This window comes from Setaria viridis, chromosome 5 (genome assembly GCF_005286985.2).
Source record: "Setaria viridis chromosome 5, Setaria_viridis_v4.0, whole genome shotgun sequence".
Classification (NCBI taxonomy): Eukaryota; Viridiplantae; Streptophyta; class Magnoliopsida; order Poales; family Poaceae; genus Setaria; species Setaria viridis.
The window spans coordinates 1,305,750-1,446,107 of NC_048267.2; the positions used below are offsets into that span (position 1 = coordinate 1,305,750).

A 140,358-nucleotide genomic window follows, 5' to 3' on the forward strand; every position below is an offset into this window, starting at 1 on the left:
TTTGACCATGTGATGCTACAGTAAATATATACTAATCATGAATTAATTAGACTTAATAGATTCGTCTCGCGAATCAGCATTCATTTATGCAATTGATTTTATAATTAATCTATATTTAATACTCCTAATTAGTATCTAAATATTCGATATGACACGAACTAAACTTTAGTCCCCGGAAACAAACACCCCTAAACCAAACCAATATAACTTGGTTACAAACTCTATCTTTAACAGGCTGCACATGTCAATAGAAGGAGCACTGGTGTTTATGACACGTGGTACACAATCAGTCATGCTCCATCTAGCACATAAAACGGTTGTGCCTTCTCTAGTCAGTTAGAGTAACGCTTTCTCAAAAAGAAGAAACATGGCATATTTAGAAAAACTTGAAATTACAATGCGCTCATTAACCTCATGACCAATAAGTTCATCTTTCATCATTTCTAATGTGTCCCAGTTTCATGCACATATCAAGTTCTGAACTCCTAGGGGCAGCTAGTGCTGCTACTCTGCCCAGCGCCCAGGCGCCTGACATTAGCTCCAACCAGATTAACAGACATCGCTGCAATTGTTACAAAACGGAGTTGAACAATGGCATCTTCTCATAAACGGTTGTGCCAAGTGCCATACATTGGCTGCATTGACGGTCCGGCATCACTCTGAGGACCTCACCAGTCACCAGCATGCTGCGGCTCCACAGGCCTAGAAGCTCAGTGTTCTATAAGCAAGAATTGCAATGAAGTCGGATCTTGTTTGAGCCAGGGGAGCACTGGAGTACGTGTTGAGTGAGTCCTGAATCCTGCACACTATGGCAGATAGAATTTGCAGTGATGCAAATCTCCAGTACTAACTTTACAACGTTTATCACTGGAAATATACTGTAGACCCTACACATATTCTGAGATGCAAAGGCTGATAACCGACAAACCTCAATTTATGGCACCTCATGCAAAAATGACCAAGGCCCCCATTTCCATAGCAACCTGAGGTTTGCCCAGTGAGTTCACTAATTAATATCAACTTGTAAAAGAGCATTGCATCAACTATAAAAGCAAAGAAGATGTCAGGGTGTTCCGTTTAATAAGCTACTCAAAAATTGTGCCTTTACCAGCCAAAGTGTTGTGTTCATGAAATGAAGAAACTGTTAGATAACCAAATGCAGCCAGGTCCAAGTTGGTACACAGAAAATGACCTAAATTTCACCTACCATGCTGAAGCTAATAAAAGTGTCAGCAAATAGTCAGGATCTCTGATTTTTTTTTTAGAAACGCTTATTGGTATTGATGTAAGCTGTTCCTGGTGACCAGCAAACATGTTCCGCAAATAAAGTCATGATGACAAGTGGGAAGATCTAACCAGCATGGGAAGCAGTAAGGCTTCAACGACTATTGTTATCAATTTCACTTCTAAGCCAACATCGATCTTAATGAAATTAGTTAATCCACGCACACAAAAAAGGAGATAGCTACATGTCTATGATAACATAACAACACAATATGTTTTATTATAAAATAGAAGAGTAGAACAAAAATTCAGGATCATAAGTGAAAATAGAATAATAAATATTATCACCTCAAGATGCCTGCAGCCATGCGCAACCCCATGAGTGTAGTCAACCCAACCCAGACTCCAGCCAGGCCAAATAGAGATGGAGCCCATAACAGGATCAGTGATGACATGACTCCAACCACAATCTATAGTAAGAAAATCCAAGAAATCAGTAAACAACTGAAAAACCAAAGGATACCAAAAGGTAGTGAGTGTTAGTTCCCATACACTAGCTTGACCAACATAGTTAAAATCTGATACGCCGTAGTGTAGACCATCAAAGATGAATGCCAGGGCATTAATTGGTTGACTGGCACAGACAAACTGAAATGGAAATTAACCTTAGAAAAAGAAGGCATAAATACTACATTGAAACTAACAGTAATATTGTAAGGTTTACCAATGCACATGATTTGACAACCATTAGGACCTCCGGGTCACTGGTGAATAGTCTAGCTATGTTGCCAAATGAGGCATACAAACCAACAGCCAAGGCTAATCCACTAACCATTCCTACCTGCAAGAGAGAAAAATAAGGAGTGGTAAAAACATGCATCCATATGCATAAATTAAACATAAAAAAAATAAGTGAAATGCATTCACCTGCAACGCAAACATTGCTATCTTTTGAACTCTTTTGTAGTCCACTAATGCATAAGAGCTTGCAATCATTGCCTAAAACAGTAAGCAGAATTAGTTGGACAATTGCAACTGATAGATCATGATCCAACAGAAATTCATTGGTATCCTGGGGTTCAGGCGTCCCCTTTAGCATAAATATAGGTAACCCAACAGCCAACATATTGCAATGTTTCAAAAAAATCATCACAAAAGAATTGTAGCATACACAAAGTTTCATAAACCTGCAACAATCTCAAATCCATCTTTTTTTTACCATAAAACTGTGGGGGAGTTCCCCACAGCGCTTTCATTAAACGAAAAGGAGTAATATTTACAAAGAGAGAAACAGGGCACCATCTTTGATATTGAGATTCAAAAAAACAAAGCGTTACAGTCAGCACATGGCGAACAGTGCCAGATTGACTTCCTATTGCAGCTGTACTGCATACATGATATTTTGATGAATTTTGAAACACCACAACATGACAAATTCACAATTGGGGGTGGCCGCACCCCTGGATACAAAATCTACACTAATGATCAGATCATCAAGTTAGAACAATCTCATTATCGAATAGTATGTACTAGAAGTTTGCAGGCTCTGTACATAGCATAATAGGCCGGTACGGCTTAGCGAAACCAAATTAAAAGAGAGAGTGATTTCTAAAACTGAAAAAAAAGATACCTGGGCAGAAACAGCTAAAGCATCTGCAAGCAAAGACACAGCAAGCCATACTTGCAAACAAATCTGATGAGCAGCCATAGCTGTTGGGCCCTGTCGAGCAGCCATTGATGTACCAATTGTCATGGTTAATAGAATTGAGAGAGTTCTCCCCAACAGCATACCACCTACAAATTCCAATAATAAATAGATAATGAAATTAAAGATGCCAAAAGAATACAGAAAATAACAAGAGAATATTAAAGCAGAGCATGAGCGTATTTGTGCCCTGAAGGTTGACATGAGATCTGAAAGGACTATATGTAGCCTGCAGGTCTGGATTTTTACCACAGACAGCATACTTTATGGTGCTTGCAAATACTGGCTCTCTTTTTTTCCTAGTAGTATTAATCAAACAGTAAATATCCCTCCTAAAAACTGATAACTAATTTAAAATGGTTTTAAAGACGCAAAGAGCACAAAAGGATACTTTTATCGCAGTGTTCATATGCTAATATGTTAGCTCATTGATTCTAGGTTATGGTGAAGATATACAAGTGGCCAGAGAATGAGGACTTTATAAAGGACAATATAGTCTTTAGCTAGAACATAGACACTCGGTGCCTTTGGAATTCTATGTCTTCAAAGGAATGTTGCCTAACATCAGTACACTAATCCGGAATGTGGCAGATGAGTGCAGTTTATGGTGCACAGCAGGAGCCTCCAAGCTCCAGGACCTCCTTGCTAGGTCATTGACCATGGCAGCTTAAACCTCGAGGGTCCCTGATCGTTGTTGTAGTTCTTGGCTGTGGCGCGTTCGTTACTAGGCCTTTTCGTTTTGATTTGGGGGGTGTCGGGGGGTGTGTGCCCGAGCTGGTTGGTAACCATGCTCATTATACTCTATTTTCTCTCTTAATGAAATGACACACAGCTCTCCTGCATCGTTCGAGAAAAAAAGACACCGTGTCTTTTTCATAGACTTGAGTTGGACCAAATTAAATGCACCATGCTGCCAGAAATGGAATTATGAGTGGGTCAAACTTTTAAAGTAACCAAAACAGTTTAAAGCACCATGGAAGTAAAATCCAAAATCTGAGAAAACGGCACAATGTGTATAACAAAATATACTATGAAAACCGGTAAAAACATTATGAAGAAGTTTGATAGAATGCACCACAGCTGAACAAATTGACTAGTGGAGTGGCAGCATCAAAGGTGTACCAGATTTTAGATATCCACCAAACTCTAACTGGTCAATTCTCGGAGGAAGTAGCACAGCTCTTTTACTAAGAGACCGAAGAAGAAGAATTGTAATAATGTACCTGCATCATGAATCAAAATGATGTTAGACAAACTCAGATTGTAACTGCCAAAAGCGACACTTCTTAGGGACCCAACTTATGAGTACATAGTACCACTAATAAGAACTTACTGGGATGCAACAGTAGAAATTGCGGCTCCAGTTATGCCAAGCTGAAAGCCATATATAAGTAGAGGAAGAAGGATTACAGCAGAGAGATTACCCAATCCTAAAGGTTATGAAAATGAAGTGGATGAATATAAGGATATGGCATCAGACAATAGTCTGGAACAATATAGCTCAAATGAAACTTGCTTATAAACAGCATCCACATTTAAAGCGCAAAGGAATGATTTTATGATATTCGACAGCACAACAGACAGAATTACTGCAGAAGAATATCAGGTAAGAACAGTAAAAGAAATGTCAGCAAAAACCAGGAACCTGGCTAGATGTCTATACATGGTGCGGGGTAGTTTTTGCAATGAAGCAAACTAGGGGGGGGGGGGGGGGGGGGGTGTTGTTTGCAACAAAACGCCATATGTTGGGATCCCAAAATCAGATTGACAAATGGGACTTTTACAATTTTCCCCTAGAAAAAAGGGGGAAGAAACACAACATATAGTATTTCTTGGTAGTTACCTATATAAAACACCGGAGTCTTGGTATCCTTGAATCCCCGAAAGACACCTTGGACTGCCAACATAAGCACATTTGCAGGGGCTCCCAGAGCTCTCATTGAAAGAAAGACTTTTGCAGGCTTATACATCGGAGAGGCCTGTGTAAAAGAGTAAAGACTAGTCTGAGATATCTAGCTAATTGCAAGAGGTGCACAATTACTTGTTCTGTATCCAGTCAAAGAGTCATTGCCAACTCTATTCACTATCACAAAGTAAAACATGGTAATAAGAATCATAATCTAAACATACAGGTGACACGCCCATTAGTTTAAGAAACAATCCTGATCCTAGGAACAATGCTAATGCTTCAATTATACCAATTCCAGCAGCTAATATCAAGGCAGATGATACAGATGTAAGCTCCAATTTTCCTGCAATGATATCAGAAGTCAAATCTAACACCTGAATTATATATAAAGCAAGTACATAATTGACACATAACTATATGTGAAGTAAAAAAAAATAGGTATTTATCTGACGATTCAGCTACCTGAGCTAGGATGCTTGATAGCACTCTTAGAAATATCCTCTGCCACAAATGAAGTTGCAATGCTCAACAATGGTATGTTGAAGATCTTTGACACAATATTAAAAATCGATACACCAATACCAGCCGACGCCAATTCCAATGCACCTTTCAGAATATATGCTAAAGGTGAGCAACAACTAACAGATGCTTTCATGCAGTAAGTAAAGGGTACAAGACATTTCTCCAGAAGGTCAGGCATGTGCATAGGTGATTCTATGACATGCCTAAGGTTCTGCATGCCATTTCACAAACTGCACATTCTGCTACAGAACAATTACATGTTCATGTTATTTTCACATGATAATGTGATGTGCATCTGTAACTGCCACACTAGAGCCAGAAGAATCTGTTGTTTCAAGTGAGTAGTAACAACCATGCAGGAGACGTAAGGCAGTATGTCAGCACATGGATGTGTTCATGCAGTAATAAGCCCATTCCTTACAAACTAAAATAGAAAGAGGCATGAAATGGGTTGATGTACAGCAGTACTGTGACATTCCAAACAGTTGTTTATTGATAGAGAAGGAAGCAGTAGTATTATTCAAGTTCAGTCATACTGTAGTGTAGCTATTGCAGTTACAGTAAATTTCTTCCAGATTTTCCTTCTTTTTAGAAAATAATGCCACTGAGTTGGGTGTCGCTACCAGATTATTTTGAGTAAGGACAAAATTTACTCCACCAGAAACAGAAGTACGAGAATTAAGTACATTGGATGGGTTATGGCAATAAAACTTAAGCAGTGAACTTACAATCTGGCACACAGTGAAAGAAAACAAGATATGGCAGCAAAAAAGAGATACCTAATCTACCAATGTATACAGTCTCCATAAGTTGCGCCATTGGATCAATAGCTTGACCTAATACTGCCGGTAGAGCTAGAAGAATTAGCTCACTTCTGGCACCCACAGAATTCAGGCCACTGCTTATTCCTCTGATTGTTACACACGGCACAAATATGTCAATTAAAATCCAAAGACTAGAATGGTTGTGCAAATTGAAGTCAACATAGCACAAGCATTGAGGTCAGACTTAGCACTTTGAATTGCTTTAACTTGAGCTGGATGCGTGTAAAAAAAACACTTGAGCTGGATGCTTCAAAAGGGAGAGATGATGACATGCTAGTAGATAGACATTGTTATGCAAAGCCACATAACTATGGCCTAGAGTCTAGAGAGCAAGAGACATGTGAAAACCAAAGAAACAGTATGGACTCGGGGGTTCCATTACATATATAACGGAACAGAAAATCTTACATGACAGCCTCCTTTGCAGCAGCGAAAGAGACGTTGTCTTTTGGTTTAAGGCTTTGACCAAAATCATCAGTACTGTACCCCGGTGGTGACTGGCCACTGGCAAGAGGGGTGGTGTGCCCCCGCCTTGTAGAAGGCCACCTTCGCAGAAGGAGCAGCTTTGCACGGTTGGTTGATGGCGAAGCGGTGGTTCTGTTGTTTGCTTTGTAACATATGGAAGAACAAGCAAGCCTAGTGGGTGAACAAATTGCAGGGTGCGCAGAGACAAGCGCACTATGGTGGTGCAGCATTGTTCCCTTGGTGTCTGGATCAGGCGCTTAGACTATCTGCTCATTCCTGTATCTGCAATGCGAAGGAGGGGAGGGCACAGCCGGATTAGCGAATGAATCGATCAAATAAAATGCTCCGATTGAAGTTTGGGAAGCAGGGGCGGACCGGAGTAGGTGTAATTTTTGCGAAAGAAATCGAAGTTAGTAGGTGTAATACGTGCATATACCTATAATTGGGCTAGATCCGAGTACAAATAGTTCACAAATAGGGTTTGAGTTGCTCGGTTTCGCACAGCAGGAAGGGGAATGGCGGCCATACCTCGTGGACGCCCGTCGCCGGCGAAGGACCCGACGAAGGGCTGGAGAAGGGCGGCGCCGCTCGCCAACTCGTCGCCCGGTCTCTTCTGGGCTCGCTGCTGCTTCCCAAAATCCTAATCCAAATCATGCCCCCACCATTCCACCAACTTCAATCCGTATCCGATTTGATGTTCATCGAGAGCGAGCAGAAGCCGAACGGATAGGCTAAGGGCAACATGGTCAGCAGCAGCCGCCGCCTGCCGCGGTGCCTCCCACCTTGCCCACGAAGCGTGGGCCACGTCGGCATATGGAAGTCGGACACGGCGGTTAGCGGACATTTCAGCCCATGAGTGCAGCCACAATGTAAAAAAAAATACCAAACAATAAATACAGTCTCCTGATGCACAAACTAGTGATCAGTAGACTAACAGGCAAAAGATTCTTATAGTGCACCTTAAGGGTGTTTGGATCCATAAGGTGGTGTTTGATCTGTGGACTAATTTTTAATTCGGATCACATCGAGTGTTTGATACCAATTAGAAGGACTAGACGTGAACTTAATTATAAAACTAATTGCATAAATGAGGGCTAATTCGCGAGACGAATCTAGTAAACATAATTAATCCATAATTAGCACAGGTTTGCTGTAGTATCACATGGGCTACTCATGGACTAATTAGGCTTAATAGATTCGTCTCACGAATTAGCCCTCATTTATGCAATTAATTTTATCATTAGATTATATTTAATACTCCTAATTAGTTTAGTCCGGTGTATCCAAACACCCCCCTAATTCGGGTTGCATAGAATGTTTGATACCAATTAGAAGAACTAAATGTGAACTAATTATAGAACTAATTGTATAAGCCGTGGCTAATTCGCGAGATAAATGTATTAAGCCTAATTAATGCATGATTAGTATATATTTAGTGTAGCATCACATGGTCAAATCATGGACTAATTAGGCTTAATAGATTCATCTCGCGAATTAGCCTTCATTTATGCAATTGGTTTTGTAATTAAGCTATATTTAATACTCCTAATCAATATCTAAACATTCGATGTGATTTAGTGCCTGATTTTTATCTAACCATAGTGTATAAAGAATAATTTTCTCCCTCCTTTACTCTCACTCCACCGGTAAAATAAATAGCTGCTGCATGTTGATGTTTTTTATTCCAAGTGCAAACCATAAGCATTGTGAAGTGTACCACAACAAAATCATGAATTTTCATGGATCCCAGCTTAAGGTGATGTTGGGCAACGGCCCATTGCCTTGCCCTCATATGGGTCAAACCTAGACTCTGACTGGACAACTCTCGCCATACAATGCGGGGGCAACTCGGTTTCTACCGCCCTTGCATCAGTGCCCCCAATCCCCTTCCCTATGCAGCTATGCTAGCGAAGGAGTCAATGCAGCCCATAGGGCAGGCGGGGTCCCATTCTTGGTCGGGTTTCCAGCTCGTGATGGCGCATCCTCCTGCTCATACCCACTTCAGTACCCTTTCCGGTTGTGGTGCAGTTACCCTTCCCCTCGGCTGCCTGGCGCATCTTGTTCTGTAAGCTTGTCAATAGGTGATCGATAGAAAGAAGGTAAGACGCGTATACCCCAACCGAACTTATGCAAAGAAACAGGGACATATCTTGGAGCTCTTGCTTGTCTTCCCATCTTAGGAGGATGCCTTGCAATAGTTCTAAATAGCCCGCTATAGCGTTTAGAGGGCTAGCGCTACACTATTACCAATTATTCTGCTATTGCTGCTAAGGACACTGTAGCGCCGCTAAACACAACTTTACTACCACTAAATACCGCTATTTGGCAAAGCTGTGAAATCTTTTTAGCATGAATAATAATATTTTTCACTACACAGGCTGATAATGCTTCATTTTCTTCACACTAGAAACTCAGAAGCTCATTAGTTTCTAAAAATAATATTAGCAGCACAAAATCCTAATTGCAATCTTTGATTTTTGAAGTAGTAGACACGTTCTCATGTATTCTTGGACATGTATCGTAGCCTTTTCTTAACAAAATTTTCTTAGGTCCATTTTTATGTACATAATTAATTGAAATTTATCATATTTTCTATAGAACCGCTAAACAAAATAGCTTCCGCTGTATCCCGCTGTAGCTTTTAGAGGAGGTCGCCGCTAATCGGCTTAGCCCACTATTTAAAATATTAAACCTGACACACTTTCTTATTTCCATCTTTTTTGTTTGTTTCCCCTAGCTTCTCTTTGGTGTTGCCATAACTTGCACCCCATGACGCCCCTTCTCTCTTGCATCCTAGCATCAAATTCAAATATTCTAAGTAGATGACAGAGATGGGAGCTCCGCGCTCCAACTGAATATTTTGTATCCTTGGGAGCACATTATCCTTCCTCGACTTCCAACATGGGCCTTGTTTAGTTCACCCTCAAATCCCAACTTTGGCACTATGCAAAAAGAAGATTCCCCATGACATCAAACTTGCGGTACATGCATAGAATACTAAATGTAGACGAAATTAAAAACTAATTGCACAATTTTGTTGTACTTTGCGAGATGAATCTTTTGAGCCTAATTAGTCAATATTTGGACAATAATTCACAAATACAAACGAAATGCTACAGTGTTGCTACAGTAATTTTGGCACCCCAAAGTTGGGCAACTAAACAAGGCCTTGGTGTCATGTGGCTGCTCTCAATGCTTGTATCTTGGGCTTGGAAACACCTAGTGGTGCAAAGTCATTTCTTGTGATAACTAACTTTTAGTCTCTGAAATCTTCTCCATCACTAGGGTCATTGCCCGTCTGCATCTAGCATTTGGGAAGCCAATCCGAGTGGACTACCATATCTTCGAAAGATTTTTGGTGCAGTTCTTCTGAACACATGCACCTTTGTCCATTTGCCACGTGAACAAAGATACAAGTTTGATTATTGGTCATGTATCATTTGCAAGTTAAGCTAGGGATTCATATGAGAGTTTGCTACAAGTTTAATGACCTGTCATGCATTTTACTCAAAAAAGACTAAACCAAACCAACATACAATTAGTCCTACCTTTGTCCATTTGCCACGTGGCTAATTTAATTCTAAGTTCTAGCTAGCGCTGCCAAACCTTCTAATCTCACAGGCAATGTATATGTAGCTTTTTGTTTGGTAACACATGATGCGTATGATGGATCAAAAAACAGAAAGAGCTCCTTATAAAGCAGCTTTCCTGTGTAACTACTCTCCTGGATCATGTGCCCTGCCTGAACAAGAAGTTCTACCTGCACGATGTTTATCACTGTGTCGTCGGCGTTTGCCCGGCCGTTTCACGCCTTCATTTTTCATGCTTAATTATGCATGCGAGCGATCCGTGTTGGCGCGTAAAACCTTTGTCCTTTGGGCATCGTTAGCTCCAACCAGCTGGTTAGCTTGAGTTTGAGTACGAAAAGTAAACTTGGATTCACCCGTGCGTTTGAGAGAAGAAGCAAGCGCGTGACGTGGTGGTAGCTTTGATAAGTCATCAACAAAGCATGAATGGCCAAGGTGGCTCCATCCAGCTAAACACAACTTGCCCGTCACGGATTCGGTCTTGCTTCGATCGGATCTTTTGTGGCAAACTGCTAGTCTTACATATGGTTCCATAGCAGAATTATGTATCACTTAACTAATACTCTCTCCTTTCACCATACTTGTTATTTTAGTTTTATCCTAAGTCAAATATTTTTTTATTTTTGACTGTCAATTCCTAAACATTTGTATGGTTTAACATTGTAATTTTTGGATTCATCATGAGAAATACTTTATAATATATAGTTTGCATGTAGTTGAACTGTACGAATTTTTAGGAATGGATGGTTAAAAATAGAAGCTTTTTACTTATGACAAAACTGAAGTAACAACATTATGACATGAAGGCAATATTAGGATGAGTATTTGTTTTTTATGTTAGTCTTTTTTGTCTCTCATGTGGTAATTTTTACTCAGTCTTTATCCCTCAACTTGATGGCGTGGCCATCACTCACCCTCTCGTCCTGTTCCTCCTTCTGCCTTGCCCACATCACCTCCTGTACTATTGCGGCTTGCCAACAACTACCTCCCTCAACCCTCTTGCGCCCTTACTCTCTTTCTCCCCAGGCTACCGAAGGCAACTCTATTCTTATTTGATTTTTGATTTTGGCTTGACAACCCCGTCATAGACAGTTACCTCTTTAGAGCTTGGCGCCCCAATAACTCAATAGCCATCTTCCACAACCCAATTGGAGGAGCCTCAGCCTCCACCCTGTTTCCCCCACAGCCTACCACCACTGCCGGACAATGAACCATTGCAGCTCCCTCTACAACCGGTGGCAAATGTAAGCCCCGGTCCCAAACCCTAACTCAAAATTATAGTTGTTTTTTAAGCCTCTCTAATGGACATCCAACGGTTAACAAATTCAATTCTTTCTAAGCAAATCTTCAATCAACTAACATTGAGCAAATCTCTTCATAGAATCATTGTGTAAATGTAATGTCTTCCATAACTTTCTAGCAGAATTAGTGCATTCATGATAAGACCTACATAATAATATATAAGGTGAAGCCAAGAGTGAAGAGATTGTTTGAGGTTGAGTGGAAACTTCAAAGAAACTACATGCAATTCTTACTTCGAATTTTCCACTATAGCATAGTTTGAGGTGTGTACTTACTAAAATGAGGTACTGTCTCTATCCACACCCAAAAATGTAAGAACTACTGAATTTGTACTAGGTCAAACTATTCTAAATTTATGGAGAAGTTTTAACACCTACCCCATATCGAAGAAGTAAAATATGAAAATATATTTCATAGTTAATCTAATAATGCTCACTTCATTTCATAAATACTATTGGTCTCTTCTATGATACTGGTTAAACCTAGAATATAGTTTTATTTAAGACAAATAGAATTCATTATATTTATGATCAGAGGCTGTATTTTTTAAGCAATTTCACCTACCAAAAATCTACATGTAGGAAACTTATGAGGCTTTGGTATTATCGTGTACTACTTTGTGTCGGTTACCTACTACTCCCTCCGTTCCAAATTATAGGTCGTTTTGACTTTATTAGATTCATAGACTTTGTTATGCACTTAGATATACCCTATGTCTAGATACATAATAATATCTATGTATCTAGAAAAGTCAAAACGACCTATAATTTGGAACGGAGGGAGTAGCTAGTAGCAGTACGTTTTCCTCCCTCAGGGGCCCGAAGTTTGTCGTCGTGCAGAGAAGATCCACACGCGGAGAAAAGAAGCCTTGCATCGCAATGTCCCACTGATACGCCACCGTATACTTTAGACAGGAGATCGACGCATCATAATTCAGGCACAAATCATATAAATCTTCCTCCATTATTCCACTCCGCCGCGCCGCCCGGCCAACCGAACAAACGTCGCAATCACGCACTCGCACCCACAAACTCAGGGAATCAAGACCATCCGACACGACCTAACCGGCCGGCCGGCAGCAAGGGTCCTGCTTGCCATGGACAGCCACAACGAAGCGTGTGCGGCTCGGGCTCTCGGGGCTACACCTGGCGAGGCAGCCTTTTGATTTGTATGGCCATCTGGCCCTGCCCCTTGGACATGTTCCAAGAGCCTTCGTTGATCCCGCGCGCGGCCATCATCATCATTTGGTCCCTTCCGTCTCCTCTCTTGCTCTATATAACAAGGCACCCTGCAGCATCTTTCCTCACATCTCAAACAGAAACAGAGGAGAGGAGACGACTTTCTCATCGAGAGATTACAGAGAGAGAGAGAGCTGGTATTCAGCTAGTCCTGCTTCCATGGAGAGAGTTGCATCAGGCTGCGTGAGCCTTCTAGCACAAAGGTCTGTTAGCTCTGCCATGATATGAATCATGTGAGGCGTGTTTGCTTGGAACTTTGATCTCTTTGTGTTCTGTCAAGTTTCTTTTGTATTGACGACTTATTTTGGTCATGATATTGCAGGAGGGCCTACTCTGTGGCCGCGGCCATGGCGAAGGGAGCCGGGCGGAGGGCCGACGAGAAGAAGGCGGCGGCCAAGCGCGTGATGGGCAAGAAGGAAGTGAACACCGCGGCCGCAGTGGCGGAGGAGAAGACGGCGTGGGTGCCGGACCCGGCGACCGGGTACTATTGCCCGGCCGGTGGCGCCAAGGAGGTGGATGCGGCGGAGCTCCGCGCCAAGCTGCTGACGCAGGCCGCAAACTGATGAATCAAGGTCACTTATTTGTCCAGCATGGGTTACCAGTCGTCGAGCTAGCATATCTTGCTTTGCTTTAAGAGCCGCGCTCGTTGATCGCTGGGCTTTGTGGCCAAGAGCATGAGGGTGCTGTATCTCCGCAGCATGGTCGAATCGTCGGTGACTACTCCATCTAGGCACCATATTTACATATATGATGCGTATATAGCTTCCCTGTAACATCCGGTTAAGCTTTGGAGATGTGTAATATTTTCTGCAATCTTCTTGTCTGGCTCGTCACCTTCTTGACTATAATACGGAGTCCAGAAGGACAGAACCAAACGTGGCAAGTTGTGTTTTCCTTTATCGTTCATGGCTAATTTCAGTTTGGTCTGTTAAGTTCATTCTACAATATGATTGAAAACTTTCACTATTCCTTCGAACCGTGTATGCATTTACTGCTGGAGTTTTTTGTCCATACAAATGCACGTCTGAATATTTTACTCCTACTGAACTTCTTTTTATCTCTTCTTTACGAATTGGTTTCATGCTGACCTGGAGGACAGTTCTGAAAACATTTACACGACAAGAGATGAGGTGAGATCTGCCTTTTCAAGGTCATGCATGCCAACGGCATGCATCGGTCGCTGATACTCGTGCCTTTTAAAAATATTAAATGTTTATTTGAATCTGTCACCATCAGACCATCACCATCTGAAATATATGTTGTTGAGTAATAGTTCTCAAATAAAAACTGGCGGATCGGCTCCATATTTATGCAACACGCATTTTTCTTTTACAAATTGCAAGCTGACGTACCGGCGCACGTCCGGATCATATTTGTCAGCTTTGTTTAAAAGCAAGGGCAGGGGCATTTTGCTTTCATGCGCCACGTAATGGTGTCGCGCATAAACTGGAAACATATAAAACAGAATTATATAATATGATTGTCTCCACCACCAACTCTCTTTTCACATTTTTTTTTGAAATAAAACATTTTTTATTTTTGTGCAGTCCATAATTCATATTCGTATGGCTGGCCACGTGGATTGTTGACTAATTGATTAATTACTGTTTCTTTGTTGTTTGGCTCATAACCGTGTTGTTGTATAAGAGCATCTCCAGCAGTTCCCTAATAAATATTTCCCAATAACTAGTTAATAGGGATATTTCAATATCCATTTCATTGTTACTGGGAGAGTTACTTTTGCAGTCTCCCAATAATCTCATCCGAATCCAACTACCGTATTGAGAGAGTCACAACTTCTTTATTTAGGGAACATTGGGGTGAATTATTGGGTTGTCTCAATAATTATTGAGAAAAGGGAAATGTAAAGAGAGATTGCTGAAGCACTATTTTTTTACCAACTCTCCTAATATAGTGCTAAAGATGCTCTAAGAGCAAACATTATTGCTACCGTGCAACCAAAATCAGGGAGTTTAGTACTAGTAATAAAATACTACTTTCAGTTGGTCGGGATATCACATAGCCTGCAAATATTCTTTCCTAGACCCAGGTTGTCGCATGCAAATATTCTGTATCCACCAGAATTTAGGATAACCTTGTATATTTTGTGGGCCATATGCTAAACCACTATTTGCCGAGAAATAATAATGCAAATGAATTTTGTACCTCCAACCACCTTATCCCAAGCACCCAATGCAAGCTAGGTTTCATGCTTTGACTTGGTGTTTTCCTAACTGTCCATGCCAAAATTTTCCTTGATAATGACATGAAGAACACGTACAAAGATCAGTATGATATACAGCATGACAGAGTGCTTATTTTTCATCTTGATCCAAAACACTGAAGCACGATTTTTTAGGACAACAACTGTGTCCAAGATGTCTAACAAATGCTGAATTAATGGATGCCTGAATCTGAACTTCTCCCCTCGTCGTTTCAACTGTGTGCATGACCGCGATAAGAAAAAATTGTGCGCATGACTGAATCCTTCACTTCACTGGTCTGCTATTGGCGAATTGCTTTCTTGTGAATTGGAGGCATAGTTCACAAATAGATAAAATCCGTTTACTATTTGAAGCTGTCAGCCTGTCACTCTCTCTACCAACTCTGTATAAAAGCTAGGATAGCAGGGAAATTCTGCTTTTCTACGTGTGGCTTGGCCTCCGCCTACTCTCTCTTTCGGCATATCATTTTTGTGGAGTAGCACAATTCGCATTGATATCTAAATTCTGCTGGTCAAGTGGATTTGCTGATGGATGGAGCACATGTTGATATTGGTTCGGAGAACCGCTGTCCCGATCGTGTTGTTTCTGAAAATATCGAAAAGAAGAGGTGGAGCACATTTCGTATACTTCTTGTTGCTAGACTTAATTAGAATAACGGGAGCTTAATTTCTCTAGGTGTCAACGTCTAAATACAAGTTGGATGGACCATCCATGGAAATATAGGAGCTGAATGGCATGTTCCCTTTGCACTCAATCCGAATACAGAAATGAAGTTCCAAACGATTCCATAGGTTAGGCAAAGCCGCATCTCTATAATCCTCCATGTGCACGCTATTCTCCCACTGAATGTAGAACAAAAATATATCCTAATTATTGGTCCAGGTAATTATATATGTAAAGACATAATTAAATTATATAAAGCATGTAGCTAGCTAGAATCATTGGCTGTAGGCATTCAATCTTTTGGATGTTGAGGCTGGATGTTTTTTTTCCTTAATCTAAAAAAATGTAGCTAGAATCATGGCGCTCGTGAACAAAACGACCTGTCTCCATCGTGGCAGCTAGCTACTGTGTATCGGCAGCATGTTCGTTCTAGTGCGCTACCGAACGTTCGGCGCCACAGAACGGACCTGCATACGATTCTTGTTGGCGTTCACCCTTTTATTTGGCGGATACGTTCATGCATTCGGTCTCCCTGATAGCGGCTCTACACTGCGGTTACCATTACCATTATCAGAGGTCACAACAATGTTAATTAGGCAACTACCAGCAGCTATAAGTGTTGTCTGGTTCATTCGTGAAGGAGGAGAGGCGCAAGGAGAAACAAAAGATAGCTGGTACCTGATCGATTTGATAAGTCAGTTACCTCCTGAATAGGTCGAAGAACACATGGCAAAGGTGGTGGCTTCTCACGGAATCCAGACCCAACACAACTTGCCCGCCACGGATTCGGTCTTGTCCATGATGATCTTTTGTGGCGAACTTTTATGTGTGTGGTTCCGGTGGAATGTAAGGATTAAGTACGGATATTTTATTTTGAGAATTAGTGCTATTCTACCGGCTTAGCTTATTATGATCTCTTCTTGTTAAAAAAAACCATGGGGCTCTTATGTATAGGAGGCATATAGTTTGGACAAAATTGAAGTTCTCCGGCCATCGAAATCCACTCACCAGCTATATCAATATAGGTGGCAGTAAAATCCGATAAATTTCTAGTACAAGTCCTACATCTCGATCATATAGTGACATCGGGTAGCAACAAGCTACAAGCCAAGAAGGGCCCAAGGACCATGAGCAGGGACAGCGGATAAAGGTGAGTCTCTAGTTTGGATAAATTCAAATCAAATCTGAAAATGTAGCGGCAAAACACCTTGTGCGGTTGTCAATCATCAGCCGCATCGGCAGGTAGTGGCTGCGCAGAGAAGATCCGCACGCGAAGAAAGGAAGCCTTCCCTGTCGAGACGGCACACCATTCCTTTACAGTTTACACACAGGGGAGACCATTAGATTTCTTCCAATGGTAGATAACGCTTTCAATGACCTGACTCTTAGCACAAAGCTCATAATATAATATAAATGATCATACACGTCATCCCCACGTAATTTTGAAGCACGTGTATGAAAGTATCTCTTAATCAAGAGATAACTCTTCTCTCTTCTATTAAAATATAAGAAAATATTCTATCTCTTCTATTAAAATATGAGAAAATATTCTATAAAGGAGAAGATCTTGTAATCCACGGCGCTCATCACACACCTTTTCTCGGCTCCACTCGGCCGTGCGCGCCGCCACAAAAACGGACGGGCGTCGCCGTCAGGGAATCCAGACCTACCGGCCGGCAGGGCGCCGCGCGCGCGCATGTTCAGAGCTGCACGTAAAGAAGCTTTTGTTTCGTATGGCCATCTGGCCTTGCCCCTTGGACGTGTCCCAAGGGCCTTCGTCGATTCCGTGGCCATCATCATTTGGCCCCTTCCGTCTCCGTTGCGTCGTGTCTCCCGCGACCTCTATAAAAGGAGACACCCTGCAGCATCTAACCTCACGTCTCAAGCAAGTTACTACAGGAAAAGAAGACGGTTTTTAGAGAGACTTTAGAGCTTCGAAACTGTGATTCGGTCCTGAACTCCTGCTTTTTCCATGGAGAGAATTGCGTCAAGCTTCGCCGCCGGCCTCCTTTTTTCGCAAAGGTCAGGCAGTTCTGTGCCATGTTAAGATGAATATAACGCAAATGCATGTTTACGCGAATTCTTCAATGTCTCGCTCTCGCATCGTCGGCGTATGGACTAATGAATTCTTGTGGTGATGGCACACGATGGCGTGCAGGAGGGGGTACTCCGTGGCCGCGGCCGTGGTGAAGGGGCCCGGGCGTAAGGCCGTGGAGAAGGTGGCGAAGCGCGTCATGGGCAAGAAGGAGGTGAACACGACGGCTGCCTCGCCGGAGAACACCCCGTGGGTGCCGGACCCCGTCACCGGTTACTACCGCCCGGCGGGCGGCACCATGGAGGTGGACGCCGCGGAGCTGCGTGCCATGCTGCTCCCGCAGAGGGTCGCCATCGCCAGCTGATCGATCGGTCCAGATGGCTATGGCTTAGCTCGCTTTAGTTAGGATCTCCATGCGCTCGTTGATCGCCGGGCAACGAGGCCTAGAGGTTTGGATGGAAAGAAATGACCTCATTTTCAAGGGAGTCCCACCAAGCCTAAACTCAATGAGGATCCGATTCAAACAAGAATTTGCTCTAGTTATACTTAGAGCAAAGATGCTGCTTCAACCTTCAATGTCTTGATGACTAGACACTACATTGTAACCCAGATGATGATGTTTTGTTTCTTTTTCGTTTCGTAAACACTTGTTAAACTATTATGTACCGTTACTTCAATATATTAATATAATAAGTAGGGGGCAACCCCTCCTGTTTCAAAAAAAATGAGACCTAGAGGCTAGATGCTAGAGCGAGGGTGCTGTGTCTTTGAGGTATAATGTAGGTTGCGAGTGCTTCAGGACTCCCTCCGTCCCAAATTATAGGTCATTTTGGCTACTTTATATTCATAAAATTTTGTTATGCATTTAGATGTACCCTATGTCTAGATGCATATATAATAACATCTATGAATATAGAAAAGTTAAAATGAACTATAATTTAGGATAGAGGAAGTATGCTATACTAAATGACCAGTTCTGTAGCATCCTAAATTATATCCATTTCGGCAAAGATAATTAAAAAGAGGATTACTACCAGTTTTCTAAATTTTGGAGAATAATGTCTTCCCATGTCTTCAAACATAATACTCAAATTCTGGATTTGTTTATCGAAACACAGTAATCATTTAAATTCCCCACAGAAGGATCTTAACTTTTAAATTGTAGTAGAATTCTTTCTTGGGCATAAACCTTTGCAACCCCAGCCGATTTCCTTTTCCATGCCCGCCCAAGTCCAACCCAGCGTCCAAGCCCACTCACACTAGTTTTTTAGTGACCCATTTTTTTAATCAATTGGTAAATCTATTTTATATGAAGCTAATTTTACTGAAAGGCAGGGCGGAGCTGGGCTAATTTGACGCCTGGAATCATTAATGGAAGCTGGCTGCACCTGTTCATTTAGACCACGATAGCTACAATATGAAAAATACCAGCCCACACCTAGGACCATGACCCTAGGCTTTCCTCCCAGAAAACCCTATCCACCTTCCGGAAGAAATTTTCTTATCCATCTTGTAGTATTTGAGATTCGTGTAAATACTAATATACGGTTCAGATGGTGCATGTGCATAAGAGCAGCAAGCGGGGCGTGGCCCAGCAGACGTGCACATGTTGTTAGGAATGAAAGCGGTCGGGAACGGTCGGGAAAACACCTTAACCACTTTCGTTACTGTATTTTTCGCTCGGGAACAGGAACGGAAGTGGGAACACCGGTCGGGAAAACAAAATCGGTTATACAGGATGTCGGAAACGAAACTATTCGATCGGGAATGTGTCGATAACAGATGGGAATTGGTAATTTAAATCGGGAAGATCAACGCAAATATATACAGAGGACATTACATGGAATGTTATTTTCTAATTGTGGTGCAATATATGTGAGAAAACAGAGTAGAGATCTATCTACAAAGGAAAAATATAGATGGAAAAGATAAGAATAAAAAAGGTTAAACCATCACCAGAGTAGCAAGCGACCAGCCCACCGTGGAATCATGAGCCGCATCAGCTCCGCCTCTCTCCTTCTGACGCACAACATGCACATGCAAGGCAGCAACCAAACTGTGCGCGGGTGCTTAGTCCCGCAGCCGCAACAAGGCATTAGTCCCACCTCGCGAATGGAATCAACACCAGCGCGCAGCCTAGTGGGCGACGATTGCTGCATGTTGGTGGGCTTCGGCCAAGTAAATCTGCCACTGGGCCAAAATAGGGGTTGCGAGCTCTAAAGGAACACCGACGGAAATTTTCCTGAGTAAATACGGGATCTATGATTACGGTCGGGAAAAGTGCTTAACTTCTCTCTTGCATCAGGGAATTTCTCATAGAAGAGAAATACTATTCTCAAAGAATTAGAAAATAATTGAAGGATATAGTCAATAAATGACTTATCAGTCAATTCCTGAATGAACACTTAAAATCCCGAAGATATGAATGAAAATTCATACAAACCCAATGATTGAATTAAGAATATAGTGAGGAATCATATGGTCCTGAATGTACCATGCAAGCACATATAAGTGCATATGTAACTAGCTAGCATTGATAACATGTATCCTTATATACCATAGAAGGTATATTGGTAACTGGCAATTTGAATTATCCTCTCAAATGCTAACTGAAGACTGATTATCTATATTGGAAGTGTGTAACAAGCCAATTCCTGAAGGTTTATATAATAGATCGTTGATTATAACTTAAAATCCACTAAAATAGAGTTGCTATTATTTAAAATTCAAATATCAAAGTTTGAAATGTAATATGTTGAAGATATGCAAAATGCAACTCATTATCCCCATATTCCTTTGAAAGGATAAACTTGTATGTTGTGTTGCACAATTAAATAAGTGGTTAATAGTGCTTTAAGCATTGCTCCTAATATAATCTAGAAGAATTATAAATTAAGTCTTCGAAGGACTCAGTATTGTACTCATGCACATTTATGAAGAATGTGACTAAGGCATTTTGAACACAAAAGTTCAAAGGATGTCGTTATGAGGAGGAGCATATCTCTAATCATATGTAGATCTGAAGTCTTTTAAATTATACCTAGAAAGAATCAACTTAATGATTAATTATTGAAATTACCATGAAGGTATACCACTTGATTACTTAGATCATGCAGATCTTTATGACAAGAATCATGAAGTTCATGCATAAATCTTGAAGATTGATTACTACTCATGAAGAATAGCAAATGTAGAAAACTATATAACCAAGAAGGTTTAATGTTGTACTCTTTTTTCCTTTTGTGAGTTTTTACTAGAAGATTTCTAGCGTAAGGTTTTTGACGAGGCAATATGTGCAATACAGTTTGGTCGATATGTACTCTTTTCTTCAAGAACCGTTTTTTCCCACTAGGTTTTTGGATGGAGTTTTTGATGAGGCATCACCCAGGAGGAGTGTTATAAAACAACCGGACTTTGTATGGATGGAAAGGAGGTCTAGAAGTCCTAATTCTTGTCCGGTTGCTTGTGGGCTCTTACCAAAACTCTAATTTTAGTTCGGAGTATATATATCGGAGGAGCACCCCTACTGTCATACATCGATATGAGGAATAATGAGAAATTCCATCTATATTATCTCTTGTCTACTTTGTTCTTGTGCTTGTCACGAAGGAACGTGGGAGGGAAAAGATCCCACCGCTGACGACGTGTTTTACAACGTGTCTAGGAAACCAAGTCCTGGGGATAAATTAGAACTCAGACATGATTCCAGCGGCCGGCAGTTATTCGGAGATTATCCATCCATGCATAGTACCACAGGCGTGAGATCTGAGAGCCAGCCATGATCGATCTGGATATTTTTCTTGTTCATCTTTCTTATTACTGTTCTAATAAAAAGGAACAAAGAGACTAATAAAGCTACATCTGCCATGGATGCGTCGTCGGAGCCTTTCCGGCTTGGGCAGGAGGAATCGATGCTGCAACTGCAACTGCAAGACCTTCAAGATTTCCCACCTGTACATGATTGGTCTCAGCTCCCAGCCGACCTGCTCATCCGCATATTTGTCGACTTGGATGTCCTAAATCAATTCAGCGTGCGCGCCATCTGCAAATCCTAGTGGCTCAACTACCTGGAAGGAAGCCCGACGGCTTGGCCATGGCCCCTGCTGCAGGAACAAGAGCCCCTGTCTGCTCTATTCCTCCAACGACAACGATCCAAACACAGCCACGCTGTGCAGGCTCACCAACAAGAAGCTCTATCGCGTAACGCTACCTGATCCTCCACCTCTACGCAGCTTCTTTGTTGTTGGTTCCTGCCATGGCTTGCTCACCATTGCCGACGAGCAGTCCAAGCTCCACCTCGTCAACCCCCTCTCCCGTGCCCAGATTGCGCTCCCGCCGCCGTTAACCATCAAGAACGTGCGGGGTTGCTACACAACAGATGAGGTTCTTGATAGTTACCATCTTCTTAAACTGGATCTGGTAAACCATGACTGCGACGCGCAAGCTGAGCCAGATGATCTCACTCTGGAGCAAGGCTGTTTCTACTTCTACCTGAGGGTCGCCATGTCCGCTGATCCGTCAAGCGGGAGATGCATCGTCGTGATCATGCACATGCCAACAACCACCTCTCCTTTGCAAGGCTAGAGGATGCACGATGGACATGGATTGACGTAGATCAACGCTGCTACAGCTACAATGATTTCTTCTACAATGACTCTAATGGCTTGTTCTATGTTGTACGAGGCAACGGCGAGGTGCACACCATTGACCTCAACGGACCCTCTCCTGTGGTGAAGATCATACTAAGGCCCATGGCGCCATGTATAGACAACAACAAATACATTGCTCAAGCTCCATGGGGTGGCATGCTTCAGGTCTGGAGGTATGATGACATCGTCGAGGAAGGTGAGGGTAGGGCTGTCCAACTTGAGGTGTACATGGTGGATCTGGCTGAGCAAAAGCTTGTTGAGATAAAGAACTTGCAGGAGCATGTGCTCTTCATTGGCTTTAATACCCCATTCTTCCTTCTGGCTGAGGACTACAATATGTTGACCCCGGATTGCATCTACCTGACCAATGATTACATGGACTACATTTATTCTAAAAAATTTGGTCCACGCCAGGTACTTGTCTTCAATATGAAGGATGGGAGCTTGACTGATCTATTTCCTGATAGTGATAGTGATTTCTGGCTCAGTTGGCCTCTTCCAATTTGGATTACACCGTACTATTCTCAAGATAATAAAGGTTAATTAGTTCATGTGGATGCTCCAACTAATAATGGTTGATCTATGTTTACTTTATTCTTGCTTGGCAAATAGCTGACATATTTAAGACTTAAAAGCTGATGACATTTTTTTTCCTTCAAAAAGAGGATTGCTAGTCACCTTTCAGTGATGCTATCTGAGACTTTTCAGTAATTGAGTTCAACTATTTTACCAGTTACACCCTCTGCTTTTAGTCGGCAGTCCGTTAGGACAGTCATCAAATCCAATCCTGCTAAAGACAAGATGCGGTACCCAAGTTTTATTTTTATTTTTCAACTAACCTAGTGCTGTGACTATGTTTTGTTCTGTAGATTTATTATCTGATAGGAGCGCCTGAATCATTTTGGAAGCTGTTTATTATTACTTATTTTGGGAATACATAGAAGCTGGGAAACCATGTTTAGGCTCCCATGGAAATACGTCAACTTGTCGCTATGTTCAGAAGCATGTTTACATTGTTATTTGGTGGAAATCAGAGATCTTAATAGGCTCATAAGAGATATTATTGTAAAGAATAATTTTTTATGCACCTATGATTTTCCAGACGAAACTGCATTGTAGTACTCTGAATCTTACTTAGAAAATCGAAAGTGTGGTGGATGGGAATGACAATGAACAACTCAGTCACTAGTATACAACTATGAACAACATGAAAGAGGAAAAATGAGAATATATCACACATTACAACTCACACTTTTATACAGTATTTCAGTTAATTCTTAATGCTCTGGAAAATAGCTCCTAAGTTGGGTTAAAATGTTTGTGTCAAACTGGTTCAAACCTGCTTGATGGGGGTAATGATGAACTAAAACGAGCCCAAACCTGTTCTGATTTTGGTTCACCCACCTCACCTTTTGGCATAAATCGGTGTGAACACCTCCTTTAACCCCAATTTCTAGATTTATGTCAAGTTTCTTAATTCATGGTGCAAGATAGTACAGTATGACAAACAACCAAAAAAATATTTTTTCTGGATAATCAAATGTATGGGTTTTCATCATTTGTTCATGGACAACACCCTACTCTAACAAAGTTTGGTGCTAAAAGTCTAAAATATAATTGGATCAACACTGGCATCATTGAAGCTTACATAAAAATAGCATTCATTGAAGAAAATTTACATGCTTAAACAATAAACAATCACTATTCACTAGGATATTGGTAGGCACACTTGTGAAGTTTGAAGGTTTTTCAAACCAGGCTTCCACTCCAGCATACTGCATACCGCACATGAAACATGTTGGATGCTTCTCCCTGATCATATATATCAAGCGTTGGAGGCCAGAAGAGGATCCGAAGCTTGCCATCCATCTTCCCCTGTTTCATTGCTGCTATGGGAGACCTTGCTGTTCATGTAGATCACATAGATGATCAGCTGGATGCTGCCCAGGATGAAGCCTATCCCATTGGGGATCTGCAGAGGTTTCACAGAAAAAACAAGCAATGTCAGAAAGGTATGTAATAAGTGAGGAGTAACTTGCATTACGCGTGAAAATGACAGACTTACCCCGAGGAAGATGTCTCGATCAAGCACAGCGTACGTTGCCCAGATGCCTCCGTTGAGGAAGAGGAAGAAGGAGAGGAAGAAGGGCATGAACTCCACGCTCTTGGTGGTGATCACCGTTTTCTGCACTCACACCACATTCATACGTATGAATTTTGTCAATGTGTTGATTGAAATGTAAGATGTAAACTAGATGATCCAAAGACCAGTGGGTACTATGGTGCATAATAAAACTGGAATATGAGACAGTTGCAAATAACACATTGTTTACTATTAATTGAAAGGAATAAAACTGCTTCAAGTATGCATCGGTGCATGCCCAGAGGATGCAGAAAGCAATACTGACTGAGGATCGATTCTGACCCATGGGGTTGGTTTCATTTTCGGTGGAAACGGACAAAAAATTCAGATAGCGAACCGCCATCCAACAAGGCGGCCAACATGAACAAGGCCGACAAATAGGAGGAGGTTGGGCCTGCCAAATAAGTTGGTCGTGATGGCCCAATGGTGTAGCTCGTATTCTGTCATATTCGTTTTTTTGTCAATCGCCAGCGGAAGGATTGCGATAGCCCTCTTACGAGACCAGGTCAGCAACAGGCTGCCACATCATGGAAATCTAGCTCAGTGCTGTTTATTTACAGGAAAATTTTCTGTAATTCTAGTGTTGCGCTGCTACTGTACAACATTTCTTGGTCCTCAGACAGTCAGACCCCACAAGAAAGAATTTCGATCCAAATTAAAATAAGTTGCCAATTGATAGGGCTAGCTACTGGGCAGATAATGGTCAGCACATAGCTACGTACCACACCGCTACACGTATATTTCTTACATACGTGCAAGCTTAAGCATCAAAACTCAAAAGGAACCTTTTTTTAAAAAAAAAATAAGTCGACCCTTATCCCGTATCTCACCAATATATGATTGTGCTGGCTCTCTCCTTCAACAATACGTAGTTGCAAAAGATTGGTCAACAATACCGTGCAAGAAAGTGCAAGTGAACGTTGACCAATCTTTTGCATATTTCATACGAAATCGCAGTCTAAAATTATGTAGAAATTATTTATTGTGTCTCTATATATGAAAAGCTCTTATAGTTGAATGTAAACTGAAAGTTGTCTCTTTTCATTGCCAAATTAAACGTGCTAAGGGCACGGTCGCTAAAAATCATTACCAAACTAAAGTTTCATAGTAATCTTTATTAAACTACTTGTAAACCATGATTAGTTAGTTAATTTACTTGAAGCTCTGAAGTACTTTTCGAATTTTTTTCTTGTAATTTTAAGAAATAAAAAAAGGTTGGATCAATTTCGATTTGGCCTGATAAAGGGAACAAAGAAAAATCTTCTATGTGGGCCATGGGAGTGAGGTCCCCATCTTTTTTTGCACACGTGCCCCACAAGTTAGCTAGGCCCAAATATATAAATGTCCATACCTGAAAAAATAACTTTAGAAAAGATCCTGATGTATTTGTATTTATATTCTATGCGCTATATATACATATAGTCTCTCTACCATATGCTATTCTTCCCACAAGTGGAAGTAGGATAAGCAGGAAAAAATATATAGGAAAACACAGGGGATTGAGGAGCTGTCCACCGTCAACAAAAAGTTATTTTGCATTGTTAAATATCCCTGACACATAATTCTCCCAAAAGAATATGAACTATAGTTTCGAAATTTGTCACTGTCCCTAATTTCTTGGTCCACATGTCTTTTAATATTTGTTTGGACGTTGCACGATGGGAATACTTATTTGATAAATAATCATGAAAGGACAGCACAACCAAAAAATAGTTGGCACAAGCCTAGTTGTCCATAATCATCAATTGTGGACACAAATAGATCACCGAATGAAAATATCTCTAGTAGCTTTATTCTCAATCACAGGGCCGAGCCGGCAAAAATCGAGGCCCTGTACCAAACTTTAAAATGAGATCTACCTTAAAAAAAATAGAACTTTAAATAAGATATATGATATATATCACAATAAGATATATCAAAAATCGTACCTATTCAACTTTTGCTTTCATAATCTTTAATTGAAGTACTTCATTCTTTTAGTATTCCTTGAAATGAAATCTTCAATAATATGCTCATAATCAATCTTCTCCAGTAATCCACTTTCAAGTGCTATTGTAGCCAAATCATTAAGTCTTTGTTGTGTCATTGTCGAACGTAAATATGACTTCAATAGTTTCAATTTTGAAAAGCTTCGCTCTGCTGATGCAACGGTCACAGGAATGGTCAACAGAATTCTATATGCAATACTTGCATTGGGAAAACAGTCATGCCGCTTTAGGAACTTTAGAATTTCAATAGGACCCATATTTTCTTTAGGAATGAAATGTTGAAGAAACTTTAACTCCACATACAAATCATTGGCATCAACATCAGATTTTCCGTCTTTTGTAAGGACAGCCCCAAGATTATCACAAGAAGATTTCAAACTCGTGTCATCCAATGATTGTAATGTTTCAGAGGTAAATAGGAAACCAAAATTTTGTTGGTAACTCTGGTACTGTTCAAATCTTGTTGTGAGTGAGGAAATTGCTTGATCAACAACAGGTAAAAAATAGCTTATTCTAAATAGCTCCTCGGCAGATTGTGTAGTAGCATTTGTGTCATCTAGGTTCTCATCAAATTGTTTCTTTCTTTTAATTTCTCTTCTTTTACGAAACGTTGTACCAATATCCATCTCAAGTGCAATCCCTTTGGCAATCTCTAATGCTTCTGAGAAACCAGTTTCCCTATAACCCTTGAAGAAAGAAATCAACCCTTCCACTTTCTCAATGGCAACATCAATAAGCATATCTTTTGCTTGCAAGTGTTTGCTTACTAAATTAACGGCATATAATACCTCATACCAAATGACGATTGACAATATAAATTCATATTCTCCAAGTTCATTGTTTGCCAAGCCCTTAGCCTCACTGCTTGTTTTTGGATCATTATCAACATCAGATACCTGAAATTGAAAGGAAGAAAATATGTGTTATAGTTGGAGATTGCCAAAATAAGTACATCATTATCAAATATCAGTACAAGTGTACAATAATATTGGGTACCTGAAGTAGAGCCTCTCGAATGTCTGTGCACTGAAATCTTATAGCTTTAACACTTTCAACACGACTCTCCCAACGTGTAGCTGATACTGACTTAAGAGTCAATCCTGATATGTTATCTTTCAGAATCTGCCATTTCTTGGTAGAATTAGCAAAAGTTGTATAGATGCGCTGGATGATTCCAAAGAAATCCTTAGCTTTACCACAAGTCTTAGCCATATCACAAAGTGTTAAATTAAGGCTATGGCAACCACAAGCAGAATAGAAAGCACGAGGATTTACATCCAAAAGTTTCTTTTTTACCCCTTTATGTTTCCCTTTCATATTTGACCCATTATCATAACCTTGTCCTCTCACATCATCTATATCAAGACCAAGGAGCTTTAGTTCATTCTCTAGCACGTCAAAAATTCCTTGCCCAGTTGTATCATTGACATCCAAAAATCCTATAAAGGATTCTTCTACGCGAACATCACTTGAAGATGAGTCAACATATCTTATAATTAAAGACATTTGTTCTTGGTGGCTTGCATCAGGAGTACAATCAAGTATGACAGAGAAGTACTTTGCACTCTTTATTTTCTTAATAATTTCAGACTTAATAGCAGAAGCAAGCAAATGTATCAACTCATTCTGAATCTTAAAATCAAGATAATGAGCTTGAGTTTCCTCACTTGTAATACGACGAACATGTTCTTGAATAATTGGGTCAAATTCAGCCAACATCTCTACCAATCCCAAGAAATTCCCATTGCTATCTTCATACATTTTGCTATTAGTCCCACGAAAAGCTAGATTATGCTTGGCAAGAAATTTAACAATGCAAACAATTCTGAACAAAACTTTTCTCCAATGGTCCTTTTCTTTCTCGAGTTGTCGTTGAGCATCTTTATCAATAGTTTGATCCTTTTGCAATCTACTACGCAACTCATACCAAGTTGTCATACTCAAAACATGATTTGGACTTGTCTCATGCTCTTTAAGTCTAATACCAAGATGTATCCAGTCATTAAACCCCTCATTTGCCAACTGACCTTTTCGATGGCCTTTTGTAAATAATTTACAACCAAAGCAAAAGACCTTGTCGAGTTCCTTAGAATAGACAAGCCAATCTCTATCACAATGCTCCCCATTTGATAAAATTCTTGTATAGAATAGTGCAGAAAACCTTCTGGAATATCTATCCTTAGGACCTTTTGTAATTGATAAATCTCTTGTAGGGCCCTTTTCTGCTAAAATATCAATTTGTTTATGATCAAGGGAATCCCAATATCTAGGATCAAATATATCAGGCTGAAAGGAATCATTAACATCTGCAACAATATTGTCATCATTAACTTCCTCAACCCCAACAATATTTTCTGTCTCTATCTGACCATCTGTAGGATCATTGTCATCATTATTATCAAGTGCAGCTCCCTGTCCTTGACCAAGTGATTGATTATCGGTGGACTCTTTTCTAACAAATTTATCCATAGCACCCTTTTGAGATTGAGTTAAATCCTCTATTCTTTGTTTTTTCTTACGCTTTTGGTAACCAGATTCATACTTTCTAGACCGATTTGCAGAAGACATGACTACAACCTCAAATTGAAACACTAGATAATTCAGAACCGGAACAAAGATAACCGAACACCTAGATGGATCAATATAATATTAATCATCACTAATTAACATTTATTAACATATTAAAAATTAACTGAACCAGATTAGGTACCTGGACTCGTGGAGACTCGACGATCGATCCCAATTCACAAATTAATCGGCCGGCAGCAACGGCAAATTAATCACGCGGTGACGTCTACTGGTTGCTGCCTGCGCTGGTCGGCGGACGGATGAGAAAACCAAAAAGCGATCGCGTGGATGGGAGACAAGACGCGGAGGCATGCGAGACGGCGGAGTTAGGGCCTTGCGGAGACTGACCGAGCTAAATTGACTTGTTTTGCTTCCGGGTGCCTGATGGGCTGCAGGCAAGCTAAATTAACCTGTTTTGCTTCCGGGTGCCTGATGGGCTGCAGGCCTGCGTGTCTGCGTAGAAAATATTTTGGGCCCCTGGAAATTGGGGGCCCTGTACCGGCGTACCGGCTGCACGCCCATGCGCTCGGGCCTGCTCAATCATACCTCCAATTAATATTGAACTGCTTATATTTATCATCACATGACAAAATAGCTTTAGCGCTTAAATGTTATTTTGCATAGCCTTTTCTGTCCCACTAGCAGTTTGCTATGATATGGAATTTAGTTTTTTTCACCTTTTGATAAGTTCAAAATTAGTAGTCAGATTTGACTGCCATTGTTGGAAAATTGAGATGCAGAGAGAGAGAGAGAGAGAGAAAGAAAAGAGTGCCTTTCAAAATCCACGGCAAAACAAATAAAGCCTAATTAAATAGGAAAATGACGATTAGTTAATTAGTATATAGATATGCCATAAAAACCTTACCATGGCAGCAAGGGGAGACCCGTACATGAGCACATTGAGGCAGGCGCATATCATTCCAATCACCATGATTCTCAAGTCTAATTCACTGATGGCGAATGTGGTGGCCGCGAACACGATTCCAAAGCCACCAATGTCCAACGCTGCTGCCAGCTTTGCGGCCTTAATCTGCACAAAGAATCGATTGCAATGAACCGACCAATAAGATGCTAGCTTCTGTTACTATTTTAAAACAAAGGCTGTACTGCTTGAAGATCCCCATCACAGACCAGAAGTTGTAGTATATGTAGGTTAGTCTTATGTACTCTGGAAATGACAGCGGTTTCCGAATTTTATATTAGGTAAACTTCAGAAGTGAGCAGTGGACCTAGCTAGAAATAGAACGATTAAGGATTCAACTGTAGTTAGGGTGGTAATGGATCGTGACCTTCATGTTTCTTTGCAATCCAACTCAGCTCTATTTCAAAATCATATAATCTTTTAACTTGATTCTTATTCAGCCTGATCCTTAAATTTACTAAGCTAAATTAGAGAGCCCTTTGCCACCCACAAACAATATGCTGAATTGAAGAAAGAGTCGTGAATTATTAGTAGGACATATTTAGAAAGCAACGGAATGCGACTGATGAACAGCACAAACATTTAATTCGAGAAAAGTGGTGCAGATTATTGAAGTTACCACATGCGTACGCGGAGAGGTAATAAGCTGTTGGATGCCTCACCCTTGTGGCATGATCGGCGGCGTAGACGATGAAGAGGACGACGTAGATGGCCTCCATGACTGCCCCGAAGCCATTGACGGTGGCGATGAGGAGGCCATCGGGCTTGGTGAGGCCGTAGTAGAGCCACAGCAGCGCGTTGAGCAGCGTGAACACGTACGGCGCCGCCTCGAACTCCTCCGTCGACCCGCTCCTCACGATCCTCCAGAACGTCTTGCTGTATGCAAGCACGATGGACAATGGTGGCCGTGTGTTGGAAAAGAAAGCTTTTGCGGCGATGGTAGGAAAGCTTTTGCAACAATGAAGATACTTACCTGGGAGATATGAAGAGTAGAACTGAGATGATGTTGCCTGCGAGAAGAAATTAAAAGATGCATTATGATTCTAACAAAGCGCGCGCGCGCGCGGAGATAGATAGATAGATAGATAGATAGATAGATAGATAGATAGATAGAGAGAGAGAGAGAGAGAGAGAGAGAGAGAGAGATGCGTACCTATGATGCCGATGATGAAGAGGATGGAGTCCATGGAAGAAGCTGGCTGATAGGCAGGCAGAGGGTAGCCACAGGTTCAAATGCTCAATGGAGAAGCAAAATGGTGGATCCAATCAAGCAGGAGGTACGACGACGATCCTGTCAGCTGTGTCCCCTGCTGCCTATGGGAGCGAGAGAGGAGGGCCACGGGCCACGGCACGGATGCATAATATATCAGGCATGAGAGAGACAGGCGGTGTAGTGCTAAGGCTGGGCCTACCGGTCAGACATGTACACATTCACCAAGCCATGATGCATAGCAGTGGCAAGAACGTGGGAACGAGTCAGGCCTCCCTCGTGTAACACATGAAGGTATTGATAAAGAATGTAGGCCACCGGCTTCACGGATGGATCTATAGACTTGAGTATGGTTGATTAAAGAGGGGCTTATGTGTAAAGGATATGAACTGTCGGTTCAGGGTCTGTTCGGATTTATTATAAGTCGGCTGAAAAGCTGAAATGACTGATTTGTTGTGAGAGAAAAACACTATTCGGTGGCTGATAAGCTAGCTGATAAGCTGAAGCGAACAGAGCCAGCTAGTAAACTACAGTTGGAAGTACAAACTCTATGCATTTGAGAACGAATTGTTAAACACTGCTGGACTGATATTTGGTTAAGATGGTCACTAAACAAATGAAATTAAAAGAGGCTTTCCGAATATGCGGAAGCTGGTGCGCATTAACTTGCAGTTGAGAGTTGAGACGACTTGAGATTTCGTCATTGCATTATATTGCTGATCTGATGACAGTGAGTATTCTAGTTTTTATTCCAAGTTCTCATCTAGGTTGAACTTGTTAAATAGGATTTAGGACAAGTAGCGTGCAAGCAAGAAACCGCGTCTGGTATATAGCTTGGTGCAAACTGCAAATTAAGGGTGCCCTTGGTCAAGAGGTCATGTGCATGTTACTTTCCATATCCAACTATATTGCTGCAAATATAACTCTCCAGATCGCACATAAATAAAATTTAGATAATAGTATGGTATCTAGGGCCCCTTTGGCCGAGCTTCATTCGGCTCCAGCTCCTTCTGACGAAGTACTGTGCGGCACTGTGTTATTGTAGCGAGAACTCGAATCGAGGCCTAAAATGAACTACGAAAGCGGAGGAGCTGAAGGAGCAAAAAAAAAAAAAATAGCTCCCCTAGCTCGCTCGAGCTTCCCCTCTCTAGCCCGACCAAAGGGGCCTAAGTTTCTCCATATTCTTCTACCTCACCTCCTCCTGTTATGTTCCTCTTTTCTCCTCGATTATTACAAAGATGACCGTGCACATGCACACTACAGTTACACACCTGCCAGTGCATGTCTTATCACACGGCTACAAATAAAACCACTAAATCATAGGCACCAAGATATGAAAAAGCCAGGTTCCCTGAGTTAATTGTTTCTTATTGTTGAAGCAACAACGTGTGCCAACTAGTATATATAGCTCGTGCTTGCTGACACTGGTAGAAAACTCGCCTTTAGTCCCGGTTGGTAGGGAGCAAATCTCCGGAAAATCTATCCGGGATAAACCAATCGAGACAAAGGGGAGAGTCTTTTATCCCGGGTCACTCAACCGGGATAAAAAGAGTCGCCACACCAAGCGCAGCCCAAAAAAAAAAAAAGAAATCCCGGGGATCCCCGGGAGGCCCGCGCACGTCACACGTCACAAGTCACAAGTCACGTGATTTTTCATGCCAAATATGCGCGTGCGCGGTGCGTGGGATTCGAACCCACGACCTCAAGTCTCGTGCGTAGCTTCCTTGCCATCCCACCTACATAGCACATCTGACTTTATAGGGGATGCAATCCTTTTGTATTAACTTGTGGGGGACCCTTTTATCCCTCTTGGTATTACAAACCGGGATAAAAGGATTCGAGGATTTCGAGGGATTTAGTCATTTTTTAGCCATCTGTGGGTGACCCTTTTATCTTGGTTGGAAACACCAACCGGGATAAAAGACCCCCACTTTTATCCCGGTTGGTGTTACCAACCGGGATAAAAGGGTCGTTTAAACCGGAATAAAAGGCCTCTCAGGACCTTTTTTTTCCACTAACCTTTGCAACCGAGATAAAAGGTCCCGGTTGGTGAGCCCCCGCCAGTGACTGAGCTTTGGTCCCGGTTCGTGAACCTTTTGTCCCGGACCAACTTTAAACCGGGACAAAAGGGGACACATAGAAGGTGAGTTGTCTACTAGTGTAAGGATTGCCCTGAATATTGCCAGTCACCTTTAACAAATCTGATCTATCTATAACAATCTTTGTTAAAAGAATGTTAGTCATCGTGAAAGAAAATTTAAATAGTTCCACAAACTCCATTCCAACAAGAAGCTATCTTTCAAAATATGTTTAAGCATACCAAGATCATATGATTAAGGGCGAAGGCCCCCTACCCCATGGAGCCCCACCGAAGCGCACCCCCTCCCCCCCCCCCCCCCCCCCCCCCCCCCGCCCCCCAATTTCAACCATAGATGAAGAGGAGGAGGAAGAAGAAGGGAAAAATAAGGAAGGGGAAGATGAGGCCCCCACCCCACCCCATTCCCTTGACAATCCGGATCCGCCCCTGCCTATGATTATCCCTAACTTAGTTAAGTTCAATGGCTATAATCAGGCAGTAAGTTGTTTATATCGGTATAAATTTAAAATTTTGCTAATATTTCTGGGATTAGCTAGATCCTATAGTCTGTGAGTTATGATATAAGAGAAATACCTCTTCATGTTGTGTGTAGGCATCCCAGTGTTTCTTTTGTGTAGCTTTTCAAGAAAAGCTAGAATGTTTGTGCCCATGGTTTGAAAAATAAATTATGTGAACGTCGGAAAGGGGAAATGGTAAGTTGACGGACGAGCATTTTGTAAAACCATTCTCAGTTGGAGTTTCATTCTCATTAAATAGAGTGACATATTAGCATTTTTTATAATGTGGCAAAGAATTAATGAAGTTAAACAGACGGTCACCTATTGTTTAGCTCTTTATTCAGACTAAACCGCCAATTAAACAGGTTAAACGATTATTAAATGGATTAAACGGCCATTCAATAGACTAAATGGGTGACTAAACGGACACGGGTAGGCCCTGCGTAGCGTTTACATGGTGTGTAAATGGGCCAAACGACCATGTAGACGAACACTTAGAGAAGTGAGATGAGTTTCATCTAGATGAAACCATGTATATAAACATTATATTCCGGATAACTTATGTCTTTGTACGTAGCCTTGTAAACATCGAACAATGAAACTATGCATTGTATGGAGCTATTTGAACTATAAGAGAAATTTTAGAATGGTTGAAAAAAATGAGAGTCATCCATCACGAGAAAGCTAACGGTAGAGAACTACCAAATAGGTAGGACCAAGTAAAAAAGTAGTCCTTAAATTTATTCACTAACTAAATCTAGTTATTAAAAAATTATGAACTAAATGCCATCTTACTTACTCGTATGTGGCATTTTTGGAACCATAAAATGGAATGCCCATTAAGAGTTCAAGCATCGAGTGATGAAGCATATAACTTTTTGATCTAATTAATTAACTGTACATGACATGCACATAAATTAGGTAACGTCTTATAATCTTCAAGAGAAATTAGGAAGTGGTTGGCTCTTGGAAGAGACAACAGCCAGCGAACCACAAAGCTCTGTAGTTGCACGCCACACATATCTGCCGCTGTCCTCGTTCATCAAATCAGGCTATAGTAGCATGAAAGGGACAGAAGCACGAGAAAGGGACAGAAGCAGGACAAAAGGACAACAGCTTTTGTTGGCTTGTTATTAAAATGTAATACTGAAGATCGATATTATCTGCCACGGTGATACATCTTATATAATGCAATTCCGACACAAAATCACATAACCAGGCTCTCGCGATACGTTCGGTTGGTTGTATTATTTTATTTATATATAAAATAATTTAAAATAATAATGACTGGTCGGAGAAATTGTACCAACTTATTAGGATGAAAATCATCCCACTTAATACAGTATTCTACTGAGTAAACCATATGATACAAGTAAATTGATATCATACATGATACATACACCATGTGATGCATACAACTAAACACGTCCTCACGCTCGTGTCACCCACCGAAGAAGAAGCTAGCAGGTAGAGCTGAGCATCCACCTTTCCACACCATGTACCCATCCATCCATCTGGGATCGTGTCGTTTTCTCTCCTGCGGGCTGCCGCTCACCAAACCGCACCACGAAACGACCCGCATCGTCGCGCACGCTCGCGGCCACGCATCGAACACGTCCTCCGGCAACCGTCGTCACCGGCACCGATGGCTACACAGAAAGTAACGGTGAAAGATCAGAAGCATCGGGAGTTATAGTTTCTGGCCCAATTAACCACATCGCTGGATCGATCCGCGTTGACATCTTTGATTCTGAGAATGAACAGCGAAGTCTGAATGGTTTTGGCAAGCGACAACCCCAAGAGATCGCACGCATGCACTAATATGTCTATATATATTTGTAACGATTGGTCCGTTTCTTGAAATAGAAGCGCCTTCCGGTAATAATTAAGCAAGCACACTGAAGAACTTGATACAGAAAAAAAATCCTGATCTAGCTAGGCTGATGTGAGTTGATTAGTTACTAATCCCTTTGCCTGGCTACTGTACCGTTCAAACACCATGGGACAACCACAAGCTCTCAGAGACGGATAACGATGACTAGTGAGCGGCACAAGATCAAAACTAATATATATACACAAGTCTTATCTTAGAGGCCCAATACGCAACCACGAGAACCTTTTCAAGTTGCACGCTGTTCATTCTTAATACGTCCTTTGCCATCTTATATTATGCGAGTGTAAAAAGGAATGGCGCCTGAATTTTTTGGTATCATATGTTCATAACCAAACCACGAGCTAAGAAAAATATGTGAGTGGATAGGTTTCAAAGTTCTCACGACTGACAAAGTCAGGAAAAGAATAAAATCGAGAAGGACAGCTAGGTACTCCATCCGTCATAAACTACTATTCGTTTTATTTTTCTAGATAAGTTATGTATCTAGAAAAGTTAAAACGAATAATTTAGGATGGAGGGAGTAGCCAGAACCAGGAGCGGGGAGGGGAGGCTAGGGGCTGCAGCCTCCCGAGAGCCTAATTTTACCTGTAAAATACTGTAGACAAAGTCTCAAATCACTGTTAATCTTTAACTCTAACTCTTAATCTCTATTATTTAGCCCCCGTTTCCGCCCCTAGGGCCGAGGACTATGGGAAAATGGATGGAATGCAGGTCAACTTTCTACAGGAACCTTAACAGCTAACGAAAATGCACAGGGCCCAGCCATCGAGGATAATCATGATATATCGATGCAAGAAGCACGAGAAAGCAACTACAAACAGACAAGGAGATTTTTTATGTTTTTGTTCTTCCTTGAAGCTCTACTGTTGCAAAAAGCTCTTGTCGTGTTGTTAAACGTCTTTGTTATTATATATACTATGGCTGCGTATGCTCTCGTGACACATGACATGGTCGTCGCTAGCCGAGAGCACCGTACCGGCCGATCGAGAGGCACCATGCATCGTGCGGTCGTGCCTCCGTTGTCCTAATAATCTTCTTCAATTCGGGCTGCAAAAACGGCGTTGTATATTTTCTATTGCGCTGTAGTTGTCATCTAAGATTTTTGTTTATTATTCTGTGCCATCAAAAACTTAAGATAGCTTGTACTTGTACATGCTTTAAGTTAGTACTTGGTCCACGACGAACAGGCAACAGTTGCATATGCCATATGCTAATTTTTCTCGGTCGTAATTCCAAAAGGAAACTGAAAAAGAGAAGGTTTGGGCTAGCCGCTGATGAAGAAAAGGAGCTCCATGTTTTGAAGCAACTGGAGGGGAATCGCAGCGATTCCCGTGTAGAGTAAGTACATTGCTGTGCTACATAAAAATTTGATGATGTGGAGGAGAGAGATCAAGAAAAGAGAAAGAGGTTGTTGTTTCGCGAAATAACCGCCTCATGAGCTAAAATTTTGGACTATGAGATGACTCAACATTCAACAACCACCATTTTACAAGTTGTTGTTGTCATGCAACTCATAATATTTTTTTTTTCATATGCACAAGACAAGCCATTGTATGGATTGTATGTTAAGACAGCTCAACATTACGTATAAATGCATGGGACCAACTATTAGACGACACCAATATACTTACCCCTAATACTCACGTGCCACAACCCAGAACAGACCATGTGTTTCATTATTTTCCCATTCCATTCCTTTCTTACTTCTGCCTGTTTTCACATGGTGTTGGTAGCCAGGAATGCCTCTCCCTCTGGCACCGCCGGCACCAGCGCCGCATGCTACCTCCTCCTCTCCCATCTCAAAGCGTTAAAATAGATCCTCCTTAGCTGTTTCATGCCCGGCCCTCCTCACACCAATTGAGAACCATCTAAGCTTGGGGATTGATTGTTTCCTTCTCTTGATTTTTTCCTCTCTTTTTTTGTTGATGAGAAAACCCTAGCACACTGTCACCATGGCGGCATTGCCCATTGACGAAAGAGAAGTATAGGAGCATCCACACACACTATGGAACAATCCATCTTCAAGCTTGGAATAAATTTTCCTCGTTGTCTTGTCTATTCTTCTGCTACGCCAACACTTCGTAATCTTCCAGTGGTTAGCTGGCCCGTGAGATGGTTTTATGGGCTACGGGTCTCTTGCTGGCCGTGCCCACCATCGTTTGTGAGAACGGGCTGCTCTCAGCATACTTGGCCCAATAAAGCCCAGCCCGCACACCGAGGAAGAAGGCCCAAATTCTCCTGCAGCACCGAATCCAGCAGCACAGCGCGGCATCGGCCGTACCATCTCGTCTCCTCCCCTGCTCCTCTCCTCCCTAGGTCACCTTGCCTCGCTGCCTGCCGCCTCCTCCGCTTCATCCGACGCCGAACAAGGGGGAGGAGAAGAGAAGCCCGTGCGCCATGTTCAAGAAGTGAGTCCTCACCTGCTCCCCTCCCCCCATCTTGAACTTCCTTGTCATCCCCTCCGATTCCCGCGCTCAGTAATTCGATCTGTCGCTGCGGCCCACTGCGTTTACCGATCTGGTTCCCTCCGTTTGCTGATTCCTCCGACAGCAGCATGCGTGAATGGCGATTGTGTTTCTCCATATTCTTTTAGCTGGGATGGGGGATCTGTACAAAACGACCTCACCTTTGGCCGCTTGGATTCTCTCTGAAACTTAGTAAGGGGCTTTGGGGGAGCAAGATGTAACATCAGTGGTGGTGGGCATGGAGCGCTTGATTCATGATTTGCAATGTGGTGAAGCTGCTCGATGTTGCTTTTCTTGAATGGCTGACAAGGGGCTATGACACTAGGGCGGTGTTAAATGATGTGGTTGTACGGCTAGATCTTATTGATATTAAGGTGTGCGGTTGGACCTTATTGCTGTTGAGATGTGCGGATTAAATGCTGTGATGCCTGTACTAGCATCGCTGTGAATATGGTTTCTGCATTTCTGCTTCAAGTCTGCTGTAGAATACTAGAATTCAGTTGGTACCCTATTGAGTTTAGTGGTGGTACAGGTGTAGTTTGTACCCAAGACTTAAGACCTAAGACCTTTCACTGCAATTTATGTATACAACGGGTAAAATTAAGAGAGCATGGTGCCCCCAACGAACACTTGATATTATAGCATCAGAGGCACTCATGTAGTAGCGGATTTTCTAAATACAACATTTGCAGCTCCTTTTTATTTAATTCATAGATGGAACAATACAAATCTGTATTTCTAAAAAGCTCTTACTAGTTACTTGCTTGCACCATACCTCTCTGGAGTGCATCGCTCCTTTGCCCTGGTACCCATATAGGGTCTGATAAAACTTCCACGCTTTGTTTATGCAGCATCTCTTAGAACTTGTACTGCCTTATTGCAATATCATTCTTGATGTGACATTTTTTGAAAGGACACTATAGTCTATTATCTTTGTTAAAACAGTTAACTAAGCAGTTCTCTATAGTTCAAGATGATTTTAAGTGTATTCACTTGGGAAATAACTTCACTGCATAATATGTTCTCAAAAAACTTGACCGTATTATTTAGATGCCCATTTTCAAATTTCCAATTTTTTAGTAGCTTTGATACAAGGGAGCGCCTGGTTTCTTTACAAACTAGCCCTACCAAAATTTGATATAATATGTCTTGTTTGCACACATTTGTTAATATAGGTACTCCCTCCGTTTCAAATTGTAGGTCATTTTGGCTTTTCTAGGTTCATAGATGTTTGTATGCATCTAGACATACACTATATTTAGAAACATCTATGAACCTAGAAAAGCCAAAGCGACCTGCAATTTGGGACGGAGGGAGTAAGAAAGTGCATGGGACCTGAAGAAGAGGGCATGAAGTTGCCAAAAATTTAGAGACTGGCCAAATGGATGCTACTTCTTTGCGCTCAGCAGCTCACCAACTAATCCCATTTTTGCATTCATTGAAACTGTTGATAGTTATCTCCCATTCAACTGTCTGTGCTCTGTAAGTCTGAATTGTGAGAGAAGCAGTACTGAGTGTTTTATATATAATATGAGTAGAAGGATTTGGAGAGAACCAGAATAATCACAATGACATAATTATAACAAGATGGAATAGATTTGGCAAAGCAGACCAGGGATCCATTTAGCATAACCACAAGTATTTTTGCCCTATGACAACCATTTTCTAGCTTTGAGCCCTCTGATTCTTGCTCCATACAACAATCAGAACTTCATAAAAACCTAACATGCTCAACACAAAACTTCATCCTAGATTGTTGCAAGCACGAAGCATTGAAGGTTGCTTGAATGGGGGAAGTTTACATCAACAATGATCAGTATATATTATTATATGACATTATTATCCGTTGCCCTCTCAGTATCAATCTGAAGCTGGAAATTGTACGGATAATTTGTTCTAACCTAAAATCATGATATAAAGCATTATCACATACCTTATGATTGTATATATTATCTGCAGAAGCAGAACGATTCATGGCCTGGAGAGTTATTATCCTCTTTGCAAGTTTTTTTTTTTAAATGCTTGTCACTGAGCTTAACTCGTTTTGGTCTCCAGGTTTTCTTCAGAAGATATATCCGGACAGAATCAAGTTAAAGCCTCTGTACAGCGAAGGATTCGGCAAAGTATCGCTGATGAGGTTGTGTTATTACAAATAATCTACTTAGACCTGTATTTCCTTTTCATTTCAGTTGCAAAATCTGCTGTATATGTTACTAAATTTAACTTCATTGCAGTACCCTAGCCTTGAACCTTTGCTAGATGACTTGCTCCCAAAGAAGTCACCTATGATTGTTGTTAAATGGTTAGTAGTTTCTCTTTCTTGTTTAGTGTGCTCGCTAACATGTCATTATTGATATTGACATACCTAAAATTGCATTTGGTAATTCCATTTTCTTAATGATTTTTTTATTTATTTTAGACTAAGTAAATGTGTGAATCAATTTTCATTTCCCTCATTTGCAAGATCATGTGTTCCCTTTCAAGTGCACTGACCACAGTTTGTTTCTTTCTTGCTGCAGCCAAAACCATCTGAATCTTGTGGTGGTGAATAATGTCCCGCTATTTTTCAACATCCGTGATGGTCCTTACATGCCAACGCTGCGTCTTCTTCACCAATGTAATCGTGTTTCTTTCAAATTTCCTGGAATGTCATCTCTGAATCTTTATTCCAATGTTATGCACCATGATGTTTTAGGGCTCATTCTATCTTGTCATGCATATCTGTTAGGATGCCATCATTCTTAAAGTTTACCTGTTGGAGAATATTAACTGGAATAAAAACTACTTACATTTGATCAGATCCTGAAATCATGAAAAAGTTCCAAGTGGACAGAGGTGCTATCAAATTTGTGCTCTCTGGTGCAAACATAATGTGTCCTGGATTGACGTCACCTGGCGGTGTCTTGGATGATGAAGTCGAGGAGGAAACACCAGTGGTAATGACTAATAAACTTCTAATCCATTCATGAATGATTCTTGTCTGTTTCAGTGACAGTTTGCATCGAAAATTTCTATATTGAGACTTTTTGTATGCTTCTGTTGCATTCGTAGAGTGTATACACTTTAAATTGTCCATATTAAGATATTTTGCTTCATATGGTTTATCTATGCATGATAATCCACAACAATTTCTTAACAACCTTCTTCCTCCCCCTGAACATGCCTGCTGCCACTCATATTTTTTTTTCAAATCTGTTTTGCCAGGCTATAATGGCTGAAGGCAAACAACACGCACTGGCAATTGGATTTACAAAGATGTCAGCGAAGGACATGTAAGTTCCTTTATGCAGGATTGTTCCAAATTGATTCTTTTTAGTCTGTAAATTTTACTTCTGAAGTGTGAACCTTACACTCTTGTGAGTGTTTACTAATATTCAGCTTTAACTGTGCAAGTTTTTTATGTGTACTTGTGGTTGTTTTGTATGATTTGCCATCTTTTATTTTCTAATGATACCTGCCATTGCATTCTGAACATACGAGACAGGATTTTAGCTTTTCTTACCATTGCATCCCACATTCCCACATAATATTAGGTACTAACATGTCTTCTGCTGGCAATACTGCTCCTGATTATTTTTGCAGAAGGACCATCAACAAAGGGATTGGAGTTGATAATATGCACTATCTAAATGATGGCCTATGGAAGGTACTTGTCTTTCCCTGTGTCTCCCTCATCACCTTCCTTCTCTGGTTGCGAACATCAAATTGTCGCATTAAGTTAACTATAGCATTGCAAGTAGATTTGCTAGCTTATTCTTTACAATTATAGTATTAAGTAGTGAATGACAAATATAGCTTTGTTCATGAGCAATGTAGTGAGATTGCTGGAATGGAGAAAGGGCGGGAACTTAATAATTTTATCGGTTATTCTTCAGAGTTTGTTGGCTCAGGTGATACTGATCCCTTTTTTTTTTCATTTTGACAGATGGAAAAGCTCGAATAAGAAGAATACAGTGAGGGATGCTGAACTTACAGTATGGTCATATTGCAATGTAAGGACCAGTAGAACTATGTATCTACACAGCTGGTATCGTTTGAACAAATGAAGTATCCAGAAGCTACATTTTCCGGATAGAAGTTGAGTTTACTCCGCCCCTTTTGTGTTGGAATGTCTGTTGAGACACCTTGAATGCGGTGTTCAGCGCTTTAAATGGCAATACTGGAATCCTTTGTATGATCCTGTCAGCTTATCATTAGTCAGTGCGCTTTCACCAAAACAATTTACATTGAATGGAAACAAGAAAATCCTTAAAGCTCGACATGAGTAATTTGATTTTAGTTTGTATTTTATAACTTCTTTTCGTTGACTAACACCTTGAATGCGGTGTTCAGCGCTTTAAATGGCAATACTGGAATCCTTTGTATAATCCTGTCAGCTTATCATTAGTCGGTGTGCTTTCACCAAAACAATTTACATTGAAATGGAAACGAGAAAATCCTTAAAGCTTGACATGAGTAATTTGATTTTAGTTTGTATTTCATCACTTCTTTTCGTTGACCAACACCTGGTTAGTAGATAGCTCTTCCATAAGTTTTTTATATATTGATGCTTTATTTTCTTGACTGGTTTTATTGGGTCATAGTATTGCACAACATGGCATGCAAACAAATTGGGATAAATAACTTAACGGTCCAAGACTCATGTATTGGTGTTTGCATGCTGGATTAACAAGCATGTTCAATAATCTCCAATTGGTTACCAGTATGGTCAAATATAAGGTCTTTGACTGTAGATGCTTCATCTGAGTTCCCACTTTTCTCAAAGATTTTTGTGGCCATTGTAGTTATCGGTGCATGTTCAATAATCTCCAAATGAATCCAGTTGGTTATGGATTTGTGACAATCCAACAATTGAGTACAAATTCATGTTAGAGCAGTTGGCGGGTTTTATGGACTCCAAATCTGTAGTGTTTTGCATGAACTCCAAATCCGTAGTGTAAAGAAACTGGAAGTAAGCACAGCATGCTAGGTCGTACGATTCCCATTTATCAAACTCCATCTCATATGAATTTCAGAATAAACATTTCAAACCCTGAACTTCCCTTTTGTTTTGTGTAAGGCAATTTTGCAGCCAAACAATAGCGAATGGGATCCAAACCCAAAGAGTTAAATAAAGGAATTTGCTTCGTAGGCCTGCAAAGGGAGCGGATCGGATTGCCCCTCAAAGCGCCCCGCTGAACCCTTTGCGCAAAGGCAGGATCAAGAGTCGATCCGCCCCTTGATTTCTTCAAGTCAGAATGACCTGCGGGGCACCGCGGGCCGAACCTCCCAAGCATGCAGCGTGCGCCTGTACGCGATCAGCAAGGCACGGACCAAAATTAGGTTGGTAGAAGATTGTTTTCATTTCTCGTGCAGCTATTAAACATTTACGAGAAAAAACACAGAAAAATAACAAGAAAAAAAATCGATAAAAATTCTAACATACAGTCAGCATTAACCCAATCTAACGTATCATTGTTTTTACAAAACAATGTTTGACTCCAAGCTTTAGCAAGGTAGCGCCAAAATCCAAAATAGCATTCAGACTCCAATTTTGAGCTTGTTTCTGCATCACTTGCTTGTTGCCTTCTTGCTCCCTTTGCCGATTCATGAGACCAGCAACAAAGATAAAATACAGTAAATTCAGATCGGAAGAGATATCAAAAGAACGATGTTTTGCTCTAAAGAACAAAAGGAATTAACTTGCATGATTTTTTTATCTATTGGTTTTCCCAAGTACACAAGGATCCATTGTCAGCAACAAAACTGTAGGGAACATCCATGGTAAAAATTATGATTAGTTGTCTTCACATGACTACAAATTCAGCAACATATTTTTATCAAGGAACATCCGTGGGCAGAGAGAGATTCAGGAAGCTGTTGGATTAAACACTACATCATTGTTCCCTTTGAAACAATGCTTCGAAATCCAAACAACAAAAAACATGCTCTAACACAGGATGCACGAACGTTTCTACTAGTCCCAGCCCCCACATCAAGCCGCAACAAAATAGCAGCCGCAGCCGCCTCTCGTGCTGCGAGCCGTCCCGTTCTGCTCCGTCTCCGTCCATCGACAGGAGCCCCCTCCGCCGCAGCGAGGTGCTCAATACCTGAGATCGGAGGCACCTCGGAAGGCGTCTTGGTCCAGCCGCGCTTCCGCCCGGACGCAGGAGCAAGTTTCCTGCTTCGTCGATGGATGATCCGGAAGCGCGCCCATCAACGGTGTCACGGGTTTGGCACCTTGACACGAGAAATATACTTCTCATTTGTAAGTTCTGATACTGTGAAATTATGATATGTGGTGGGTTCGGTTTTTACTTAGATTTGTAATATCGTAAGATCGTACGATCGGGATCTAAGTTCCTAGCTAACAACCTTGCTAAGTACTAGTTTATGAGTAATTAAGTATCGTACTTTCTAGAATACTCCTTAGGGGTGTTTGGGAGACAGGGGCTAAACTTTAGCCCTGTCACATTGGATATTCAGATGCTAATTAGGAGGACTAAACATGAGCTAATTACAAAACTAATAGCAAAACCCCTAGGCTAAATCACGAGACGAATCTATTAAGCCTAATTAATCCATCATTAGCGAATGGTTACTGTAGCACCATATTGTCAAATCATACACTAATTAGGCTTAATAGATTCGTCTCGCAATTTAACCTAGGGGTTGTGCAATTAGTTTTGTAATTAGCTTATGTTTACTACTCCTATTTAGAGTCCAAATATCCGATGTGACAGTGGTACTCCAAGGGAGGGGGGAGCACAACTTTTTGTGTTGTTTCGTGAATTGATCGAAGTACGGTTGTTTAGTTCACCCCCAAATCCTAACTTTAGTACTATTCAAAAAAAAGATTCTCCATCACATCAAACTTGCAGTACATGCATGGAGTACTAAATGTAGACGAAATTAAAAACTAATTGCACAATTTTGTTGTACTTTGCGAGACGAATCTTTTGAGCCTAATTAGTCAATGTTTGGACAATAATTCACAAATACAAACGAAATGCTACAGTGTGCTACAGTGCTGGCACAATGATTTTTGCATTTCAAAATTGGGCAACTAAACATGACCCTATTTTGTTTGTGGATCATTACCGTTCCGAAGGTTCCATGCTATACTGCACGCAGTCACGCACAGCTTCAAATCGGATAGGAACCTTGAGGGTAAAAGTCAGAGAAGTTACGTTCCAAAAAAAAAAAGTCAGAAAAGTGCTGGTACGCTCACGCCGCCAGCTCAGCTCGCATCCGACCCATGCTTTCCACGAAGCATGGGCAGGACTGCAGGAGCAGCAGCTGACGCAGAGCAGGGCCCCACTCTCCACTCCACTCTGCTCCTTGTCAGCAGCCGCTGCTCGCACTCGCAGAGTCCCGCACTACTCTTCCTCCCCGTCTCGTGCTTCGCATTGCAACCAATCCAAAACGGCAATAACCCTCCCTCCCAGACTCCCAGTCCCAGAGAAGATCATTCAGCCATCAGCACTTCTTCAGCGGGAGGGAAGACGAGACGAGGCGTAAACGTAACCTCGCCTCCACCACATGGCCTGGGCGCGCCTCGCCTCCCGCTCCCGTCTCCGCCCAGCCGCCTCCTCCGCCGTCGGCCAAGCCCCACGCGCCTCGCCGCCGGCTCCGCCTCCGCCTCCGCAGGCGGGACACGCAAACCGCGCCGCACCGCCCCTCCGGAGGCTCCTCCGTCTCCCTCAACTCCACTCCGCCGCCGCGGCGTCCTCAGCGTCGCACGCGCGGCGGCTCGGCGACGTAAGTCCGCGACGCCCCAGCTCACGTCCTCGGCACTCACTGCGGTTTTGATTTTTGAACTGGGGGCTCTGGAACCGTGCAGCGATGGCAGCGCCTGGGGGTAGCGAGGAGGTGGCTCGCCAGCGACGCATCCGCGGCGGCGGAGGCGGCGGAGCTGGTGGAGGTGCCACTGGCGCAGACTGGGGAAGGCATCGCCGAGTGCGAGCTACTGCGCTGGTTCGTGAACGAGGTGAGCGCGAGGCAGCGTGCATTTTTGGCTGTTGCTCCTTGCTGAATTGCGCCATGGGGAATTGGGTCATACGACTGGATTGTGGAGCTATGCTACCTGTACAAATGGAGGAACGATTTCGTTTGCTAATGGCGACTGATTTTGTTCCCGTGTTCACGTTAATGGGCCATACCCTACAGCATAGTTGAACAATTTAGTTCAACTTACCAGGGAAGGAAATCGTTACAGAATGGGAAGAATTTTGATTTCTTGACATACCCTTTTTGAGTAATTTCATTGGAACCAGGCAACAAGACACGCTACTAACTAGTCTAGGGATGATCACAGGTTCAGTAGCAGCACTGCTTGCATTCTTCCTCACGATATCAATTGGTGCGATAAATAGGATTACTCTTTTAAACTTCCCTCCTGCGATTTAGTGTTATAATAATGTTGTATGATGGTTTCCAGTTGGTCTGTTACTCGAGTACTTGCTGAGTGAGTAGCTGACTTAAACACTGTAGGGAACTCGATTAGTTTTCTACTGGGATTCACGAGCATGTGTCACATTCAACGAGAGGCTTTTAGTAGCTATATAAATGGCCTGTGCTGTCATGCACAGTGTGGATGGCTTCCCAACTGATTTTCTACTGGTGCACATGTTTTGTTATGACTTACAAATTATTCATGTTTTAAATGTAAGCTTCCCTTTCTAAGAGGGGTCTTTGTCACTGCATTAGAAGGCTCATTAAACATTGCTTCAGCATGAATAATGAAAAGAACTACAGTATTAGAAAGAAATATGTATGTCACAAAAAAGTAACTCCAGAACACTATTCTGGGAATGAGGTCCCAAATTCAACTTAGCCTGGCATAGATTGTGTCATAAGCTTTCTTTGTTTACTAATCTTGAATTTTACGATTCCTGCCTTGCAATCTCTGTCTAACTGGAGTGAACTTTGCTGAGTTGTTCATTTTGCAGGGTGACCAAGTAGATGAATTCCAGCCACTCTGTGAAGTACAGAGTGACAAAGCAACTATTGAGATAACAAGTCGTTTCAAGGGAAAAGTACATCAGATTCACTTTGGCCCTGGTGACATAGTGAAGGTAGTTATCAGATTGATTTGTCAGTTTTACTTCTCTAACTTATGTGAAAAAACTTGCTGATATGTTCTACAAACTTAAATGTGTTCTATAGAGATTCTTTCATTCTCAACAGATTGTAAACTCCCTAGGTTGGTTGAACTTATTTTGCTGCAACTTACTAAGTCAATGTGCTCCCTCCAGTTAACATTATTTCAAGGTGCTACTTTGACCACTATTTTCTATTAGAATATAGTTTTAATGTCTCATAAGTGTATGCGATTATGGAAGTGCTTTTCAAGACAAACCTGCATATGATTTTTATGTTTCCTAGTAATTTTTTATAAAACTAGTGATGGTTAAATTTTTCAAAAGTTTGACTGGATGAGCATGAAGAATTTGTGATTGCAGGGAGTATTTCCTCTAACTTAATCTTTTTCCAATAACTTACATAAGTCAATGTATACTTCTTAGGTTGGTGAAACTTTATTGAAAATGATTGTGGGTGACAGCCAAATTGTATCTCCAGATAATATATTTCCATCCGCTGATAAGTCACTTGAAGAAGAGCCTGCAGTTCCTTCAAGTGAAGGCAATATTCCTAGTGGAACTCTCTCTACACCAGCTGTTAGACATCTAGCAAAGCAGTATGGGCTCAACATAAATGAAATCGTTGGAACAGGTAAAGATGGTAGGGTTTTGAAAGAAGATGTGTTGAATTATGCTGTCAGCAAGGGTCTTTACAAAGAACAATCATCATCTTTGGAAGAGAACATTGGTCTAATTGACTTACTGGAGGAAGGGAAATCATTACCTGATGTACCCTTCTATGAAGATAAGAAGATTCTTCTCAGGTACCGCAGAAGTTTTCAAGATGACTACTTTGTTAGAACGCACACATGATCTTAACTTGAGCTTTCCTTTCTGCAGAGGATACCAGAGAGCAATGGTCAAATCAATGAGCCTGGCTGCCAAAGTTCCACATTTTCATTATCTGGAGGAAATAAATTGTGATTCTCTTGTAAAACTGAAGAAAGCATTTCAAAATGAGAATAAAGATAATACTATCAAGCACACTTTCCTTCCGTTCCTCATAAAGTCACTCTCTATGGCACTGAATAAATATCCTATGTTGAACAGCTCTTTCATTGAGGAAACCAATGAAGTTATTTTGAAAGGTATGTAATAAATTTCTTCATTCCGTTCTTTTCCTTTAATCTCGAAGAATGATGCAGAAAAATAGCTTCAGATTCAGAAGTCAGAACTTCAGAAATCCCCCATTGCAAAATTGTTACACACTTACATTTTCCCATTTAGTGAGTCAACTACTACTTTAAGAACTAACAATCTGTAAAAGATAAAATTATACTCTGTAAACACGTACTTCTGTTCCTCGAAAGTTGCTCTTCTCATCATCAAACTTACCACCAAGTTCTCCACTTTTTGTGGCAGGAATGTTGAATTAGTAGGATATCTCATAGCCTTGTGTTTGCTGATTGCAATAGCAATATATAGTTGTTTTCTGCAACAATTCGAACATGAATGATAGCTTAATTTCTATGCAATGTTAATATAACAAGAAATACCAAAGACTGGGTTATGTTTTTAATACTTGTGATGATACATCCTGTGATCAAAATTTCACTGTGAATAATAATGCACATTAACCGTACTAAGACACCATTTTGTATTGACTGTTTTGTGGTGAAGTTGATGACAACTAGTATTTTATTTTCTAGGATCCCACAACATTGGGATAGCAATGGCTACAGCACATGGTTTAGTCGTGCCAAACATCAAGAAAGTGCAGTCACTATCAATATTGGAGGTCAGCAGCAACTTCTTTTTCTCCTTGAATCCATGACAATTTGTGGCTTTGCTCTGTAAATTTCGTCCCTATAATTATGTCGCTAGTTTCAACAAGGTTGAAACATGAACTATAATAAATTTGGGTAGTTTTAGAAGCTGTTTATTCCTTATGCAGAAATGATAAATTCTTGTACCCAAGTTTTTCAAATAAATAAATCTATCTTGTAGCCAAAACTCTGAAGAATACTTCCGTTGAGATAAAATCATTCTGCTGGGTAGTTATTTGCAACCTGTTGAATAGGATACGCATGCTGTTGAGACTAGAGAATTTTAGAACTGTCCAGTAGACTTAGTTGTTTTGTGCTTTGTCTCTCTAAATTTTCACCTGTTTTGCGATTGCATCAGATCACAAAGGAATTGGCGCGATTGCATGAGATGGCATCACACAACAGGCTAAGCGCTGCAGATATTGAAGATGGCACCATAACACTTAGCAACATAGGCGCCATTGGTGGCAAGTTCGGCTCTCCACTTCTGAACCTGCCTGAAGTTGCCATCATTGCCCTCGGGCGCATTCAGAAGCTTCCTCGCTTTGATGATGACGAAAACGTTTACCCTTCATCCATAATCAATGTATGCTTGTTGCAATACGTGTTTCACCAAACCTCTAAGCCTGCATTATTGCATTGGTTTCACTGACCTTGACCCCCCCAATCCATGGCGTACGTGCAGGTTACTGTTGGAGCCGATCACCGAGTTGTTGATGGGGCCACGGTTGCAAGATTCTGTAATGAGTGGAAGGGCCTCGTGGAGGAGCCAGAGCTGCTCTTGCTGCATATGCGATGATCCAGTAAGATACCTGATGCGAGGGATTGCTCAAAATTTCTGAAGATAAGTTGAAATGGAGGCATTCCGGCATCGCAACTTCACACCGAAAGACTATTGCGAATTGCGAGTCACTTGCGTTTGTATACAAATTAATAATCAGCGCAGCTTCTCCCCTGCAAATAGGGATCGCATCCTGTACATGACCGTACACCTTTGCAATAAAGCGGGGGTTATTTTTTTTGTTCAGAGTATAAGATCTTATGTACACACACGCACACTACCTCACGACCACCTCTAAGCAGATTGGAGGCCTAGCCTCACGTAGTCAATAAACACATCCATGTGTGATGTGTGCGTGTATTGGGCCAGTTGGTATGGTATCCCTCTAGCTCCAGGAATATGTATTGGGGCCTGTTGGTATCGCTCTAGCTCCAGGAATTTTGAGAGCTGCTCATTGTCGGGTTCGGAAATTCTAGGATCTGGATACTGGGCTCATTAAAATTATTGGTTAAGTTATTTTACTACTCCCTCAGTTCCTTGTTTTGGCTTCATTTTGTTATGCATTTAGATATACTCTATGTAAAATTCATAGATTTTATTATGCATTTAGATATACCCTATGTCTATATCATAATTTGGAACGGAGGGAGTACTATTTTGGATTAAAACACATATATTTAATCTAGTTTACTTAATGCTACAAATTTCAAATCGGATCTCGAAGCTCCAGATATGCCAAACAAGATCATTTTATTATTTTCAACAAATTCCAAATCCTGCACGGATCTCATAGCTGGACCTATGTCAAACAGATCTAAGTTATTCCTTAAGATAAATTAAGAAATTGCGAGAACTTTCAAACCTCGGTGGATAGGTTTTACAACAAAAGCTATGCTCAATTTGCAATGGATGTTGCTTATGAAATTCTAAGCTGCACGTGTGAAACAAACCAAATTCACCAAAGGAAATTTTGATCCTTGTACCTCTATGTCCTAGGATACTCTGGTTGTCATATACGAATCCTCTTGCAGCATGCCACATTTCTTTGCAATGTTGAAAGCATCTAAACCCCTAATTTGGGTTTCGGTAATTAATGATAACATTTGTGAACTAACAATTTCAATTGAAATATGAGTATAGGTTGGACTTGGAGTTGGATTGAGCTTCAATGGTTGCTATAGTGATAGCTTGGATGATCTAAAAACTAAAAGCTCAAAGCAAAGGTATATAATATGATTTTTCAATTTTATCAGTCAAATAGAGAATGTTATTTGATCAGATTAACAGGCTAAATAGTTGTACTATCAAGAGGGGTCAACAGCCATTACGCTTCTTTGCTAAAAAAAAATTGCATTTGCATGTACATGGATAAGTGGCGTTTGAAAAAGAGAAAATAATCACTTTGAAAATGTTTTTGAAATGGCTAACCGGTCAACAGACTGCCCGGCCTAGAGAGGCGGACAATTATTTGACTTCCAAAATTGAATTTGTTCATTCTCTAAAAAAAATCGAATTTGTTCTGTCGAGTTGGAACTTGTGAGGCGGATAGTCCGCCATTATGCTTTTTTTATTTTGGATAGAATCGTTGCTTCTCCAAGCTGCACGAAAGGGTTTACGACAGACAGTCGGCTAGTTGGGGCGAGCAGTCCGCCGGCTAATATCTTGGATCGGACAAAAACTTGGTTGTTTCTAGTGGTGCCAAAACTTATATGGCGGACTGTCGGGCACGCAGGGGTGGACAGTTCCGTCGGCTAACTTTGGGAGCTGGACAAAAACTTGAAATTTTCATGTAGGATGTCTCTTTGAACAGCGGAAAGTCCGATCGTGTTGGACGGACAGTTCTCTGGTCACTTTTCATCTCGAGCACCATCTGTAGAGTTTCTGAGTAAATATTTTTTTTAGTGCAAACAGTCCGGTTCACTTGAGGTAGATATATAGTCCGCCAACGCTGAAACACAGCCGACTCTAACAACATTTATTGCGAAAATAGTCGTTGGATTTGAATGGCGGACAATCCGTGAAAACTTTGTTTAGATTTCTGTTTCATCTCCTAACTCAGATGGATTTAGTTTTGTACTCAGTTTGGGCGTGGAGCTTGTGATTTGGAATAGGATCTACTCAAGTGTCATGTGTAGCTGCAAATACAGATGGGTTCTGGATGAACAAATATGTCTGTACTGCCATGGATACTAGATTACTAGGCAGACCCTCACGTTATGTTCTAAAAGAGGTGCGTTGAGATTCCGTGATCTAAAATTGCATCATTCACTTTAGTTGCGCGTCAGTTGATTCATCTCATGTAGAGTACTTTCTTTATGCAGAAGTCGCAGCGCCTGGGCGGTGACTGTCGTTGTTCTGGTGCGCGGTTGGAGTTGTTGCGAGGATATCTCAGTTAGTTCAGGATTGAGAGGAACGAGCCTTGCAAGTTGATCGATTAGTTTTGATTTCATTCTATAATTAGAGCATTAAGATGTATCTGATGTACGAGGAGCATATGAATCTTGAAGTGTAACAATGAAATAAAATTTGTCCTTGAATTTTGATCCCTACTTTCTAAATATGAGCTCCAGAATAAACATGCGTGGAAGAAAAAATATTATAAAAATAATGTGCAAGGGATATAATAATAATGAAAATAAATATATACCAATTTTTTCCCTACTGATCGGAACGGCAAAATGGTGGTAGGGGAGTATCTTTACAGCTAGGATAGGAGTTGCCATATCAGATGCTTTCCCTACCGATTAAATTCCTAAGGAAAGATTGATTCCCCATGGTTTCAGGATCACCCGTAGGGACTTTCATCTTTCCCGTTGAATTCCTCCCGAGGAATCTTTCCCTACGAAATATTTGTAGGGAACATGTTTCCCTACCGTTTTTCAGCATTTCCCTAGGATTTCAGGCTTTAGGGAGTTCCAGTAAACCCTCACTTAGGTAGTTCTACTTATGTTACTAATTAAATTTATTTAGTATTATAATTTAGTTGAAACGTCTATTCAACCTCTCTAGTCGGTATAGTCGGTATCCTAAATCCTACAAATATCAAATAATGCAAAACTCTCAATAGACTTTTTTATGATGATTTGAATCCATTCAGAACTAGATCAAACTTGCTATTCTCACCTCAAATTCAATTAAGAAACTAGAGCATGAAGCATTTGTGAGTTGGATTTTATGTGCCTTTCATTTGGAGTTTTGGTGAAGTTTGAATTTGATTCAAATGCAAATTCTAACTAATTTTATATATATATATATATAGCCTAACCTAACCTTAGCCAAAACTTGACCAAATTAAAGCCCAACCCACCGTGCATGGTTGTTCTGGAAGGAGAGAATAAAGATAACCACACCATATTGACTTTGGTGCTCCAAGAATTTGGACAAAATACTGAGGCAAAATATATATGACATATCTATAGCCCAAGGTACTAAGGTGGCAGGGGCAGAGTTGGGCCGGCCCAACACCTAGAGCCTCTCCATGGGCTGATTTCGCTGGCTGGACCGGACCTTCTTACAAGAATTTGCTACAGTGTGGAAATGGTGGGCCGACGTCTAGGGCCACGGCCCTAGTGGTCCTAGGCCTTCCCCCGTCCCTGTAAGGTGGAGCTTAGGGTCAACTTTATTTCTGCTGTCATGCTGATTCTCATATGTTCATGTGTTTATGCAATTGAGAGAATTATGAATGGATTCAACTTGATTGCTATGCCGTATTTCACGACCATAGACTTGGGATTTACTCAAAGTGACTCAAATACCACGAACAAGTTCATGGTTTTCCCGAATGATTGCTACAAAAAGTAGCCCAATGAAGCAGTTACTTTTGATGCATCCCACATAATTATTTTTGGTCTTTATCATAGCAATAGGCGTTCAACTCGGTGGAGAGATTCTGGTAGAAAAGGTCGTAGCACAATGGCTTAACCTTAACATTATGTGCGCAGCCACACAAATCGCTTTGAGGCCAAGCATATGGAGAGTAGTGCATACACAGCACAAGGTGTGTGTCTCTCTCTCTCTGCAAACTTTGCTTTTGTAGCTTATAAATTGTATCTATAGTCAGGTTGATCCTAATCCCTAATAGATTTGTGAACTCAATTGCAAATGGAAATTCTTTCGATGGCAAACGGTGGAATTTATCAGACATGAAAAAGTATAGACAAATTAGCCATGGAATTTGTATTGATGGGATGATGGAGAGAGGGAGCGGATTAATTATGAATTAATCTCTCTAGTATCCCAAGAAATTTTCTGAGTTACTCTCGGATGACCTCAGATATGATATAGAAATCCGTCGCTGATATAGTATGCGACCTCTGGTACTCATTGGTTGCCACCCTAGTAGGGAGAAGATAATTAATGGTTAGCATCCACGTCAAGTTGCTACACGCCAGTACTACAGCTACATAGTACTATAAGAGAACGAAGAAGCCAAGATCTTCCCCAACCAGTCCGGCAGTCCACGCCTCCTCTGCTGCCCCCCTCCTATTTGGCTGGAGGATGGAGCGGCGGGACTTGCTCTCGGCGACCGTCCTGGCCGTCCTCCTGGCCACCGGCATCGCCGCCACCACGGCCGCGAAAACGGCCACCTCCCAGCGGCACAAGCCGCGGCGGCCGGTGCCGGCGGCCGTCTCGTCGTGCGACGTGTACAATAAGGGCAGCTGGGTGGCGGACGAGTCGTACCCGCTGTACGACGCGGCGAGCTGCCCCTTCGTCCGCAAGGAGTTCGACTGCCGCCGCATGGGCCGCCCCGACACGACGTACCTCAAGTACCGGTGGCAGCCCACCCCGCCCTGCTCCCTCCCAAGGTTTGTTTGTCGATCACAATGGCGATCGCTAGTTTGCCGGCGTAGCGTTTGAGCTCATTTCGTTGCTTCTTCCTTTGGCTGTATTAGGTTCGACGGGCTGAAGCTTCTGAGCACGTGGCGCGGGAAGACGGTGGCGTTCGTGGGCGACTCGCTGGTGGTGAACCAGTACGAGTCGCTGCTGTGCATGCTCCACGCCGCCGCGCCGGGCGCCCGGACCAACGCGTCGTGGGCGTCCGGGGAGAGCCCCTCGATCACCGTCCGTTTCGAGGTGCGTATACGATCGCACCTTGATTCTCTAATTTTCATCATGGGTTGTGGTGATCACTTGACGACAGCGCGCACGAGCTTCGGTGTCGGTACGGTGGGTCGGCGGCCGAGCGTGGGGGTGGGACGGTGCCCTACTGCCCTTCTTCCTCTTGATTTCCGCTAGGTCTCGTAGGCGGCGCAGGAGCGGTAGTCCATTGCCTCGATCCTCCGCAGGCACAGACGACAACCTGGCTGGCCGAGCATCAGCTTCAACAAGATTGATGGCACCGGGCACCAACCTCGCATGCGTCGTCCTCGATAGACTAAGGTAGTTAGTTCAAGTGTCAAGTGATCAGCGTCTGCAGGTGTTGATGGGGAAGGGAATGAGGGGGGTGGCCTATGCTGATCATGGTGCGCATCGTCATCTGTCAAGAGCATGCGCTTAGCTTGCCGCGCATTTCCAAAGTCAACATGGAAAACCTGTCGCCGCAAGTTTGGGATCTGCCACCTGCACTGCACCCCAAGAGCAAGAGGCGGGTCTACGGCTCACATGCGTGACAATTGACATGCATGCATGTTCGTGGCACATGGTGCTACACTGCTACGCATTCTAAATTGTGTTCGTGTCAGGTCGTGAGAGGTGCCGTAGAATTTGAGAGTATTTTTCTTCCCGTCTGTTCTTTTTTCCCGGGAATCACTTTTCCTGTGTGTTTTGATAAGAGGAAGTGAGATGAAACTAGTGGTTTGACCTAAACCATGCATGTAACATGTTTCGATGGGAAATGGGAGAAACGAGCACCATTACATACGCTGGGGAAAACCAAATCCTGTGTTGGTTAACCGATGCCACGGCAAGCACCCATCCGGTCAGTGCAGGGCCTATGGGAAAGAGTCTTCGAATCTAGAAAAGCCACATTATTTAGCTTTAATGGACACCCAGAAAAGGATTCACGGCAACGGAATAATGTGCTTCCATTTTCATAGTACAAAAGATCATGGTACTCATCAAAATCATCAAAATAATGTGCTTCTATTTCTCGTCCTACCAGCCGCATGTCATCCTCAAGTTTGGTCCCCATGTCTCTCGGAGCCATGCTTAAACGACGTACATTAGTTTACAAATATGCTACTTCCTCGATTTCAAATTTTACGTCCCACATAATGTATAGATCTCACTATACATTATGGACATAAAGGGAGAGATGGGTGAAGGTGAGCTGTTTGATTCCAATCCAACTGTGCCAAATTAAAATGAATTAATGACGCGATACATGCAGGACTACGGTGTGACTCTGGTGTACTACTTGTCGCATTACCTGGTCGACCTCGTCCACGACAAGGCCGGGCGCATCGCCCTCAAGCTCGACACGGTGGACGAAGGCCGCAAGTGGCTCGGCGCCGACGTGCTCGTCTTCGGCTCCTGGCGTTGGTGGGCGCGCAAGAGGTGAGAGCTCAGTGATCGTCGTCTCTCCCGGTGACCTGCCTCAAGACCAAAACGGCCCTGTTCTTTGACTCGGCTGGCTGCGTTTCTGAACTCGCACTTGGTGTCTGTGTGTATTTTTTGCTGCATGCAGCTGGGACTACATCCAGGATGGCAACACGGTCGTGCAGGACATGGATCGGACCCAGGCCTTCACCAAGGGCCTGCAAACCTGGGCCAGATGGGTCGACGCCAACCTCCTCCAGGCCAGCACCAAAGTCTTCTTCCAGGGATACTCTCCCAATCACCTCAAGTAACAATCTTCCAAGCACTTGCAGACTGCGATCGAGCCCTTGTGCCATGCGCTAACAAGGTGACAATGCAACTGTGCAGCGGCCAGGAATGGGGGGCGCCTTGGGGCAAGACGTGCGTGGGGGAGACGATGCCGGTGAACAACACCGCGGCATACCACGGCCAACCCAACCCGCAGGACGCGATCGTGAGGAGAGTCCTGGCCGGCATGGCGAAGCCGGTGCACCTGCTGGACATCACCTTCATGTCGCAGCTGAGGAAGGACGGCCACACTACCAAGTACAACGGGGACATCCAAGGTAGGGACTGCACCCACTGGTGCGTCGCCGGTGTACCTGACACCTGGAACACAGTCTTCTACTCTGTTCTTGCCGCCGGGAATTCACTACGGTATTGAGCTAGCATGTGCAGTTGGATGATGAAAGGAAAACATGTATCGGACTCATTTATTTGTTGAGTTTAGAATAATATTAATTTATTGGGGTCAAAGGATTTTTCAGCTTAAAGGTTATGCGACAGACAGTGATGTGCAACAATGCAAGATAGTGTAATTGTCAACCTAGGATAATCGTGTAAATGTAAGCCGTTTATATATTGATACTGCATTCTTTGTCACATATATGTTGCATTAGATGTGAAGTATAAGGATATGTAGTGATCCAGAAGAGCAGCTAAGAGCATCTCCAGCAGATCCCCTTCCCGCTTTCTCCTTTCCTTTTTTTTAGCCACAAAAGGAATTTAGTGGAAAAAAACCAACTCCAACATATCCTCTTTCCGTTTCCCTTTCCACTTTATTTTTCTGAATCCCCTTTCATCACTCCCTCTCCCTTCACCCATCTCCCTTTCCTTCTTCCTATTCCTCTCCAGCTGCACGATCTACAACCCGCGAGAAAGACCTGGCCGTCCGATCCATCCATTGGCGAGGCACCATCGCCGGCCACCCCCGCCGTCGCCTGTATGCCCCCATGCTCCACCTGTGCGCTGCCGGGGCCGCCACCCATACGCCTCGGGCGCCGCCGGGGGCCGCAGCGGGGGCGCCATGGCTGCTGCCCGTACGCCGCCGTAGGCCGCGGCTGGGCGCCGCCGGGGGATGCAGCGGGAGCCGCAGCGTGGACCGGCCCCTGCCCAGGCGCTGCTCACGTGCCCTGGCACCCCTGCCCTGGCTACTGGGAGGAGAGGCGTGAGGAGAGAGGGGAGAGGAGAACGGAGGAGGAGGAAGATCGAATTTCTTAATGACGCGTGGGTCCCACATGTCAGGTGGATAGATAGGGGAAAGGGGGTCTGCTGTAGCACTCACCTAAAATGCAAAAATTGTGAAAGGGGATTCCTGAGAAAGGCAAAAGTGAAAGATCAATCTGCTGGAGATGCTTTAAGGTGCTCTGATGGTTATGTTCACATAATGCTAATTTTTTTCATCTATATTCACTACTGCAGAAAATGTTATCACCAACAGGTCATCACTACCGGTTTGTGAGTAGATAGACATAGTGGATGTTGGAACCGGCCGTCGGTTGGTGCTTGGAACGGGTGGTGATATACATTTTCACTGGTTCGTAATACGACCTTGCAGTGAAAATGGACCTGGCGATAAAATCTAGCATTTCATCTTCCCCATTCAAACACTGGAACAAGACATGGCCATCGTGTTTTCACAAGGAAAAAAGAGAAAGATATGTCCATTGTTTCATAGGTGTTAGGGATGCAAGTTTACTCTTTACTAGGTCATTAAATTGATCCAAAACTAAAAATAAACAAGTCCAGATTTCAGAGCAAAAGTCAAATTACAGTCCACCAAGAGGTGCCGCTAATTTATATGAAAGGTGCCAAATTTTGTTACCAAGTTACCATTTTTAGGTAGCTATGCATCAAAATTCGTAATATAATTTTGGTGTCTCACACTACTATCTCTTGACCTCAATTAATAATCACTGCATCCTGGTGACGCAAAATCTGGACTTCTGGACTTCAAGACCCCGCTTGATGAAGTGAGGGAAGATTACAGTCTCATTGAAATAAGTCTCCAATGGGTAGGCATTGCCAAAGGCAGATCTCTGATGGATGATGCCTTGTTGTTGCAGAAGCTTGACGGCAACAAGCACATTGATGTCCTCCTCGGTCATCGTTAGTCGCTTCCACGCGCATACAGCGTTGGGTAGTGCGGTCTGATCAGTGCGGCCATACTTGGGCGTCGGTAGTTGGAGCTCTTTCTTCTTGCCAGTCTTCTTCTTCTCACCATCGGTCAGTTTGGCTGCAGCAGCTTTCCTCCCCATTCTTGATATTACGAGTGTTTTCTCTCGCATACGCTCGGGGGCTGGAGGTGGAGAAGGATGGTGGCGCTAGCGCTAGGAAATCAGGTAGTGGCGGTGGCACTAGGGCTACAATGTGGAAGATGAAGGGGTAAATGGCAAGGGTGAAACAATAGGGCTATTACCTCCGTTATTTATAACAGCAGCGTAGTAAAAACTGGGCAACAAATCTTTTGCGATTTAAAGGATTTTTGAAAAAATCAGCATCTGGTTGATGGTTACCTTTATTTTGGGAAGAGATAAGAATATTTCAACAGATGGTATTGTTGACCAAGTTTGACCCTTATGCCCACCAAACTAGTCGGTTAAAGGCTCGGGAGCTATGTGCCATGTGTCCATCGATAAAAAAAAACTTCTCTGAATTTTAAGAGGAAAGTGGAACAAATTACAGATTGACCCTCAGCTTGATTCTTCGATTCAACCTAAGACTCGAGAGCTACTCTGTATGGAGTGCGATTTTTCATCGCACTTCCATATAAAATTCAAGGTTGAAGACCACAAGTTCAAGATAAAAGGGGCTTGAGCACATTCTAACCTCATAGTAGTTTTGGAGCACCTTTGAAGAATCAACCAGATGAAGTACTCAAAGAGCACCAAAAGTAGTCGTTGAAGATCTACAAAAGTACTTGGAATTGCTGCATTCGACTAAAAAGTACTCGAGAGGCTTGTCGTACATACATCTATGGGCCCACCAAGGTTTGGACAGTCCCAAATATGAAATTGGACATCGAGACACATCTGACATGGAGACCATGACACAGGACGGCGTAGTCTACATGGAAAGATAAGAACTAGTCAAGCATCAGAAAAGTACTCTTTGTAGTAGCTTAGTTGTATCCGGCTAGTGTTCTTGTAACTAACCGACCTGTAACCCTGCCCCCGGGTATATAAGGTAAGGTAGGGACCCCCTCCAAAGCAATTCAATACAACTAACATAGGGTATTACACTATTAAGCGGCCCGAACCTATCTAAATTGTGTGTCTGCATTTACCTTTGAGTTCCTTAATCTCGATGAGCCTTGCCAACTAAAACACTACTTCAAGAACCCCTTCGGTAGGTTGCCGGATCTAAACACCGACACTATAAAAATATACATTTACGATACCATAATTATTTCAGATTGTTAACATCTTGCCGTAGAATAAATTAGCAACAAAATGGTGTTGTATAGTTTTAACAAAACATGTCACTGCTTTTATTTCCTTGAACCCTATGATTTCCCTTGCTGCTTTTCTTTATAACCCACACGTGTGAAACATCAAGTTTATGGAGTACAATATGTCGACGATATTAGTTGGCTATTGGCTATAATTTGATTCGTAGGGAACCGGTCCGTCTGAACAAGGGGCTATCAAGCATAGCACACAGGACGTACGCTATGAGATCTAACGGCTCGGTTGGGTGTGCTTGCGTTACGTGAGCGTATGCGTCTCTAATGTATGTCTCATATTTTTTTTAAAAAAGAAATTGAACAGTAATATAAGTATTGTACGGTAAATATCTTTTTTTTGAAGAAAATGTACGGTAAATATCCCAGGTGGTAGCTGCATCTAGATACTTTTGAGCAGAAGATGCCAAGTTCGTCTTCTGTTCTTGGTCTCACCGGCAGACGGAGTGGTAGGTGAGAGGACACGGGCCTCTTTGGTCGGGTTTCTGCGTGCGCCGCCGGCCCAGAAACCAGCGGCTGCCCCCTGAAATCCCCCAGCCCATGGTAAAACGCCTTGGCCTGCACTCCAAGCAACAACCGCGCGAGCGAAAACGTGCTAGATACCGTGTACGACCGCTCACCGGCGATACCGGTACGACACGGCCACCAAAACAGCGGGCGCGAACCGGGCGGCGCCTCGGTCCGCGCGCTGCCAACGTCGTTGCGGCCTACGCGTACGCGGCATCTCCGGCCACATCTGCCGTTGAGCTCCGATCGTACGCCCCGGGAAACGACTAGCCTAGCCTCTTCCGACTTCCGTGCCGCCTACCTGGTCGGAGCTCTTTTCTGTTTGAATTTTTCTTGGCTGCGCAGACTGGAGAGTGCAGAGTGCTTTTCTTTTCTGAAGATCGGAGTTCCGCGATTGCAATGAACAACGGCGACGAGGCGACAGATGTACAATTGATCTTTCAAATGCTTGGCAGCTGCAATTCAACAATTTTGTACTGTCCACGTAAAAGCAACTTGATCACAGCGATGAGTACCATAATTAGCAACACGAGAACGAATCCTACGCAGAGAGTTGCAGAAGAGCACAGAACAGAGAGGAAACTGCAAGTCTTGATTACACGGAACACTTGGGGAGTTACAGGCACAGTGACAAATAAAACAATTGGTGGGTTCAACGACACAAGAGACAAGGAGCTCGGCATCAGTCACTCACGGTGACTAGCACGAGCAGGAAAAATTTTCACAGAATTTACTGAAACAGCACGACACGGGTTCACTATTATTCAGTAAAGAGCGACAGCGACGCCGGGTAGTAGGTGTAGTCCTCGAAGCTCCACAGCCCGGTGGGCACGGCCGCCTGCGGTTCCTCGACGGCGACCGGTGCAGCCGCTGCGGCCGCGCTCCCGCCCTCCATGTACGGGATGCCGAGGAAGTTCATGTAGTTCTCGTAGGCCATCAGCTCCTCGGACAGCTCCTTGACCTCTTCGGACACCCCTGCCTCCGTCTTGGGGGGCGGGAGCACGGCCGGGGCCTGGGCGGCGGTGGCGGGCGGCGCCGCCCTCGCCCCCACCGCTGATGCGACGACCGGGGATGACGAGGTGTCGTTGGGGAAGTTGACCTTGGCCTTGGCGCCCCTGATGCGCCTGGCGGCGCGGTCGTAGGCGCGCGCGGCGGCCTCAGCTGTGGGGTAGGTGCCGAGCCAGACGCGGACGCCCTTCACGGGGTCGCGGATCTCCGCCGCCCACTTGCCCCACGGCCGCTGCCGGATGCCGCGGTACTGGTTCTTGCGCCCCCGCTTGGCGCGCGGCGCTGCACGGTGAGCATCGGGCGTCAGGCCACACCGATCACCGGAGGAAACCAAGAAATAGAGCAAAGGAAGAAAAGGGAGCTGAGCGGGTACCTCTCTCGTCGGAGGCGCGTGGGGCGTGGGAGTCCTCGGCGTCGGCTTCGGAGTCGTCAGGCCAGAAGTCGGCGGCGGACACCCGGCGCCGGGCCGGGATGTAGTCGAAGATGATGGCACCGCCGCACATGGATTCCTCGAGTAACTTGGGAGGGGGAAGGGGAAAGGTTCTTGGTGGAGTGCTTGGGGGTCGGAGTGGAGTGGAAACAAGGGGAGTCAGCGGCTGTGTTTTCTGCGGACGTTGGATTGGGTTCGGCGGTATGAGACGGCCGACGGTGTATTTATACAGCTTGGAGTTGTGGGCGCGGTGAGCTGGGACAAGGCTGGAACTGCAAGTGCGAGGCAGGTCCCCCAAAGGCAAAGCTGGACCGCGCTCTTCGAGCTGACCGCCTTCCTCAAGGTAGTCAGGGAGTTCAGGAACAGGTCAGGTTATCAGCAATACTGCCTCCAAACTGCAACTTGCAGGAAATGCAGCGTGTCCTCACCACTCTCTGGTTCCTTTGGAAAGCAAGGAATGATCACAGATTCAACAACAAAATTTGGACAGTCTCACAGGTACTACAAACTACTAAAGCTGACATCCATATGGTCAACATGTATTCTATGGAGGACAGGGAACCACAGAACACTCATTCAGGTACGACAACGCCCATGACCAACACAGCTCATCAACAGTTCGATGGAGTACATGTGTACACTGATGCTGCAATTACACACACCAACAACAGAGATATCAACCAAGGAAAGCAGGTATTGGAATTTATATGCAGGGCAACACAATTTCAGGGGGAACAGAACTTCTCATACAGGCGACTCATCTGCACGCAGAAACATTGGCCATTCAGCTGGCCTCTAAGGCTATCCGCAGCGCGCAGCGCTAAGCGCGCCTGCAAACTGTCCAGGCGCCTGCAAAGCGCGCAGCGCGCGCCTGCAACGCGTGCGGCAGCGTAGCGGCCGCACAGGCCACCGCTGCATCCAGCGCCTGTACAAGGAGCACGCTAAACACTGTAGCGGGAGAGAGAGAGAGTTGGTGAGATAGAGAAAGAGAGAAGGAGGGGAATAAAATATGGAATAGTGGGTATAGAGTATGAGATAGAGATAACACGGGGTGCGGAAGAAATATGTATAGAGCAGAGAATCTCGATGATTAGGATAGAATATTCCTTTTAAGAGATAGAAATAGAGATCGACGAGTGTGGATAGCCTAAGGTGGCACATCTGCTAAATCTGAACCATGTCAGGTGCTACACTGACTGCCAGATTCTAGCAAATAACATCAACGCTCAAGACCCAATTACACAAGCATCTGATTGGAGAATAAGACCATCCATTTCTGCCTTCATCGAGAACAACTCGAACATCCACTGCAGCTGCAAGAAAATTCCAAGACAGCATAACAAGACTGCGCGTAGATTAGCAAAAGAAGCTTGGAAAAACATCAGTTCCAATCTTAGTCAATTCTCTTGTCTCAATGTAAACCGCAACCTACATTCCCCAGTGCGTCTGGCACTAGCCAATGGCCTATGGGGTGATTTCAACCTCGCAACTCTAGCACCTCGACGCACACCGCAACACGTCGTCCACCATCACGATGGACCCCATCTCGTGGGAGGAGTCGGCATTCATCAACATCCATAGCCACGCCCCTTCTGGGCGCAGTAGACCAGGAGGAGATGCACCTTCCGCAATGCCACATGCTGCTCCGAGAGCCACCACACATCCTCCATGGGCAATAAGGAATCGGATGCCACATCGCAGATGACATCAGGAACATAAGGAGCAGACCTACGATCCAGATGGCCTCGTGTGCTGCGACATGGATGGCAGGAAGCGCGTCCACTTCAGCATTGCGGGAGCCGGCGATGTCAGCGGTGAGGGAGAGCAGCAAGACCATTTTGCAGTGCCGGCGTGGTGGCCTTGCATGGACACACCGATGATAGCACCAGCATCCACTGAATGGAAGCAAATAATTGGTGAGAGTGAAAAATCGAGAAGTAGGGAGCCAGGAACAATGCTGCCATGCTGGGTGTGGCCACGACCGCCTATGCCGTGAGCGATTGACGCAGCGAGGCAGTTGCGCCAGAGCCGCAGTGAGTTCGCCACAACCTATTTGTCGAAATGTGTGTGAGCCAGGAGCTACTTCAGGGAGCCTAGTCAGCCAACCACGTCAGTACAATAAGCTCACGTGCAGCCCTTTGACCTAGGTGACACAACTAACAAGTTTATGATCCAAAAATTCACTTACGGAGTTGATAGGCCTATCTGAAAGACTCGCACAAGTTAAAGGACCCCTATGCATTTTCTCATGAAGTAATATTAGTATAACTACGTTATCTTCCTTGCAATTAATTAATTAATTAAAAAATCATAAGTGATACGTAAAATAACAAACAAATTCTAAAACCGCATCCAGTTATATAGAATAAATAAATGATAGTACTACGTAGACGCATCCTTCTTATAATTAATTAACATAAGAACCCATACATGATATGTAAAAATATACATATATCCATGGGCAGTATCTAATTCTACAATGAATTGATTAAAAAAAGGAAAATTTGAACAACCCACAAGCTATATAGCCACATATTTCTTGTAATCTATTGATAAAAACATATATGATAAGATACACAAACAATACAAAATCTTGAGTGGCAAAATATAGTCCATACATAGCCATGTCTTTCCATTAATGAATTAATAAAAAATATAGGCGGCACATAAAAAACTATACAAAGTCATGAATCGTATCCAAGTTTGTAGTAAACTAATGATAGAAGCACATATCCATATCTTTCTAGGATCGATAAATAAAAGAATGTATCTTGAAACCATGAATTGTATCCAACTCTATATTAAATTAATGATACTAGCACATATCCATATCTCTTAATAATGAGATCATGAAAAGATAAACATGATAGAGAAAGTTCACTGTCCAACGCTCCCTATAAATAAGCCCCAATAGTCCTCTTGGAGAATCATCCAAAGCCTTTGATCATAGAACAAATTTTTTTCCATCCCCCATGGATCCTAGTAGTTACCCTACGAAGGACAAAAGTTCTGGCCAAAGTGACAATAGCATCTTCCCTTTGCACCAAGCTCTAAGGGGCAATGTTGAAGCACCACCACCCCAACCCTATCCAGTTTTTACTCATTTACCACTGACTAGAACCGTTGCATCATCTGGGATCATCCAAAGCCCAGCAAGGAATGAACAAGAGATTATGCATAGCTTTCTGACGGTCCCGTTGGGTGAATTCTTAAGTGTGGATGAACGAGTGCAGGTTGCATCCTTGGAGCCCCCGTCAATAACATCTTTGCTCGAAGGAGACCCAACTGCCATTCTTCAAGCCCACCTTGATATCGCTGGAGTTTTGGATCCTGGTCCGATCTTCCATGACCCTACCTCATTTATCCCCAAGGTTTTTTCCCTATTCATTTGTCACCTTTATGTTGCACTTGAAAACTGAAACTTTACAATCTCTTACATATCAATCTACATGCAGGAGAATGAGATGTGCAAACCGCTTGGGTCTTCATCATCCCAGTGTGATCCTTATGGGAATATGACACATGCCAAACCAAACTATTTTGATCAATCTCCCATGTCTTCCTCTCATTTTCTAAGAGAGGAGCAGGTACCCAGTGTGGTCAACCCTAGCGACAAATCTAATGATTACATCAGAGCAGCTATGAGGTATAAATTTGAGTTTAACAGGGTCCAGCAATACACCTGCCAGCTTTGTAATGCTACATTCACCACACCACAAACATATCAGGGTCACATGAGCTTGCACAAAAAGAGAGAGTAACAATCGAACTGGACCATTGTCCCCAAAAGATCCTCATCCCTAGTGGTGACACCACTATTTCTGGGGGACAAATATGATTAATGGGTTATCTCTTCCAGGAGGAAGATAAACTTACTATAGGATGAGGAATAATAGCATGTATGCAACTTATAATTGCCAGTTTGTTTTTTCTAGTCTTCTAATATTAAAGATGTATTAGTTGGATTTGTATTCTGTTCTTCCATTCCATAATGTGTTATGATTTTCAATGATAAATATCTCATGATTTACATTGTATTTTGATCATAGTGCCTTGATACCTATTTTGCAAAAATTAGCACATTATGTGTGCCATAGCTCTACTCAAAATAAGATTTTCAAGGGTACAAAGGAGAGGCATATCCACTATGAACCTAGCCCCCCAATAATAATAAGAAAGGTTTACCATCAAGGGCCACGTGGGACTATTATTATAGGTCACATGGTAGAAACAATGGTAGAAACAACTCAGTTTTCCACCTTCTTTAGTGCACAACAATCCTAAAAAAGATCTGGTAGACCATGGAACCATCCCACGACTAATGACCTAGCTACACCCAACGCCCTTGGCACTCATCTTTGTCCTCGCTGACCGTTGTCCCTAGCGGAAGGTCATACAACTCCTTTTGCTCGCATGTCCTGGAAGTAGAAAAAATGCTCTGATGGTAGAAAATTATTTCGGAAATAAAGCAGTAGAAAATTTTTCTTTAAATAAAACAAGAAAATATTTCAATGGTAGCAAAAATTGCTCCAAGACTATCGCAATTGATTGTTTCAAGCATGAAGATGAATTGATTCATGTTCTAGATCCTCCTCGTCTTTTCTATAATCAACAATGTCTAATTATATGGGTTTCTTAAAAAAGAGGAAAAGTTCATAAGAACAACCATAGAAAAAATGAGAGGAAAATTAAATTCAAGCTCAAATGATCTCTATCATAGTGGAGAGCCGTGGAGGAGGTAGGGAGTATTTGAATTTAATGCTACGATGCAAGAGAGGAGGTGGCAAGGGGTGCCGGTTGTGCCAACACCAAAGAGAAGCTATAAGGGAAACAAACAAAAAGGATGGAGATAAGAAAATGTGTCGGGTTATGTGGGAACATAGAAGAAAAGATAAAATCTAGCTTGTTATGTGGCGGGTAGTGATATTGTTGCGAATTGCATGGTCACGTGTAGTATTTCCACAAGGCACCACCTCTCTTCATTGCCCTTGGGAAGCCATTGATGACCACAATTGAGCGACTCCAAGCAGGAGTAGCAACCTTGACATCCAAAGTTGCTAGCACTGGTGTCGTCTCTACAACTTTGGGTGCTCATTGCAAGCAAAGCTTTTTTGGGATATTTGATTACATTGATCCATAGATGTTCACTAATCATCAAAATAAATTAACTCCCTTCTAGATAAATATCATATTTATCATGGATATTGGTCTTGTGAGGAGGACACCCCTTCCAATTCAACCTCCATGCCTATTGCACCACAAGGACCAATGACTTAGGCTTGAGCACATTAACATAATTATCCGGTAAAGTCATAAAATCATTCCTAGCTCCATACAAGATTTTAATGAAATTGGGTGCTACTAAATCCTTTTGATGATTTTTCTTCTGCCTGGGGACCTAGGAAATGAACCATCCAAGCATAGGTCTAAGCAAGATGGCCACTACATGGATCTATGGGTAAACAAGAGTACATTCAGATTTCTCCATAAGGCAATGGAGGCCCATGATCACTTGATGGAAAGATCCCGTAAGGATAGAGCAGCAAAATTCATGTTTCCATAATTAATTCTAACTTGTAGGGTACACATTTCTTTCATTTTGGGAAAAAGTTCATTTTACTCCCTCCACCTATTTAGTTTATCCACCCCACCCCCTAACCTATATATTGGCTCAATTTAATCCCTTCACCTATTAATACAAGATCAAATTACCCCCTAAGCAGAATTTTCATTGTAATTTGCCTACGTGGCATTTGTTTGACCGAGTCAATTCGCATTTGAAGCTATCTAAGCAGTCTGACGTGGATTGTGTGAGGTCATAGAGCCACCAAAAAACGAGCCAAGCTGTATGTCTCCACTCCAAACGACTCGCACCGCCCATCCGTCCACGCCCGCCAAGCCGCGTCAAGCTGCAAAGTCCATCGCCCACTAGAGCTTGAAGCACGGGCGCTAACAAAAAGACGCGGATGTCGTCAGTTCAGTTTGCACATATGAATACCACCGCATGTTTATTTCGTTAGTTCAATCTGAACATTCAATACGGTATACACCAAACAAATAATGGAATGACAGTGCTGTTAGGATTCATTTTATTCCACAAGCGAACAAATGGAACATTAGCCCATGACGGTAACTGCATCCATTATCTTTTTCCTTATCGTTATAGTGATAAGATGCCAGTAACAAGTGGAACACAAGAAACGCACATTCCCACATGACACAACCGTTGGCATTAATAAAACCGATGGAATTCAGCTTTCGTGGAATTCACCTATACAAGATTGCAATCAATCCATCTCTAAAGACAAATCCCCCTACCCCGTGCGGCTGGAACCTTACAAGATCGCAAGCCAATCATGCAAAGAAAACTGTGCTCTAGGATTTCACATACTCACCTCAATCACCTCTCGTAGAAATCTAAGTACAATCCTCTACAACTTACTCCAAATCATAATTCTTGAGCGTAGGTCTAAACCAAATAGGTTCTTGGTAAGAACTATAGTGCCGGCTGTTAGACAAGATCAACTTGTATGGATTATATTGGTACTCCTCAGCGCCGAGATCGAACACTTCCACGTCAACATCCTGGCTCTGAAACAAGTGACCCTTCGCGAAACAGATGCAATTCGGCCGAACGATGCCCCACCCCGAGTCCGAATCTGACGTGCCCTGGTTCCCGACGCGAGCAAAGAACGGGTAGTTCGCGCCGAGGAACAGCGAGTGGTCGCCGAGGCTGCTGACGGGGCTCCACCCGGCGTCACCGTCCGACAAACCGGCGGCGGCGTCCACGTCCCGCTCGCACAGGCGCGCGCCCTCGGCGACGAACTCGAGGTAGTCGAAGCAGCCGTAGACTTTGAACCGCCTGCAATTGACCATCTTGCCGTAGGTCCAGACGAGGAGGAGGCGGCGGCGGTCGGCCGACTCCGCAAGCTTCCAGCCTTCGTGCTCGAACTCGCCACGGTCGATGTGGGGCGGCTCAAGCTTCTCCGGCTCGGGGCACGCGCCGCCCTGTATGTCCCAGGCGTATATGGAGCCAGACTTGTCAACGGCGAACACCTTGCCCTTGTGCACGACCGCGTCTTTGTAGCCGCCGGCAGGATGGCCGTCAGGATTCCTCAACTCTGTCCAGCTGTCGTCGCGGCCTCTCGCGATCGCCAGAAGGTAGTCGTTGACCATCCCGATCACGAGGTAGCCTTCGTCGTCGGACGGCGTCGCGCACACAACGATCCTATCGAACCCGCGCCCGGTATTGGTGACGCCGGGGCCGACGGCAGCGGGGGTACGCGGCAAGTCGATTTGGCGGCCGGTGTAAGGGTTCAGGAGCCGCGCGCCGCCGTATCTGTCGACAACGGCGAGCCAGTCGTCCTTGCCTCCGACCCACCACTGCTCCTGCACGTCCCGGATGAGCGCCGGGAACGAGTCCCCTCTCTCGGTCGTGAGGTTCATCAGCTGGTAGCTCCAGTCCTCGTGGTCGTCGCCGCGAGCTCCGTTGTCGTCCTCCTCCTCGCCTGTCATGAGCAGGCACGGCGTGCCGAACGGCAGCGCGGCGTTCGTGGCGACGGCCGTCGACCAGGACGTGCAGACAGATGCAAGCCGGGTGGTGCTGAAGAGGTCGAGTTGTTGGACGATGGCGTCTACCATCTCGACGGGGAGGTCCGCCCACGGCCGAATTCCATCGCTCTCCGGGGCCGCCATAGTTGAAGCGTGCAAGTCGATCGATCGGCACAACGTGATTTGGGTTCTTGGTACGGGCATTGCATACATATCGATCGTCGAGCGTAATCTGAATCGGACACGCGCCATGGATCGACATCCTGCACGGGAAAACGAGTTTGATCGGAGGTTGTAAACCGGTTCGGATCACATTAGTCTTGCTGGTACGTCTAATAAACAGGGGCGAAGGCAGCTGGATTCCTAGGTATTCCCATGAATATCCAACTTTTTTTCAGAAAAACAAGTATACAGAAAGAAATACACATGTACATGAGATATTGGGCCACATTTTCGTTCCTGGGTTAAAACTTAGACAAATAGATGATCCAACCCAACAAACGAGGTCCTCCTCCCCACCAGACCAGCTTCGGCCCACAGATCACGTATTCACGGCCCACAGCAGGCAATGGACCTGCCGGCCTGCTCCCACCACACCGGCACGCAGCACCGCGTCTCCATCCATCGCTCGCCTCGCCTCCGCGGCCTGGCCTCCTCTCTCGCTCGATTCCTCTCCCATTCGGCATCCTCCCTCCTCCCGTTCCCCAAAATCGAAAGCACTGAAAATCCTAAATCGTAGATCGGCAGGTACAGGAGGGCCGCCGGCCGCGAGGTGCGAGCTCCGGCAGCGGGGGCGGCGGCGCGGCCTGTGCCCTCCCGGCCTCTTGCCGGCCGCCGCTCGGCGCTCGGTGCTGCGCGGGGCCCGCTTGGCGCTGCCCGGCGGCCGCGCTGCGCAACAGCGCAAGGCGCTTAGGCGCAGGCCGCAACCGCAAGGGGCAAGGGGACAGCTGGTCAGGCATTCTGGCAACCAGAACCAGTAGAGCCAGGTGCCAGGTGAGCTGCTGCAAGGGCGACGACCTCACAAGTCACATTCACAACGAGTGAACCAGAGGATAGAGGTGAGAACTTTGCAATTAGACCGAGTAGCAGAGCTTTGCAATTAGAATTTTTGTAGCAATTTTTTCACAATTGATATACTATGTTGTTAATTAGTGTTTATATCTTTAACTGTAGATCATAGAGCTTTGCACCTTTATTAGAGTTGAACAGCTTTGACTGCTTTGTACCTTTATTTTTTCGATTATGTATATTGACATATTGTGAACTTTTTAATGTTCATCTGGACCTTTTTATTTGCTAGATGGGAATACCCAACTCTAGAATCCTACTCCGCCACTGATAATAAACACCATGTTGAATGCAAACGGCCTGCCTTTGCCTCCGACCCACCATGGCGTTGGTACCGCAAAAACAGGACAACATAGGAATTGATGCTGACAGAAAAATTTACTGTTGATGGAAGGGGGGGAATGCAGCTTGGCAGGGAACTGAAAAATATAGAAATAGGCATCAATGAGTGTTTCCACCTAGAAATGATTGTACAAACAAAACCCACTGAAGTAGTTCAAAAGTAAAGATTCCCCGCCAAGTACATATCAAACATATTTTTAATGTAATGGACAAATCACATGAAATTTTAAAGTATTCTCAAAACTGTCAATTATGATGAACTCCAACAAAAAAATATGAAAATTGAATGTAGCGGGCCAATCAGGTTTCACCGGCGCTACAATCACAAGTCCGGTGTCGCCCCCAAGGCAGTCGGTCCCTCAGCCTTCCTGAGCGAGCATTATCGGTGTGATTGCTGGGCTAAGAGAGCCTTGGCATGTGTTGTGCCTGTTTTCCACAATGTGCTCCCGCCCGTGTTGGCCAAAGCCCATCTGATCTGCTTCGAGACGGGGGATCCACTCAGGGGTGTGCATTCATCATTCTGTCGCTCCTCGATCTGCGGGTGGCACACGTACTTCTTCCGGTGGTGGTTGGAACTCAAACGACTTGGTTAAGGCTGTCCGGGACCACTGCACCATCCTCCGTACCACGGTAGCAGAAAAAATCCCACACCGCGGTACTAGGTGGCGTTCGCTACGCAAGCGGATGGCCCTCGGTCCACTACTTCTAGCGGACGCGCAGGCCTCCCGCTACCCGCCGCTAGCGCCAACGAACACCCACTCGCGCCTCCGCTCGGACGCCGTACCGCCGTCGTCGCCGCCGTCGGGGAGGAGGAGAACGGGGAGGAGGACGGGCCGATGGGGAGGAAGGATGCGGGCGCCGGCGAGGAGGAGGAGGAGGGCGCCAACGGGGAGGAGGAGGAGGGGGTGGCGGGGAGGAAAATGAGGGCGCCGGTGGGGATGGGAGGAGGAGGGGGCGGCGGGGAGGAAGAGGAGGGGCCGGCAGGGAGGAGAGGAGGGGGGCGGCGGGGAGGAAGAGGAGTGCGAGGGGGCGGCGGGGAGGGCGATGCGTCGGGCGAGGAGGGCGAGGCGTCGGGGGATGAGGAGGGGAACGGTTGGGGGGAGGGGAATAAAATATGGGACAGTTGGTATAGAGTATGGGATATAGAGGAACACGGATGCGGGAGAAATTGGTATGGAGGAGAAAATCTCGATGACTAGGATAGAATATTACTTTTAGAGTATGGAAATAGAGTACGACGAGTGCGGACAGCCTAATGGCAGCACCGCCTTTGGGCACCACTCTCCTCCGTGGAAGCACCGTTATACTGCTCTCATCCCACGGAAACATTAGGTACCTCCGACTGAAACCCTAATTTATAGTCCTGTGTATACGTGAGCGTCCGCTTCAGTGTTTCAAAAAAATCTACACCGTTATAATCTAGTCCACTAATGGTACACTTCTTTTTCTTTTTTCCATTTCTAATAGTATCAGATGTGGATAGTTGACTCTCTGCTAGAACGCTGGTGTAGATTCTTTTAACTTTTTTATTAAGATAGACCTTGTGCTAGCTTGTTTAACACTTTTTCATTAAGATAATAAAATATAGATAGATGTCACCAGTAGGGCCTCGGCGCTTGTGAGGATTAAAATCCATCTTAGCCATTTAGGCCTTCCAAGAGTACCACGTCAACAAAACAGAAATGAAATCATGTATGGAACTCTTTCTAGTTTATATAATGCATTGTTTCATCTTTTCTATTTCATAGGTTCTCACATTTAATTCTATGACTCGTCAAGAGTTCAAACTATAAATGTAGTTTCATGGGATGAAACTGATTTTATCTCTTTCTTCTTTACTTCTTTGCTACATCGAAAAAAAACCTAGGTGGTATGCAATTTAATGAGAACGAAACTCCCATCAAGATTGATCTTAGTATATTGGTTGACTCTAGGGCACGTATCGAAGTACCCTAACATTCTAGGGCATATATCGAACTATTAGGCTATTTCCAACGACGTTTCATAAGAGTTTCATTCTTATTTAATAATGCGACACATCAGCAATTTTGATGACATGGCATATTAATTATGAAGAAAGAGAGGGAAGGAGTTTCATCAGGATGAAACTCTGCATACACTGTTTCCAAGACTATATGAAAACCGATGAAACTAGCATTGGAGATTAGAGAATTTCATTTCATCTCATCACGTCCAATCATATGCCTCGCAAATAAATGGTATGTCTAGCCTATGAAACCGCATGAAACTTTGCAATAGGAGATCTTATTTCATTCGTCTACTCAATCATTTTTTGATGTTTTGTCACTCTTGAAAAATGCGATACGAAACTTTCCACTGGGAATAGCCTTGCTCTGCTTACAAACCCTATGAAAATGAATAAACTACCTCGAAAATGTCACCCGTTTCAACGAAGCAAAATGCAGGGAAAAGCTTCGTACCGTTCATTTGTTCCGCTGCTGACGAAAGGTTGGATTCCAGCGCCACCAGATCACCACGAAATGGATGAAACACGTTAATACATCGCTTCACCCGGCCGCTCAGGTCACGGCCACAAAGTAATTCAACAACCACCCAACCCCCTAGCCTCTGTTCTCACCACCCTTGTTCTTCTGTCAGGTCATTCTCCTGCTTTCCTGTGAGGCTGTGACTATTGTGCGGTCTACCTTTGAACAATTAGGGCGGCCGCCTTCTGGATTGCTGGAACTTCACAAGATCTTCTGGAGAAAATTTCATGTGTTGTTGGTCGATTGCCGCATTGCCCTGGCCCTGGTGAGATCCAGAGCTCCACACCGGTGTCCAAGTCCCAACACCGATTTTCTAGCGCGTAGATGTGATGTCAATTGTGCGAAACCACCACACCTGCAAACCCACACCCGCGCTCCACCGGGCAACGCTCCAAGCTTCCAAGCATGTCTCTTTCTGCCGTTTCCACGGCTCTCGCCGTCATTGCGTATTGCTGCGCGGCAGGCCATCCCGGTGTGTGGCGGCGTCGGACACCGTCTCGGCGGCGCGGCCACTGCGGGGCGACGACACGGTAGCCTCGACGAAAGGCAAGTTCGAGCTGGGCCTCTTCAGCCCCGGCAGCTCCGGCCGGTTCTACCTCGGCATCTGGTACAAGAACGTGCCTGGGCAAACCGTCATCTGGGTCGGCAACCGTGAAAATCCCATGTCTAGTGTTGCCTCCGCAGAGCTCCGGGTGTCCACCGACGACGGCAACCTCGAGCTCGTCGGCCACAGCCAATCATCCGCCTCACCGGGCGTCGTGTGGTCGTCCAACCTATCGTCTTCTACGGTGTCGTCGATGCCGGGATCGAACGTTGCGGTGATGCGCGACAACGGCAACCTGGTCCTCGTCGATGGGGGCAACTCCTCCAATGTGCTGTGGCAGAGCTTCGACCACCCGACAGACACCCTGGTGCCGGAGGCGTGGATCGGGGAGAAAAAGATCACGGGCGAGTACCAGACCCTCACGTCCTGGCGCAACGCCGAGGACCCCGCGCCCGGGATGTTCATGGACACAGTGGACCGCAACGGCAGCAGCTGAGTTCTTCTACCTCTGGAACGGCTCCAACCTACCGCAAGGCGTACAAAACGTGATCTTCAACCAGACGTACATCGAGACGCCGGTGTACCGGCGCATCACCAGCGTGCTCTACAACGCCACGACGATCTCGCGCATGGTGCTCGACTTCACAGGTCAGACGAGGCAGTACATCTGGGTCGCCGACAGCCAGAGGTGGGAGCAATCGTGGGCCGCGCCCACTGCTCCGTGCGACGTCTACGCGCTCTGCGGCGCTTTTGGCATCTGCAACCAGAGGAGGCAGCCGCCGTGTCAGTGCCTGCCTGGGTTCGCGCCCGCGGCGGAGCGGGACTGGGGCCTCAGCGACTGGAGCGGCGGGTGCCACCGGAGCGCGCCGCTGCGGTGCGGAGGCAACGTGTCAACTGACGGGTTCCTGGAGATTCCGGATATGAAGCTCCCTGACGACTTGTTAGCTGTGAGCGCCCAGAGCGGAGCAGAGTGCGAGCTGGCTTGCTTAAGGAACTGTTCCTGCCAAGCTTACACATTCTCCGGGTGTGGTGGCTGTGCCGTCTGGCACGACGGCTTCCGCAACCTTGAGCAGCTGTATGCGGGCGACGGGGATCCATCGTCGAGTCTGTACCTCCGACTGACAGAATCTGAACAACATCTGCGCGGCGCGAAGGGGAAGAACAGGCGCTTGCTGCGGCTTGTTCTGGCATCGTTTTAGCTTGTCTTGCAGCATTGGGTGCATCGGCACTAGTAGCATTTATCCTTCTATCTAGGAGGAAACGACTGGAGAAAATGGCAAACCAGAACGGCTCCTCCTTGCAGGTTTACAGCTATGGCGAGCTCCGTGTCGCCACGAAGAACTTCTCGGAGCGGCTGGGCGGCGGAGGCTTCGGCACAGTGTACCGTGGTGCCGTGAACGGGCACACCGAAGTGGCTGTCAAGAAACTAGAGGGCCTTCGGCAGGGAGACAAGCAGTTCCGGACGGAGGTGAACACTCTCGGGCTCATCCAGCACGTCAACCTCGTCCGGCTCGTCGCTTCTGCTTGTCTAGCCACGAGAAGATGCTTGTGTACGAGTACATGCCCAATGACTCACTGGACTCCTTCCTATTCGGGAGCAGCCCGTGCCCGAGCTCGCACGGCCGCTACGGCATCATGCTCGGCATTGCCAGGGGCCTTGCCTACCTGCACGATGGCTGCCGCGAGTGCATCATACACTGCGATATTAAGCCAGAGAATATATTGCTGGACAAGGACTTGTGCCCGAAGATCGCCGACTTCGGGATGGCGAAGCTGTTGGGGAGGGACTTCAGCCGGGTCTTGACAACGATCCGGGGCACCATAGGGTACCTCGCGCCCGAGTGTTCGCTTAAAAGTATGGTGCCATGCGTGTTCCAATAAGGCTATGTACATCAAATTTAACATGGAAAACAACACAACAGTGTTCGCTTGATCAAAGTGCACAGTCTAATATGAAGTTTAGCATGCATTATTACTTCAATCTATTCCAATACAACTTGGTCCTATTAAATGTATCGCTGACCTATATTTTTATCCTGATGGGTAAATAAAAAAATTTCATATATATTTTTTGGTTGGATGCATCGTAATTTACAGTTTTGAGAAGCTAGAGCTTCTATTTTAAAGTTTCATATAATTTGTCCCTTCCATTCAAAATATGTTTGATATGCACTTGGTGGGCAATCGTTACTTTTGAACTACTTCAATCGGATTTGTAAGTACAATCATTTTTATACTACTACTAAGTTTGTAGGGTCCGCGTCGACACCTCCTGGCTCTCTGCCTAGCAGAACCATTACTGGTGGGTCGGATGCAAAAGGCAATTCCTAATGTGATCCGAACCGGTTTACAATCAACTCGTTTTGCCGTGCAGGAAGTCGACCCATGGCGTGTGTCCGAATCGGATTACGCACGACGATTTGCGTGCTTGAAGAGGTCATATATATCTAGTTGATGTGTATGCACAAGCGCGTACCAAGAACCCAAATCACGTTGCTGATCGACCTGCTGGCTTCAACCATGGCGGCCCCAGAGACCTATGGAGTTCGGCCGTGGGCGGAGTGGCGGACCTCCCCGTCGAGATGGTAGACGCCATGGTCGAACACCTCGACCTCTTCAGCACCACCCGGCTTGCATCTGTCTGCACGTCCTGGTCGACGGCCGTCGCCACGAACGCCGCGCTGCCGTTCGGCACGTCGTGCCTGCTCATGACAGGCGAGGAGGAGGACGACAACGAGCTCGCGGCAACGACCACGAGGACTGGAGCTACCAGCTGATGAACCTCACGACCGAGAGAGGGGACTCGTTCCCGGCGCTCATCCGGGACGTGCAGGAGCAGTGGTGGGTCGGAGGCAAGGACGACTGGCTCGCCGTCGTCAACGCATGCGGCGGCGCGCGGCTCCTGAACCCTTACACGGGCCGTCAAATCGACCTGCCGCGTATCGACGCCCGCCCCTGCGTCATCAAGACCGAACGCGCGTTCGATAGGATCGTTGTGTGCGCGACGCCGTCCGACGACAAAGGCTACCTCGTGATCGGGATGGTCAACGACAACGACGACTACCTTCTGGCCATGGCGAGAGGCGGGGACGAGAGCTGGACGGCTTTGAGGAATCCCGGCGGCCATCTCGCTGGCTACAAAGACGCCGTCGTGCACAAGGGCAAGGTGTTCGCCGTCGACAGACTTGGCTCCATATACGCCTGGGACATACAGGGCGGCGCGTGCACCGACCCGGAGGTGCTTCAGCCACGCCATGTCGACCGTGGCGAGCTCCAGCAGCTGCAGTTGGAGAGCTGGAAGCTTGCGGAGTCGGCCGACGGCCGCCGCCTCCTCCTCGTCTGCACCTACGGCGAGATGGCAAATTGCAGCCGGTCCTCAGTTTACGGCCGCTTCGACTATCTTGTTGTTGGCGTTAAAATTAGGTCAACACACGAATGCACTCGAACGTGTGACACATGGAGGGATTACTTGCAGCTCCTCTACGCAGGCCGGTCAGACCGGTGTGGCTAGTTAGACCGATTTCGTCGGCGAGCCCGTCGATGAAAACCAACGTACACTTGCCCAGGAGGGATCTGTTAGAGCAAGTGCACCTTGGGTTGTTCTAAGGTCGGCAGAACACCTAGAACAGCAGATGGGGATGGAAAAGTTAGGCCAAAGAGAAAAGGTAAAAGGGCAAAATAGTATATTGATAATGTTTTTGATCGATTGGATACCCTTAATTGGCCGTGGCACTTTATATTTACAGGGGGTTGCCCCATCAGGAGTCGAAATCCTAACAAATCCCGTGTCAAAATACAATTCCTAACTCAGACTACACATACCAAAACGGTTTGACCGCCATGGCTAATCGGTTTTCCTGAGTGTAGATCTTCCCGAGGTCATAATTTTCTCATCCAAACTCCAAATCGAATGTTCTACATATGCATTTTGATCGAATCGACAAGAGCTACACAATCGTAAAATCCAATTTATATTTTGGAGACCGGTTTAGTGACCGATCTGTCTAGATCCTGCCAATTTTGGTCGTCAACACATGCCTTCCTATTTTTTGGCAAAGGATACGTACCAAAAAATACTCTCCTGGACCAAAATTGTCTAAGAACGATGATGAACAAAACATTGGCCATATAAGTTTTTCTAAGGGCGATAACATCCTACCGGCCATAAAACTTGATTTGCTCAAGCTGACGCTGCATTTACCTACTTTGGCCTCCACTCCATTCCTGATCCATGTTGGCTTAGCTGGATTCTCTTCAGTTTGTTGCTCCATTGCTCCTCACTTGCACATTGTTTGTAATCTCCTTTTTTGAGGGTGGGATAAACCTGAGGGACACCACCTCAGCTGTATACACTTAGAATGTTGCTTATTGCTATTCTCACATTGTCCAACAATAGTACATACATTATTTTTGACCAGATCGGTATTGCAAGTGACCGGTCTTTGTAATGCACCGTAGTTTGGATATAAAATAGGATATTGAATCATATATGGTTATATGTACATACTACTATAATCAACATATGAGTAATAGCAAGGATAAGACCAAGATCAAGGCATAACTGATCCAACAAAAGAATATGGTGCAGTAGCAAAATTATCTTGTTGTTGATGCATACCTTGTTGTCTTTCGTGTCTTGGTAGTACTTTTGCATCTATAGCACCTTTTGGCCAACTCCTTCGCTTCTGAGCCACTCCCTTCCTTTTATACTTGGCCAGTAGCTCTTCAAAACTCGGTCTTACTTTATTCTTGGACTTAGAGGCACCTCCAAGCTTATTGGAGGCACCGGCCAGACCGGTTGGTGTGCTGCCGGCCTTCTTACTTTTATCTTGCCCCTCGAGCATCGAAACCTTTGTTGCAACTTGAGGGGTCTCCTTCAGTGGCACCTTCTTCTCAGGCCTCTCCTCACCAATGAGCACATTCTTCCCTTTAGCCTTTTTCAACTTGATCAGGCCGAATGAGCACTTTGGGATTTGTTAACTCAAGAGTGTTTATAGGAAACGGATTTTGATCAATCTGCATTTCGTGAAATTTCAATCGCTCTTCATTGACGGCTGATTGTATTTGTCTACAAAACATATTATAGTCATTAGTAGCATGAGAAAAAATTATGCCACTTGCAATAAGCATGCTGCTTTAAATCATCAACTAGATCTAATCTTTCCAAGCTTCATTAGTTCATCAAATAGTCTATCACATTTAGACACATCAAAAGTGAATTTCACCTCATCTTATCGATTTTTCTGGACCGGCTTGAGAGAAACACAACTGCTTGGTGTATCTTTTGATGACCATACAAGCTCAGCAGCATACACAGCTTTACTCTCATCGTTCGAGGATTCATAATTTAGCATATGCATATTAGAATGATTAGATTTGAGCTGAGTATCTTTACTTCGGCTTTCTTGAGCCAAAGCTCTTCGCAAAACCTGGGTAATAATAGCAAATTAATGATCTTACAATCTTTCTCTAATATGGAATCGCAATCCATTAAAAGCTAATTCAGCAAGATCCTTCTTGGAGATAACAAGACTATATCAACGATTTTTTTATCTCTAAATCTTCTAATATAATCAGCAATAGGTTCATCATACTTTTGCCTAACCGATGTTAACTGACTGAATCTTAACTCATTACTCCACTATAAAAGTGATCATGAAATTTTTGCTCTTATTGCTCCCAAGTATGAGCAGAATTAACACGTAATGAAGCAAACTATGAAAAAGCAGTTCCAATTAAAGATAAAGAGAATAATCGCACTTTCACTTCTTCCATGGAACTAGCTCCTCCTAATTGGGCAAGATATTGGCTAATATGCTCCCAAGTAGTTTTGCTATCATCCCCGCTAAATTTCACAAAATCAGGATAACGCCAACCTAAGAAACCAAATCAAAGCTCAAGGGATACGGCTTTTGATATGTATGAGTTTTATGTTTCACCTCTATTTCATAATCCTCTTTCATTTGTTTAGCAAGATTGGTATTAAACCTATCAATAATTTCTTGAATAGTGGTTGGCCTAGATGATTGTGATGTATAAGCATTCGATTGCAACACATTTTGTTGTACAAGTGGATTAGGAACATTATGTTGCAAACGGCTACTAGTTTGTGGATTAGGTATGGAACCATATGAAACACCCACCCCAAAAGGAACGACGAATGGAGTGCTATGAGCTACTGTAGTATATGGAACTACAAAACCAGGAACCTCACTAGATCGGCCAGAGCTAGCCTGAACAGGAGGTATAGTAGCTATAGGCTTCGGAGATGATGCATATGGAACCATGGCACCTAGACCGGTCTGACCAGTTGGACCATGTGGTCTGACCGGTGTAATATGATCAGATTGAGGTGGAGGTGTTTGTCCCTCAAAATAGTTCAACGACATGCCATACTGAGACTCTACTACGGGTGCTGCCGATGTACTATGAGAAGGATTTAAAGTATTAGAAATAGATGCAACATCATTACCCCCTCAACTCATTTACCATTGCTCTTATCTACTATATCCTGCATATTTTTAGCTAACGATAAGCGCAAATTATCTACTACGGTAGTAAGATCATCCACGGTAACAAAAGGAGATGGCGATGATGATGTGCTCACATTGGTTTGTGCCTCAGGTGGTGGAGTGTCGAAGGTGACATTCTTAGTCTTTATGATATTGCCATGACGATTTTCCTTGAAGTGCGACATGAACTTTTTTATTGCTTCTTCCTTGCATCGTTGCACTTCTCGTGCTTGTTCTTCTTCAATCCTTCTAAAATCTTCTTCAAGAGCCTTTTGTTTGTCGGCCGCAACCTTTTCAGATCTGGCCTGATGTTGTTGGACTCATCAATCTCCCTGCGTTTAGAATTAGAACTAGCCATGACAGCTGATCTATCTCTTTACTTCCTTAGCGGAATCGCCAAAATGTGTTGGCACTAAAATCAGGCCAACACACGAACGCACTTGAACGTACGATGTGCGGAGGGGATCCTCGGCGCAGGCCGGTCAGACCGGTGTGGGTTGCCAGACAGACTGGTTTCACCGACGAGCCCAGCGATGAAAACCAACGAACGCTCACCCCAGAAGGACCCCGTCAGGGCAGGAGCATCTTGGGTTGTTCTAGGGTCGGCAGGCCACCTAGAACGTCATCAAACATCGTAGAGATGAAGGAAGAACAGAAGATGGAGATTGGAAAAGCTAGGGTAAAGAGAAAAGATTAAAAAGCAAAATAGTAGATTGATAATATTTTTGATCGATTGGATGCCCTCAATCGGTCGTGGCCCTTTATATTTATAGGGAGGGGAGGTCTTGCCCCATTAGGAGTCAAAACCCTAACAAATGCCGTGTCCAAATACAATTTCTAACTCAGACTACACAGACCAAAACAGTCTGACCGCCATGGCTAACCGGTTTAACCGGTTTTCCTAGGTGCAGACCTTCCCAAGATCATAACTTTCTCATCCGAACTCGAAATCAAATGTTCTACATATGCATTTTGATCGACCCGACGAGAGCTACACAATGGTAAAGTCCAATTTACATTTTTGAGACTTTGGTCAGACCGGTCTTACCAGTTTAGTGACTGGTTTGTCCAGATTTTGCCAATTTTGGTCGTCAACACTCGGCTAAGCTGAGGGTGCGCGCATATACGAGCGGGATGTGGACGTTGACAGCGGGTGGAGCCCCATCACCAGCCTCGGTGACAACTCGCTATTACTTGGCACGAACTACCCGTTCTTTGCTCGTGTCGTTAACCAGGGCACATCAGATTCGTATTCGGAGTGTGGCATGGTTCGGCTGAATTGTATTTGTTTCGCGAAGGGCCACTTATTTCAGAACAAGGATTATGACATGGAAGTGTTTGATCTCGGCGTTAGGGAGGACCAATATAATCCATACAAGTTGCTCTGGAATCTGGACTAACAACCGGTACTATAGTTGTTACCACGAACCTATTTGGATTAGACCTAAGCTCAAGAATTATGATTTGGAGCAATCCCTCCTTCCCAAATTATAAGTCGTTTTAGGTTTTCTAGATTCGTACCTTTCACTATACATCTAGACATAATACATATCTAGGTGCATAGCAAAACCTATGAATCTAAAAACGACTTATAATTTGGGATGAAGGAAGTAAGTTGCAGAGGATTGTACTTAGGTAGTTAGGTTGAAGATTTTAGAATTTGTAGCTCACACGATTTGCAAAATGAAACAAATCGGACTGGTGTGATTTTTTTTACAGAGAACAATTATGGGGAGGTTCTTGTTTACAGTTTCAAGTATTTTAGAAAGCAAAATGTATGTTTATCTAAATCCAAGTTATTTCAGTTTTTTAAAAAAATTCAAATTATTTATATCTCCATTCCTATCTCGATTATTTAAAAAGTAAGTCAGATTATTTTTAATTCAAATTTCCGCAATTCGCTTCATGGCCCACCTCAGCCCTCACATTTCTATCATCTTTCATCTTTCTTCCCATACCTTCCCTTGTGTGGCCTTCTCTATTTATCTACACTCCTGCATGCCCCACCTCTCCCACCTCAGCTACACCGCCATCCCTTCACCTTCCCCCGCTACGATCAGTCACCACCGACAACATCGCCCTCACTCGCAAAAACTTCCCTTCTCCCTTGAGAATCCCCAGCTGTGTAAACATAGAACTTGCGCATGTGCTACCTCTCTTCATCACTGACCGCACATGGGAGAGCCAGGGCCTCAGTCACCCGCAGGCTACCTGCTCTCCTTCGCTCCATCCCCCATTCATAGGCACTAGAATCGTGCACCATTCCTAACTTCCAACCGAATTGGTAAAAATGCGTAAACTCTTATTACACTACAAAAATGACAGAAAAAAATAGTAATACGTGCACATATCAACTCTTTTATTATGTATCTCTTGAATCTGTAAATGCACGTAACAATCAGCCTTCCATGGCTTTTTGAAGCGTCCCCACATAAGTAGAGACTAAATGTGATGCAAATATCAGTCCCAGGAGGCTAATAACACATTTATTCGACAGATAATTCAGTTACCATATAACTCCCGAGGGAGCGGGCGTGAAAGCCACGCAGCGATAATAAGTAAATAAACAAGAGCGGCTAACCAAGCGACTGCCAAAAGACAGCACTCGGGACTACACGGCAGCAGCAGCATCTTGGAAAGACCAACACCACAGGCAGCGTTGGGTGCGGACACAACCTCTACTCAAGGTCTTCGGCGATGAAGTCCGGGTCTTCCTCTGTAGCAACGAAGCAAGGGTGAGTACGAACGTACTCAACAAGTCCAACCCCATCCACGGAGGGGGATACAAACAAGTATATGCACAAGATATAACAAGGATAGGCTAAGGTTCATTTGCAATAAAGCCAGATTTTCAACACATGCACGGGTTTGTTTTCAAACAAGTTTTTGGTAAAGCTTTTCCTTTAGTAACTGAAATATTGACTGGGGTTGATCCTACACAAAGAATCCAAATTTTATTGCTATCGGACTCCCTGTCCGTCATAGCTCACGGCACAACTGTCGGACACTTCCGAAAATCCAACACACGCACACACACACACACCCGTGACCATCCATTCCCAAGTGCTAGTTATGTGACCACGCCGTAACTCGTCCAATGCCGTGGACACGGCTACCCGGATAGGTTTTAACTCTGCAGAGGTTGTACACTTTTCCCACAAGTAGGGTACCGCAGCACGATCACCTTAGTACCGGTGCGGATCCTAATAAAGCCATTACCCACCTTAGCTGAGACTGGCTAGTCCTCACGGAAGCACCCAAGGGGTTCACGGCTCATCCACGAGACCGTAATCGGGACCTAAGTCACCAAGATCTTACTCATTTTCCATGGGCTCCCATTGCTCACCAGCACCCCTGAAGACTAACAGTTCAGCTAGTGGGATTTATGCTAAGCCGTTGCCCATACAACGGTCGAGTGATTGCACGATGGTTGAATTAGGCAAGATGACACATCAACTCGGTCCTTAACCATGACAAGATGGATATCTCCCGACATTGCTCAACCACTAAGGTATGAGCACAACATCCTGACATTTCACACAAGAAACACCCATCCATCTCGTCTACACATTCCTTTCCTCTGAACCCGGAAAACCACTTTTCCCTATTGAACACACACACACACACTTATTTTCCAAGTAAACCATTATAATAGTGAATGAAGTTTAAGTAGCAATTTCCTAAGCGTTCTAGTAGTGGTTATCGTCTAAATAGAGCGGGTCATATTTAGAAACAACCATAGGATAACAAGGAATGTTCATAACAATCAAGGGGTGGCTATCCAACCATGTCTTGCAATAAAACAATATGCATTTTACAAAACAGGCCAATAGGGTGTGTTTGAAAAAAATTAGGTATTAAGTATGCATCAAAGGGTGAGATTGGACTTGTCGTCTTCAAAGCCTTCCGGGAGTTCCGGCTTGTGCTGCTGGTCCTCGGGCTCGGGCTTGCGATCAAACTCCTCCTCGGGACCCTCCACGGGCAATCCGCGATCTACGGCACACACAAACGGACACACAAATAAATAAAAGAAAGATCGGATTTTAATCGTGAGCTCCGAACAGAAAACGCGAATGGAAATTAGGTAGAAGGATTATTTTTGGGAAATTTGGATATGGATCGGCGAAAGTATTCCAGAGGATGAAGTGGTGAAATTTGGGATTAATTGGAGAAAGTTTGGCGCATGAAATGACGGGTTAATCATGAATTAGGGGATTAAACACGAGGTTTAGGACTGATTTGTAATAAACTAGGGACCTATTTGTAATTCTTTCTGGAGGTCGAGGGGCTTGTCTGTGAAAATCTTATGAGAGTGGTGGAGGGACCCGTTCATAATTTGGAAGAAGATGGGGGTCAGATCGGGATTTTTGGGAAATTTGTTCCTTCTTCTTCCAGGAATCAGAGGAAGAGAGAGAGAGTGGAGGGTGGCGGGCGGCGGCCGGCCGGCCGGGCCTCGCCGGCGGCGCCGAAGGTCGGGGGAGGTGGAGGGAGGAATGGGGACCCCATTTGCCTCACCTCGGGCACGTGGCGTCGGAGGAGGGGGTGGGGCGCCGGCGCTCGTGGGGCGGCGGCGGCGGCAAGGAAGCGGCGGCGGCGGTTTGGCGACGGGCGGCGCAAGGGGTGGAGGTGGTGAGCTGGGAGAAGATGGGTCGGTGAGGGAGGCCGGTCGTGCCCCTTTTAATAGGCCAACGGGGGGGGGGGGGGGGGGGCGACCGGCGGTAGGGGCCGGTTACTGGCCGGCGGCGTGAGCTCAGCGGCCACGGTACCGATGGCGTGCCGGGCGGGAGGTAGGGGCTGGCGGGGCGGCGTGGTGCGGGGCCGAGACGGCCGGCGCAGGAGGGCGGCGTGCGGGGCCGGGGAGGCTAGCGCCGGAGTGGATGGCGCAGGCGGCAGGCGGCCGGGGAGCGGGCTGGGCGCGCGGTCCGAGGGAGGCGGCGGCGTGGCCGGCGCCGGGCCGGGCGACGGGCCCCATGTGCGCGGAGGCCGAGCGGCGTGGCGCCAGGTGGCGTGGGCACCGGTGGGAGTAATGGCACTGGGCCGGATGGAGGAGTGGCGCCAGTGGAAGTGGCGCCGGGTGCCAGGGAGAAGAAAGGAGGAGAGAGAAGAAGGAAGGAAGAAGGAAGAAGAAGAAGGAAGAAAGGAAAGAGGAAAATGAAAAGGAAAAAGGGGAGGGAAAAAGAGAAAGAAAAAGAGAGGGACCGGCGGCAATTGCAGCACGCGGTCAGAGCACGCGCGCGACGGTCTGACGACGGCACGCGGCGAGATTTACGAGCAGAGGTAGAAGTTAGGGGTCGGCTCGGATGCCGGGACGGCGAAATTGCCGGGAAGATTTTGGAATTCCGGGAGCTCAGCGGTAAAAAGATTTTAAAGGCGATTTTAACGGGTGATTTTAGGTTGGTGATTTTCGCGGATGTTACAAACCTACCCCACTTAAATTGAATCTCATCCTCGAGATTCGACTAAGTCCTGAAAAGGTGTGGAAATTCCTTCTTTAACGCGTCCTCGCGTTCCCACGTGGCCTCTTCTTCGCCATGTCTACTCCATTGTACTCTGCAAATCCGGACTGCTATATTTCTTGTCCTTCTGGTGACGGTGTCTAAAATCTTGACGAGCACTTCTTAATACCGAAGGTCCTTTTGTAAATCTATTGTCTCCACGGGTACTTGTTCCTCCGGTACTCTCAAGCATTTCCTCGGCTGAGAGACGTGAAATACCGGGTGTATATCCGACATTTCTTCGGGCAGTTGGATACGGTATGCTACGGCTCCAACTCTCTTTAACACCTAGTATGGTCCAATATACCAAGGGGCTAGTTTTCCTTGTACTTGAAACCTTCAAATACCCCGAATCGGAGAGACCTTGAGGTAGACAAAATCTCCCTCATTGAAGCACAATTCCCGTCTTCTTTTGTCCGTGGAGCTCTTCTGTTTGGACTGTGCAGCCTTCAGCTTCTCTCGAATTTCTGCCACACGGTCTTCTGCTTCCTTGATGAAAGCTGGTCCGACTAGGGAGCGTTCTCCCACTTCTGACCACATCAAAGGGGTCCGGTACTTTCTACCATAAAGGACCTCAAATGGTGACATGCCTAGACTGGCTTGGTAACTATTGTTGTATGAGAACTCTGCATAGGGTAAACTTTGTTCCCAATCTTTGCCATAGGTTAGGACACACGCTCGTAACATATCTTCCATGATTTGGTTTACCCTCTCCGTTTGGCCATCGGTCTGGGGGTGGTAGGCTGAACTAAAATCCAATTTGGTACCCATGGCTTTATGCAAACTTCTCCAAAACCTAGAGGTGAACTGAGTTCCTCTATCTGAGACGATCCAGCTGGGCACACCATGTAGCTTCATTATGTTGTCGACGTAGAGTCGGGCTAGTCGTTCTCCACCATACGTGGTCCGTACGGGTAGGTAGTGAGCGACTTTAGTGAGTCGGTCCACTATTACCCATATGGAGTCATTTCCCTTCTGAGTTCTGGGCAAGCCTACTACAAAATCCATACCGATCTCATCCCACTTCCAAACCGGGATAGGCAAGGGTTGCAGCAAGCCGGCTGGCTTCTGGTGCTCGGCCTTGACCCTTTGGCAGGTATCACAATGGGCGACAAACTGAGCTATGTCTGCCTTCATTCCATTCCACCAGTATTTCTGCTTTAAGTCCATATACATCTTGGTGGATCCGGGGTGGATGGAGTATGCCGAGTTATGGGCTTCATCCATGATGGTCTGCCTGAACTCCCCGTCCTTGGGGACACAAATTCTGTCCTTGTACCACAAGGTTCCTTTGTCATCTACTCTGAAATCTGGGGCTTTATTTTCTCCGGTCTGCTTGCGGATTTTTACTAAGTCTTGGTCTGAACCCTAGGCTTCTCGGATTTTATCCTCCAAGGTGGGCTGGACACTTAGCTTGCGGCTAGTATTCTGGGGAATGATATGTACATTCAACCGGGCCACTACCTCTTGTAGACGGGCATTCTTGGGTCCGGGCTGTCCATAGGACTTTCTGCTTAAGGCATCAGCTACAACATTAACTTTGCCGGGGTGGTAATGGATTTCTAGGTTGTAGTCCTTTACCAGTTCTAACCACCGCCTTTGCCTTAAATTCAGATCGGGCTGGGTGAAAATGTATTTTAGGCTCTTATGGTCGGTGTAGATTTTACACTTATTCCCAATCAGATAATGTCTCCAGATCTTGAGAGCATGCACTACGGCTGCAAACTCTAAGTCATGGGTTGGGTAGTTCTACTCATGGGGCTTAAGTTGTCGGGAAGCATATGCCACAACCTTCCCATCCTGCATGAGGACACATCCTAATCCTTGTCGGGATGCATCACAGTAGATGATGAAGTCTCGCTGGATATTTGGTAAGGTTAATACTGGGGCTGTCGTCAACCTCTTCTTCAACTCTTGGAAGCTCCGCTCACATGACTCGGTCCAAGTGAACTTCTTATCCTTCCTAAGCAACTCTGTCATGGGCCGGGCTATCTTGGAGAATCCCTCAATAAACCTCTGGTAGTACCCAGCTAAACCCAGAAAACTCCTGATCTCACTAACATTGGTGGGTTGCTGCCAGTTGGAGACGGCTTCCACCTTCTCAGGATCAACTGCGACTCCTTCCGCGGTCAGGATATGACCAAGGAATGCTACTTTCTCGAGCCAAAATTCACACTTACTGAATTTAGCATAGAGTCGGTGGGCTCTCAATCTCTCTAACACCACCCGTATATGTTGTTCATGCTCCTGAACACTCTTGGAGTAAATAAGTATGTCGTCAATAAAGACTACGACAAACTTATCTAACTCGTCCATAAACACCTTGTTCATGAGGTTCATGAAATAAGCAGGGGCATTGGTCAATCCAAAAGACATCACGGTAAACTCAAATTGACCATAACGGGTGACAAAGGCCGTCTTTGGGATGTCGCTCTCCTTGATCTTGAGCTGATGGTACCCCGACCTTAGATCTATCTTAGAGAAATACTTGGCTCCTCTCAGCTGGTCGAATAGGTCATCTATTCTAGGGAAGGGGTATTTGTTCTTCATGGTGACCTCATTCAGTGCGCGATAATCTACGCACATCCTCATACTCCCATCTTTCTTCTTGACAAAAAGTACGGGGGCTCCCCATGGGGATGAGCTAGGCCTGATAAAGCCACTCTGCTGTAATTCTCCCAACTGCTTCTTCAGTTCGGCTAACTCTGAGGCTGCCATCCTATAGGGTCTCTTGGCTATAGGGGAGGTTCCGGGGACAAGGTCAATTACGAACTCTATGTCCCTATCTGGGGGCATTCCAGGTAGTTTCTCGGGAAAGACATCCGGGTATTCACTCACTACTGGGACTTCTTCTATGGTCTTGGTCTCCATGCTAAACACCATGGGGTCTGGACCACTTCCTCGGGTGTGACAGGTCACTTGCACACCATCCCTATTGGTCAGGTGCACTACCTTATCAGCACACCCTATATGACCGTCATGCAGGCTCAACCAGTCCATTCCAAGAATCACATCTATCCCCTTAGACTTAAGTACTACTATATCTGATATAAATTCTACCCCACTTAAATTAATCCTTACCCGGGAACAACCTAATCGACACTGGATGTCGGCTCCAGGAGTCCGGGTTAATAGGGGTAACTTTAGTAGTACTGTGGGTATATGGTGTTCTTCCACAAAACTTGAGGATATGAAGGAATGTGATGGTCCAGAGTCAAAGAGTATTGTTGCCAAGACTGAGCTGACTAGAAACTCACCGAGTACCACGCCCTGAGCTTCGCGAGCTTCTTGCGCGCCGATGTGGTTGACGCGGGCTCGTCCAAATGATTGCTGGGGCGGCCTCACCTGCTGACTGTTGTTGTTGCTGCGGACTGGCACACGGTTGGCTCCTGACAATGCGGCCCTGGGCCCAGCTACTGAGTTGGAGAAGGCTGATGTTGCTGGCTTGTTGGCATAGGGGCAGTTGGCGATGAAATACCCTGGCTCTCTGCAGTTGAAGCATGCCCTACTGTTGCCAGTGACTTGGCTGGCGCCGCTCTGTGGGGCCTTGGTAGGGTTCTGGCTCCTGAACGGGGCAGCAGTCTGGTGTGAACCGGGTGCTTGGGACAGGGTCCGGTAATGCATGGGAGCTTGGGATCTGGGCAAGGGGTGACCGAAGCTCCTTGGCTTCTGGAATCGGTCCTGCTGGTGCGCCTTGCTCTCCAGGAACCGACGCTTGTTGTCCCTCCGCTCTTCTGCCTTGGCCCTCTCAGTCAAGATGGCCATGTTCATCAAGGTGTTGAAGTCGGGGTAGATCTGGGGAGTGAGCAGGGTCCTCAGTTCCGCGTTCAAGCCTTTCTTGAACATGTCCTGCTTCTTCTCATCCTTGTCCACCTCCTCTGGAGCATAACGGGCCAGCTCCATGAACTGGAAGGTGTACTCTTCCACAGATCTGTTTCCTTGGCGGAGTTTGCGAAACTCATCCGTATTGCGCTTCATGGGCTGCGGGGATATGGTAGCGACGGAATTCCGTCACGAACTCATCCCAGGTGATAGTGGAGGCGTCCTGGGCAGCAAAGCAATAGTTCTCCCACCATGCTAGGGCAGTTCCAGTGAGCTGGTGGGCAGCCAAGAGAACTTTATCCCTGCCCTCACAGTCAAATGGTTCCAGCTTCCTCTGGATGACGCACAGCCAGTCGTCTGCGTCCAGAGGGTTGACGGACCCACCAAAAGTGGGTGGCTTAGTCCGGAGGAAGTCCGTCAACTTCTCATTCATGTTCTGCCCGCGGGGCCTCTGGTGGGTAATGGCGTTGGCTAGAGCTTCCAGCAGAAGGGTCTGGTTATTCATCACTTGAACCAGATCAATAACTGGTGGGAGCGGTGGCTGTTGTGTTCCCACTTAGCTTTCTCCCCTTCCTTCTGGCTGGCTCACTTCCTGCTCCTCAGGAAGTGCTGCTGGAGGTGGTTCTTGCCTTTCTAGCTGCCTCTCAACACTGGGGGTGGCATAGGCCTGACTTGGGGAAGTCCTGGTGGCACGCTTGGGTGGCATCTGCAGATTGAGTGAGACTTTATGAGAGTGGGATTTGGATTTTAGTGATCTTTAAAGTGGCTATTTCGTATTTTCAAAAAGACAGAATCCTCCTCCTGTCGACAAACACACAGACTAACAAGAAACAAACACAAGCGATTTTATTTATTTCGCCATGGGGGGGTACAACACTGCTGGGGGTAAGGCCAACACAGTACTACTCGACCGGTTACAACAACACAACCGAAGGGGGGGGTACAACTCTAAACTGTGGACCATGACGGCTTGCTTCCCTTGGGCAACTCTGGGCTGGGCATACTACTCGCGGGGCGAGTCTTCTCCCTGGACCGAGTGGTCTTCTGATGGAATGAGGAGGGCCAGCACTTCATCCTTCAGGGTCCCGCTCGCTGGAGGCGTTTCTGGCACCTCTCCATCCGACACCTCGGAGTTCCTCTCCGAAGGCGGCGGCGCCGGGGTGGCATCCGGGCTCTTCCGCTTACTGGACCCTGGGGTAATAGGAATTCCCTCAAGGATCGGGGCCTCTTTGTCCTCGATGGCCACCATCCTCCTCCTAGCACGAATGGTGAGGTGGGCATCCTTCAGTTCCTTGGAGTGCCGATCCTCAGCCTTCTTGAGAGCTTCAACGGCAATGGCCTCGTTACTTTGGGCAGCTGCGGCTCGAGCTTCAGCGGCGGCTAACTTCACTTGAAGCCTCCTCACCATAACCTCTGCGTCCTCGACCCTACGAGTCTACTGCTTCAACTTAGCAGCCTGCTCGTCGTAGAGCTTGTCCAAGGTGAGAAGGTAGGCAGCCATGTGTAGTACCGTGAGGTCGTCCTCGCGCTGTCCACGTCCTTCCAAAGTTCTCACCCAGGCCAGCCATACCGGGCAGTTCTTCTTGACAGACAGGTAGAACCTCATCGGAGTGCGGCCGATGTGCCTCTCGTAGATCTGGCATAGGAAGCGGAGGGCCTTCCGAGCTGCCACTTGATAAGTGTCCTTGTGCCGGAAGCCAGTGGCAGTCACATTCCAAGGCTGTATGTCAGGGTAGCGGCTACTCCTCCCGATGTAGATAATCATCTCACATCGAGGGGTTCCGCGATCCTCGTACTCCCTGCTGGTGTACTCCGGACGCTCGTAGATTCCGAGGCGGTCCATGCAAGAGAACAACAATCTGGGAAAACCAGGCTCCTCCAGGCAGTGGCTGTTGACCCATCCTTCCTCGGCCATCTGGAAAAGATCCGGGGCATACATTAGTTTTGCAATAGAGCAGAGGTAGGCAGAAATTTTGTAAGTCCTTTATTTTGGTCAAAAAGAGCTAATCCGGTCCTAAGGTCGCGTCCTACAGCCAACGACGGCTTTGATACCACCTGAAGCGTCCCCACATAAGTAGAGACTAAATGTGATGCAAATATCAGTTCCAGGAGGCTGATAACACATTTATTCGACAGATAATTCAGTTACCGTACAACTCCCGAGGGAGCGGGCGTGAAAGACACGCAGCGATAATAAGTAAATAAACAACAGCGGCTAACCAAGCGACTGGCAAAAGACAACACTCGGGACTACACGGCAGCAGAGCATCTTGGAAAGGCCAACACCACAGGCAGCGTTGGGTGCGGACACAACCTCTACTCAAGGTCTTCGGCGATGAAGTCCGGGTCTTCCTCTGTAGCAACGAAGCAAGGGTGAGTACGAACGTACTCAACAAGTCCAACCCCATCCACGGAGGGGGATACAAACAAGTATATGCACAGGATATAACAAGGATAGGCTAAGGTTCATTTGCAACAAAGCCAGATTTTCAACACATGCACGGGTTTGTTTTCAAAAAAGTTTTTGGTAAAGCTTTTCCTTTAGTAACTGAAATATTGACTGGGGTTGATCCTACACAAAGGATCCAAATTTTATTGCTATTGGACTCCCCGTCCGTCATAGCTCACGGCACAACTGTCGGACACTTCCGAAAATCCAACACACGCACACACACACACACACCCGTGACCATCCATTCCCAAGTGCTAGTTATGTGACCACGCCGTAACTCATTCAATGTCGTGGACACGGCTACCCGGATAGGTTTTAACTCTGCAGAGGTTGTACACTTTTCCCACAAGTAGGGTACCGCAGCACGATCACCTTAGTACCGGTGCGGATCCTAACAAAGCCATTACCCACCTTAGCTGAGACTGGCTAGTCCTCACGTAAGCACCCAAGGGGTTCACGGCTCATCCACGAGACCGTAACCGGGACCTAAGTCACCAAAATCTTACTCATTTTCCATGGGCTCCCGTTGCTCACCAGCACCCCTAAAGACTAACAGTTCAGCTAGTGGGATTTATGCTAAGTCGTTGCTCATACAACGGTCGAGTGGTTGCACGATGGTTGAATTAGGTAAGATGACACATCAACTCGGTCCTTAACCATGACAAGATGGATATCTCCAGACATTGTTCAACCACTAAGGTACGAGCACAACATCCTGGCATTTCACACAAGAAACACCCATCCATCTCGTCTACACATTCCTTTCCTCTGAACCCGAAAAAACACTTTTCCCTATTGAACACACACACACACACACACACACACTTATTTTCCAAGTAAACCATTATAATAGTGAATGAAGTTTAAGTAGCAATTTCCTAAGCGTTCTAGCAGTGGTTATCGTCTAAATAGAGCGGGTCATATTTAGAAACAACCATAGGATAACAAGGAATGTTCATAACAATCAAGGGGTGGCTATCCAACCATGTCTTGCAATAAAACAATATGCATTTTACAAAACAGGCCAATAGGGTGTGTTTGAAAAAAATTAGGTATTAAGTATGCATCAAAGGGTGAGATTGGACTTGCCGTCTTCAAAGCCTTTCAGGAGTTCCGGCTCGTGCTGCTGGTCCTCGGGCTCGGGCTCGCGGTCAAACTCCTCCTCGAGATCCTTCTCGGGCAATCCGCGATCTACGGCACACACAAACGGACACACAAATAAATAAAAGAAAGATCGGTTTTTAATCGTGAGCTCCGAACAGAAAACGCGAATGGAAATTAGGTAGAAGGATTATTTTGGGGAAATTTGGATATGGATCGGCGAAAGTATTTCGGAGGATGAAGTGGTGAAATTTGGGATTAATTGGAGGAAGTTTGGCGCATGAAATGACGGGTTAACCATGAATTAGGGGATTAAACATGAGGTTTAGGACTGATTTGTAATAAACCAGGGACCTATTTGTAATTCTTTCTGGAGGTGGAGGGGCTTGTCTGTGAAAATGTTATGAGAGTGGTGGAGGGACCGTTCGTAATTTGGGAGAAGATGGGGGTCCGATCGGGATTTTTGGGAAATTTGTTCCTTCTTCTTCCAGGAATCAGAGGAAGAGAGAGGGAGTGGAGGGTGGCGGGCGGCGACCGGCCGGCCGGGCCTCGCCGGCGGCGTCGAAGGTCGGGGGAGGTGGAGGGAGGAATGGGGACCCCATTTGCCTCACTACGGGCAAGTGGCGTCGGAGGAGGGGGTGGGACGCCGGCGCCCGTGGGGCGGCGGCGGCGGCGGTTTGGCGACGGGCGGCGCAAGGGGTGGAGGTCGTGAGCTGGGAGAAGATGGGTCGGTGAGGGAGGCCGGTCGTGCCCCTTTTTATAGGCCAACGGGGGGGGTGACCGGCGGTAGGGGCCGGTTACTGGCCGACGGCGTGAGCTCAGCGGCCACGGCACCGATGGCGTGCCGGGCGGGAGGTAGGGGCCGGCGGGGCGGCGTGGTGTGGGGCCGAGACGGCCGGCGCAGGAGGGCGGCGTGCGGGGCTGGGGAGGCCGGCGCCAGAGTGGATGGCGCAGGCGGCAGGCGGCCGGGGACCGGGCCGGGCGCGCGGTCCGAGGGAGGTGGCGGCGTGGCCGGCGTCGGGCCGGGCGGCGGGCCCCACGTGCGCGGAGGCCGAGCGGCGTGGCGCCAGGGGGCGTGGGCACCGGAGGGAGTAATGGCGCCGAGCCGGATGGAGGAGTGGCGCTAGTGGAAGTGGCGCTGGGTGCCAGGGAGAAGAAAGGAGGAGAGAGAAGAAGGAAGGAAGAAGAAAGAAGAAGAAGGAAGAAAGGAAAGAGGAAAAAGAAAAGGAAAAAGGGGAGGGAAAAAGAGAAGGAAAAAGAGAGGGACCGGCGGCAATTGCGGCTCGCGGTCGGAGCACGCGCGCGGCGGTCTGACGACGGCACGCGGCGAGATTTACGGGCACAGGTAGAAGTTAGGGGTCGGCTCGGATGCCGGGACGGTGAAATCGCCGGGAAGATTTTGGAATTCCGGGAGCTCAGTGGTAAAAAGATTTTAAAGGCAATTTTAACGGGTGATTTTAGGTTGGTGATTTTCGCGGATGTTACACTTTTTGAGGTGGGCACCGTGGGTCACACGTGAGGTAGTTTGCGCTGAATTCGTCCTCGGTGAAGAAACATTTTTTAGGTTGCACTCAGCAGTAGCAGGGTTGTCCTTCGTAACAATTTATGACGTGGCAAAATTTCAGATATACTTTGCGCTCATCTGTGCTGTTGACTATAGTACATCTATAAAATGCATTAAGTTCTTGATTAAAGTAAGCCCCTACCAACTAAATTATGAGATGAAAGATCATTTTGGTTAAAGCTAATGAGATCGTATATGGAAAAAAAATTATAATGCATATAAGCTTGAAGCAAACGTAGGAATCGTCTTCCCCTATCGACTAATCCCGGTTCCGCCCATCGAGAATGGAAAGGAAGGAAGTTGGATTTGCAGTAAACTCCGCCATTTTTCTCATGGCCGAGCGGATGGACGGCGGAGGGGCAAGAGGACGATGCACACATGGGTGGAAGATAGACAAGTAGTAGAGATAAAGATTACCGTTTTTGAAGTCGAAGAGATCACAGAGAACAACGGCGGTAGAGAAGACATACCAATGCAGCATAAAACAGAATGGTGAAATAAAATGAAATCATCGATAATGCTAATAAAAGAAGGAACTACAAGAAATCAATCGCAAACGACAAATCTCCGGAGAGCTCCAAGCAATCTTCTGAAATAGTCAACCTTGATGTGAGCCTGAGCAGAGAGAGAACAGCCAATGTGCTGATCGCAAGCCCACAACTACACGATGATTTTCTCTTCATCTCTTGTATATATGCAGGTCCATTATTTATAGGCTATGGAGCACTAGAAAATTTGAATTGTTGCCGTATCGATGTGGAGAACGTAGGGTAAGCTTTAGGCACGGGTGCGGAAGATGCTGCTGCTGGTGGCGGTGGGAAGCACTCCCTGTGGCATATCAGCGACGAAATATATCCCTTTTATATATTTATCTTTACTTCTATATTTTACTCTCTATTTTTATATATTAATTCCTTGAAAATAAAAGTGAGGTTCTTGACTCCGTTCACCTCGCCGCATTTCATTTCCTGAACCAACCAGTTTTGACATCCCATTCCTCTCTGTTAGATAACGTAAGTCCTTAGGAGTCTATCTTTAGCACAGATATGATTCACGTGATTATCTCCTGCCTAATCTCGGTTCTGTTTCTATAAACCGATTGATACACATAGAGTATCACGGGCCTCCGGCCATATAAACATGTACGTCCCTGTATGGTTGAATCATCAATAATATTATTTGTGTTATCATGGTATCAGACAGACTTCGTTCCCAAAACCGCTTCCGCTAATCTCTCCACCGCCGTACATCTGTGCCGTCGCCGCCGCGCCCTCTTTGAGCGCCGCCGCCGCCGACAGTTCGTCATCATGTCCGACAATACGGCCGACGCCGCCTACTGTGCTCTCGTCGCCCGCGTTGCGGCCTTTACCCCTGAAGAGCGCCGCGAGGCCGCCCGCCAAGAGGCCGAACGTCTGGAGACAGCTCGCCTTGAGGCCGAGCGCCTGGCTGCAGAGCGCCTCGAAGAAGAACGTCGTGCCAATGAGGCCCGCGCCGTTGTTCTCGCCGATCAAGCCGCCGCGGCCACCGCTACCCTGCACGCCCAAGCCATGACGATCCTCAACATCAAGTCATTGGTACCCCTCATCCTCGAGCTTGCCTCCCCCAGCTTCAACCGGTGGCGAGGGCTCTTCATGAACACCCTCAAGCGGTTTGAGCTCGACGACCACGTCCTCTCCGACGACAACCACTCCGACGATGCCGTGTGGCTCCGCATGGACTGTACAGTCCTCTCTTGGCTCCACGGCGTCATTGCTCCTGATCTCCTCGAGATCGTGATGAACCGGGAAGATGGCCCGCCGACGGCTCGCCTTGTCTGGCTCGGCGTCGAGCAGCAATTTCTTGGCAACAAGGAGTCGCGTGCCCTGATCCTTGACGCTGAATTCCGTACCTTCATGCAAGGTGATCTGGGTGTTGATGAATATTGCCACCGCATGAAGGCCATGGCTGATCGACTCGGCGACCTCGGCGAGCCCGTTCGCGACAGCACCCTCGTCCTCAACATTCTTCGCGGCCTCAACGAGCGTTTCGGCTACATGGCTGCCTTGATCCAGCGCACCCATCCGTTCCCGACCTACCGCGACGTCCGGAGCGATCTGCGCCTTGTCGAGATGAACATGAAAGACAAGGCTGCCGCTCCTGCACAGGCCTTCGCCGCGACCACTCCACGCTCCTCCACGTCGGCTGCTCCGACGCCTCAGCACCCGTTCAACTCCAACAACACGGGCGCCGGCGTTGGAGGCAACACCGGCAACGGAAATCGCGGACGCCAGAACCGTCGTGGTGGCCGTAATTCAAGAGGGACCGGTTCCCAGGTCGGCTCGCAGGTCGGCTCCCCTGCTGGCCCCGGCACGCCCCCACGGCCCTTTCATGGGCCGCCTTGCTTTGGCTACCAGCCGGCCTTCGGCACGTTCCAGGCCTATGTGACTGGGCCGCCCGGCTTCCCTCGATTCCCAGCGGCTCCACCACGTCCCCAAGCCTTCTTCGTTGGGCCTCAGTATTCTGGGCCATCACTACCAGGTCCTGCACCGCCCTTGGCCCCGCTGCCTCTTCCACCGACGGCAGTTGGGCTGCCTCCTGCGCCGCCTGCGCAGCCCGCGACTTGGATGCATCATCCCAGCGGCCTTTCCTGGAACAACGACGCTCTCGCCTCAGCATTCAACACCATGACGCTGCAGCCGCCCCCTCAATCAACTGAATGGTACTTCGATACTGGTGCTGAAACCCATATGACATCCAACTCCGGTACTCTATCCTCCTCCCATCCGCCTACATACTCTACTCCTTCTCATATTATTGTCGGCGATGGTTCGCTTCTGCCTGTTGAACGTTCCGGTTCTGTTTCGTTTCCTTCCACTAGAGGTCCTCTTCACTTAAATAATGTTCTTGTTTCTCCACTGCTCATTAAGAACCTTATTTCTGTGCGTCAGTTCACCATTGACAATTATTGTTCCGTTGAATTTGACCCTTATGGTTTCTCTGTGAAGGATTACAAAACCAAGAACGTGATCATCAGGTGCAATAGCTCCGGACCGCTCTACCCCCTTCTGTCATCAGTGTTTCGGCCGCTTGCACTCGCTACCAGTACCACTTCAGCTACTCTCTGGCATCGTCGTCTTGGTCACCTTGGACATGAGGCGCTCTCCCGCTTAGTTGCTTCCTCTGCTATTTCCTGTAATAAGCACGAGTCTGAGCATTTATGTCATGCATGTCAGCTTGGGCGCCACGTGCGTCTCCCTTTTAGTCCGTCTAATTCGCGTTCTGTCAAAAATTTTGAGTTAATACATTGTGATCTCTGGACGTCTCCTGTTCTTAGTGTGTCTGGTTACAAGTACTACTTGATTATTCTTGACGACTGCTCCCATTACGTATGGACTTTTCCACTGCGTCTCAAGTCTGACACTTTTGCTACTCTTGCTAATTTCTTTACCTTTGTCTCTACGCAGTTTGGCACCACCATCCAGAGCATCCAGTGCGATAATGGCCGCGAGTTTGACAACTCTGCTGCCCGCACGTTCTTTCTCTCTCATGGCGTTGCCCTCCGCATGTCCTGCCCTCACACCTCAGCTCAAAACGGCAAAGCCGAGCGCGCACTTCGTACCACTAATAACATTATACGTTCTCTGCTTTTTCAGGCTAGTATTCCTCCGTCTTACTGGGTTGAGGCTCTTCACACCGCCACATATCTCCTCAACCGTCACCCCACCAAGACCCTAGCCTCCTCCACGCCGTTCTTTGCTCTTTATGGAGTACATCTGACCTATGACCACCTTCGCGTGTTTGGATGCCGCTGCTATCCTAACCTCTCCGCGACAGCTGCTCATAAGCTCGCTCCTCGCTCCACTGCTTGTGTCTTTCTCGGCTATCCTTCGGAACACAAGGGCTATCGCTGTCTCGACCTTGCCTCAAATAAATTAATTATTTCGCGGCATGTCACCTTCGATGAGTCCTCCTTTCCTTTTGCCGACGTCTCTTCACCACCGTCATCTGACTTTGATTTCTTCTCGGAGTTGGATGTAGCACCTGTTATCCCTATTGGTACTCGTTCTAATGTTTCAGGTACCACGGCCCCGACTAATTCGGTTCCTGCTGCCCCGGCTGTCTTCCCACAGTCGGCTGTTGCCAGCGGGGTCCTCCCACAGCGCACCAGGGCGAGCACAACTGTGCCCCTGGTGGCAACACCTCGGTCCGCCGCGCCCTACCCGTCTACTACCTCGGTCGGGTCGGCCTCCGACACAGCCCCGACAGCTGCGCCCCACCGGGCCCCGCCGAACAGCGCCCAGGACGCTGTTGCGTCCTCGTCCGGCGCCCAGAACGTGCCCCAGCGCGCGCCTGCGTCCTCTGACGTACAGGCCGCGCCTGCGCCGCCCTCGCCTGGCGACCAGGTGGCACCCGGCTCTGCGCTCCGGTCTTCACGCCCGCCGAAGAATGCCGTGTCTGTTGCTCCCACCATCAACGACCACAGCATGATCACGCGCGGGAAGCGCGGTCTTCGGCAGCCGACGTCTCGGTTCAACCTGAGCGTTGCTGTCCTCTCCCCAGTGCCTAAGTCCTATCGCAGTGCGCTGGCTGATCCTAACTGGCGTGAGGCCATGAACGAGGAGTATTCTGCACTTATTGCCAACAACACGTGGCAGTTGGTGCCTCGCCCCTCCGGCGCAAATGTGGTTACTGGCAAATGGGTGTATCGCCATAAGTTTCGTCCTGACGGTTCTCTGGAGCGGTACAAGGCTCGTTGGGTCCTTCGTGGCTTCACCCAACGGCCCGGCGTTGATTTCGGCGAGACTTTCAGCCCGGTCGTCAAACCGGCCACCATTCGCACGGTACTCACCATTGCTCTCCCTCAGAACTGGCCAGTCCATCAGCTTGACGTGAAAAATGCTTTTCTTCATGGAACTTTGGATGAGACTGTCTACTGTGTTCAGCCCTCTGGTTTTGTTGATAGCACCCATCCGGATTTTGTTTGCCGACTCAACAAGTCTCTTTATGGTCTGAAGCAAGCACCTCGTGCCTGGTACAGTCGCTTTGCTTCACACATTTTGTCTATGGGATTTGTGGGTGCTCGATCAGACAATTCGCTATTTGTTTTCCGTCGAGGGCATGAGACAGTTTATTTGCTACTTTATGTGGATGACATTATTCTGACAGCCTCTTCTGATGCTCTTCTTCGTCGAGTTATTATGGCTCTTCAGGAAGAATTCTCTATGAAGGACCTTGGACCTTTGCATCATTTTTTGGGGTTATCTGTCAGTCGTCAGAATGGTGCCTTCTTGCTCTCCCAGCGGCAGTACATTCTTGAGGTACTTGAGCGTGCTGGGATGACCGATTGTACGCCCTCCTCTACGCCGATTGACACTTGTGCCAAGGTTTCCACTTCTGACGGGTCTCCAGTTGCCGATCCCTCTCACTACCGCAGTCTGGCTGGTGCACTACAGTATCTTACATTCACTAGGCCCGACATTGCCTACGCAGTTCAGCAGGTTTGCTTGCATATGCATGATCCGCGAGAACCTCACTATGCCTTGGTGAAGCGGATCCTTCGCTACTTGCGTGGCACCCTGGATTTCGGCATTATTCTTCGGCGCACTGATATTTCCAGCCTGGTTGCTTATTCAGATGCTGATTGGGCTGGTTGTCCTGACACTCGACGCTCCACATCAGGCTATGGTGTTTTTCTTGGTGATAATCTGGTTTCCTGGTCTTCCAAGCGGCAGCCGACTGTGTCCCGCTCTAGTGCTGAGGCAGAGTACCGCGCCGTTGCCAATGCTGTTGCTGAGACTACCTGGCTTCGACAGTTACTGCTCGAGTTGCATGTTCCTATCAAGCGCGCTACTCTGGTTTATTGTGACAACATCAGTGCAGTGTATCTCTCGAGCAATCCGGTACAACACCAACGTACCAAGCACATTGAGATTGATCTTCACTTTGTCCGTGAGCATGTGTCCGCTGGTGCCGTCCGAGTATTGCATGTGCCCACTTCGTCACAGTATGCAGATATCTTCACTAAGGGACTCCCGACTTCTGTCTTCACCGAGTTCAGGTCCAGTCTGAACGTTGTCTCCTGTGGCTAGTCACGTTCTGACTGAGGGGGGGTGTTAGATAACGTAAGTCCTTAGGAGTCTATCTTTAGCACAGATATGATTCACGTGATTATCTCCTGCCTAATCTCGGTTCTGTTTCTATAAACCGATTGATACGGCATAGAGTATCACGGGCCTCCGGCCATATAAACATGTACGTCCCTGTATGGTTGAATCATCAATAATATTATTTCTGTTCACTCTCCTTCTCGCTAACATTTCTTCCCTGGTGCCACCCTCTCCACATAATTACCTCAAAATCCGTGCCGCCACCTCCCTTCCCGTCCATGCTGCCACCTCATTTCCTTCCTCACTTGGATCATCCACCACCGATGTTGACGCCCACCACAACCATCACTTCCTGAAAGATGCCCTTCTCCTTAGCTTAATCCTTGGACGCAAATGGAGAACTCATGCCTCGTGGTAGAACCTTCCATGCTCCCTTGCTCCGTTGGAATGTACAGGCTATTAAAATAATGCTAAAATAATATATTTTATATGCTATATTATTTTAAAAACCAACTGTTTTGGCACATTCTAGTAAATTGGTGAATTAGAGGTTTAATAGATTGCTGCATCAAGTCTTTGAATCGTGTGATAGACTTAAATTACTAGGGTAGTGAATTTTGGAAATGAAAAGTATAAATAATAACTTTTTAACTATTTAAGCATGTTCCTCTAGCTGGCATATAAAATATGACCATTTTAGTGGAAACCAATAACCATGGTCACGTTATAACCTCAACCAGATATGGTCACAGAAAAGATAATAACTCGATGCACGTACCACATATGCAATCAAACGAGAATAAGAGGACTCAACATGCAAGATCACAATGTGGAAGGTGAATGGTGCTGCCGCCACGAGAATCTTAATTCTGGATACACATCCACTATAATAATGCAAGTGTCGACATGTGGGCATCCTACACCACCCAGCCCGCATGTCAGTTACTTTCAATGACCCTACGGTAATGGAGAGGATATTGGTCCCTTAATTCTAGATTTTTTTTGGTGGTCTAGATGTCAGTTCTTTGGGCGGAGGTGATATTTGGATGCCCTTAAACACAATTTTAGTTTGCATTTGTTATTAGGGTTTCTTCGAGGAGCGGAACGTACTTGAACTCTTTGAATAGCCGCTCTTGCATACTGCTACTGCCCTTCTCAAGCTGCTATTCCCAAGCCCATGGCCCAAATGACAATAAAAATGATGAGGATGTTATTTGGGCCATGGTGGAATGATTGACTCTATGAATGATGCTCTTCTTCATAGATGGCATTCTTAACCTTAATATGTCTTTATGGGCCTACTTTATCTCTTACTATTCATTTACACTATTTGGACTCTTGTACTATGAAATGTAATAAGTAATTGATTATGTATTCTAAACTTCAAAAATTCTAAGTGAACACCACGACAATTCACTTGAAAGCACACTTTACAGAACACATGTGCGATGCATTAATAATTATGTTAGTATTAATAATCGAGTTTTTATTGTTTCAAAATTCCACTTTCAGAACTTAGAAAGCCACGATAATGCCCCGCTTTCTGCAATCCACTACTTGGACAGGCGACAGCTATCCGTTACCTGCCTTCAATTCACTATATATTTGTTGCTTGTTGATAAATAATCAATACCTAGATAACAATGATAAAAATTTCCCTAGAAGCTATTCTAGACACAGTCACCCATAACTAGCGATTAATCTTGGCCAATCATCATCCGATCTAATATCGCATCCATGTACCTTCTAGACGCTAGACTTAAGGGTTTTTTTTTTTTAACATGTACAGGGTGCTCTGCCCTTTCATTATAGTGGAAGAAGCAGTACAATGTACAGAGAAGCTAGGCTGAAAAGCCTAGAAAAAGGAAAAAGAACGATACACTTTGCTCAAATTAGGATACAGAGCAAAAACCAACAAACAAAACAAGTCCTATGTTTTTACTACGTTGTGGCCGATTGCCTTCCTCCTGGCATCTGTTCCTGATCCATATGTGCCTTGCTGAATGCCTCCAGGTCATGTTGAATGATCAGTGCTAGTTCATGTGGCTGCAGGGCTTTGTTGTCAAACACTCGACGACATCGTTCCTTCCAAATGTTCCATACCGTGTAAATACAGACCTGCGTATGCTTAGTTGCCGTTGTAGTTCCTGCTGCTAGCAGGAACTCCCACCAATTATATAGGCGATGAACATTGTTCAGAAATGGCAGTGGAAAGTTTGTCCACTGTGCAATCTTACTCCAGACCTCCTTGGCGTAACTGCATTTTGCCACCATGTGCAATGTTTTTTCATCTTGGCTTCGACACAGTTGACAAGTAGGATTTGCTTGACCCCCTCGCTTGATGATCCGGTCATTTGTTGGCAATTTGCGCTGCAATATCAACCAGATGAAAATTTTGCACTTGTTCTCAACTCTAACTGTCCAAATCTTCTCCCAGTTAAGCTCGGCATAACTTCCTTGGAACTGCATGTCATATGCTGATGTTGCTGTGCATGTCCCTTGTGCTGTGAAGCGCCACACAATGCTGTCTTCCACGTTGGTTAACTGGATCACGTAGACTTAAGGGTTTTGACTAGCGTCTAGAAAAACTTCTTGACGGTCTAGGCGAACAGTGGGGCTAAATGAGACTGTATGTTCATCATCCCAGTAAGGGATCAACATAGTTGACCTCAGCAATTTGTTCTCAATTCTTTTGCCAAAAAAAACACTTGTTCCTATTTCAAAATTCGTAGCCAGTGGTATTCAGGTGGATACCCATGGTTTTGGATAAAAGTTTTAGCATATGCACTTCCAATGTTCATATATGTATAGAGACCCAGCAATCATTATCCCAGCCAAGGAATCTCACCGTTTTTTTTTTTTTGACAAATGAATACCTAGGTTGAAAATGCTGCCTACACCACTGGAATTGATAGGCTCCAAACCACAGGAATTTGGTCCACAATGAGACCGGCTGGCAGCAACGCAGTGATAAATTAGTATAATGGCGAGCCACTTGCTACTCGTGACAGTTCAGATCAGTTTAAAGAATCATCAATTGATAGATGATGGGGGCAGGGGCAGAATGTCTTGTGACAATGTCTCTCCCTGACTCCCTCCCCCGCGCGCTCTCTATCCAGCAACTTGACGCCCAATAACCCGGCGCCCTCCTGGGCCCGAGGACGCTTTGCTGAATTCTTGCTGCCGATTCCCAGCGAGATGCTCAGAGAACACCTGCACGGCCTGACGGCGCTCACGTTCTCCCTCGCTTCGTACACAATGCTCCTCCCCTCCTGCGCTGCAGCTGACCTGTGTTGTGATGTCTTCGAGACTGCGATCGAGTGCTGCTTGTCCGGTCCCGCCGTTCAGCGTCACGCCCCGTCGTTGCCCGTGACCTCATCTCGCTCCGTCGCTCGTCAGAGGAAATGGATGGACGGGCGATTGGGCGTAGTGCTAACGCAGCCCATGGCCCATGCGGCCACGAGGCTGCACTGCTGGCTGGCCTGGCATCGAACACCAGGCTGGCAGGCTGGCTAGATGTTCCTCAACAGGATAGTGACGCTGAGGCACGACGGGAGATTGACCAGAGACCAGACTGGCGATATGGCGGCCATGACAGCATGTCACATGACTGGAGATTGAGATGATGTTAAGTATTCCCAATCCGTCAGGCATCGTACGTTTCACTTTCACAGTGAAGAAATCAGGTCGTACCATGCGTGCTCAACCACGTGATCAGTAGGCCAAAAAACGTTGCCTGCCTGAGCGGCTGAGCCTGGCTGCCTGCTGCAACTGCAATGGAAATATGGAGGCCGAGTGGTACTGATATACCATACTAGAATAGTGCTGCACAGTATATGGCACGGGATTACTCCATGTAATGTGTATAAGCAAGTAGTAGCCTACGTACAGAGTGCAGTGCACAAGAAACACGAACTGATAGCTTCGCATGTACAACGTTGTCACGGTCGAGTGCTAGAGTTGTTGTAGACACTCGCATTGTCCCATCGATCGGTGGCCGCTACGTACATGTTGCAGTACATGCATGCTGCATCGCCTACTCAGCCGTCCAGTCCTTACTGGCAGTGGCTAACGTGCGGTGTTGCCAAACATGCATGCACGCCGCCGCAGATTCTTCAGTTGGTCACATGCCACTCGGGCACTCGGTCAGAGACTGGATCGCATGCACGCGGCCCTACTCGATAGCTTGCATGACATGTCCATCCCGATGCGATGCAGCACTGTCTTTGGGGTCCTGACCCCTGTCCAGAGTCCAGACACAGACGGTACGAGATGATAAGTGAACATAAGCCAGGCTAGTACTACATACGTACCAGTGCAATCCAGTGCCCGTGCAACAGCTTGCGTCGCCTCAGTCCCTGTGTTCACAATGCAACTCACATTGTTAGGTTCCAATGGGGAAAATGCAAAACCATGTAACCATGTGACTTATCCAAATCGTTGATTTCTCTTCATCCAACGGTTGATCCAATACCTACCCTCTCTATTTCTCACATATTCATAATCCATCTCACCATTGATTAAAAATGAATGACTTAGATAGCTCACGATTGATTACATTACATGTAACTGAAAAATTCATATCTTCCGATGGGCATGCATCGAGGGCACGCAATAATCCAGTTATGGTTGCATGGGGATACGCTTCACGCTCTGCCAGGCGCCCAGCTCTGCTTGCAGCTCTTGAAATTGAATAGGTACGTACGCAACGCACGCGAGGCCCGCCTGCGCCGATTTACGAGGCGACCGCCGACCGGCGTGCTCCATCGGGTCAAACGCACGGCTGACCACGCTGAAAACCTCTCGTGCGCGCACACTACACATCCTCTCCCCCTCTCTCTTCTCACCGATGGCGGGAGAGAAGAATCAACTTTGGCGGGAAGGTTGGGCGCATAATGAACGAACATCCTTCAAATTTATCCCTTTTTGACGGATGGCCCCTTTTTAAAACGGATGGGCAGCTTTCGTGTTAGTTATCGAGCCATCCAACGAGCCGTACTGCACATCTCGTCCTCCTATGCGGATTATAAGAGATAAGAGTCGCCGTGACCGTGCAGGTGCCAGCATAAAAGGACAAGTTGTTTATGCAAGATGCTTGCTGTGTCCTTTGTTGCTGCATTGAAATCACCATCCGCCATGTGATCCAGCTTTTCAGAGAAACCTAAAATGGGTGCAGGCTTGTGGGCTGTGTGGCCTGTGGCTGACTGCCTCTGGAATCACTGGGTTAGTTGTCTGCATTATGGGTACCGAAAACCTACAGTTTGTATAAAGGTACCCTAAGCTAAGCACATATTGCTCCAAAATGGAGAGGGAAACCCAATATCCCCTCCATCTCTAATCATAAAATTAATTATTAGGGTATGTTTATTTGGATCCATCGGGTAATGGTAGGTAACTAATTTTAGCCGGAGCGGATCTATCCGACCCAGTTAATTCCAATTTCCATCTAGCCAGCTAATAGATTAAGTACCTAGGCGGATCCAATCATCCATATATGACCTTAGATAAAAGAAAATCCGTAGCTCATCCAAACAACCTAGATTATTGTCTGGATAGTTTGAGCGGCACACAATCCAATAAACCACATGACATGACATGATACGGTCTTCCATTAGACTTTGACCATTTGTTTATTTTATATATTATATTGTTTATAGTTATAAACTTATAAACATTGGAGAGTATATTTGATTACAAATTCAATCATGTCAAATTTACATTAAAAAATAAAAAAATTGGTGACTAAATTATTGATCAAAGATTGTAAACTTTGAATCTTGATATGTGTGTGCGCCTTATAAACAGGAAAGGGAGTATATTACTAGCTAATAGAAGATAATGCATAAAAAAGAAGGCCATTTGCCCATGGTCCCGATGGCCTATAGTAATAAAGGTGAGGGCATTATATACAATAATCACCTAAAGGCGAGTGAAAATTCGAACCACCTATATATAATACAGGTATTCAAACGGCTCCTTGACTATTTCTATCCATATTTGTAGTTCCAACTCTTAATAATCTCTATAGATAATTCAGATTTCTAGAATCTCTAATCGATATTCAAAGGGGCCTTGATGCCGTTTTGATTGTATGCAGTCAAACACGTTAAAACTTTCATGACCCCTATTTTCTTTATTTCAGTCGAACTATTCAAAGTGGCATGGTAAAAATTTTCTTCAAAGTTGTTTAAAATATTACAAATCTTATATTTTCCCATATCTTATACTACTAACTTAGTGGTCAGTGACCATATTTGTTTATGTCTACCACACTATTTTCTGACCGTAGGACTGTGACTGCAGTGGCACTTTTCAGTATAAAATTACTGCGACGATTCCATGTATCGAGCACGTGAGTGCTGTGCTAGATCAGCAGTAGACCCTCTTTTTTTCCCCTCCATGAGCGACACGAGATATTTTGATCTGACACAATTTAACATTATTTTACGGACGAGGTGAATTATAGTTGAAACTTCTAAAAAAAGGTTATAGTTGAAACAAGTAAATTTTGTCCTCCTAAAGAGTGTTGGAGATATCGATCTTTATTTTATTTTTCCATGAAAAGACCAAACCACAGATTATACATTTGAATTCTCCATTTCAGCCTAGCTAACATCTAAGTAGCGTGTAGACTTTCACTTTTCAGGGTCTCTCTGAGACATAAAAAATTCTTAGAATGCATCTGGTTGTACAAAAGTTCAGGACGCGGAAAAGTTTGCAATAGTGATATTTATTACAATGTAAAACAGAAATTCCAAGAGATACAGACAATAGAAGAGAAGTTTCTATGAGGCCTCTCGACTTCATATTAGATTTCCTTCATTTTTTTTTTATGGATTCATGTATGTCCCTGAAATACTAGCGCTTCCGTATCATCTCGGATTCCTTCGGTGAAGCACTGGGGTAGTGAAGTGAGCAGAGCTCATTTATAGCTTCTGGCGGTTGTGCAGTTAGTTACGCTTGGGCACCGTGAGGCACCGCCATGTGGGTCACGGACCCTCGAGGACACCTAACCATGAAACAGTCGGTCGAGTTCAGCTGAAGTCTCCCAAGCCAAGTCCTGTTTCATTGTTGACTGGTCATTGACATTGGACAAGGACAAAATGGCCAATGCTTACACAAGTTATGACGTGAGAGTCATGCTTTTTGTGCTTGTCGTCTGTTGAAACGGTTAAGAGGGTACTGTTCCACTGGTGGCCTGCATGATGCAACTGTATGCTCGGCAAAAAAGACAAAAAGGTCACTACTTGTTGTAGTATGTATTTGCATATTGACAATAGAAATCCAAACAAAGTAATGCTGAATGGAGTTGTACTTCATGGAATCAAATTGAGTTGCGAGTTGCAACCACAGTAGCAGCAGTACATTCGTGCGCCAGCGGCGTCACGTACCCAAACCCAAACCCAACCAATCACACTACGGCGTACTTAACACCTAGTGACAAATAATCACGACCCACGAGCGAAGCGCCCTTCGTTTTCGCTTGCACTGGGGTCCTCCTCAAACCACGATTAACAACTCCCCTCTAATCAACCATCGAAACGACTAATCAATCACGACGACCACAACACTAACAATACTCCGACAACCTTATCGACCAAAGAAGACTGATGCGGAACTCAGGCAGGTAGCTAGAACTCAACGGCAGGTAGCTTAGCTAGAGCTGGCCGTAGGAGTGCGCGAGGTAGGCGAGTGCGCCGACGAGCGGCGCGTTGATGTAGGTGGCCGGCTCCGAGTGCTCGTGGTCGTTGCGCTGGTCGGGGAACTTGTCCTGGAGGTCGGGTCCCCCCACGACGGCGCCGACGAGCACGTTCGGGTTGGCCCCGCCGGCGTACAGCGCGGTGAACCCTTGCGAGCATCCGATCCTGCCCGGGTGCGCCGCCACCGACGGCAGCGACGACGCGCGGTGGTGGATCCGCCGCGGGTACCTCGCCCCGTACCCGACCATGTACGACATCCCCATCGGGTTGCTCCCCAGCAGGTAGTCCACCTGCCGCCTCGCGATGGCGCGCAGCCGCTGCGGCGTCACGACAGCGCCGCCGCAGCGCACCGTCTGCTTCCCGAAGGCGAGGTACTTGGCGTAGGTGAGGAGGAGGAACGCGCTGGAGGTGACGTACTGCATGTTGCTGTCGCTGAGCTTGAAGAGCAGGCCGCCGCGGGTGTACTGGGTCTGGTCGGTGGGTGTTCCGGGAACCATGGAGCAGATGAAGGTGTCGGCGTGGCCCTTGTACTCGTGGAGGGAGCCCAGGCGCTGCACCAGGAAGGACTTGGAGATGAGGATGCGCGCGCCGGCGTGCTTGTTGTCCCAGCCGAAGGTGTTGTCCGACTCGTCGGCGCCCAGGACCTGGCCGTTCACCTGGATGTAGCTCAGGTAGGACGGGCTCTTGGTGGCGCGGTGCAGCCACGCCGCGCCCCACAGGAGCTCGTCCTGGTACCCGGAGTAGGAGCAGTAGTAGGGGCACACGTCCGCCGCGAGCCCCGTGCTGTAGGAGCCCCGGTGCTTGTCCGCGAACTCGAACACCTGAAACGCAAGGAGGTTGAAGCAGAGCACCGAAGGAACAGAGACCAATGGAACAGGGACGAGTAGCACTACGCACCCTCTTGGCCCTGGCGAGGAGGCGGCTGGCGTACGCCGGGTCGGACTTGCGGAAGACGAGGGAGGCGGCGGCGAGCGCGGCGGCCGTCTCGGCGGCGACGTCGGAGCCGGGGGTGCCGGGGTCCACCTTGTACACGGTGCGGGGGGTGTCCATGTCCTCCGGCCGCTCCCAGCACGCGTGGTCCTTGGTCGCGTCGCCAACCTATGAATGATGACGAGAGGGTCAGGAGATCAGCTGGGTTTGCGTGGACGCCCCACCAAGGCACCAGTCCACAGTCCACACTGCTTGGTCCACATGGTGCGTGTGTATGTGTGACTTGTGAGCCGTGCAAGTACAGAGGATTTGTTTGTTTTTTTCTTCCATTGTTTGCGAAAAAGAAGCAGCTTTTCGTGCCGTGCGCTTGTACTACTTCGTACATGCAGCTACTACTCTTTACACAAGATCTATAGATTCTTAGCACGAGTGAGGAGTAAAGAAACAGGAGTGAGTACTCTGTTTGACCATGAGGGAAGAAGAACAACTCGGAAAAGCAAGCTTGCCTGGACGTAGATGGTGTCCGGGTGCGCCGTGGCCTTGAGCAGGTAGTCGGCGCCCCAGCGGACGGCCTCCCTGGCGTGCTGCAGCTCGCCCTTCATGAGCCCGCCGAACTCCACCACGCTCCACGCCAGCATCGTCATGCTGAACGCCATCGGGAACCCGAACTTGACGTTGTCGCCGGCGTCGTGGTACCCGCCCACCAGGTCCACCTGCCGGCGCCAAACACGAACGAAACGGGCGTCAAGGAGCTGTACAATGCAATGCAGAGGAGATGACGGACTAGAAGCAGAGCCAGAGCGGCACGACGACTTGCCTTGGCGGAGGCGCCGTCGGAGAGGCCCGAGTCCCTGCGCCAGGACTGGCGCTGCGACGGCGGCAGCTTGCCCGACCGCTGGCCCTCGAAGAAGAGGATGGACTTGGCGAGCGCGTCCCTGTAGTCGTGCGCGGCGGGGCCGTGGTGCCCGCGCCCGGCCATGGCGTCGCCGGGCAGCTGCACGACGAGGAGGGCGAGCACGAACAGGCAGCGGAGGCGAGCCATGGCGGGCCACCAGAGCTCCTCGCCTACTGGACAACGAAACGGGCGGCGCCGCTCGCTGCCGCCTCTCTCGGCTCTCGCCGCCTACTGGCTCACTGAACTGAAGCTCGCTCGCTCACTGGCTGCCAGAGTGCCACTCGGAGCGCGGCTTTTAAAGACGGCGCGACTGTTTTCCGCTGTATATTTATTGTCGTTTCCTTTTTCGGTTTCGGAACGGCCATTACTTTTTCCCTGGCACGGCCGCGTGCCCCGAGAGCCCGTCCGTCAGCCCGCGGCTCAGCTCCTTCACATGGGGCATGGCCACCGCCCCCAGCGCCAGCGAGCATGGCTGGCTGAGCAAGCTGCTTCAAGCAAGCAAGTGGTATCGCGTCTTCAGGGGCAGTACAGTACAGTTTTTTTTGGCCTTTTTTTAAGCTCATTTCGGCGCGTGAAATCATGGGATAAGATGGTGCCTCTCACTGCAAATGCGTGGTGGAGTGCCGGCAAGTTTCGGGCTTTAATCCAAAAAGTATTTCTTGTTTGCATTGCGATAGAGGGAGCAAATTGCCATGTATGGTCAGTTTTTGGGTTTCCAAGGCAAATTTTGTTTTAACTGAATCTGGTGCCTTGTTGGAATGGCAAAGCCTGCACCGTTTGAGCTTGAGCCGCCGCTGCTGCAGTGACTGAGAAGACGAGGGAACCGTGCAACGATCACCGCCGGCAATTAAGCCACAGGATCAGCATCTCTTTTTTCCTCCCTTTTTGCGCCTCACAAGATGGCTTTACACTCCCTCTCTGGATTAAGAACAAAGTTGGGCCTTGTTATCTGTTAGGTCTGGTGAACAGGCCCAGCTTTGCAAGATATTAGTTAGCCCATTTAGCTAGCATTTAGGTAGGCAGCCGCGCTTTTCTCTGGTTTAGGCCAGTGTTACCATGACAGAGGCACTTTTACCGTTTCATCTTTTACATAACAAAAAGATACACTGCATATTGATCAGTAGGATATACATTACAAATAATATATTGATAGTGTTTTCATCTTGGCATATATTAGATGTAGTAGTTAAAATACTTGCCACAGGAATATAACTATATATATATATATATATATATATATATATATATATATATATTACAGTGCAAACCATGTGGAGGGATATAACTAACGAGTGAGAGATATGGGTACCCCATAGGTCCCACCGACCATGATACTGGTCGGTCCAGACAAGTGGATCCACCCAACCAGAACGTGCGGACCAAGGACATGAAGATTCTTGGAGCACAAGTTAAGGAGGTTGGGTGATTCAAATCAGTCCGGATATTGCGGGATACTTATTGTAATTTGACTCGGATTGCTTTCCATGCAACAAGCAGCTAGATTAGATTTAAACCGACTTGTAACCCTAGATCGTCAGCCTGTACAAGACCAAGGGCGCCTACCTAGAGCACGTCAACTCTCCACGAACCATACCAGCAATACAATCCACCAAAACAAGTGACGTAGGGTATTGCTCTCTGGAGGCCTGAACATGTTTAAACCTTTGTGTTCTCGTGATCACCTTCGAGTAGTCTATCCCTACCTACAAATCAACCACTTGGGTAACCCCTGGTGGACTATGGGATGCGTGGCGTGTGGGTGGCGGCGACTGCACGTGAAGGATGCGGCCGTAGCGGCACGAGCGACGGCGGCAAGCGACGTGGGTGGTAATTTTACCTTGACCCGTGTGCAAGGTAACCATACCAACTCATCCAGCCTAACAAACACTATCTTAACTCAACTAGCATCATAGATTGCAGATTTGACAATCAACATCTCTACATACTATAGATCCTGAGTGGGCTGGCTCGAGCTTGGCTGAGGTAGTCGAGGCTGCCAAATGCACCCAAAGCGCGTCAAGGTGTTCTTGGGCCTGCCGCCACGGGGCCTGTAGATCCTGGCCACGGTACATAGCTCCTCGCTGCCTCCACACATCCACCGTTAGCGGTCCGAATTGAGCAACTTAAGAGCAGCAGCAATCAACGGAAAATAAGCTATCTCTAACAAAATTGAGAGCGCACGAGATAAGGGTAGACCTTGGGCAATCGATTTTACTTAGTTCTTGGTGCCAACTGTAGACCGGCGGTGACGGATTTGGCCGGTGCTCTGGTTTCCTGAGCAAAGCAGACAGAGAAAGCAAGGAGAAAACGAGGAAGCCGAGGCTCAGTTGCGTGCGTGCATGGGACCTCTGAGTTAGATGCTTCGGATTCTCGTGGGCCGTTTGACGGAGAATGGAGAGAGGAGATGGAGTGGTAAGTTACGCCGCGAGTCACCGGAGGCGAGTCACCGAGGGGGTGTTTGGATATCAGGGTTAAAATTTAGTCCTGTATGTTCGGATGCTAATTAGAAGGACTAAATATAAATTAATTATAAAACTAATCGCAAAACCCCTAGGCTAATTCGCGAGATGAATCTATTAAACCTAATTAATTCATCATTAGCAAATGGTTACTGTAGTACCACATTGTCAAATCATGAACTAATTAAGCTTAATAGATTCGTCTCACGATTTAAACTTCATCTATATAATTAGTTTTATAATTAAATTATATTTAATACTTCTAATTATTATCTACCTTTAGCCTAGCCAAACAGCCCCTGAATCAGGCCTCAGAAACCGGATGTTCGTCGTGCCCATCATATCATGTGCACACGATTTTCAGGCATCGAGCCGAATCCAGCCGCGCCCCCCGCAACAGATTCCCACGGCTTTCTCTGGCTTCGAGACCGGAAGGCGACGCGACGCGCAGGAGCGGACCATGGGTCCTGGTGCATGTACGGCGCACCAGCAGTTCGGTACGGGCGCACACGACCAGCGTCGTAGCGTCTCGACGACTTTATTCTCCGTTCATCTCGGAGCCGTCCTTCCTCCACGTGAATCTGCGAGGTGCCGAGTGCGAACGCCGTGATCATCGGCGGAACGCGAGCCGCACCGCACATTCTCCAGTTCAGTTCTCATCCGGGGCTCGGCGCCGGTGCGCTGCACGCGTACGTGTTACAGATGAGAGTAGAGAGACAATCACCTGTCAAATGCGTCTGTATCCGGTAGTCTGCACCGTACTATGTGTGATACTCCTCTATGCTCCACTGCTGGTCTTCAGTACCGGTTTCTAATCCCACTTTAGTACCGGTTGTACAACTGGTGTTACTAATTTAGTACTAAAGGGGGGTCTTTAAGTACCGGGTCAAATAACCGGTACTAAAAGTATTAAAAAATAAAAAAAATAAATCCATCGACCGAAGTCTCGGTTGCACCCCGCCGCCATCCGCCAAAGCGCCGGAGCCACGGCCGCACCCCGCCGCCGTCCGCCAGAGCGCCGGAGCCCCGGTCGCACAGCACCTGAGCCCCGCACTGTAGAGAGAGGGAGGGAGGGAGGGAGGGAGACGGCGTACTTATGCTGCTCAGCCACCGCCGCCGGTTGCCTCCGCCGTTGCTCCTCAGCCTGCCGGTTGTCGCCGCTGCCGGATCTGAGGGAGAGGTGTTTGCTACTCTAAGATCCACACGCTCCATGCTCCGCCACGCCTGTTGACACTCTGCCGTTGCGCCCTCCTGACGAAGCTATGCCGCTCTTTGCCCCGCCGCTGCTCCTTGCTCCGCCACACCCTACCAACGCTTCATCACCTCACCGCGCCCTCCCTTCTTGCCTCCGCTCCTCCTTGCCCTACCGCCGCTCCTCGCCACATGTAAGAGGTGAGGGACGGCGACGGCAGGGGTGGCGAGGGGATCGATCTGTGTGGGGGAGTGAGGGGGGCTGACACGTGAGGGGAGGTCCTCTTGGAGACTTCCTTAGTCACATTAGTATCGGTTGGGGTTTCAACCGGTACCCGGTACTAAAGAGGGTCATGGGGGGCTCCTCAGGGACTAGTCATTAGGCTTGTTAATGCTTATATTAGTACCGAGTCAAAATACAACTGGTACTAAGTCTCGAAACGAATGCTGAGTTTGAAAGTGGCATCGTGTACTCTCTAGTCTGATGGTGGATTTTATTCTGCCCAGAGCCACGCAGACGCAGCTGCAAAAGCGCCATGAAAAGCCTCCGCCAGAACGACCTGGGCATGTGCCAATGTGGCCACGCCACTCAAGTCACAGTGAATGATCCACCGATGGAGCTATGCGGCAATGCCCGTGACCGAGTGCACTTCGATCGGATCCGACACCTTAGCAAACTCCATTTGATCACCCATAGCAGACCTATCTGTCATCACGTACCTCTCTACCAAAAGCAGGGGAAAAGATGAACAAAGTACACCAGATTTAACGTCGTAATACCTATACGTAGTATTAAGTTCATTCGGACCCGTGTACCGAATTCACGCAATGCACGTATACAGACTTGAACAACACAAAAAGAATCAACGACAGACACATGACCGGATCGGTGCCTTTCCACCTCTCAATCAACTTACGCCATCCATTTATTGCCATCTCGATCGCTCCCTGTGAATCAGAATCACTTTGCTGATGAATGAATCACTGACCGACGCGGCGACGTCTCGCTCACAAGCCAGTGGTGAAGGGGATGGACGTGCCGGCGAGCCAGACGTCGCCGTCGATGAATGACCCGACGGTGAACGCGCTGGCCTCGGCCGCGCTGGTGATGACGCGGTACCCCTTCCACTTGACCCTCCCGGCCGTGCCGGCGCCGGCGCCCGTGTTCATGTACTCGCCGTAGTAGAGCGTGTCCAGCGCGAAGTTGCCGTTCCACTCGAGCCACCCGGCGGGGTCGATCAGCGAGTCCAGCTCCGACTGCAGGAACACCGTGCGGGAGTACTGCTTCCACGGCCGCCCCAGGTAGGTCTTGGTCGACGACTCCTGGCCGGCGAGGTCGGACGCCGCCGCCACCTTGCAGCGCTGGATGGAGATGCCCGTGTTCTGGTTGGGGTCCTCCCGGCCCTGCGCCGTGAAGATGTTGCTCTGGTTCGGGAGCGGCTTCCGGGCGTAGAGGTTGCAGCTCTGGAAGACGACGGCGGCGTTGCCGAAGATGAAGTCGATGGTGCCGTAGATGTCGCAGTCGCGGAAGAACTGCCGGAGGGAGTGCACGTACAGGGTGTCCTGGTAACCCACGAAGCTGCACCGGTAGAAGGCGGAGAGGTCCGCGCCCACCCGGAGCGCCACCGCCTGGTGCTTCGACGGGCCCGCCGAGTTCTCGATCGTCAGGTCGCGGCCCAGGAAGTTGTTGCCCACAACAGCTGCGCGGCCCACAAAATAAGTCGTCAGAAAAAATATTGAGAATCAACATCATCCGTGCAAGAAAAGCTTATGGGCTAGATTACGACACCATGTATCGACGGGTGGCCCAAATGTTTTCAGGAAAAGAGGGCCGGCCCAATTCATAGTTTCATTTGTCCTGGCCCATTAAACATCCGACCAGCATGTCTCACAATGAACCCTGGCATATTTTGATTTTGCGCTATTCTTCTGAGTTTCAGAAAACCCCCCTCAAAATTGACTATCAAAATACAAAAAGAAAGCTACTTCTACCGGTTGTAAATAACGATATAATTGTAGGTGCTTCAAATGAAGTGCAAGAACCAAAATGAGCGGTGCATCAATGTGTGTACGACGGTACATCTTGTGTGTCGATGGGAACCAATCTGGGGACTTTGGCTCCACGTACATACGCCGTAGCATCTGTTAGTTCTACACGGCACTGGTTTGAGTTAACCGTCTTAGGGCTCGAGCTCCAAAAACGGCTTCAAAAGCCGTTTTTGCTGGAGCTGAGCTAAAGGGAGAAAAATAAAAGGGCTCCTAGGGAGGAGCCGGCCAGAGCTAGAGCCATTTTTACACGCGTGAGGAGGAGCTGGTTTTTTCGCTCCATCGGCTCCTTCCTGCACGCCTAGCCCAACTGTTACTAAACTGCCCCCGAAGTTGGCCAATTTTATGGTAAAATTGCCACCACACCATCAGAAGCGCGTGGGGCCCGTCACATGCGCTCACCGCCCTCTGTCGCACGCGCCCCTCTCTCCTCGCGTCGCCTCGCCTCGCAGCAGGAACAACGGCGCCATGAACCAGCTTCGGCGGCTGTCGGCGGCGCGTAGGGAAGCTGCTCCGGCCGGGGAAACGAGCGGATCGATCGTGGCTGACCTCAATTTGGGGATTGGGGGCGGCGGAGGCGCTGCATCTAGGCCGGATGCGGCCCTTCCCGGCGGCAGCTGGCCAACGGTGGAGGAGCGGCGCCGGGGGACCCGAGGGCCAGGCGGCGACGGGGAGCTGGGCGGCGACGGGGAGATGAGTGGCGGAAGTCCAGAGGTGACAGGGAAAATGGGATAAGGCAGATGGAGAACGTGGAGAAAAAAGAAAAGGAGAAGGAAAATAAAGAAAAATAAAAGGTGAAGGAAAAAAGAGAAAAGGAGAGAGGAGTCCCTTTTCATTTATTTTTTTAATTCAAATGGACTTAAATTATAAACTAATATTAAAAATTCAATTCATCTATTAAAAATATATATATCCAAAGGCATATAGGACATTTGACCTCTTACATCCATTTCAAAAATATATAGGAGAAGCTGTTTTGTCAAACACTTTCCAAAATGGCTCCATCTACACCAGAGAAGCCGCTCCACCACAGGAGTCAGAGTCGGAACCTTTTTAGGAGGAGCCAAAGCCCTACCAAATTAGTCGTTAATATAGTTGGTATATTGGTAGTTGGCACGCGAAATGATCCATACCAAATTAGTCGTTAATATAGTTGGTATATTGGCAGTTGGCACGCGAAATGATCCAAAACAACGCAAAACCTCTCTGTTGTGAGTAATACTTCAGAATTACTATACTAGTAGTAATAAAATGGTTCTATCAGTCTAGCTAGCTGAACCTAGGTCTTTTTTGGTTTTCAAGTCGCATTCTGCAATCAGCAGCAGCCAGCAGAGTGACGCGGACACGCGGACGCTGAATGCATGGAAAGCTAGGCCCACATGCAGGCAGGACGCGAGGATGCGGACGCGCGCACAAGGCAGGCCCGCGTGGTGGGCGACCGCGTCCGCGTAGGTCCACGTCCACGTCCACATGCGAAGGCACGTCAGCAGCATAGACAAAAGAAAAGGGCACTGTCCTGGTCGGATATCACGCTGCATTCTATACTGAGGTACAGAGTGACACGACAAGCACCGACTTCTTCACAGAGCATACTGTGCAGCGAAAGAAAACAGCCGCTAGTTTCTTAGGCTAGTCGCAGTGCAAGGTTTCATTGCACTGTTTCCAAGGATGCCACAATTATCCTATGAGGTGTATTCTTATGAATGAAACAGGGAGTCCTAGTGCACAGTTTTCATTTCACGATTTCATAGGATACCCATGACATTTAATTGTGAGGCATGTGATTGGATATGGTTAGATGAAATGAAACTCTATAGCCCCCAATGCAAGTTTCAATAGGTTTCATAGTCTTGGAAATAATGTATACACAGTTTCATCCTGATGAAACTCCTTCCCTCTCTCACTTCATAACTACTATGCCATGTCATCACATATGCTGATGTGTCACCGTATTTAATGTGCATGAAACCTCTATGAAACTTCCACTAGGATTAGCCTTAGCGAAACAGGGACAGCAGGGTACGTAGTGCGGCTAGGAAAGCAGTATACTGTGCATGCATGCATGCGTATGCGTACATACGTTGCAGTTGCGCGGTCACATGCTATGTCGTATGTTACTGCCCTCTTATATGATCACTGATCCATACCCCTAAAATATTAAAATTAATAAGCGTGGATACGTGCTTATTATTACGTACTGCGGCAAACAGTATGCATGCGCGCGCGCACATGCTGCTTTGGCAAGGAATGAAGAGTCACGGGTGCATGTATCCTTTGTCCTCATGCACGCATACCCATGTCTGTCACTGCCAGGTTATAATGCAGTTAAAGGCTTAAGCCTTTTTTTTTTGTTAAAAAAGGGCTTAAGGCCTCAATATGGCCATATGTACTGTCAAACTGAAGTGCCCAAGTTCTAACCAGTGGGTAGCTAGTGTTGTTTACTTGCAGATCTTCACGGCCCAAGTCGTGGCGTGCGCACTTATAACTTACAAGTAAAATCTTCTAAGATTTAGTCGTAGCACTCGGAACATGCATGTACTACGAGTATGCAAATGCAACTACGCATGCATGTGATGTGAGTGTAGTTGGTTGGCGACTGCATCATTGTACTGCCCCCTGTACCCTGTACCAAGCTAGTACTGGTAGTGCTAGGGCAAGACGGCCACAGCCCACAGTGCAGTTGCTGGCGCCGGCCCGGCCCGGAAGGATGCCATAATTGGACAGCTCGATTTCTCTGTCCTGCATTGCATGCAGCGGGGATGGGGCTCACGCTCATGTTCATGTGTGGATCCGGTTATCCGCTATCTCCTCACCATGCACGCACCACACGCTTTCGACGAGGTCCCCTGCAACACAGTACTCCACTACAACTTCTGCCACTGACATGGACTACTCCGCCTTTTTTTTTTCAATAGGACTTGCCGGCTTGCCGCCACCACCTTATTGATTTGGAGCCAAGCTAAGCTTACACGCGAGCCGTGCACGCAGGTAAGTAAAATACTCTCGCCATCCTCAAATAGCCGAGCAAAGCTTACGCGTGTAACATGTGTGTATAGTTACTGACCTGACCTGATCCCACCTGACCGCTTTTACCAGAAAGAGTCCACCGCCCGCTGATGGTGGCGCCGGCACTCATCCGGGCTCGACTATCCACCGACCCGTCTAACACGACGACACACAGCATGGCCTATTTTGCTCTTTATTTTGGCCCAGCGCATGCATGCACTGGCGATCTTTATTTTGGGGGTCGTCAGATCGCCAGAACAGAGACGGGCCGCCAGCGTGCTCGCACTGACTGCGCACACCGACACTGATCAGGCGGAGGCGGCACCACCCCCCGGATCATGGACGACTTGGTCCGATCCGCAGCGCCCGCTCGCGGTGACCACCTGCGACTGTGAACTGTGATGTATCCACACCGACAGCAGGAGGCAGGAGCGACCATTTCCGGCCGCGACAGACATGCCGATGGGGTGCTCATCTGGATCATCGATCGCACGCCACGGGCATGGAGGATCCGGCGGCGTCTGGTCGTGCCCCCGCATCACCTCGCTCGATCTCACGCACGCGCAATCGGCAAGCGAATCTAGGACGACACGCGGTATGCAACGTGCTAGCTGATTGGCAGTTCTGATTTAAAGTATTAACAAACTGCATGCATTCTGATTTGGCTGGAGAGGCAAGGCAGAGCATCATCCGGCGGCCGGCAGCAGCAGCAAGCAGCCTCAGCTAGCCACCACTGCCTACTGCTAGATCAAGGGTGGAATGATGGATGTGCACACAGGACCACGGGTTCGGGGCAAGTTGGAGAGAGTAAATTCCTAGCTACAGGAACCGAGCATTTCAATGTCGGCAGCTGATCTGGTGGGATAGCAATGGCGGCAATAGCATCCATGCATGCTCCCATCTGCCAGTACTGCCACAGTGCGCGGGCTAATTGTTGCATTGTATGCCTGGTTCGCGGGACCCGCGTACCTCGTTGCCAATTACTAGAGATGAACAACCTGTCAGTTATAGCAGATACTATTCGCGGAACAGAGTCCTACCGATTTCTTCTCCATCTAAAAGCATTATATTGCTGAAAATGTGGCACCAAATAACCCCATTTCTGCACCCCTGTAGTACGCGTTAATCTGGATTACCACTCAACCACCTGCTAGTCACCTACTCGTATTGTTACCCGCTCTTGGATATGAGTTCTTAGATTTCACTGTCACTGTCACTGTTCATATTTCAATTAAGCTAAAGCGCTGTAACTGTAACTGGCTGCGAAAAACCTACTTCGTTTCCCAAGCAACAGTTTAGCTTAGGTACTGAAGCTACAGCGCTGCTAGTCAATACGAACTGCTACTTCGCAGCGACAAACTTGCTTTGATGAACCACTTGCACTGATTCAAGTACTGGATCAATGCGCGTACGAAGCAATGGGGGAGCAAAGCATTCAGAATGTAATCAAGCGTGGGTGCGTACTGAAAACTGAGGACACTCACCGACCGTGGCGGAGCGGAAGGTTGTGGAGCCGTCGATGACGTTGCGGCTGCCCTTGATGACCGTCTTGCCGATGCCGTCGCCGACGAACATCAGGTTCACGTGCTTCTTCCCGACATCCACGTTCTCAATGTACGCCCCGGCCTTGATGTAGATCACGTACCGCCTCCGCGAGTTGGTCGGCGCCGCCGCCACCGCCGCCGCCACCGTCGTGAAGTTCCCGCTCCCGTCCTTCGCCACCACCGCGTCGGCCTTGATGCCCGATGCGGGGGCCTGCAGCAGCCGACGGTCCCCGGGACGCACCCACCGCGGGAACCCCTTCACCATCTGCCCGTACCCCACGAACGGCTGCCGCGGCGCCGCGGTCGCCTCCGTCTTCGTCTCCGCCTGCGCCGACGATGGCGACGGCGAGGGCGCGCCGGGCAGCTTCTTGGCCATGGCGAGCGAGTTGCTGACCATGCGGGAGACGTGGTAGAGCGTCGGCTCGATGTAGCGCCGCATCCGCCCGCCGTTCTGGTACGCGAACCCGTCGAGGCAGGTGTACTGGTTCGTGATGGCCGCCGACAGCACCGTCATCACGTGGTCCAGCGTCTGGTGCCTCGCGCCCACCGAGCCGTTGCCCGAGCCGCTGCCGGCGGGGGACTCCAGGTCGGCGACGGTGGCCTGGAGGTCGTCCATGGTGGTGGACAGGAGCTCGAGGCAGTCGCTGATGGCGAGGCGGTCACGCGCGCTGAGGGTCCTCTCCTGGAGGTAGGAGGAGCAGTTGGAGGCGGTGGCGGTCACGACGTCCTCGGTGCGGTTCACGGCGGCGCAGATGACGTCCGGGAGGGGCTTCTTGTGCAGGTCCGGGATGTCGGCGAGCGTGGACAGGCAGAGCTCGGGGTAGAGCGTGCCGTCGCAGTGCGCGGCCGCGGCGGCCTCCGCGGACGGGTAGAAGGGGACGGTGTCGGCGGCGTCGGAGGAAGCGGCGGCGGTGGCGGCAGCGAATGCGACAATGAGGAGGACAAGGAGAGGCCCGGGTCTCTTGGGTAAGCGTGGCATTGTGTCCCCTGTCTGTGGACCGTGGTAGCTAGCTCTCGCTCGCAGAGATGCTGTGGAGAGCTGCAGAGTGAGGAGTGATGGATTTGGGGTTTGGTCGTTTGGAGGAGGGGTTTATAAGTCGTTGGCTCGTTGCAATATAGAAGCAGTGCGGTAGTGAGAACACAAAAATTTCTTTAAGGTTCTAGTAGAAACTGTATGGTCCCTACAAGAATCTATTGGTGTTTGGATGGTTTGAAATTCGGAATTGGAAATAGACTCCAATACCAACCGGTATTCACCGCTCCAGTACCCCTTCCCCTCAATACTAACCCCTTCCCCTCCGTATCGTGTTGAATTCGCGTTCCTCCCAAAAAAGCTCGTGCAGTCGTTCTCTCGACGATGCCACCGCCGCCGCGCCTCCACTCCGCCGTGGCCGCGCCGCCCCCTCCTCAATCTTCTTCTTCGCAGCTGGCACCCCTTCTTCCTCCTGACGGCACCCTTCTTCCTCCCAGCGGCGCCCCAACCTTTTCTTCCTCGCAGCCAGCGCCCCGCCCCTCCCCGTCCTCCCCTGCCTCCCTCCGCGGCGAACTGCGCCGCCCCTCCACCGGTGAGCCACCCCGTGCCCTCCCCTCCCTCCGCGTTGCATCACTCCTCCCCTACCTCGCTCCGTCGATGAGCGCCGCCGCCCCTGAAGTGCCGCGCTGCTCCTCCCCTACCTCGCTTCGCTACCCCTGGAGTGTCGCGCCGCCCCTCCGCTATCTCCCTCCACCAGCGAGCCGCACCGCTCCTCCCCTACCTCCCTCCTCCGGCGCTGCTCCCCTTTCTCCCTCCTTTCGCCAAATGGAGCAGCGGCGGCTCGGTGTTCTCATCTCCACGGACAACAGGTCTTCATGGGTGCTGGATCTAGGCGTCCATGGCGCATGGAGGAGGAGCTGGTGGAGGTGCGGCTGCCAGCGGCGATGGAGGAGCAGTAGGGGAGAGAAGATGAGTCAATGCCAAATCTTACTCCATGCACATCCAAACACGAATAGGTATTGTCACTCTCGTTGAATTCCATCTAGCAATTTCATTGACATCCAAACAATCGATTTGGCATTGTCACCCATTTTCAAAACTATTCTGATTTGGTATTGAGATCAATTCAATACCGAAGCCCACAATATCTACATCCAAACGAAGCCTTGATGTTTTTGCGTTTTATGTGGGCTCCGAATGTTACAAATAATGGGCCTTTCAATCAACATTTGGAAGTGGTTTTCTTGAATAGCAGGGTGAGTTAGGAATAGTTTGTCTCTAATCATCTTAGTTGGGTTAGTTCAAAAAAGATCATCTTAGTTGGGTTTGTTCAAAAAAAAATCATCTTAGTTGGTAGGATTTAACTCAAAAGTTTTAGGCGAGCTAAAGTTAAAATTACGAGTGCCTAAAAAAGTTGAATCATCTTAGTTGGTGAATGGTGGGAACCCAACCTGAGGCCACATCAAATGTACAGCGATCAAATCGTGCACCAAGCATTAGGTGAGTTTTCCTGCACTTTTACACATCCAACTGCCTAACCTTGCTTGGCGTGCCACAAGTCTGAAGCTAATCAAACAACTGTCGCATTTTTTAACCGCGCGCCTGAAGTTCGGTGTGGCAATGCCCGGATGTCAACCAAATAGGGCGTGGTTTCTATTCCTCGGGTTGCCTACCATTCTTCTCCAACGCGACTATACAACACATTGCAGCACTAATCCTACTTTATTTCCTGGCACCACCACACCATTCTTCTCCAACGCGACTATACAACACATTGCGGCACTAATCCTACTTTATTTGCTGGCACCGCCACCATCGTCGGATGATCCTTCCTCCCACAACTTCCCTTAAACCAGTAGCTATGAAATATAATCCCCTCCAATAAGCTCATTGATGACATGTTGATGAAGACTATTGTCTGAAGCAGCACAAATTTCAGGCACCTAAAATTTAGGAGTATTTTTTTTATTTCAGCTTTAGTTGACAAAGTATAAACAATAACTTGAAATCGGTTTGTATTTCAAAGCCAGCTAGCCTCAAGGTGGAGCGGGGAGCCACTTTATATGTATATATATAGATATACTTGGTTTTAACATTTTTTAAGACAGTCGAAGCATCCACATGAAATGGTATCTCCCTCTATCCTGAATTATAAGTTGTTTTGGGTTTTCTAAATTCATAACTTTTATTATGCATTTAGATATATATCTGGTGCATCGCAAAACCTATGAATCTAAAAAAGTTAAAATAACTTATAATTTGAAATAGAGGGAGTATATTTCTTTTCGAGTGGTAGCCATTTCATAGCAAAAGATGAGTAACAATAAATATTAAAGAATTGAGCTACTATTCATATGTTGTGGACATATTCTTGGGTAGAAGTCTATCAAATTTTGTACCTTCTCTCTAATGGACTACTTCTTCAGTGTGATTGGCTTCTTCTTCACCATGTTCCATGACCTCGATTAATTCTAGTGGGTTAGGGTTTCGGTCATTTTGGTAGGCATCAGTTGTAGAGAGGTACGGCTAGGGAGGTCATCGTCCCACAATATATGTGGGCGGGGTGATGAGGCAACGGGGGTGCTGCCCCACCATAATGACGAGGGACGAAGGTTGGGGAGAGATGTAGGCAGAGGCGTCGCATGTTTGGATTGATTAGCACCAACCGCACTGGAGGGTGGCAGTGGTAATATCGGAACCGATCGGGGTGACAGTGGAGGTACTGGGGAGCATAGATTCATGGTCTTGGGAATAGAAAAAATGGAGCGCACGGAAGCTAAGGGTCAGTGCACGGGTGGTGCACGAGGTGGTCGGAAAGGCGCACAGTACCATGGGTGGCTCCTACGAAGCCTCGCACCGGTTAGTGCCGCACTGCGCCTGCACGAGCAGCCAGCTGGCCGCCCCTCCCCGATCCGCCCGTACTTGACTCGCCCACACCTGCACAATGAACTGAGGGAGATGAGCATTGACTGAGTCAGGGAGATGAAGTGGAACGAGTCCATCCCTTCGTTTCGGGTGGATGGATCCATCTTGTTTCTGAGGGATGGATCCATCCCACATTTCCAATCAAAGATGTAAAAAATTAGAAGAGACCCTTCGTCCCCTAAGCCACACATGTTAAGCGCCAAAGCCCAGACACATATTAAGCTCATCGTCATGAACTCATGATTTCGGTAAGGTTGTCGAGCGAGTTTCGCTACACGTACGCGGCCGGCGCTGGTATTCGGGTTGAACTTGCCTCCGTCGTCCGTCGGCGACACACAACGCTAGAGAACACGAGAACAGACAACAAAGCAGCACGCGTGCATCGGTGCATGCCATATGTTGTGACTTGTGACCCAGATGGAACGGTGTGAATGAAAATTGGTCCCGGCGCTCCTCCTGAACCATCGTGTATAATCGATCGCTCGTACGCGACAAATGAAAGACATTATACGTACACTGAAGTTCCGCATAGATAGATCTGGCAGCACAGCAACACCATTTATTGATTTCGGTGATGAAGATAAGCCGGCAGCCGATGCATGTATTGGTCCATATCCGTTGCTGTCCAACCAGTGTTGGTTGTGATCATATTAAGATCGATCGCCGTCTAGACCCAGTTACTAGTAGCTGCGAGTTTGTGAGCTCCAGATCACCAGTTTGTAAGGTTGTTTCTCCAACCAGCTCCATAGTAGTTAGTACGCTCCGGCCCTCTGCTTTGCAGGTTTGCACTGCACATTTTGCCGCGACGCCTCCCTCCCTGTCCCTGTGCTACTGAAATTCCTCTCTCTGGGCCTGGGCCGGGTGATCCTCCGCCGTCCCTGCGTCTGCCTGTCCGCCTCCTGCTATTCCCCGAGTAACTCCGCTGTCGCCGCGCCGCGCGGGGGCGCCGGCCTGGCCTCCGGGTAATATCCTTTGGGTGCGCGACCCATGAGCTCGCTCGGCGCCTCGGCTGTGCCGAGTCCATGATGGCGACGCGCGTACATCAACTGAGGTGACTTGAGGGTTGGCCAAGCCACACACGAGACACTGTTCCCTGCGGGACAGTACGGCTGCACAAGGCAACGAAGGTACCTGGGCAGAGCGGGAGTTCGCGTGCGAGCTGCCAAACAAACTCGGCTCGGATTCGTTCAGTTCGTCCAATAATCTCGTTCAGGTTCCGGGGAGCATCCACATCCACCCACCGTACGCCAGGTCCAGCTCACCGAGTCACCAGACGCCCGAGTACCGCACGGACGCCGGCCTCTCCACGAGACCACGGCACAGGCGCGGGCGCTCGGCCACGGTGCATCCTCGCGTCCGCCTGCTCGTGACGGGCGGGCCACGCTCGGTGCCCTCCGGGACACGACACCGGCCGACCTGCGATGCGGCATGCGGGACTGCTGGAGTGCTGGACTTAAGCTGTTAAGCAACACCACCAGCAGGACTGCAGGAGGGAGGAGAGGGAGGAGGGGTGGTGGGTGATCTCGTGGGCCTTTGAGCATGCTCCCGGCCGCGTACAACGTGGGCTTCCATCGTCGTCTAAACAACAACAAAAAACCGACACCACATGGAGGCCTTGTTCTAAAGTCCATGAGAGCATAGAGAAGCCCATTTTCTGAGATGAATCTGCAGAAGGTCCACCAAACAGGGTTTCCCTCCCTCTCAGCAAGGAAATTTTTTTTACATCCATCGTACATGACTGGATGCAAAGTGGTCTAACAATATATAAAATACTCAATTTAGTATAATAACTTAACAGGTGGCTGCAGATTATCTAACAACTTGTAAAATGCACAATTTAGTACAATAAGATAGGCTAGTAAAATGCTTAATTTAATGCTATAACTTGGCAATTTTGTGCACTAAAGTCCAAATGTTATAACGATAACGTATTAAGCAAAGTAAATGAACATATAAACTTTTCTTCCAACAATTTTTTAAATTTTTTATCAATAAAGGTTGTTGATAGTGCACATAACTTAGTTAAAATTAAATCAAAATTTAGAATTACATCATTGCCATTACCAAAAGACTAAAATTCATAAGCGAGGCCCTAGGGTTTAGTTTTTTTCTGCGCTTTTGCTCATGTATTCAACATCTATAGATTATAGAAGCATGTTTGTTTTTATTATTTTATCTTATTTCCCTTTCTAAATAAGTACATGAGGCTTTAAAAAATATTTATACCAAGATCCTAAAATGTATTGTTAGTATGTATTAAAATATTTTTTGCGTAGCTGAATAATGCATATAATCAAATATGTAAAAACAGTAACGGTGAACTTATCAATATTTAATGTGAAATTAATATTCCTAATCAAAATTAAATCACAGCTGAATAATGCATATAATCAAATATGTAAAAACAGTAACGGTGAACTTATCAATATTTAATGTGAAATTAATATTCCTAATCAAAATTAAATCACATATAAATTAATTAATATAAAGACATAACATTAACTTTTTAAACACAGAAGGTTCTAGTTTTGGGCTATTGTGACATGAATATCGATGGTGTAATGCTCAATAATTTGTTCCGACATGAATGAATATATGCTGAATTGGCATTAGCAAATATGTTGGTGGTTATAATATTAGAACTAAAGATGCACCAATTTTATTGCTCTAGTTTGAGCATTTTACAAGTTCTCGTACTAATATATACCTAGTTGTCAAGTTATTGTATAGTAATTAAAAATTTTATAAGTTGTTGGACAAATCTAATCCACCTGCTGTTGAAACCAGTTTTTGACCAAGGTCAACAACTAAAGATAAGGTTGCAGGAGCCAATGGAAGCCGAGAGGGAATCCAATACGAGCACGGCGTCTCCAACAAATAAGGGAAAGTATGGAGAATTATTTTAGGTAGATTCTAGAGTAATTGTAACTGATCACGTTGTCAGTGACGTTGTACTCAACAATGATGAATTAACCAATACAATCCTTTTTGGCTTCACACCACCAAACCTTAGGAGCAGCTTTAGAGTAGTTTTTAGTGAATTTCTTGTAGTGAGCAGGGCTTCCACCTCTGGCATGCTTGTAAGATTCGTCTCTATCGGCTTGTGTATTATTTGTATCAGAAGTTTCTCGATTAAGTTCCATATTTTGATCCTTTTAATGCAAAGCTAGTCGCTCCCAAGTCCCACCCACGCGCTGGCACCGCCGTCCGGCCGTCCCCACCTCCTCTCGCTATCCCCACACACTGTCGTCCCCATCTCCTGTCGCCGTCCCCATCTAGATCTGCTAGCGCTGCAGCCCTGACACTCCTCCAGAACCCATCTCTAGCAACGGCCAGTGGACGACGACGAGTCGGCGACAATGGCACCGGCTGGGAACAGAGGTTCCCTATCCCATGGGGGCCATGCCTCATCCAAGCACCAGTACCATTTGATGGAGCCACCCGCACCTCGCAAGACCCCCGCCTCCAAGCGCTCGGCAGCCGCAACCAGTGAAAGTACAGGTATGTATGCTGAAATCCTCTTGATTCTTGTCGTTCATGATAGGTAGCTTCAGTAGCTATTTTGTTTCATAGGTACGCCAATGCCAGTTGACAGTGAAGATGCAGGTGTAAGTCAGACTGGTACGTCCGCGTCATCCGCAACACCTGCAACATTTTCGGCCGAGCTACCAGTGGGAGCGGCACACGAGAAATTTGTATAAAGACGTGACTTCGAATATTTGACACTTCAAAGATTGGCTTCGTAAATTTAACACCCACAACATTGACATATTGATTTACTTGACATCTTGCCTCTTCAATGATTTTATTTCTCTTTTTTTCATGGAGATTGACTGAACTACCCATAAGCATAAAAACGCATATGTTCGTACAGATTGGCCGTTGTTTGACTGTGGAGATTGGACGTACCTGCTTGCCTGCCGTGGCTCACCAGGCTCTGTCACCGGCCGCCCGATGTGGCTCCCTCACCGGCCGCCTTGACTCTCCCTCGCCTGCAGACCCCCACCTGCCATGGCCAAATATGTTTGCTATTGTAACATAAATATCAATGGTATAATGCGTAATAATTTGTTCCGACACGAATATACTCTAACATGGCATTAGCAAATATGTTGCTCGTTATAATATTAGGACTATATACGCACCAATTTATATTGCACTAATTTCAGCATTTTTATTGTACTGATTAGAAATTTACAAATTGTAAACAAAACTAAAACACCAATTCGTTATGTCTATCAATCATGGGCTCACGGTCCCCTACGGCTGGGCTGGCGCTGGCTACGTACGCGGGTAATCACCTAGCTTCGATCGTGCCTAGCCCTCTCGTCTAGACACCACCACTGCTCGAACCGGCCTTGTTGCAGTGCGTCGCTACCAGATTAACCGGCGGCGCGCGTGGAACGCACAGCACAGCGAGCGAGCGACCGCATCAGACAGGGCTTTTCTCGAGCTGATAACTGAGTTCACATCGTCTTTTCTCGATCACCCGATCTCGATCGGGTCAAGCACTCTCCATCACAGTACTATCCATCCGGTCAGATTTCGGTGGCGGCTTTAAACATCCAGCCCGATCGGTCGCAGCGTCCCCTGCCTTGAATCCACAACGCATCCCAGCTCCTTCCTTGCTTTGTTAGAGACGAGACGACAGACATGCATGTTGATTATTCTGGGATCTGCCAAACTTGCCGCGTCGACCCATCATCTCCTCCCTCCTCCGACCCCCTGCCAAGCCGGTCGCTTGCTTTGCTGTCCGGACCGGCAGCATGCCCAACACGCCGGGTCCCCGCTGGCATCGCCGCCGGAGAAGGGTGGAGGAGTAGATCCGGCGCGTAACACGCCGACGAGCAACTTCTTGCGAGATTTGAAGTTACGTGCCTGGCATTGATCGAGAAGAATATAAGATCTAAAATTTGGCTTTCGATTTTTTGAAGGATCCTTTTCTTATTTTATTTTTTTGTTGTGAGTATCAGCTTGCTAATGTCCTGTACAAGCGCGATAAATATTTCCATGATTTTTCAAGTTCTTGAAAATTTATTGTGAAATTCTCGTTGCAACAGTTGTGAAAAAAAAGAAGGTACATGTTTCCAGCAACACTTGCGTGATAAATGTATGTTGGAAATGAAAAAAAATGTTTTGCGGATGAATATTTTGAATTCCTTTTGTTTGAAAGATGTGTGCAAGAATATGTAGAAAATCTTCAATATTCATGTTTTGTTTGCAGGTTTAGTTAAAAGCTGATTTTATATAAAAAAGATGTAATTGTTACTTTGGTCCCGCCGGCACCTTGGTCGTCAGAACAATGTTCGGTCCTCTGCTCATTAGCATCAAAACAACAAACATTAACTACCGCAGTAACTTGATTCTCCTCTTCTCTATGCACTAAGTGTCAACAGCCGGAAGATACCCGCCGGAGTACATAAGCTCCGAATTGCCTCGTCCAACTGTGGCTCGCTCCATCATCTGTTTCTGAATTCTGACGCCCTAAATGCCAAATGTCTAGTGGATTCTTACAGACAGACAACTCATATTATAGAAGAGAGATATTTCCATCGATCTGCAACTGCCGCTCCCTCCACCTCAAATTACTATTCATTTTGATTTTTCTAAATATATAGCTTTTGCTACGTATTAGACGTAATATATATCTAGGTGCATAACAAAACTACGTATTTAGAAAATCCAAAATAAATAGTAATTTGGAACGAAGGAAGTAGTAAACTAGAGTGACAGATAGGAGCATGGTTTCCTTTCCCATACATTCGTTGATCTGCTAGAGACATGCCGTGGACGCCCAAATCAGCCTCTTTTCCAAGCACGTACGAAGCTAAAGAAGAATACAATGGCCAATGATGTTGGGTTAACTTTTTGGCAAAGCTGAAATAAGATACGCGTGGTCATCCTGTTGCTTCTAGCAACATGGTCGCGAAAGGCTTCATCACGAAAGGCTCATCCATGCACAACTGTAGAAACCAAATTGATTAATGTGGTCATCGCGTTGCTTCTAGTAGGATCCATGAATGGATTAGGCCTTTACATGCATCCACATCAACTCATATGAAACCAAGCACCATGAATAGCCAAATTGGTTCATATGTTGTTAGAATTACTTACTATTAATCATGTTGTTGCCTTTCCGTAAAAAATAAATCATGTTGTTGCCTCGTGGAATCTGGTTGGAGGATTACTAGTTCAAGTGAGTTTATGTTGTTATACCTCCGCCACAAAAAAATCAAGAACAAGCTACATTTAAAATTTAACAATAAAAAAATAAATGCCATGTTTTTTGCTAGTTCTATATACGGAAAAACAAGAAGAGGAATACAATGCTAGAAATGCGCATTACAAAATATAGAAACATATGACCTCAAAAAATGTATTGGCTGTCCCCTTTGCTCCGCAGGGCAGCAGAAAATGTATTAAAACCGGGCTGCGTGCTGATGCAAAGATTGGATACAATTCGATTATATTATTTGAATTAAAAATGAACGTAAATATTCAGAAATAATCACAGGGGCCCATCATTCAATTATTCAATAAGAAAGAACCGTGTACATATCCTCTCTCTCTTTTATACTCCCCAACAGTTTTTCTAAAAAAAAATATTCAAGTCTAATAAGTAGAACTAAAAACTGCATGGGGGCAATCAGCAGCTAAGAACCGTGTAATTAGAAGAACCAATAAGTTTTACTTGATGGCTAGCGAGGGTTATCGTACACCCTACCCACTAACGATCACTTCGATGTGTGTCCTTGTGTGGGTGCCAGTGTATGCGTGTGCACTGTGTTTCTTCTAAAAGTCATGCATGTAACCATGTAAACAAAACTCGTCGAGCATTCTACATGCATCCGACGAGCGTCTTCCACCGAAGTACCGAACACACAATATATAATCACGTAGTCTACTAAATCCACTAGGAGTCAACCACTGCTTAGTGGTTGCCTAACTGTGTGGAACACCGCGCACCACACACAAAACTTGGATTAATTCTGCTAAACTCGTGGCTGTCACATCCACCGGCTGTGCTCGATCCGGTGGACGCACGAAGATCTTGTGGCGCCGTGAGCAAGCTATGGAGCCGCCGGAGCGCACCGCGCGAATCAACAAGTTGTGCTCAGCTTTGTTAGTTGCAGGATCTGCAGCTACCAAATGGGATTTCAGTGGTTTTTGACGGAGCCAGCTTGACTGGTTTATCCACGGACGATCAAATTTCAACCATTAATTTTTAATTAAGCATCCTTCAGGCTGCATGGGTCCATGCATCCACTAACACACTTAAGGAAATAGACATAGACCTCAGCCATTCATATATGGGTTGATGGGCGGTGCGTGGGTGGCTTAATGCTTGACACCTGCGTGTGCACTTAACCTCGCATAGTCACATTGCATGCAGCTTGTTTAGATAGCTTGATTGCTCAGCACCATCTCGATCTGAAAGTTATGTGCTGCTATGACAACGTGGCATGTGAGTTAGAAAATAACACCACTATACCGTGTCACTGAAAATTGGATCCAGGGCCACTTTTCACCCTCACATACATGTGGTGGTATTTTTGAACTCGTCTATCGTTTTTAAAATGGTGTACCGTATAAAAAGACCTCAACAACTTAATCACATTCTCTAAATAAGTATTTAAGAAATCAATGGCAACTATTATTTCGAACTTGTCTAACATGCAGTCGTTTTAAGTTGTTTGTATTCTTTGTCTTTCTTTCTGTCATCCAATAAACTTGTGGTAAATATCATACCGGCCGTCCTTTAAAAAAACATGGCTTCTTTTATTTTCCTTTGCAAACATAATAATTTCTGAAACTAAATGTGTACCAGTAAAATTTCTCTTTTTACATTACCTTTTTAGATGAAGGAAACTTTGTTAATAATAAAGTTTCGGCTTCTCAACAAGTCGATATATACATACCTGTTACAAAAGAAGACAAAGTAAAAGAAAAAAAAGAACAAAATTCAGTCTACGTGAAGTTGAAATTATAATTTGAGACCTGAATGAAGTTGCATTATTAATTTTGTCTTCTGCAGATCTTGATGCAATAAATGGCCGCTGACCTAACTGAAATGATATCGGAACTAACCGCGTAATTACGTGACCACTGAAGCTACTATTTGCAACACAAACAAGTACATGCACGTTGTGTTATGGTAACAAATCCGAGATGTAATAAAAAAGAAAATGAATAGAGCAACAGCTAGTGTATTTGAATCCGACCAACCCAACCCAGACAAATGTGGCCTCCCCCATGCAACTCGTCCCCTCCAGCTCGACAGTTTGACGTGCCGCCGGTTTCTCGTCGCCACCGTCATCGTGCAGACGCGCTTTCCTTCCTCGCTAGGTACCCCGGGGCTCTATGAACAGCCACATGGACCTCACGAGTCAACCCACGTTTGACCTGCCAACTTTTGAAAATTACCATGAAGCCCTAGGATCCACCTTATAAAAGGACACCTCGATCCATGGCTCTCCATCTCACCACCTCGTGCTCTATCGAGTACATCAACACAATCACTAACAAGTTGAGCTTCAGTGCTTCACACTTACCAAACATGGCAGCAGACTTTCGCACTACTGCCACCGCGCTCCCCACGCTCCTTGTGCTCTCCCTGCTCGTCGTCGCGGCCCGCTCCGACGACACGGCGGCGACGCCGGTGACGCCGTCCACGGCATGCAACGAGACGACGGACCCCAACTTCTGCCGGACGGTGCTCCCGTCGAACGGCACCAGCAACCTCTACACCTACGGCCGCTTCTCCGTGGCCAAGTCCCTCGCCAACGCCAACAGGTTCCTCGGCCTCGTCAACCGCTACCTCTCCCGCGGCAGCGGCCGTCTCTCCCCCGGCGCCCTCGCCGCGCTGCAGGACTGCCAGCTCCTCTCCGGGCTCAACATCGACTTCCTCTCCGCCGCCGGCGCCACGCTCAACACGTCGGCCAACAGCACCCTCCTCGACCCGCAGGCCGAGGACGTGCAGACGCTGCTGTCGGCTATCCTGACCAACCAGCAGACCTGCGCCGACGGCCTGCAGGCCGCCGCCGCCGCGTGGTCCGTGCGCGACGGGCTCTCCGTGCCCATGGTCAACAGCACTAAGCTCTACAGCGTCTCGCTTTCGCTCTTCACCAGAGCGTGGGTGCCCGCGGGCAAGAAGTCGAAGGGGTCCAAGCCTCCCCGCCACGGCCATGGGAGGGGGCTGTTCGACGCCACCGACGACGAGATGGTCCGCAGGATGGCGCTCGATGGCGCCGCGGCGGCGGTGCCGGTGGTCGGCGAGGTGACGGTGGACCAGGGCGGCGCGGGGAACTTCACCACCGTCGGCGCGGCCGTGGCGGCGGCGCCCAGCAACCTCGGCGGGAGCAGCGGCTACTTCGTGATACGCGTCGCCGCGGGCGTGTACGAGGAGAATGTGGTGGTGCCCAAGAACAAGAAGTACGTCATGATGATCGGCGACGGCATCGGGCAGTCGGTGATCACCGGCAACCGGAGCGTCGTCGACGGCTGGACGACATTCAACTCCGCAACGTTCGGTGAGTGTCTCGCTGATCTGTCTTCCTTCTTGAATTTAAGTTTGGTCTTGCAGAAACATTATCCAAGTGGCAGAAAATTAAGCGTTTTCGTAGTAAAAAAAGTGAGCTGACTCTTCAGATCATCAGTTGAGATTTACCTTACTGCTCGGAAAAAAAACACACCATTTCTCATGACAACTAACATGATATTGACATTCGTCCATGACAGGATGACAAGAGTAGTACCATATCTAGGACACATTCAAAGCTACTAGCTACTCGTGTGTGCCTTGCATTGCAATCTAGCACTAGTTGTAACGAACTTTTTCGTGGGACCTTTGTACGTGCAGCTGTTCTCGGGACAGGTTTCGTGGCGGTGAACATGACGTTCCGGAACACGGCCGGCCCTGCGAAGCACCAGGCGGTGGCGCTGCGCTCCGGCGCGGACCTGTCGACGTTCTACCGGTGCAGCTTCGAGGCGTACCAGGACACGCTGTACACGCACTCCCTCCGGCAGTTCTACCGCGCCTGCGACATCTACGGCACCGTCGACTACGTGTTCGGCAACGCCGCCGTCGTGTTCCAGGGCTGCAACCTCTACTCCCGCCTGCCCATGCAGGGGCAGAGCAACACCGTCACGGCGCAGGGCCGCACGGACCCGAACCAGAACACGGGCACCACCCTCCAGGGCTGCAGCCTCGCGGCGGCGCCCGACCTCGCCGCCAACACGGCGTTCGCCGTGGCCACCTACCTCGGCCGGCCGTGGAAGCCCTACTCCCGCACGGTGATCATGCAGTCGGAGGTGGACGCGCTGGTGGACCCCGCCGGGTGGATGCCGTGGGATGGCGACTTTGCGCTGGCCACGCTGTTCTACGCGGAGTACAACAACTCCGGGCCAGGGGCGGACACGAGCAGGCGGGTGGCGTGGCCGGGGTTCCACGTGCTCAGCAGCGCCGCCGACGCCGGCAACTTCACCGTCGGGAACATGGTGCTCGGGGACTTCTGGCTGCCCCAGACCGGGGTGCCTTTCACGAGCGGGCTGAACTGAAGAGATATGGTTGGTTGATCGATTGTTAGCTGCTAATTGGGCTATTAAGTCGGTGCAAAGCTGATCTTAGTGGATGTTACTACAGTATATTGTATTCGTTGCAAATGCTGGTAGGTAGGTATACAGAAAAAAAGATAGTATACACAACAGAATAATGAGTGGTGCAAGAACACCATGATTCATAGCCATATTAGGTTCGAATGCTGTATTAATTATATATCAGATCTGATGAAATTTACCAAACCATAACACATCACAAATGGTCTTCTGTTCCCCTTCCGGCGTTGTGCGTGGCAGCTGTCTGCCGCCGTGATGCCGTCAATCTCCATCGGCGTGATCAGGTCGTGCAGGTCGCTGGCCTCAAAAACGAATTAATCTTGGTCTTTTTATTTTCTGCTGTTGGATGATCATGTTCCCCGTCGCTGCTTCGCGCCATCAAGCTCCCCCGATTCTATCTGCCGCACCTCACATCACATCCCGATCATCCAGCCCTAAAAAATTAAGGGCCCGTTCGGTTTGGTCGGAATGGCTTGGAATGCAGCCTAATTCGAACGGATTGAAACGGTCAGGAACAAATACGATATAACACAAGAATTGTTGTTCAGTTGACCTGGCTCGGAACCAACGCCGATTTCAACCCTTCCTTCCCCGACCCGAAAGCAATCCCCACCTCATCCCTCCTGGATCGGTGCCTGGCCATGCGACGCGAGGAGATGAGACGCTCCGCTGGCAGCGCGCTAGGCGACGAGGTGGCGGCGAGAGGTGGCCGCGCGGCACATCTTCGACAGCCACCACTGTGACGACAACCGCCGCCTTCTCGCCGGACGCGCATTGCTCTTCCTCCCTCCCCGATTCGCCTCCCCTGTTCCCTTCCCCTTCTCTCCTGGGGCTGGGCGTTCTTGGAGCTACAGCTTCTGGTCGCATAGGTGGCCGGTCCGCAAAGGGGAGGGGCAGCCGCGCTTGCTCCGTCCTTGGCTCCGCCCTGCTCTTGCTGCTGCTCTCGCTCGGCTCCGCCGCTGCGCGGAAGGGCTCCACCTGGAAGAACCTGAGTGGTAAGCTCGATTCGCGGTGCTTCACCTCCTTTTGTGCAAGGTTCCGCAGTACTGTGTGCGTGTGTGATCTGACCTGGGCTGATTTGCTGCTACGCTTCGCTTAAAGATCATTTTTTTTCTTGGAACTGCAAATTTGTGTTTGTTCTACTGCTTGGGCTGGATCTTCAGGATGAGAACGAACTGGATGCGCATTTCTTTCTTTCTTTCTTTCTTTGTTTAGCTGAAGCTTCATTTTCCGTAGCATAATAGTTTTTGTTTGTCATCAGTAATGTTTGGGAGACTAGATTTCTGATTGGAAGCTTGGGACCGGCTATGATGCTTACCTTTTATCACTTCCTAAAAAAATTACAGGTAGCCTTTCCAGCTGAATGACATTTGGTTGGGAATGATAGCAACCTCTTTGGGATTAGTTTACATAACCATGCTCTAGTACAAGCCTTGAGTAATCAATTTCACTTCATAGCGAGAAATACGTGTAAAATCACTAGCTGTAGCTGTAGGCATCTACTGTTCATTGGTTGGTTGCTTATGTGGCCATGGGGATTGTCTGTTGCGACCTGCGAGAATGGGAGTGGATCACTTCGATGAATATGAATTCGAGTCTAATTTCTCTCTTGCGACAATTCACTGATATGAATTCTAGTTCCTGTCGTGGCAGTGTGCTTAGGGTCCAGTACCTGCAGCCTTCCTCAAGCCTAGCACTAATAATCATCTCATTGTTTTAGGCAAGGCTCCAGCAATCCTTGCTAAGGGCGTGTTCTCAGGCCTTGTTCCTAATTCCAGTGGTCTCGCTTATCAATTTACTGGAATTGCTTATCAAATTTAACTTGCACAACATGATTATGAAGAAGTGAGGATAATAGGTCTGTGTTTGTTCCTCTCAGAGAAGTGAGGAAGCATAACTAAACTTAATTTAGAAGAGTGTAGTCATGACTATGCTCATACCTCTTTCTATGCGTCTGCTACATATAGTTAATTGTAGGCAACCAAAATTTTCAATTCTATTGGAAATAAGTAGGAATAAACTGACAACTGATTTTATAATTCATCTCTATCAAAGGAGGCACAAGCTTAGTCTTGCCTGCACAGTTCTAAATCAAGTCCATTTTCTTTGAGCTATATTTAAGGAGGCAGCTTGTCCATTTCTGTTTTCATGGATCGAGATTCTTTTCTGTTCCCCCAATTACGGCAATGAACGTAGCCTCCTTTTTGTCTTAGCTATGGTGTATGTTAATGCTATATGTTTAATTTTCAGGACTTTCTAGATGACGTTAGGATTGCTCAAGAGAAGAAACTTGAAGAACTGAAGAGGCAACAGGAGGTTCCAGACTCTATTTTATCTTGATCAAGACTGAAAGATTGAAAGGATGTTGCTATTTTTTCTTGATCAAGACTCTATTTTTGTTTGCTACTTCTCCCTCATTTGAGGCCAGAAAAGGATGTTGCTACTTTTTGTTTGCTACCTGTCAAACAAGTGTTTTCATTTCTTACCAAAACGAATGGCTGTAAAAAGGATCAGGTTTGATTCCTGGGCCGGATCCATTGGTGATCAGGTTTTAGTGAACCACCTAGATTCACTCGATCCAGCCCAGGAATGAAAACAGGCCTGTTTCCAAACCTAGATTGCCGAACGAGGCCTAAACCGATTCTCATGGTCTGTTTTCCATTGTATCTTGTTGATTTCCACCGGTTTGGTCGCGGTTGATGTTCCTCATCGTTGCCGGGCAGCCGCCAGCCTGACAATGCCATTACGTTTCCAAGGTATACGCCTTCTCCAGAGCCAGGAATACAGCTTTCAGTCTCTGCCCCAACTAGAGATGCATACAACCTTATACGTGCACACCGGGATTTGAACCATGGTGGGTGAAGTCATGCACCCACAACTCCACCACATCATTGGCGCTTTTGCATCTAAACTATGCCTGATACTAAAATTGATAAGAAATAACATGCATGCTTGCCGCCACCAGCATATGCCGAAGCATGAATCAAATGTACTGTCAGGTTCATTGATGATGACGATGTAGCAGCCACCATCATATTGGTCAATACGTCTTGCGAAATTTAGTTCTCTCATTGATAGTGAATAGTAATCCATGACAGACGAAGCCAACAATGAATTCAGTCACCCTTTTCCTAAGAAAAACAAAAAAGGCGGGAGCTTACAACTCTGACAGAAATCCGACAACAGCAGAAAAAAAATGGACTTAGATTTTTCGGTGGCCAACAATGAAGTCTTTCAATTTCAGCTTCAAGCTCCTCGTTCCGCTTGGAAAGGGAACCCTTATCAGCCGCAAGCAAAGTGGACTTAGATTTTTCGGTGGCCAAGGCGGCAGTCAAGTTCTCCTTTTGTGTTTGAAGTTTTTTAATCCATTCAATTTCCTTAGCCAAGGCATTTTTAGAGGATTTCTGTGATAAATCGTGTTTACGCAGGTCTTCGCTAACGCGTCGTTGAGTGACGCGACAGGCTACAAACGCCTCCATAGATAAGTCTTGAGCATGGGTCAAAATGTCTTGGGCGTTGTCCTCGCCGAACTCTTCCTCCATGATAGGAAAGCTGAAGCTATCCTGAGCCTTTTGCAAAACGTTGGGTTCTCGGCTGCCACTAGCAAACTTGAGCAATTTGCGTTTATTTCCACCGAAGAGGCGAGTGCCTTCGGCCAAGTCCAGCCGGGTTGCAGCCATACTGGGTGGCTCAGTGCTAACAAAGAGAGCGCTGCTAGGGTCATCGCTCTCAGTTTCCGAATCAGAGCTCTGGCTATGACACGAAGAAGTATGTGCAGCTTGTTGAGACAACACCATTATACCAGCAGCAGTTGTTTCCTCTTCGACAACGGTTTCAGTGACGGGTGCAGAAGGAACTTTGGGAGAGACGGAAGGGTCAACAGTATCTGTAGCAGGATTAGGGGCTCGATCCCGAGGGCGCCGGACCAAAGGTTCGTCGTCACTCTCAGGTTCATCTTCGCTGTACAAAATCTCAAAAGGTTTTTCAGCTGTATCGGAAGCGAGAGGAGCAGCATGGGTTCGCAATAAGACGCGATCTTCAGGGACTTGAGGGGCTGAAGATGAAGTAATTTCAATTTCTTCTTCACGACTCAGGCTAGTAGCGAGAGCTTTGTCCAAGAAGTTTTCTTCACCATCGCCAGAGCCAGACCCAGTACCATGCTCTTCGCTCTCGTCTGGACTTGATTCCACGACTTCCTTAGAAGGGCGAGGTTGAGTGCGAGCACGTTTCTGAGCGCGAGGCGGCGAAGAACCCTGGCGCTTGCTTTTCTTCTTTTGGCAAGAAGACACAGGAATAGACGCCTCCGTTGTGGTCGCGGTGCCTTTCTTCAAGGCGCACTTTGCAGCGTTTGCCTGACGAATAAGAATAGCTTCCCTGGTACCACTCTCAAGTTCAAAAAATTCAAATAGGACTTGGCCAACTCATGAAAGGCGACCATAAATAGACGCGAAGTGTCTTTGTCTTCGGTTTCGCAAGACATGTCCTCGGGAATAACCTTGAACTCCTTGCAGACAAGAGGGTGAGTGCCAGTAGACGAATCCACTTCGATAGTGTGATAAAACCAAAAACAGTTTCAATCATCCTCCCACCGGTTTTTGTACGAAGTGATAGGTGTGGATCCTTCAGTCTTGTACCGAAAATTAAGGCATCCAAATTGGGCCTCTTCTTTTACGAGAGCGCCATTCTCTCCTATCCGCTCAACATTCTTAGGTTGGTGATGAATAACATGAGCCCGAAGAAAATTCTCAACAGTAGGAGCAATACCCATGCTCTTGCACACCTACATGAATACACTCAAGCGAAGTACTCCGTTGGGGGTCAGATGATGAAGGTACATCCCATACTGAAGTAGGATATCAACAACAACGGGATCAAGGGGAAAGCGAAGACAAGCAGTGAAAAGGTCTCAGAAAACAACAACCTCGTTGTCCTTAGGAAGAGGTGTAGTCTCGGAGTCAGGAGCACGGCCTCGCCCGTCTTCTATCAAGCCAGAAGCAATGAAGTCATGTATCATTTTAGAAGTGAC

The 140,358-nt window shown here is 46.5% G+C and overlaps 13 protein-coding genes, 1 long non-coding RNA gene, 1 other non-coding gene and 2 pseudogenes across 19 annotated transcripts; 10 read left to right on the forward strand and 7 right to left on the reverse strand.

Annotated features, from left to right (window-relative positions):
- Positions 1–406: 406 nt before the first annotated feature.
- Positions 407–7,429, reverse strand: LOC117857487 (protein DETOXIFICATION 45, chloroplastic). 2 transcript variants are annotated; one of them, XM_034740171.2, is made up of 15 exons: positions 7,178–7,429; positions 6,593–6,931; positions 6,140–6,270; positions 5,301–5,444; positions 5,060–5,181; positions 4,773–4,908; positions 4,263–4,359; positions 4,052–4,152; positions 2,855–3,018; positions 2,152–2,223; positions 1,949–2,065; positions 1,777–1,872; positions 1,573–1,694; positions 929–983; positions 407–806 (listed from the first exon to the last, which is right to left on the reverse strand). In XM_034740171.2, exons 2-14 carry the CDS (start codon positions 6,877–6,879, stop codon positions 935–937), a joined length of 1,638 nt encoding a protein of 545 aa, XP_034596062.1. In that variant the 5' UTR covers positions 6,880–6,931; positions 7,178–7,429; the 3' UTR covers positions 407–806; positions 929–934. The 2 variants fall into 2 exon arrangements, with proteins under 2 accessions (XP_034596062.1, XP_034596063.1); XM_034740172.2 differs by lacking the exons at positions 6,140–6,270; positions 7,178–7,429 and having other exon boundaries at positions 6,593–6,803.
- A 5,315-nt stretch (positions 7,430–12,744) lies between these two features.
- LOC117854802 (protein SENESCENCE-ASSOCIATED GENE 21, mitochondrial) lies at positions 12,745–13,745 on the forward strand. Its single transcript, XM_034737054.2, has 2 exons — positions 12,745–12,979; positions 13,099–13,745. Exons 1-2 carry the CDS (start codon positions 12,936–12,938, stop codon positions 13,337–13,339), a joined length of 285 nt encoding a protein of 94 aa, XP_034592945.1. The 5' UTR covers positions 12,745–12,935; the 3' UTR covers positions 13,340–13,745.
- A 3,782-nt stretch (positions 13,746–17,527) lies between these two features.
- LOC117855509 (late embryogenesis abundant protein Lea5-A) lies at positions 17,528–18,360 on the forward strand. The gene is made up of 2 exons (XM_034737885.2): positions 17,528–17,686; positions 17,823–18,360. The coding sequence occupies exons 1-2, from the start codon at positions 17,637–17,639 to the stop codon at positions 18,061–18,063; spliced, it is 291 nt and encodes a 96-aa protein (XP_034593776.1). The 5' UTR covers positions 17,528–17,636; the 3' UTR covers positions 18,064–18,360.
- Positions 18,361–21,565: 3,205 nt separating this feature from the next.
- LOC117859167 (uncharacterized) lies at positions 21,566–22,891 on the forward strand. Its single transcript, XR_011898409.1, has 2 exons — positions 21,566–21,692; positions 21,730–22,891. It is a non-coding gene; the product is annotated as an uncharacterized protein (transcript).
- Positions 22,892–23,849: 958 nt separating this feature from the next.
- LOC117857960 (bidirectional sugar transporter SWEET17) lies at positions 23,850–31,323 on the reverse strand. Of its 4 annotated transcripts, none has more exons than XM_034740900.2 (6): positions 31,123–31,318; positions 30,943–30,979; positions 30,632–30,845; positions 29,913–30,077; positions 24,414–24,533; positions 23,850–24,320 (listed from the first exon to the last, which is right to left on the reverse strand). In XM_034740900.2, exons 1-6 carry the CDS (start codon positions 31,154–31,156, stop codon positions 24,174–24,176), a joined length of 717 nt encoding a protein of 238 aa, XP_034596791.1. In that variant the 5' UTR covers positions 31,157–31,318; the 3' UTR covers positions 23,850–24,173. The 4 variants fall into 4 exon arrangements, 2 of the variants coding, with proteins under 2 accessions (XP_034596791.1, XP_034596790.1); XR_004640886.2 differs by lacking the exons at positions 23,850–24,320; positions 24,414–24,533 and adding exons at positions 28,800–29,108; positions 29,190–29,579 and having other exon boundaries at positions 31,123–31,323; XR_004640885.2 differs by lacking the exons at positions 29,913–30,077; positions 30,632–30,845; positions 30,943–30,979; positions 31,123–31,318 and adding exons at positions 26,420–27,375; positions 27,476–29,108; positions 29,190–29,447 and having other exon boundaries at positions 24,301–24,320.
- Positions 31,324–37,916: 6,593 nt separating this feature from the next.
- Positions 37,917–42,411, forward strand: LOC117859142 (uncharacterized). The gene is made up of 8 exons (XM_034742341.2): positions 37,917–38,076; positions 40,189–40,270; positions 40,368–40,435; positions 40,653–40,750; positions 40,933–41,069; positions 41,338–41,405; positions 41,716–41,779; positions 42,059–42,411. The coding sequence occupies exons 1-8, from the start codon at positions 38,066–38,068 to the stop codon at positions 42,074–42,076; spliced, it is 546 nt and encodes a 181-aa protein (XP_034598232.1). The 5' UTR covers positions 37,917–38,065; the 3' UTR covers positions 42,077–42,411.
- Positions 42,412–45,513: 3,102 nt separating this feature from the next.
- LOC117857825 (lipoamide acyltransferase component of branched-chain alpha-keto acid dehydrogenase complex, mitochondrial) lies at positions 45,514–50,048 on the forward strand. Its single transcript, XM_034740698.2, has 8 exons — positions 45,514–45,873; positions 45,956–46,102; positions 47,064–47,189; positions 47,640–48,019; positions 48,096–48,343; positions 48,905–48,993; positions 49,380–49,607; positions 49,707–50,048. The coding sequence occupies exons 1-8, from the start codon at positions 45,655–45,657 to the stop codon at positions 49,818–49,820; spliced, it is 1,551 nt and encodes a 516-aa protein (XP_034596589.1). The 5' UTR covers positions 45,514–45,654; the 3' UTR covers positions 49,821–50,048.
- Positions 50,049–54,255: 4,207 nt separating this feature from the next.
- LOC117858274 (protein trichome birefringence-like 38) lies at positions 54,256–57,200 on the forward strand. Its single transcript, XM_034741313.2, has 5 exons — positions 54,256–54,607; positions 54,695–54,875; positions 56,131–56,297; positions 56,428–56,586; positions 56,667–57,200. The coding sequence occupies exons 1-5, from the start codon at positions 54,300–54,302 to the stop codon at positions 56,980–56,982; spliced, it is 1,131 nt and encodes a 376-aa protein (XP_034597204.1). The 5' UTR covers positions 54,256–54,299; the 3' UTR covers positions 56,983–57,200.
- A 3,940-nt stretch (positions 57,201–61,140) lies between these two features.
- LOC117855428 (ethylene-responsive transcription factor ERF071) lies at positions 61,141–62,318 on the reverse strand. The gene is made up of 2 exons (XM_034737780.2): positions 61,949–62,318; positions 61,141–61,857 (listed from the first exon to the last, which is right to left on the reverse strand). Exons 1-2 carry the CDS (start codon positions 62,076–62,078, stop codon positions 61,328–61,330), a joined length of 660 nt encoding a protein of 219 aa, XP_034593671.1. The 5' UTR covers positions 62,079–62,318; the 3' UTR covers positions 61,141–61,327.
- Positions 62,319–68,443: 6,125 nt separating this feature from the next.
- Positions 68,444–69,700, reverse strand: LOC117859174 (uncharacterized). The gene has a single exon (XM_034742376.1). It carries the CDS (start codon positions 69,698–69,700, stop codon positions 68,444–68,446), a length of 1,257 nt encoding a protein of 418 aa, XP_034598267.1.
- Positions 69,701–73,326: 3,626 nt separating this feature from the next.
- LOC117859177 (G-type lectin S-receptor-like serine/threonine-protein kinase At2g19130) lies at positions 73,327–75,898 on the forward strand (annotated as a pseudogene).
- Positions 75,899–88,972: 13,074 nt separating this feature from the next.
- Positions 88,973–90,408, reverse strand: LOC140223025 (uncharacterized; annotated as a pseudogene).
- A 5,862-nt stretch (positions 90,409–96,270) lies between these two features.
- Positions 96,271–98,677, forward strand: LOC140223026 (uncharacterized). Its single transcript, XM_072294327.1, has 4 exons — positions 96,271–97,661; positions 98,277–98,328; positions 98,407–98,474; positions 98,596–98,677. Exons 1-4 carry the CDS (start codon positions 96,271–96,273, stop codon positions 98,675–98,677), a joined length of 1,593 nt encoding a protein of 530 aa, XP_072150428.1.
- Positions 98,678–108,343: 9,666 nt separating this feature from the next.
- On the reverse strand, positions 108,344–110,856 carry LOC117859314 (endoglucanase 3). The gene is made up of 4 exons (XM_034742543.2): positions 110,497–110,856; positions 110,186–110,392; positions 109,647–109,847; positions 108,344–109,570 (listed from the first exon to the last, which is right to left on the reverse strand). The coding sequence occupies exons 1-4, from the start codon at positions 110,719–110,721 to the stop codon at positions 108,707–108,709; spliced, it is 1,497 nt and encodes a 498-aa protein (XP_034598434.1). The 5' UTR covers positions 110,722–110,856; the 3' UTR covers positions 108,344–108,706.
- A 4,132-nt stretch (positions 110,857–114,988) lies between these two features.
- Positions 114,989–121,906, reverse strand: LOC117858280 (pectinesterase). Its single transcript, XM_034741320.2, has 2 exons — positions 120,761–121,906; positions 114,989–115,924 (listed from the first exon to the last, which is right to left on the reverse strand). The coding sequence occupies exons 1-2, from the start codon at positions 121,797–121,799 to the stop codon at positions 115,233–115,235; spliced, it is 1,731 nt and encodes a 576-aa protein (XP_034597211.1). The 5' UTR covers positions 121,800–121,906; the 3' UTR covers positions 114,989–115,232.
- Positions 121,907–133,184: 11,278 nt separating this feature from the next.
- Positions 133,185–135,526, forward strand: LOC117855302 (pectinesterase). The gene is made up of 2 exons (XM_034737612.2): positions 133,185–134,248; positions 134,578–135,526. Exons 1-2 carry the CDS (start codon positions 133,186–133,188, stop codon positions 135,273–135,275), a joined length of 1,761 nt encoding a protein of 586 aa, XP_034593503.1. The 5' UTR covers position 133,185; the 3' UTR covers positions 135,276–135,526.
- A 251-nt stretch (positions 135,527–135,777) lies between these two features.
- LOC117855303 (uncharacterized) lies at positions 135,778–137,993 on the forward strand. The gene is made up of 2 exons (XR_004640492.2): positions 135,778–136,327; positions 137,583–137,993. It is a non-coding gene; the product is annotated as an uncharacterized lncRNA (long non-coding RNA).
- Positions 137,994–140,358: the final 2,365 nt, after the last annotated feature.

Coding starts and splice junctions, on each gene's coding strand:
- LOC117855302 (XM_034737612.2), top strand. CDS start 133,186: ATGGCTCTCCATCTCACCACCTCGTGCTCTATCGAGTACATCAACACA. Junction 134,249..134,577: donor ATTCAACTCCGCAACGTTCG/GTGAGTGTCTCG, acceptor TTGTACGTGCAG/CTGTTCTCGGGACAGGTTTC.
- LOC117859314 (XM_034742543.2), bottom strand. CDS start 110,721: ATGGCTCGCCTCCGCTGCCTGTTCGTGCTCGCCCTCCTCGTCGTGCAG. Junction 109,848..110,185: donor CGGACACCATCTACGTCCAG/GCAAGCTTGCTT, acceptor CATCATTCATAG/GTTGGCGACGCGACCAAGGA. Junction 109,571..109,646: donor TCCTCGCCAGGGCCAAGAGG/GTGCGTAGTGCT, acceptor CTTGCGTTTCAG/GTGTTCGAGTTCGCGGACAA.
- LOC117858274 (XM_034741313.2), top strand. CDS start 54,300: ATGGAGCGGCGGGACTTGCTCTCGGCGACCGTCCTGGCCGTCCTCCTG. Junction 54,608..54,694: donor CCGCCCTGCTCCCTCCCAAG/GTTTGTTTGTCG, acceptor TGGCTGTATTAG/GTTCGACGGGCTGAAGCTTC. Junction 56,587..56,666: donor TACTCTCCCAATCACCTCAA/GTAACAATCTTC, acceptor GCAACTGTGCAG/CGGCCAGGAATGGGGGGCGC.
- LOC117859174 (XM_034742376.1), bottom strand. CDS start 69,700: ATGGCGGCCCCGGAGAGCGATGGAATTCGGCCGTGGGCGGACCTCCCC.
- LOC140223026 (XM_072294327.1), top strand. CDS start 96,271: ATGTCCGACAATACGGCCGACGCCGCCTACTGTGCTCTCGTCGCCCGC. Junction 97,662..98,276: donor CCCCCTCAATCAACTGAATG/GTACTTCGATAC, acceptor TCCTGTTCTTAG/TGTGTCTGGTTACAAGTACT. Junction 98,475..98,595: donor GACAACTCTGCTGCCCGCAC/GTTCTTTCTCTC, acceptor CTGCTTTTTCAG/GCTAGTATTCCTCCGTCTTA.
- LOC117857825 (XM_034740698.2), top strand. CDS start 45,655: ATGGCCTGGGCGCGCCTCGCCTCCCGCTCCCGTCTCCGCCCAGCCGCC. Junction 46,103..47,063: donor TGCGCTGGTTCGTGAACGAG/GTGAGCGCGAGG, acceptor TTCATTTTGCAG/GGTGACCAAGTAGATGAATT. Junction 48,994..49,379: donor AGTCACTATCAATATTGGAG/GTCAGCAGCAAC, acceptor CGATTGCATCAG/ATCACAAAGGAATTGGCGCG.
- LOC117854802 (XM_034737054.2), top strand. CDS start 12,936: ATGGAGAGAGTTGCATCAGGCTGCGTGAGCCTTCTAGCACAAAG. Junction 12,980..13,098: donor GTGAGCCTTCTAGCACAAAG/GTCTGTTAGCTC, acceptor ATGATATTGCAG/GAGGGCCTACTCTGTGGCCG.
- LOC117857960 (XM_034740899.2), bottom strand. CDS start 29,047: ATGTCTTCTGCAAATCGGTCTAGAAAGTATGAATCTGGTTACCAAAAG. Junction 27,376..27,475: donor TTCGAGAGGCTCTACTTCAG/GTACCCAATATT, acceptor TTTCAATTTCAG/GTATCTGATGTTGATAATGA.
- LOC117858280 (XM_034741320.2), bottom strand. CDS start 121,799: ATGCCACGCTTACCCAAGAGACCCGGGCCTCTCCTTGTCCTCCTCATT. Junction 115,925..120,760: donor CTTCCGCTCCGCCACGGTCG/GTGAGTGTCCTC, acceptor TGGGCCGCGCAG/CTGTTGTGGGCAACAACTTC.
- LOC117857487 (XM_034740171.2), bottom strand. CDS start 6,879: ATGCTGCACCACCATAGTGCGCTTGTCTCTGCGCACCCTGCAATTTGT. Junction 2,224..2,854: donor CTTTAGCTGTTTCTGCCCAG/GTATCTTTTTTT, acceptor TTACTGTTTTAG/GCAATGATTGCAAGCTCTTA. Junction 984..1,572: donor ATGGCTGCAGGCATCTTGAG/GTGATAATATTT, acceptor GGCAAACCTCAG/GTTGCTATGGAAATGGGGGC.
- LOC117855509 (XM_034737885.2), top strand. CDS start 17,637: ATGGAGAGAATTGCGTCAAGCTTCGCCGCCGGCCTCCTTTTTTCGCAA. Junction 17,687..17,822: donor GGCCTCCTTTTTTCGCAAAG/GTCAGGCAGTTC, acceptor GATGGCGTGCAG/GAGGGGGTACTCCGTGGCCG.
- LOC117859142 (XM_034742341.2), top strand. Junction 40,271..40,367: donor GGCAAAGTATCGCTGATGAG/GTTGTGTTATTA, acceptor ACTTCATTGCAG/TACCCTAGCCTTGAACCTTT. Junction 40,436..40,652: donor CCTATGATTGTTGTTAAATG/GTTAGTAGTTTC, acceptor TTCTTGCTGCAG/CCAAAACCATCTGAATCTTG.
- LOC117855428 (XM_034737780.2), bottom strand. CDS start 62,078: ATGTGCGGCGGTGCCATCATCTTCGACTACATCCCGGCCCGGCGCCGG. Junction 61,858..61,948: donor ACGCGCCTCCGACGAGAGAG/GTACCCGCTCAG, acceptor CTCACCGTGCAG/CGCCGCGCGCCAAGCGGGGG.